The sequence below is a fragment of the Rhipicephalus microplus genome, chromosome X (assembly GCF_043290135.1).
Source record: "Rhipicephalus microplus isolate Deutch F79 chromosome X, USDA_Rmic, whole genome shotgun sequence".
Lineage (NCBI taxonomy): Eukaryota > Metazoa > Arthropoda > Arachnida > Ixodida > Ixodidae > Rhipicephalus > Rhipicephalus microplus.
Window position 1 is genome coordinate 85,362,429 of NC_134710.1, and position 121,896 is coordinate 85,484,324.

Sequence of the window (121,896 nt, forward strand, 5' to 3'; positions counted from 1 at the left end):
GACAGTATTCTACCCTTTATCACATATGCATTCAACACCGCTCAGCATGAAACTACCGGCTACAGTCCTTTCTTTCTTCTATATGCTCGACCACCTCGTCATACCCTGAATACCATCTTCCCGTGTTTGGACCACCGTGATCCCTGCATATCCGAGATCATCTGTCGGGCAGAAGAAGCTAGACGCCTTGCTTATTTGCGCACTCTTGCTTCGCAAGTTCGCTCGAAGGCACATTTTGACCGCCGACGCCGACACGTGACGTACAATCGCGGCGATCTAGTGTTGCTGTGGACACCAACTAGAAAACGCGGTTTGAGCGAGAAACTGCTAGCGCACTATGCGGGACCTTATCTTGTTGCAGACCGTATCAGTGATTTAGTTTACCGCATAGCGCGTCTCCATTCAAACGGCCGACGGTCTGCAAAAACTGAACTTGTCCATGTTGCACGTTTGAAGCGCTTTATTCCTCGAGGGACTGTTTGACTCGCCCAGTGGGCTTCGTCTGCGTGGAGGGAAGTGTTACCACATGTGTAATTTAGGTATGTGCACCTGTGTAGCGGGGAACATGGTGGTAGCAGAAGAAGAGGACGTTCGGTTCGTGGCAAGAGCTCGCTGCTTCGCGTTCACTGCGGTATACCGTCGAGTCGACCGTTACGTCTGCTTCGAATAAACCCCTCGTAGGCGTAACAATATATATATATATATATATATATATATATATATATATATATATATATATATATATATATATATATATATAAACGGGGGAAACGACGGACGAACGTGCGAAAATGTTTATTTCTTAATTTCCACAGGAGAGCCTTCCTTCCTCAGGGAATAGAGGGTACACGTAAACACTTTTTTTAAATAGAGGAGTATGGTGGGGGCCCCCAGGACGTGCTGAACTATTATCGTTATAGATATGGCATATATCGTGTCACTATCAATAAAGATAGGCAGTTGCGTGTTATGGTTATGACTACACACCGGAATATTCGCAAATGCCTATTTGGTTTCTTGCGTTACTATCGTGCCATTTTCCAATATGAGCACAAATTAGAGGGTAAGAAATGCTTTCATTGTGTTTTTATAGTGCGTATAAATGCCTATTTTGAACTTTGGTGCCTAAATTTCTAAGAGTTCATAGATATGCCTTTTTTCCAAATCAGTGCCTATGTAAACGCTATTTAACCTCAAATGTTGCTTTCAAGTACAAAAGTCCGGTACTAATGTTGTTACCTGGCATAATTGAGCTTTTAAAACGTGGTGGGGTGAGACATATACTCCATCTCATCAGTAACGTTCTGCACTGTCAAGTCTACAAGGCAGTTTAGCCAATAGGAAGGTCGATTAGCCTCCCACATGTATTCATCCGTGTGGCATCGTCAGCTCTAGCGTTCTAGGAATGTTGGTCTGCAGGGAATTTCTCAGGCCTCTGATCGGGTGTGTCGGGAGCAGGATGTGCTTCTGTGCAGCGGCAGTACGATGAAGAACAATTGGAAAACCATGGAGTGTAATCAGGGAAAAGGCAAATTGGAGAAGAAAAAAAAGATATCCATCTGGTTTTTGTTACATTTGTGATTTACTTCTTAAATGGTGCTTCACTAGGTCCCATGCGAAATTTTAATTAGACAGTGGAAGTTGTTGCGTGCCCAATGAAAAGATTTTTATCACTAAAACTTTTAATTGGTTCATTAGAAGCTGCGAAAGCATGATTTGAGGAGGTAAGCTTAAAACCTTCGCCACTCCCTCGATGCAAGGGCAATTCGTTTCCTGCCCTTTTTGATATCGAAGCAACTCGCAACTGGAGGATCAGACGACGCCGACGCATCAGCACGTCATGAGCGCGTAAGGTACATTCGCATGACATGCCCATGTTCTCTGTATTGTACTGCCTGATTCTTTGGGTTGTGTCCCTCTATGCGCACACGTTGGGAGAGGCTGGCATGGAGCACGTATCCTTACCATCATTCACAGCATCGCACCGCTGTACCTCTAAGAGAAGATGCACCAAAAAACACGCCAAGCGTTATGAATGCTGGCAGCGGAACGATGCAAGAACAGCGAGTACACCACCACAAACGAAATGGAGGTAGCTTAGTCTCGCATCTCGCTAGATACGAAGTTAATCCGTCTGTGTGTTGTAATATTTCTGTCAACCTTCATATCTATTCATGCAACAGATTGCACAAATTCGACAGTTCACTTCAAAAAGTTCTCGCGCTGTCACTGAAATGGATTGCCCAATGAATGGTTATATAAATTTTTAGGCTTTTATGGTAATGAATAATACTAACAAATAGAGGAAAGAAGATATTGAAAATGGAAAGAGTGACATAACATTTCTTTTTACCATTTTGACCAGACAGTATAGTGTTTATGTTGTATATAGATTACTCTAATATCAAACAAATTTAAATTTCTTTTGATGTATTAGCTCCACTTCATAGCTTTTTCGAAAGTTCGTCCTCATCCTCTTTCCAACAGCAGTACAAGGTACCCAAGGAGGTCATCTTTAGTATAACCTCCTTTAAGGTGTGATGAGATCTTTCCAACAGCAGTACAAGGTACCCAAAGAGGTGATTTTCAGTATAACCTCCTTGAAGGTGTGATGAGATCTTCCCAACAGCAGTACAAGGTACCCAAGGAGGTCCTTTTCAGTATAACCTCCTTGAAGGTGTGATGAGATGACCCCCAGCTGTGCGTATTTAGTGTCCACTCAATGGCGTCAAAACTTTCTTTAAATCCTTCGTGGCAGCGTAATTGACATAACTGGGAATTCGTGCCCATGCACGACAGGTCTGAATTGCGCTGCCAGAAGCACGAGCACGATACCGTGGACGCTGATCTTCAATTCATAATGCTGGATTATTTAGTTAGTACAGCAACTGTAGCAACAGTACTAGTCGATTCTACAGTAGTGGCAATATCAAGCGTAATGCAACTCCTTCCACCACGTGAAAATATTATAGTGTTTTTTTTTCTCAGCACTTTTAACGATTATCATGGCTCTGTGGTAGAAGTCTTGTTTGCTACGCGGACGTCCTAGCTTCGTTTCGCACTCAGAGTTGGGAAATTTGATCATTTATTTTATTTGCATCTTTCTCGATTTGTTGCTGATAGACAAGATGGTTTTTGCTCACCACAAATGACGCCAACGCGGACGCTAATGCAGGAATTCTTTCAAAACGAGCTCCTCAACGTTATCACGTTAATATATCGGCCAAGCTCAATCTTGCAATATTCCAATGGGAGGCGGCCCTGTCCAGTTCTGAGACAACCTAGAAATATGCCTGGTCTATTGAATTCGGACGGTGGCCACAGCCGAAGATCTTGCAGTCGATGAGGTCAAGCCACTTGTCGCACAACTCGTAGGTAATATTTTACCGCAAGGGATAAGCAGACGTTCGGAAACCTTTAGGTGACATTCTCCGGTCTATATACACATAAAACATTTCGCACCGTCGTTCACTCGAAAATTTATGTTCCTGTGGCGTTTCGTGAAGCTTTAGATGAAGCATCGTACCGATATCGCAATGAAATTGTACTAAGCTCTCTGGCGACGTTTCTTTTTTCCAATTCTTAAACTACCAAAGCTCTCTTCCCCCTTGTTAAGCCCTGCCCTTTTCCTTACCTCAACCTTAATTTTTGCAGATCAACCCCTTCTGTACCCCGCAGCGGAGGAGCAGCCTCCATAAGAATCTTTAAGGGAATAATTTATATTTAACAATTGTAAGAAAACCTCTGAAAAACTAAATCACAAATTTCAATACTTCTGGACCCCTCCCTTTTTAGTTGGTCAACGCATATTTTCCAGCAGGTGTTCAAGGTACTATTGTGTTTAATGATGTAATTTCGTCTTTAACGAAACAAGTAGTATTGGAGAGGGGCTTTAATTTTCATCATACGGGATCTGGATTTAAAGCTAAAATTTATAACCTACCGCAGTTTTATTTTTTTTTGTGCAACTTCATCGTATTTTGGTAAGCTCGTCCTCATCTTCCCTTTAACAGCGGGACATACTTGCCTTGCCGCAAAAGTAGCTACAGCACTAGTTGACTTTATATTAGCGGCATTATGATGGCTCGTTTCACCACATGAATATAATATAGGCTTTTTAGATGCGAAGCAGCTGTTTGACTACACTGTGTAACGCTGTCTCTCCGTACGAACGCCCCACGTGCCGCTTGTGTTGGGTGGTGCCAATGAGGTAACGCCACTGCTGCGGGTTGTCAATACGTTCCCCTCGCAATGCGCACTGACGTCACTTTCTCCCTCATCTGCCAGTGCTGGCCGTGGCACCAACAGCTGCTGCCTCCTCCGCTCGCCCGAAACACTTGCCGTGACCACCTCTCGCTACTACGTCGAATCGTTGGTTCTCGCGAAATAAACCTGATCAACGCCTAACGTACGCATTGAAACATGTCTGTATATGTAACCTACAAGGCCTGCGCAAGCCTTCGCTTCAAACAAATCTTCTAGTGCTCACCAATGCACCCGCGTTAGTGCCATTCAACCCGTGAAGCTGCTGCTTGCGTAACGCACTTGCTTCGCGCCCCATAAGAGTTTCCTTCGGGTTGCTGGTCCAAATTTTTTAATGATGCAGGAGGTCATCACGACTACGTGACAAACAAAGTATGAAACATTGCCTTCAAATTATATCGCAATACAAACACATAAAATGGCAAAAATGAAGGGTATTGAAAGTTTTTTTTTTTTCGCGTCATATACGACGCCAACATACGCACCCTGCTTTTCCATACTATACGAGCTGAGAAATTTTGTGTCTTTAGTTGTTTATGGCCTTGATTTTTGCGGTTTCATTTACTCAATTTTCTCCTTTTTTTAAGTGCTCATACAGATTTACAAAGTAAATGACAGCAAAAATATTGACCTTCAAACGCGAGCTACCTGCTACACCTTTGATATACGATAACTTATAGCGTGAGAGGTGCATTTTAACGACAATCGTGTTTCTTGGGATACTTCATCGCCGAAAGTTTTGTCTGTCAGTCTATCTCTGTGCCTGTCTTTCTTGTGCTGTCACCCGATTCAGTAAAACGGCGAATGTTTAACCCTTCGCAACGGAGCCTCTTGAAAAACGACCAGCCATCTTGATCTGGTTTTAGCGTTCATACCTGCCTTCATATTCAATAAGAAAACAAATATTACGCATATTTTGCGCAACATAGGTACAGGGTTATCAGGTAGTGTGTTACTCTTTTTTTCGAAAACAGCTTGAAAGCATACAGAGGCTTCGTGGTAGAACGCCTACTTGCAAAGAAGATATCCTTGATTCGACCGATTCTCACCAGGAGCCGTTAACTTTTATTTCTTTTATTTGAATATTTTTAAATTTTTCGGTCACAAGATGATTTTTCACTCAAAACAATGACGCCTACGCTGACGCCGTCACAAGAATTCCTGCAAAACTCGCTGTTCAACGCCATCGTATTATTATATCGACCAAGCTCAATCCTACAATACTCGAGAGAGAGGGGATGCAGTGTCTCAACAAGCCTTGGTCGACTGAGCCCGATCGGCGGTCACAGCCGATGGTCTTGCCGAATATGAGTTCCAACCACTAGCGGCTCATCTTGTGGGCAATATTTTACCGCAGCTGATCAAGCAGGCGTGGTGTAACTGTGGTCTATGACACGTAAAACATCTCGCATTGTTCTTCACTCCTAACACTTTCATTTTCCCGCAATTTCTTTCGTGAAACTCGAAGAAAAACATCGCACTGATTTCGCTTTCTACTTGTACTAAGCTTGCTGGGAATGTGTTCTCGATTATTAAACTACCCAGGTTGCCTTCCTTCTTGTAAAGGCCTCCCATTTTCCTTGCCTAAACCTTATTCTTTGCAGACCACCATATTCTATATGCCCCGCAGTAGAAAGCCAGCTTCCATGAGTTTTTTGAAGAAACTATTTATACATCATAAATTTTTGTAACCCACTAAAAGAGCTCAATCACAAACTTCAAAACCCCTACCGTAAAACAGAAGTACCGATGGGCAAAGCAGGTTGTAAAACGCAAGCATTGCCTGTTGTATCCTGTGTATAGTAGTTTCGGTTTCTGTGTTTGATTTGGCAACACTGGGTCCTTGTGATTGTATGTATGTGTGGAACGTCTAATAAAAAGGAGAGTATGCAACCGCTACCCGTGAGTGCGAGGCACGTCACTCGTTCCCTACAATGGCGACGAGTGTTTGAACCCCGTCTGGGATAGTTCCCGGGGGATAACCAGCCACGCCCCCCAGATGGCTTTCGCTGGCATCGCCCCACCGGATCCGTTCCTTCCGACACCGGGTCGTCCCGTGCAGCCATGGTTCTGATGGCACGACATGTTCAATGTCTATCTGCTGGCGTCCGGTGCTTCAGAGTTCTCCCCAGAGCGACGCAAGGCTCTTCTACTACATTCCTTGGGACCCGAAGGTCAACGTATCTTCAATACTCTGTCTATTTCGCAGGCGGCCGAAAAGGCTGAGGAGAAAGGGACCGGAGCTACGCCCGACGTGTATGACTCCACGGTAGCGGCACTGGCTAAGCACTTCGATGCCACCTGCAACCTGGTCGTCGAGCGCCACCGATTTCACAGTCGAATTCAGTTCCCAGGCGAGTCTATTCAAGAATACGTGACCGCGCTAACAGAGCTTGCCGCGATGTGCTCATTTATGTCGCAAGAAGAGTCACTACATGACCAGTTTGTTGCCGGTGTGTCTTCGCATCGTATTCGGGAACGTCTTCTGTTAGAAGGGTCTTCGCTTTCGTTCAACAAGGCAGTTGCTCTCGGGAGTCAAATCGAGCAGGCAGCAGTGTAAATGAAGAAATTTTCCGACTCTGTGCAACCAGTATCTGCGCAGTCTGGCACAAAAGGCGGTTCATCGTTGCAGTCACCGAATTCACTGCCGCGTGCTCGCACTTTCAGTCAACGCGATAAGGCAGCTACATCGGAGAACCGCCCCCCATCTCGACAGCGCTCTCCATCAACTCGCAGCAACACGCGAATTCTTCGTATTGCTTCAGGTGTGGTTCTAAACAGCATCGCGCTTCTTGGAAACGCTGCCCAGCTAAAGGAAAAAAATGCTTCTTTTGTGGCCGTTTCGGACATTTTGAAAACGTTTGCATCCAGAAGCGGTCGCAAGAAGTTGTCCACGAGGTTTCAGTACATAGCCCGTTGCAGGATGAAACAGTCGAGGTTTTTGTAGTTCAAAAGCCTCTTGCATCCGGAATTCACATTAACATTCAAATCGGGCAGGTCGCTATGAAGCTGTTAGTTGATTGTGGCTCTTCCGTTTCCATTCTTTCAGGCAAGGTGTTTGACCAACATTTCTCTGGTGTGCCGCTTCTTCCTGTTCCTCGTGTGACGCTTCTGGATAATTCCAAAACACCAATTTCGGTTCGAGGCTGCTTCTTTTCTGAGGTCTTTTTCGAGAATTGCAGCGAGCCGCTTTTGTTTTTTGTCGTCGAACAGGATACTTCTCTCGTTGGCTTGGGTGGTATTAAGGCCTTGAAGCTGCGTATTGAAGGCTCACAGCTGCAGTGTTTTCAAACCAGCACGGTACCGAACGCCGAAGTAACTCGGACATGTTCAATAGAGCCATCCATGCAGCTGCCGTCAGCACTTCAGCAAAAGTTTTGCTCGCTCTTCACAAATGAGCTGGGCCTTGCAAAAGGTTTTGTTCACAGGATTAAGACACGTGCGGGTGTTCAGCCAGTAGCATCAAAACTTCGCCGGCTTCCTTTCATGTCACGACCACGCGTGTCTTCCGAACTGCAGCGCCTGGAAAGCTTGGACATCATTGAACGTATCGACGCGTCAGAATGGGTGTCACCTGTTGTAGTCATTCAGAATAAAGATGGAAGTATTAGGCTTTGTGTAGATTTACGCGAACCTAACAAGGTCATCGTTCCGGACAGCTTTCCGCTGCCTCACATGGATGAGTTGCTTTAAACCTTGGTGGGTGCCACGCACTTTTCCAAACTCGACTTAGGGTCTGCCTACCACCAAGTTCCGCTGGATTCTGAGAGCAGGGACTTGACAGCTTTTATAACACATGAAGGGCTGTACCGGTTCAAACGCGTTTGTTTTTGGGCTAGCCTCAGCACCTGCTGCTTTTCAGAGTATGATGTGTCGAATCCTTCGCAATTGTGCGGGTGTCCTGTTTTACATCGACGATGTAATTATTTTTGGTAAATCAGCTGAGGAGCACCTCAAGAACTTGGCGGCAGTGTTGCAGCGTATCGAATACGCAGGTCTGAAGCTGAACAGCAAATGTGTGTTTGGAGTTCAGGAGCTCGAATTCTTGGGCCACAAGGTGACACCTAGCGGTATTTCACCACTGTCGGGGAAAGTGGACGCAATTGTGGAAACCCTAGTTCCAAGAAATGCCGCTGAACTCCGCTCCTTTCTTGGGTTGGTGGAATACTACGCCAAGTTTGTGCCACACTTGGCCGAGATGGTAGAACCAATGAGGGCTCTTCTTAGAAAAGGCGAAACCTTCACCTGGTCTGTTGAGGTGGATAACAGTTTCCGCGCGGTAAAGGAGGTATTATCGTCAGATCTTGTCTCGCACATGTTTGATCCTGCGCTTCCAATTATCATTTCCTCTGATGCATCCGAATGTGGTCTTGGAGCAGTCCTTCAGCAGCACGCCGATAATAAGCTTCGTACTGTTGCTTTTGCATCATGCACGCTATCTCCGGCTGAAAGAAAGTACGCAGTTGGCGAGAAGGAAGCACTTGCATGCATTTGGGCATGCAAACATTGGCATGCATACCTGTGGGGACGGAGCTTTTCTCCGAACAGACCACCAGGCCCTCGTTTCGCTTCTGTCTTCGCAGGTCTCAGGCCGACGCCCACTTAGAATTGCACGCTTGTGCACAAGGCTACTACGTTACAATTTCACGGTGGAGTACCAGAAAGGCTCATCTAACAGAGTGGCCGATGCTCTTTTGCGGTTACCCGTTCATATGGCAGATGGAGAGCTGACTTTTGAGGAGGAAATTGTTTCCATGGTTCAACCAAGTTGCCTGACCAAAGAGCAGTTTGAACAAGCGGTTTTTCCTGACGCCACTCTTCAAAAGGTGAAGGAGTTTTAAATGAGTCTTGGCCGTCACAGAGACTTGCCGGAAGGTCTGGAACCATAATTCAGAGTTTGAGACGAATTGTCAGTGGTGAGCGAATTGTTGTTGCGTGCAGAGAGGCTTGTAGTTCCACCATCTCTCGTGGCTCAACTTGTGGCAACAGCACATGAAACTCACCAGGGTGTCGGACGCACCAAAGCCAGACTTAGGGAGCAATTTTGGTGGCCCCGCATGGACAGTCACGTGGAAGCAGTCCACAATTGTAGCATCTGTCAAGCAACAGATAAATCGGCAAAGACGTCACCTGCCCCGCTGCAACCTGTCGAGCTACCAGAGAGACCATGGCAGAAACTTGCAATGGATATCGTTGGTCCCCTGGAGAGGGCGCCTCCAGATTGCAGATTTGTGCTGACACTCGTAGATTACTTCTCAAAATAGCCAGAAGTACAGTTTTCAAATGAAATTTCTACAAGAACCGTGACCGAGTTCCTTCTCAACGTATTTGCACGGGAAGGCTATCCTGAAGCGATAGTCTGTGATAATGGGCCCCAATTCACGTCAAAGGCATTTGTCAACTTCCTAGAAGAACAAGCGATCCGCCTGTCACACTCATCTGTTTATTACCCGCAGGCAAACGGACAGATCGAGCGGTTCAACCGCACGTTCAAGACTTGCCTACAACTGGCCCGTCTAGAACAACGTCCGCTGCGAACTGCTGTACGGCATTACCTCGCCGCATACAGGTGTACACCACACGCCTGTATGCGGCGTGTGGTGTACACCACACGCCACAGATATGGTTATAAAGTGTGAATGTGTAAATATTTCTTAGTTGGTGTACCTGTTACCTAATGTATTCAATATTTTTGGCATGTGTATAGATAATTTTGTGTGTATATATTGATGTGTATTTCTTGCTGTGTATTTCTCGTTCCACATATTAACTATGCGCGAATGACCTGTACTAACGTACTAACGCCTTCCCAAAATAAAACAAAATAAATGAGGGAGGGAAAATGTTGTATCCTGTATATAGTAGTTTCGGTTTCTGTGTTTGAGTTGGCAACACTGGGTGCTTATGATTGTATATATTTGTGGAAAGTCTAATAAAAAGGGCAGTATGCAACCGCTACCCGTGCGTGCGAGTCACGTCACCCGGTCACTACAGATTGCAGGTTAAGGCCGCAGCACGACGCCCAGAGGCCGCAGCACGACGCCCACAGGCTCAGAGCGATGGTGAAAGCTATCAGCAGGGAGCAAGGGTCCATCGCAGGCTGTTGAAGTGCGCGATGACAGCGTGTGGGATGAAAATGTGCCCGATCCGGGCAGCACTTCAATCGACGGAACTGGTCCCGGTGTCTTCCCCGACATCGACCTCGTTAGGTACTAGCAAGCTCTCCAATATATGACGGCGAGACGTAAGATCCTCGGACAAATCGTGCCCATCCTCGCAGAGCTCTGTTTTCTGGAAGCCCATTGTGTCCGTTGAACAGCTGTGCAAAATTTCACACTGATTCTAGTGGTGTACGCAAAAGAGGATTCAGAGGTGGAGTTCTCGGCAAGGACAATGCAGCCACTCAACGGACTAACGGCCGAGCTCACCAGGCACACGCGCATGGCCGGGACACGCAGTTGGACTGCTCATTGTAAGCGTTCTTCGAGTGGATGACGAACAGGTATATACCCAGTGTTCACCACGACGAAGATGGCACGACAGGGTGCGAGCTTCACAAAGGTGGCCAGGTGAGTCCATTCTTCACAAACAATGGACGCACCTGGCGTTCACCCTCTGGTTTTCAGTCCTCTGTCAGAGTCGCCTCTGTGCTTGATGGCTTAACGAACCCTGTGGTGCTGTTATTCATATTTCAGGGACGAGTGCTCGAACGGCGAGAAATGACAGCTTGCCGCAATGGCGGAGATTCTAGCACGCTCTACCGTGCCACCAGCGTAATTTGACTGGGTGGGCGCGGTCGGTCACAAATGAAGTAAATCCACTGCGAGAAGTGGGGTATGTGTGGCATAAATGCGACACAGTTTAGTAAAAGTAGTCAAACTGCTGGTCGATTTGCTCTTTCACTACCATAAATCTTGACCATGGTAGTCAATATTTTCGCGATGTAGTTATTTTGCAAAAAGCTTGGCTTTTAAAAGAAAAGTTTTCATACAAAAAATTACCGCATATTTAGGCTAGACCAGCCCTCCAGGGATGATGACTTAGCCGTATATTTTACTCCAAGAATTTCTCAATGTGTGAAAACTAATCGTCATGCAAAGAATTTTGACAGTAATATATCAGCATTAGACGTTTTTTTTTTTTTTTCAGGCTGACTCGCTTTTTAGTTGGCGCATGCATTATTACTCACGGGTGTTCAAGACACTATTGAGCTTAAGCCTGCAATTTTGTCTGGAGCAAACCAATATTACTGCAGACTGACCTTAATTATCACCTTATTAGATCTCACTTTAAAAATAATCCTCGTGCTTTTAAATTTATAGGAAAATTTCGAGATTGTTGATTGATACAAAACAAACAAATAAATAAAAAATGCGATTAAATGTGGGTAATATATTGCTGCCTAATACGGTTACTGTTTGATATTTTGTTGTTTAAAGTTATTACTGGCCAATGCTGATAGTTAAGCCGTGAGAACACAATGACGACAAAGAGACAACAAGGACAGGAGCGCTTGTGTCCTTCTTGTCTTTATGTCGTCGTTCTGATTTCGGGCTATAACTATCGTCATGTCATACCAACTAGCCCAAACTGCCACACTGGCTAATGCTGTTTTGCCTGCTTGACTGTGCTAGTACACCAGACTACCGAATTAACTTGATCATAACAGCCTTGAATATGCTTGTTGGATTCTAACAAATTCATTTCTAATTACTTATCGAGCATTCGTCGTTGTCAACATTTCAATAAAGTATGTTTAGAAGATTGAGTGTACGTACAAACGGCATAAGAAACATCTTTTTTTCAATGACCGAAACAGAGTTTAATTCATACAGTTAATTTTAGGCTATTTTGGAAACGGATTAAGAATAATTTTTGTTCTTATACGTGCATATCTACGTGCATATCTAAAACTCTATACGTGCATATCTAAAAAATAGCAGCATATCCACGGAGTGAATGATGGAGAGTTGGGCGAAGCATTCGTCGGTCCAATCGTTCTTGCTTCCGCCTGTCCATACGTCCGTCTGAGTGACCGTCCATGCGTCCATCCGCCCGTCCGTGCGTGCGTCTCTTCGTGCGTCCGTCTCTGCGTTCGTCGATGCATCCGCCCCTGCGTCCGTTCATGCGTCCATCCATCCATCTGTCTGAGTGTCCATTCGTCAACTATTCAACACTCCAAGTACCACCATCTCGCATCTTTTCATCATATATTCCCCATATAGAAGCACCGCCATCTAGTGGACATTGCAAGGACTAAACGAGAGGTGGTACACGCACACTTTCTTACGGCTTGCGCTTCGGGTCTACTTCCCACCTTTAACCACCTCCAGTTCGTGGTATATACTAGTTCACTGTATTCATGGCACCGCGGCCCAACGCTCGCAAAACCTTTTTAAAACCAAGGAGGCTACGCCCAGCGAGCATGACGTAGCAACATTTTCCTGTCAGATAGTGTTCAATGTACATGCCAAAGGCTGCTAATGGGAAATGAGAGAAACGAGAATTCGCCTTTTACTTTCTTACGGCTTGCGCTTCGTATTTACTTCCAACCTTTAACCACCTCGAGTTCATGGTATATACTAGTTCGTTGTATTCATGGCGCTGAGGCTCAACGCTCGCTAAACCTTTCTAAAACTAAGGAGGTTACATCCAGCGAGTATACCGTAGCAACCCTTTCTTGTCGTATGCCCCGCCACGGTGGTCTAGTGGCTAAGGTACTCGGCTACTGACCCGCAGGTCGCGGGTTCTAATCCCGGCGGCGGCGGCTGCATTTCCGATGGAGGCGGAAATGTCGTAGGCCCGCGTGCTCAGATATGGGTGCACGTAAAAGAACCCCAGGTGGTCAAAATTTCCGGAGCCCTCCACTACGACGTCTCCCATAATTATTTGGTGGTTTTGGGACGTTAAACCCCACAAATCAATGAATCAATCAATTTTTCTTGTCATATAGTGCTCGCTGTTCATGCCAATGGCTGCTAATGGGGAATGAGAGACAGAAGCATGCGGCTTTTAGTTAACGCGCACGCCGCGATCTTTTTATTGTTCAACAAAGCACAGGAGAAATCTCCCACTGGCACCACCTTGCAGGTCAATATGTAACACTGGTTACACACTACGACTACGACTACGACTACGAGGGACGAACGGGTGCCGCTTTAAGAAGCTTCGCCCCTAAAATTCTGGTGATCTTAACTTCTGGATGCCAAGACGGAGTTCACTGAGACATGGAAATTTCAGATGCTGACATTTTTCCCACGTTGTTATTGCTTCCATCATATCATTGCAAATGGCTACTATTTGTGACCTGTCAACTCTGGCACGTACCCACACTGAAGGACTGCCAGGAAAACGTTTTTAGTCAATGTATGATACCTGCATCATTGTTTGTCAACTTCTGACTAAATATTACAAAAATAAAGAAAATTACAAAGACAAAGTGAAGGCAAGTGAGAAAAATTAGAAGGAAATAAGTGCAATCACCCTGAGGAAAGCGAAATTTTGAGCTCACCAGGCAACTGTTCACCTGTCTCGACCAACTTAAATATATGTCTTACATTTATTCCTAAAACAATCACAGTTTTTTTCTAGTATATATAAGGTAGGCATTATGTTGAAATGCATTTAGTTGCTTGGATAAAATTACAAACCACATCAAATATGTTCCTGTGGCAACATCCCTGAACGGAGGCACCCAAATTTAGAAAAATTTAGCGGTTAAACTTTAACCTAGTGTAGTATGTCCTGACGATGATGATGATGATATTGGTGGTTGTGGTGGTGGTAGCGCTGGTGGTGGTGGTGGCGGCGGCCGCCGCCGGCCGGCCGGTGGTAATGGTGGTGGTGGTGGTTCCTCAACCATGGCTCGTACCCACTAAGGGGATTGGCCAATAAATGGTTATATATTTCTGGCCTTTCTGGTATTAAATAATCCTAATAAATAAAGGAAAGAACAGACTTAAAAATGTTGAGTGCAACAAATGTTTTTTACCGTTCATAGCAAACAATGTAGTCTACGTATTGAATATATTTATTATTGTAATATCGAACAAACTACAAGTTTGTTTTGAATTATTGTCCCTGCTTCATAGTTTATTTCCGACATCGTCCTCTTCCTCTTTTCAAGAGTGGATCATTTTAGCCTTCCAGAAACGGTGACAACAGTACCAGTCGATATTATATTAGTGGTGTTATGATGCATGGAAAAGACTCCTGGGACATGCGTTCCACCACGTGAGAATACTATAGTGCTATTATTTTTCGTTTACAATGCAGTTTCAATTATTATTATGGCTCAGCGAGAAATTCTTCCGCGCAAACAACCTGGGCTATATCCTCACTCGGAGCCAGGACGTTTAATTATTCATTTTATTTCTATCTTTCTCAACTATTGGGTGATAGACAAGATGATTTTGCGCTCGTAACCAAGGACGCCAACGCTAACGTTGAAGCAGGAATTCTTTGGAAACGAACTCCTTAACGTTATCACGTTATTATATCTACCAAACTCAACCTTGCAATATTTGAGTGGGAGGCAACCCTGTCCTGTTCTGAAATATCCTAGCAAAAGGCATGGTTGATAGAACCCGGCCGATGGCAACAGCCGATGGTCTTCCAATCTACGTGTTCTAACCACTTGCTGCACAACTGATAAGTAATATTTTACCGAGGGAACAAAGGAGACCTTGGGTAACCTTTTAGTGACATCTCCTCTCTAATGCACCTAACACATTTCGCAGTGTTGTCCCCCTTAACAATTTAAAGTGCCCGCGCTGTTTCATGAAGCTTTAGTTGAAACAATGTACTGATCTCGCAATGAACTTATACTAAGCTCATTGGCGATGTTTTCTTAATTATTAAACTACCACATTTTCCTTCCCCCTTGTTAAGCCACGCCCTTTTTTCTACATCAACCCTAATATTTGCAGACCACCTTATTCTATACCCCGCAGAGGAATAGCAACTTTGATAAGATTTTTAAAGGAATGAAACATGCATAACAAATGTTTGTAAATCCCTGAAAGAATTAAATGAAAAATTTTTAATACGTATACCACGAAACAGAAGTGCCAGTGGCCAAAGCACCCTGTAGACACAAATATTGCCCCGTCTTTTTATACGCAAGGTGTATAACTTCACTAGTTTGTTCCCCCTATCAACAGCAAAAACTGTATACGACTAGGAAGAAAATCAAAACCTTTCCGCTTTGGTGCCACGAGAATTTTTCATTCTCTGTATGATTAGTTACATATTCGCAGCGTCGTACCCAAGCACTCGTGTCATTGGCTGCGTTGTGAGTGACGTCGTCCATTCCGTCACAGTCGTGGCGCCGAGCAGGCGAGCACCAGTTTCCCTGAAACCTTCCACATGGGTATGCCACGAAACACGCTTGAAGAGCTCTGAGGGTGAAAACGTGAGAAAGCTCGCATTCGCCGGGGCGATGGTGCAGTCCGGAGACAAGAACAGGCCCTGGAGGCCGAGTGCCGGCAGCAACTGCGTACCAATATTCCGGATGCCTTCCAAGCAGCGCTTATTCGTGAACGGGAATGCAAGCGCTGGCTGCGGGCAGATCCTGCAAACCACGCCGGCAAAATAGCTCGCGATGTCAAACGCTTGCAACAACGTGGCGTTGCGGCGTCATTGTGAAGATTTCGGGAGCGCGTTCGCCGGGGTGAACGCCCCCTTTCAGCGAATGTTTTTCCAGCTCCACATTGGCTTCGACTTTGACCTCTTTGACCGCCAGTGGTTCGAGAACAACAGATGTGATTAACGCAATGTGAAACGCATTTAACTGCTCATTACCCTAATGCATGACCGCGGTCATGTGAGGAACAATGTGTGACATGGAAACTAAATACAGTAGTAAACCCAAGTCGAACATGTGTCCAACTTCAATAAGAAGCGCGAACATTAAACCAATAAATTTCGAAGGCTTCTATGCCAAGTACGGTTGAAGCCACTTCTAAACACCGTGATCGCACGTTTCAGCTTTCGCTGGTTAACCATTTGTACGGAGTTCTCAGGCGGTGATTTTTTTACATCCTTTTCCTGGCGATGACTTTCGCGTCTCTCTCGAAGTGAGGAGAGAGCAGTCATTGGTGACCACATCTCGCTAGTTTGTTGTTTTGTAGCGTCAGCTTTTATAGCTGCCCCTCGGATCGTGAGACGTTTCGATACACAAAACTTATTCAACAATCAATAATTATTTACCTCCGTGTAAACATGTCATATACACGGGCCGAATAAAAAGTTAAGAAATATTTGAAGTTACTATAAATTAACAACATTGTGGTAAAAGGAAGGGGGTTACGAGAAGTGGTTCATAAATGAGCACAGATGGAAGGCATTGCAGACGTGCCCTTCAGTGACACCTACTGGCCAGTACAACTGCTTGATGTCAAACACTGCAAACGGTGCCCAATACTTGCCACCAAGACTGAGTGGCCAGGAGAGCCACAGCATGACGACCACAGGCTCAGAGCGACGGCACAAAGAATCAGCTAGTGGCAAGAGTCCATGGCGAGCCGTGGATGCAGAGCGTGGTACCAGCGTGTGGAAAGAAAATGCACCTGGTCAGAGAAGCACTTCGTTTGGCGCGAACTGGTCCCAGTGTCTTCCCCGAGATCGACTGCGTTAATTACCAGCAGGTGTTCGAATACCAGGCGCCGAGAAGAAGGATCCTCGCCCAAAACGTGTCCATCCTCGCAGAGCTCCGTTTTCTGGAAGTCCATAGTATCCGCTGCTTCAGCTGTTGAAAATTTTATACTGCTCTTAGTGGTACAGGCAAAGGAGGATTCGTCGGTGGAGTTCTTGGCAAGGACAATGCAACCACTCAGCAAACCAATGCCCGCCCCCACCAGGACCAGGTGCACAGGCGGGGCACGCAGTTGGACTGCCCGTTGTGAGCGGTCTCCGATTGGATGACGAACAGGGGTGTCCCTCGTATTCACCACCACGAAGGCTGCATGACCGGGCGTGAGCTGCGCAAAGGTAGCCGAGAACGGACGCACCTGGCGTTCATCTTCTGGTTTGGAGTCCGCTGTGGGAGTGACCTCTGTGCTTGATGACTTGATGAACCCTGCGGTGCTGCTCTCCATATTTCTGCACGGAATGCTCGAACGACGAAAAACGACAGCTTGCCGCAATGGCGGAGGTCCTGGCACGCTCTCACGTGCCGCCAATGTTAGTTGACTGTGTGCGCGCACTGTCGTTCCCAAAGAAATGCATGAGATATACCCACTGCGAGATGGGGAATTTGTGTCGCATAGAAGCGACAAAAAGAAATGCAACGTGGTGGGACAACCGGTCAGTTTTTTCTGTACCCACTAAATAAGTTTACCTTAGTATTAGATCTCTTTTCGATGTAAATATTTAGCAAGAAACTTCGCGTTAAAAAGAAATGTTTTCATATAAAATTTCCTGCATATTTAGCCCTCAACGGGTGGTGACTTAGCCGTATTTATTTCTTTAGAAATTGTTTATCGGGCGAAAATGAATGTCATGTAATGAATTTAGACAGTGATATTTCAGTTTGAGACATTTTTTTGGACATCTTCCTTCTCTGTTAATCAACATATATTTTCCAGCAGGTGATCAAGATACCACTGTGATTTACGATGTAAAATCGTCTTCTAGAAAAAAATTATTGGGCTTGAATACTCACCACAAGGGATCTCCCTTCAAAGCGAGAATTCGTAGTTTTAATTTCAGAAGATAACTTGACCAGTGTTAATTTTCACAGAACAAGCAAATAAGTAAAAATTAAACTCGGTAATATATTGCTGCGTAATATGCTTGCCGTTCAATATTATGCTGTTTAAAATGATAGCTGGGTAATGCTGTTTCGCCTTGCTCGATTGTGCTAGTAGACCAGACTGCCGAAAAAACTTGATCATAACAAGCTCAAATCTGTTGGATTCTAACAAATTATGTTTCGATTACTTAAAGTATATTCGTTGTAGTCAATATTTCAATGGAGTATAATTAGCAGCTTAAGTGTCCTTACAAAGTGCATCAAATAGATCTCTTAGGCAATGTCTCAAACCTCAGGCACCAAAATTTAGCACAAACCATGCACTTATATTTATTCTATTTTGAAATCAGAGTAACAAGAAATGTTTTTCTAATATATGGATATCTGTGACATGCCAAAAATAATGTTCAACATTTTCTATCCCCCTCCTCCACTCCTCCGACTGAGAATCGGCAGAGAGTGATATCGTCAGACCAGCCCTGTGCAATCAAAATTTCAAAGGGGGCACACGGCATGAAAATGTGGTGGTCGTAAATTTTGGATGCCAAGACAGAGTTCACTGAGATTTTGATAGAAATTTTAGATGATGATATTCTTCCCATGTTGTTATTGCTTACATCGTATCAGTGCAAGTGGCTAGTGTTGGTTCCTGGCCTCTAGACTTTGGCGCCTACCCACTTTTAGGGACTGGGCAGGAAAACTTGCTGTCGATTTTGTATGATATATACACTATTGTTTCCCAACCTGTTAATAAATATCACCAAAGAAAGGAAACTACAAAGACAACGAGAAATGAAGAGAGAAAAAAAAAGTAAAACGAAATAAGTGCTATCACCCTATTGAAAGTGAAATTTTAAGCTTACCAAACAGCTGCTTACCTGTCCCGATCAAGTTCCAATCAAAGTGTTACATTTATTCACGCTAACAATGCCATAACTAGTTTTTTTTTTTCGAGTATATTTCGGGTAGCCATTATGTTGCAATACGTTAAGTGGCTTGCATAGAATAACAAACTGCATCAAATACGTATCTGTAACAATTTTTGAAGACGAAGACCCAAATTTAGAATATTTGCTGTGGTTAAAATTTAACCTACCGTAATTGATGATAATCACGATTATGACACCTCAACCATTGCTCCTACCTTCTCAAAAGTATTAGCTAATAAATGGGTAAATAAATTTTACGAATTTGTGGAAAATTATTTTCCCAAGAGATGGAGGAAAGAAGATACTTAAAAATGGAAAGAGCAATATCACTGTTCTTTTTACCATTTGTACAGACAGTATAGTGTATATGTTGAATGTAAATTACTGTAACATCAAATAAAGTTAAATTTTTTTCATTATTTCGCTCCATTTTTTAGCGTTTTCGTGAGCTCGTCCTCTTTCCAACAGCATTGTACAAGGTACACAAGGAGGCGATTTTTAGTATAAACTCCTTCTATCGTGAACATGTCAGCTTTCCATGTTTGTCCCTAAAAGCCAAAGCCTCGTATAGGCTTGTACCAACATGTATACCTGGGTGGATATCACCCAGCTAAACAAGTGCCCTCAACTGACGCCACCATAAAAGTTTCTCGAAGTGGGGCATTTTTTATCTAACGAGAATGCGAACGAAAGATGGCCATCGGACTGATGAGTCAGGTGACATTTATCTGATTATAAATCATTCTCGTCGGTTTCTTTCTTGCTCGAAAAAAAAGCGACAATTTTTACGACTTTACCACTTAGGCCACCCTTCGCGACGAGCTGAAGAGCGGCCGCAACTGCAAACCAGACGACAAACGAGCGCCAGCCACAGCGCTCACTGCTCCTGCGCGAAACTGGTTGCCGCAGCCGGCCGGCGGTGGCGCCGAGCAGACGACACGTGCTCCGGTGTTTCCTCTAACAGTGGACCTTATGTACATGATGGCCGCATTGCCATCTTGTTTTTTCAATATCGTTTGGTCACTCTAGCTATCCTCACCATTTTTGTTGGCTTATGACATTGACCATTAATGAATGCGACTATTATACATACTTTTTTTCGCGTATTCACCACGAATCGCACTTTACGGTTTTATTCTTTTAATTATGTTTGGTCCGACTTGTAGGAGACGCATTAACCTTTCTCGAGTGTTAGCTATATAGCATTGCATTAACGGCTGGTGACGGTGAGCCTAAAGGTTAGCGTCCCCGAGCCCCAAATAAATCAAGTTGTCCGGTGTGTGGAATAAATCAAGCCCTCATTAGGAAATACGCCCAAGTGGGGAACTCAATTCTGACTCCACGAAATCGCTTAGCGGGTGCCTGCGTATACATATATGCGCGGAGGTTTTTTTTTTTTTTTCATTCCACCCCCCATCGAAAAGCTGCGGGACTGGACTGACATTGTGGGCCCGACATTGCGACGCCATGTTTATTGAGCACTGCGGATGACTAATGAAGCTTTGTGTGTGAACTTTACAAATAGAATCAGTATAGCGATTAGAAAGATGCACCTGAATTATTCTTCATTTGCTTAAGAATGAAACGTAGAACAAGATACTAATTCGTTTTGTTCACACTTATAAAAGAGGGAGGGAAGATAAAAAGGAAGGATGGGCATTAGGTCAACCAAATGGCGCGTCCGGTTTGCTATTCTCCACTGTGGAAAGGGGAATGAGCGATTAAAAGACAGGGTGATAAAAAGAAGGCAGCCAGCCTGCCTTGCCTGCGAGACCGAGATCGTGGAATACGGCGACCCAATCATGCTGGTGTCACTGTAGGTGGCTGCCGAAAATATCATACCCGACAAAAAAGAGTGACGGCGCCGTCAGTACAATAGTCTTTTTTATAGGAACAGTCATCGAGAATGTGATGCGTCCTATCAGTATTGACAGTCGCAAAGGAGCCTCTGCAGCATTTCAAACAGAGAATGTCAGACCATCATGCGCACTGTGTGTATAAGGCACGTTCTCTTTCAATTATTGAGAAAAAAAATGGTCCTTCTGATTTCGCTTGCGTTATTAAAAAAAGTATGGTGGACTTCACTAAGCATGGCCGCCCATGGAGGCTCCTATCTTCAGTGCAACATGTGGCGAGTTTATTGAAGGGTGACTTGCCGTAGACACACTACTCGGCGATGTATGGGTCTCCGTATGATCTCCCCTTGTACTAGAACGAATAGACCCAAAGCATGGGTGACGCCATTTCAACTACCCACTGTAGTCACGCGTACTTTCTATTTGGAAACTCCTTAGCCTAAAATTGTTCATCGCTTTCAATATGTATGTGTGCGCATCATCAAACTCATCCCTTAGGTCCTTCAGCGCGTGTAAGAAACAAGGACGCTTCTTATCTTACACGTGATCACGTGAAAACTGGCTGTAGGGAGTTTTATTGCTGATGCTCAAGGACTTGCAGATACAGAATCATGCGTTTTATATAATCGAATAGCAAACAAGCGCTAAAAGAATGCACATCTTTGCGAATTCGCTACAGTGACAAAACTTTATGGCAGATGGCTTCACAGGTTCAGAAGCGTACTTTGTTCATCCTTCTTTTGCAGAGGCAAAAGATAGAAGTATAGAAGCATTTGTTTAGCGACGCCCAGAGTGCAGTTTGTTGGGTACGGCCTAGGTGCGCACGCAGTATCGTTGACGAGTTTTTCTGCGCGCGCAGTGTCGATCTTCACTATTTCAGATTTTTTTAATTCACGCCTGCTTTTTATCGATTCCTTGAGAAAATTTCTAGTTTTGAACTTAATTGCCAACCCAGTTTGTTGATCTGTTCGCACAGCGCAAGACACTTGTGTCACGGCTGGAACTGTCATTATTCAGATTGTAAGTTGTACGACCTGCCAATAATTATTTTTGCTTCAATTTTTTTGTGTTAACCGAAATATAAAGTCCTTGTTCCTTCTAAAAAGAAACAAAAACAAATACCAACAGGTACTTCAATTCACTGAGTAAAAAAAAAGTATGGAAAGCATGAACTGAACGCTGCATTTCTTATCCAGCACTCAGTACATTGCAAATCAGGAAGCTTCATTTGTCTCTTTAAACTATGCAACGATACAGAATCGCTGCTTTAAGCGAAATTAAAGCTGTGGATAATGTTGCCGTATATCTTGAGAGACTGGTCGATACGTGCTTTCGGTGAAAACAGCGTCGACAAAAAAATTAGGGGTGCGGATCAATGTTCAATTTGGTCATTTATTGCTTCTGCTTTTAGGAGTGTCCGTCACTCCTATGTTGAGCCACGTAAAAGGGGGAGTCACTCGATGGTTCACTGATGAACGGCCAGGAGGCTCCAGAGGCTTCGATGAATGATAGCAGTGCCCCTACAAAGGTTATCAAGTCTGGGGCCATCGATTCTTCTTGAGATCTCCCGAAACTTTCGCTGTATACTTATTGCGCTCATACGTTGGATCTTTGTTGTTGTTGCTGTCCCTGTTTATCGTCGTCTTCTTCGCTCGTCCTAGTGGCAAAATGAGAAAGAGAGAAAAAATTTTATTTAGTGATGTAAAGTCGTGCCAATGCCATGTGAATTGTCGCTGTTCTTAAAAAAATGGGCGTGTCATTTTTTCTGCTCCGTTTGCGCTTGAAAACTACTGCCAAAATTAAAATTTCAGGGTCACATATGCCATCTATTTCTTCTCGTTCGATTTGCCCATTCCAACGCACTTACACAGCCGTATATCATACAGCGATAAGTAAATATGTTTATGGACGAAGATCGACCACGTTTTGAACTGCATGCTTTACCAAAATGGCAGAAGAGAACGTGACTTACAATCGCTCTTCTTCGCCCTTTTCGGGAAGACAATGATTCAAAATATATACATGCATAGCGAGAGTGTTCCAGCCAACCACTTACTTGTACGATAACAGAAGGGAAGAGGACACATTACCCTTCTGCCCTCGTTCATGTAGTTGGCTGGAACTCCCTCGCTATGGGCAACCAACGAGCTCAGGCAAGCACAATTCAAGATACGTTTGCGCAAGAAAAAAGAAAGGAGGGTCTTGCTCAGGCGAAGACATCCGTGACGCCGAGCAGTGAACATAGCAGATAACGTCAAGGGAAGAATCAAGCCGGCCTTCGGTTCAACAATCATTGGTGGCCGATGAATGCCTATACGTTGACACGATGGTCCATTCAAAAACGCAAAGAGATAAAGCTGCGGAATATGAACAGCACACTGGTGGTCGGCATATATAGCAAAGAATCACCCATGTAGAGTTGAGACCTCAACTCAACAGACGATTGGTCTGTTTTGAACTACGAAGTAGGCGAACGCGTTTTCGTGCATGGTTCAGCGGCAAAATAGATTATAATAGCAGTCTGTAGTAATAAAAATTCCGCCATATCCACGAAGTGAATGATGATGAGTGGGCGAAGCTCCGGAGGTAAACCTGGTAAACCATGAATCCTCTGTACATTTTGCCCACTCGATTTTATTACATCGCTCCCCCTAGCGTACGTCGCCGCACTAAATCGAACGATTGCCTTCAACCAATGACACGCGCCATGTGTGACATCCTTCCTATTTTATAAGATCTCGCGTCTTTCATCAACTACAAGTACCGCTTTCTAGTTTATAACATCTTGCATATTTTCATCATCAGCTACAAGTACCACCATCTAGTAAACACTACAAGAACTAAACGAGAGGTGGCTACATACAGGAGATGGTACCGCCATCTAGTGAACACTGCAAGAACTAAACTAGAGGTGGCTACATACAGGGGACGGTACCGCCATCTATTGAACACTGCAAGAACTAAACTAGAGGTGGCTACATACAGGCTACAGGGGACGCACAGCCCACGCCCTACGGAGCTTCGCCCCTAAAAATATTGCTTCATAGTGTTTATTATACCGCTTCTCTGCAGCTGCGGTGCCGGTTAATACTCGACTTTTTTTTTCATTCAGGGTGGTAGGTGATCGAAGGGCAAAGTTAAAAAAAATGATTATTACAATGTTCTACATAAATAATGTTGCACCCAATTAATCCACTCGGCTATGCGAAAATAGAGCGCTCGACACGGTTCGTGTTTCCAACCACCGTATTCGTCATCCTTCTTTTAATAGTAGTAGTAAGTGGATGTAAACTTAAATAATTCAGAAAATATGTACAAAAAGACAGAAGGTAAAGCTAAGTTGAAAGCGTCACTGTAGTTGCGTATAGCTCGAGCAGCTGATGTCATCGGCAGTCATCAGTGAAAGAGGGAAGAGTGGAGGACAGGGAGAAATGGACAGTAAATAGGTGGACTCTTATATAGGCACACAGACAGACATGTATCATATGTCGCTGGAGAAGGGGTCTCCTCGATAGAGTTTGTCAACCAGGTCTGCAAACCAACCATGTAAGGCATTTCTCTTAACGCTAAGCATGTCATGAATTAACTATACTGATCATTTCATATTAAGGTTCAGAGAAACCCATTTCATTTTTTTTACCGGGAAGAAAGTAAAGGGTGCGTCGACACCGTACCTGCTTCCAACGCAGCTGCAGGGCTGGACATCCTTCCCGAAATCCTCTCCTTCGCTGAGGGTTTGTGGCAGGCGGACGTTCATTGTTTCCGGTAAGAGCAAGATGGCTAAGCCCCCGGACACAGACAAAACTCCGAAAATAGTGCTGGGTATGACCACGCTGTAAATTTGACCCTGAAAGTCCGCAGCATAGTTATAAATTCACTTATGGAAACAGCGCTTCAAAGAAGGACAGCTTCAACACAGACTGCATCGAATCAAACGTTTCGTTTTGGAGCATAAAAAAGTGACACCCAAAATGTGGAATTTGTGATGGCGTAAGTGCCAGCACAGCTCTTACCAGGTATAGTATGTGAGGTGTAACGATGAGACTGACACTTGCAACCATGGCAGCGATCCCCATAGCGAAAGTGCGGAGCACAGTCGGGAACAGTTCGGCTCCGTACACGTATATGGTGGCGAAGGATGCTGTGATGCTCATTTTTCCTAGGCTGCACAGCGCCACGGTGGGCCACGCGATATCTGCGTCCACAAGAACCATGCAGATTACCATGCGGGTGGTTCTTTGTCTTTAAGGGGTTGCGCAGCAAAGTCATATGCTTCATATAGCTATGCATTTATCAATTGTGGCTATCATTGTGGTCTTAATGCAGGCTAATAATAGACGCCAAATGAGACACGACTACTGCCATACTATGTGTACAAACGAAAATTGAAAAGCCAGGAAGTGTTAGCTGCACTTCATTGCCAAAGAGACCAAGAAGGTTTCATGCTCAGCACAGAGAGGTGTAGGATTCACCCAGAGTAATTACGTGTCGTGCACTTCATATTTCAGATTTTTCATTGATATGAATACAAGAATGTGACTTCTGTTTAGTATACAAAAGTAGGTCCCAAACTATATCGAGATCTCTTGTTAAGGGTAAATTGTGGTAAAACAGTGTTAGAGGCAACATAAGCAATAATCAAAATTGTAAACTAAGCATTATTGCAGCAGAGCATTAAATTATATATTTATATACATAATATATATATATAATGCTAAATACCTACTAAGGAAAACAAAATATATACAATAAAACCAAATGAAATGATGAATATTGCAAACAGTATAAGTGAAAAGGAATACAAAAATCTGTTATACATGAAATGTGGACGTTGAAACACGGTGGAGCTATGCTAAGGAACAGTAAAACTGAGCATGCATAATGTGTGATTTTATTTTTTTTTTCTTGTAGTGATGCAAGTTTCTTGCATTTGTAATAAAAGCTGGTAGTGTGTTCTAAAATGATATAGATGAAAATTGAGCAGTAAGTTTACCATAATTAGTACGTACTTTGGGCAAAAGGACGTTATTGTTACGTGCAAATGCAGTATTACTATAGGCAACAAGGTCGGAAGATGAGAAGCAAATTGGAGGTAGTACCTTGCTTATGTATTTATAGAATGTTATACCTAAGTTGTAATTGAAGAGCTATAAAATGGTCAAGAAAATAGTAGGCATTCAGCGTTAGAAAAACGTGAACTGTTAGTAATGATTCCTATGAATTGGTTCTGTAGTACTTGAAACAAGCCAAATGAGTGTTATAGGTGTTACCCCAGGACGATATGCCATATTTAATATGAGAATGAACAAATGAATTGTAGAGTGACAGTAATGTAGCACGTGTGAAGAATGGACGAGTTTTATTTAGAGCGCAGATGCCGTATGCTATATTCTTTTTGATGGAAGAAATATGATCGATGTATTGCAATTTAGAGCCGAGAGCAATTCCCTAGAAAAGAAGAGCAGGGACTGGGAAAAATAGAGTGCGAACCAAAAGTCAAAGAACGAAAGGATGCTGAATGTTTTTGAATTGGTTATGTGAATACGCTTTGTTTGTGTGAAGAACAAGTTATAAAACAAGTATAAACACTTACTAAAATGCCCCAGCACACGATTCAATATTTCATAATCAAATGACAAGGATGTCGTGCCCCGCCTGACCAAGTAACCAAGTATGCATTCCGCAGCGGATACACTTGAAACTTACACATATATATATATATATATATATATATATATATATATATATATATATATATATATATATATATATGTGTGTGTGTGTGTGTGTGTGTGTGTGTGTGTGTGTGTGTGTGTGTGTGTGTGTGTAAGTTTCAAGTGTATCCGCTGCGGAATGCATACTTGGTTACTTGGTCTGGCGGGGCACGACATCCTTGTCATATATATATATATATATATATATATATATATATATATATATATATATATATATATATATATATATATATATATATATATATATATGTGTGTGTGTGTGTGTGTGTGTGTGTGTGTGTGTCAGTTAGTCTTCGTAAAGGTATGGGATATGGCACACGGGAGCGTTGTCAACAAGGATAAATATAATTATTTCCCAACAGTTTCGGGAGGGGTCCTCCCTTTGTCAGGAAATGAGTTATACTAACATAGATGTTCAAACTTCGTTGCTGCCGCGTCCCTCTCGCCTTGAAAGATGTTTGCGAGAGTGAGAGGGAACTAAATAAACAAACAAACAAAAAAGAAACAAACCCTGTGAATGCTGAGCACAAAACTAGACTGCACATCCAAATGTTGGTGTAAATCCACATCTAGTTCTCATCTGTGCTGGCCAGTTCTCGACGGGTGTCGGGCCACCCAAGATTGTCGCCGTGGTGGCGGAAGCGGCCCGCTATTGCGCGCGTAAGGAAAGAGTGTCCACTTAATGGGTCGGTCGGCTCTTTACCTTTCATCTTCGCCCGTTTACCCTCAATGGCCGTCAAGTGGTAGGCGAGCGTAAACACTCTGTATGTACACGTGAGGAAAAAATATTATAAGAAAAAGATAAAAGGTAAAAAACAACAAAAAGAACAGTGTACACGTACGAGTCAGTCAGAAAAACAGGCATGGTCTCCAGCTATGAATTTTTGCTTTCCATTTCCTCCTGGCTTACTTCCCGGAGGCAGGAGAGACCGGTAGGCTTGAGAATATGAAATACCCGTTTTGCTAAGCTTTGGATGGCCGCTGTTGAAATGTACGTACATTTGATGGTCTGTAGACTTTTTGTAAGGATTTGTTGACAAGCGGTCATTTTTGACCGTGACAGTGAAGTCAGAGAAGTTAATGCTAGTTTTGGAAATTTCGTGCGTGAACCTAATTGACAGGTGGAACTTGCCAAAACCCTCTATGAAGCGGAAAAGACGTCCCTCGTCGGGGTTCCACATCATTGAAATGTCGTTTAAGTATCTTCTTTAGTAGAAAGGTTTCAAGGTGCGTCCCTCAATGAATGGGATTTCAAGTGAAGCCGTGAAGGTGCTCGCAAAGTTTGGGGCCATTTTCGTGCCCATTGCAGTGCCGCTGACTTGAAGGAAGTGCTTGCCATTGAACTCAAAATGATTATAATTTAGTACAAGTTCAAGACGTGTAAACAGTACCTCGCCACTTACACCACTTGGTGAGTCAGATTTTACATATTCAAAAACCATAGCAGTTATTCCGTCATGGTGGGGTATGTTGGTGTAAAATGAGCAGACGTCCATGGTCACCAGAAAACTACCGCCTGGGATGTTAAGAATTGAAGTTTCGCCGATGAAGTGGTTTGTATCCTTGAGGTAATAGGAAAAATTCGGGGGGATGTCGTTTATTAAAAAATTGATGAATTGTGATATCTTTTCTGTTGATGTGCTGTTACTGGATACTATCGGACGTCCCGCATTGCCTGCCTTGTGTATATTGGGGAGCAAATAGAATAAACCGGGAACAGAATGGGCCAGTAACATTGCTTTTAACACTTTGCCGGTACTTTTCTCGTCCCGGCGGAGATTATTTACGGTTCCCATTATCTCACTTTTGAATTCGGGAGTCGGGTCCGTTGGAAGTTCTTTGTAGAATTTTGTGTCTGACAGTTGTCGTTCCCCTTCATTTAAGTAGTCCGACGTACCTATAATTACTATGCGGCCCCCTTTATTAACCGGTTTGATGGTAATTTCAGTGTTTTTTCGTAGTTCATCGAGTGTCCTTCGCTCTGACTTTGATAGGTTGTTTCGAGATGACCGATTTTTTTCATACGCTCTGATGATATACACATATCGAGGTGTTTGTCCTTCTGCTCACCTAGACACCATGTTTTGTCACCACCAATCAATCTATTCTCGTCCGTACAGTCCTTCTGATCATGAAAGTATTCCCGGAGGCGGAGATTACGCGCAAAGTTATCGAGGTCTTGGTACAGTTCAAATTCAATAAATCTACCGGATGATGGAGAAAAGGTTAAGTCTCTCGACAAAAGTTGTAGCTGAGCGGGTGTAAGCGTTGTGCTGGACAGATTGAGAACATGGATCTCATAAGTTTTGGCTGCTCTTGGCTGCTCTGATCTGGCTGCTCTTTGGCTGCTCTGATCACGTGGCACGGGAGTGTCAGCGTCATAATCGAGAGTCAAGTTGTTTTGATTAGGATTACACTGTAGGTTCGAGTTCCCATTCTTTTCCTCAAAGTTAGGTAGTGTACGGGTGGTCTCTGGCATGCTTGTAGGGTCTCATTCCCATTTCCTGTTGCAGAGCATTCGAGCGTCTGCAGTCCCGATAAACTTTTCTATCATTTACTATTGAAAGTTCGCCTCTGTTTTTTAGTCCATATTATTCCATTTCTCTTGCCTCAATCTCTCCGAGATTAGATACTAATTTCTGCGTGGCCTCCGCGACACTGTATTCGGCGGCCTTACACTCACTATGGTCCGCAATGAACCGAGTCAGTTGCTAGGACGCTTCTAGTAACAATTTTCCCACTTCCCCCATTCTGCTTCACTTAGTGTAGACATTGAGGGGTTGCAGGCTAGGCGGAGGCCCTTAGGGGCAATGCGGTGAGATATATATCTGGTTAACTGTTCCGCATGTTTTTCGTATTGCACCCGTTTTTAATGATTTTCCCAATCGATAGAAGTGACTGGGACCATGCGTGTTTGAGACTGCCCGTGCCTTTTGTTTTCCCGTGTCGATTGGGAGACCCCGCCTTAGTCTTCCCCGCATTTATCCGCCTGGTATTGTAGGGCCTCGCTGGTGGGAGTGTCGACGACGTCAGTGCTGGCGCCCTGGATACCTCTGAGTGACCCTCGGCTCCCTGTTGTTGAGTGGGCTTGGCACTGGAATTGACCGTGCAAGTGGTTGCCGCCAATCTCCACGCCGCTAGCATCCATTGCAGCTGTACCTTGGTGTGCTGTGCAAGCAGCGCGACTCCTTCGAAGCTCACATATAAACCGTCAACAGCCAGGAAGCCACGCAGCGGGAGTGTTGAAAAACCATGTTCCACGTAGTATACGCCTGCTTCAAACTACCCGTAGTGGCAAAGGCCCTCTCTCCCCAGGTCTCTCTGCTGTATCGTTGTACCTCCATATTAAGACCAACTCATTAAAGGGAAACTTTTTTCTTACGCGCGCCCTGGCGAGCCCCTTCCGCCACCACGGCGACAATCTTGAGTGGCCCGACACACGTCGAAAACTGGCCAGCACAGGATGAGAACCAGATGCGGACTTACACCCACATCTGGATGCGCAGAGTCTGGTTTTGTGCTTAGCGTTCACAGTGTTTTGTGTCTTTTTGTTTGTTTGTTTCTTCAGTTCTCTCACTCTCGCAAACATCTTTCAAGGCGAGAGGGATGCGGCAGCAATGAAGTTTGAACGTCTATGTTAGTATAACTCATCCCCTAACGAAGGGAGGACCCCTCCCGAAACTGTTGGGAAATAAATATATTTATCCTTGTTGACAACGCACCCGTTGTGCAATATATAAATATAAATATATATATATATATATATATATATATATATATATATATATATATATATATATATATATATATATATGAGATCTAACAGACAGTGATGCCAAGGAATGTACAGGGGAAGTTATTAGAACCAATGAAATGTAAACAAGAAGAACCAATGGAATGTAATTTACATTCCATTGGTTCTAATAACTTCCCCTGTACATTCTTTGGCATTACTGTCTGTTAGATCTTATTATTATTGTGTCAAAAACACGGAAAAACGAGCCCTTAAGTATACACTTTTTTTCCTTATTCATTAGCGAGGATCTCGTACTGGCAGACTTGGTGTGATTAGGTTGTATACGAGGGACTAGTAATCAGCTGCCCACTCGGAATAAGTTCACGTGCTACGTGACGCCAAACATGCGCATAAAAGTGTGTTTCACACTCGTCGCTTGGCTTATAGATGGCGCTGACTGACACTCCTACTTCTAAATTCACATATAAACCCAAAAAAGTGGACGGAGGGAAGGCCGCTGTGATAGCTCAGTGGTTATAGCACCGAACGCGTTATTCGACGGTCGTAGGTTCGATTCCTGCTCACGGCTGGTTATTTTTTCACCCACTTTTCTTTTTCCTTATTTACAACCCATTGGTTCTAATAACTTCTCCTGTACATTCTTTGACGTTACTGTCTGTTAGATCTCATTATTATTGTGTCAAAAACACGCAAAAACGAGCCCTTAGGTATACACTTCTTTCCCATATTCAATAACGATGGTCTCGTACTGGCAGACTTGGTGTCATTAGGTTGTATACGAGGGACTATTAATCAGCTGCCCGCTCGTAATAAGTTCACGTGCTACGTGATGCCAAACATGAGCATAAAATAGTGTTTCACACTCTTCGCTTGGCTTATAGATGGCGCTGACTGACACTCCTACTTCTAAATTCACATATAAACCCAAAAAAGTGGATGGTGGGATGGCCGCTGTTATAGCTCTGTTGTTAGAGCATCGAACGCGTTATTCGAAGGTCGCAGGTTCGATTCCTGCTCCCGGCTGGTAATCTTTTCACCCACTTTTCTTTCTTCTTATTTACATATTGCTTCTAATAACTTCTCCTGTACATTCCTTGGCATTATTGTCTGTTATATCGCATTAATATTGTGTCAAAAACACGGAAAGACGAGCCCTTAGGTATACACTTCTTTCCCTTATTCACTAACGAGGGTCTGGTACTGGCAGACTTGGTGTCATTAGGTTGTATAAGAGGGACTATTAATCAGCTGCCCACACGAAATAAGTTCCCGTGCTACGTGACGCCAAACATGCGCATAAAAGTGTGTTTCACACTCGTCGCTTGGCTTATAGATGGCGCTGACTGACACTCCTACTTCTAAATTCACATATAAACCCAAAAAAAAGTGGATGAAGGGAAGCCCGCTGTGATAGCTCAGTGGTTAGAGCATCGAACGCGTTATTCGAAGGTCGTAGGTTCGATTCCCACTTTCCTTTCTTCTTATTTACATTCCATTGGTTCTAATAACTTCCCGTGTACATTCCTTGGCATTACTGTTTGTTAGATCTCATTAATATTGTGTAAAAAACACGGAAGAATGAGCCCTAAGGTATACACTTCTTTCCCTTATATATATATATATATATATATATATATATATATATATATATATATATATATTTATATATATAAAGTAAAAAACTGGGGGAAGGGGCAGGCTTAAACGCCCCAACCTACACTTTAGCGTCATTGTTAGGCGGGGAGAAACCATTGACATCATGAGAGGCTAATATCAGCAAACACGTACGTTAGTCAGGAGGTATTTGGTTTCTTTTGGGCAAAATAGAAAACAGACGACGAAGATATATAGTTCAGTGTATTCCAGTTTTTTTTTTATTTGGTCCATAACTTCGCACCGCTGCCCTTACCTATGGTATGTTCCATCTAGCCCCCACACAAGCTCTTCAAGCTATTATGGTATGCCCCGTCATTACGGGAGGCTCAACCCTTACCTTTATTCTCCCCTTTAAAAATTCGATTATTTGAGGGATGGCAGGAATTGGATAAGGAGGGTGTTAGTTCTATGCGGAATGTCAGTTTAAATATAAGTAGTAAATATTGCTACGGGGTGCCACAAATGATCATTATAGGGAAAAGGACGATGTTTAGGGCGAGCTCGTGCAGACTGGGTTTCGTCTGAGATGCCTGCTTGTTAAATCGATAGTAAGCATATTTCTTCGACGCCTTTTTCGCGTAACAATATCTTTGCTGCGGGGCCAAAACAATCTTTACCTACTGATCCCCCGGTGGATATGATATAAACTACGCAGTCTAAGCCTAGACCCCAGCGCGAGCTGCTTTTGCAAGCTTGCCTGATGGAGCGAAGACAATGGCGATACAGGCTAGGCCTCCAAGCAGCATGTTGAAGAGCATTACGGGTCTCCTTCCGTGTCGGTCCATGAAGTACCAGGCCAAGCAGACGCCCGGCACCTCGACGGCTCCACTAATGGCGAATGACACATAATCGCTGATGCCCATAGACGAGACGGCGAATGACAGGCCGTTGTATACCATGGTGTTGGCGGTCCAGCTGAAGGAGACCACCACCACTTTTTTCATTAAATTTGGGTAATGCGTCAGTCTCTGTAGCGTCACACTTTCTGTCGATGACGTTTTGTCGCAGCATAGCCCTTTCTTCTGTTCCTGCACGCATAAAATGGATTGCGCTGTATGATCCTAGCGGCCATTATGACGCTTTGATTACGATTGGTGAATAGGCCCTGGACCATCAATTTACCAGGTCTCAGTGAATAAGGCAATACGTTGATTGTAAACCCAACAGACAAATACGTGCCACATCTATACGATGGAAAACTTACCACATGTTCTTCAAACTTGTGCCATGAGGGGCCATCACATAAAGTTTGAAGGGCAGCTTGATTTAGGAAAGAAACATATCGGTGGGATATAAATAAAACGGTAGACCTCGTGTCGTGCAGTTGTAGTTTTCACGGTAAGATGAAAAAGTGAATGATGAAGAGTAAGCAAAGTTAGGTCCTAAAGTCTTTAATGTCTTCGTTGAAGTCGCCGACTATAGTTTAAAGAATGGACAGATGGACGGGTGCACCGACGGCGAGATGAATAGGGGGACGGATTCACGAATGCATGGACGAACGCGCACAAGCACGGATGGGCGTAAGGACAAATGCACAGAACGATGGACGGATGAACGCACACCCGATGGACGGTCAGATGCACGCACGGATACATGTGGCAGCCGAAGATGTATTGGGCTGTCACACACTTTATTGATGTACTCATAATGCTGGTTTTTTATGCGCATGCTTTCGTATTTTTTTGTGCGGGTGTATAGTTTCCATTTGGGTTTTATAGAGTGGGACGGACGTGGACGACAACAGGGCTCGCCTCTATGGAGCTTCGCCTCTAAAAAATCTGTGAGAGGGGAGATAAAGCTCTAGAATATCTTACCATAAAAGTCACCAAGAAGTTCGGTGGTATCTTTTTTCCATTCCTCTTGGCAATCTTTTGGACAAGAATCTCGGCCTCGGCTAGTCTGTTCTGGCTGAGAAGCCACCGCGGAGACTCTGGAATGAGCCTGTTAATTTCATGGTTAGTGAAAGTTGCCGTCAATACGCACGCAAGCATCAAGTAAGTACATGAACGCATAGGACACTTCAAAGCACATCTAAAGGAAACGCAAGAAAGCGTTAAACTATGCAGGGAACGTCTCGAATGCGCTTTCTCGTCCATTACAATGTCGTGTCCCTTCAGACGAGCTGCGTGAACTCGCGCTCCCTGCGAGCGCCGCTGAAGATGTGGTGACCACAGACGTAAAAGTTCCCGACATATGCGGCAGAGGACGCGGCTACAGAAAAACAGTGAGGAGGGGGACCCCGCGCACCACCACATGGCCAGCAGCACGACGAAGGGCAGCGAGGTGGCCACTGCCACGGAGAACCAGGAGTGCAGCAGGTATGCCACACCGGCCAGAGACATGAGCGCCACGCCGTAGATGGCGCACACGAACATGCCGGCGAAGGTGCGTTTCTCGGGGCTCATGATTTCCATGCCTGCGCCACACGGGTGCCATGATTCTGCATAGGTACGCGAAGCAAGGCCGACACCCCAAAGCACAGAAGAAACAAACAAGAGACACTGCACTCATGTTACGGCTCTTATCGTTTCTTTAAAAAAAGTGGACACACAAGAACAGAAACGAAGGCAAGGACAACGCCGCTGGTGTTACTTTCCTTCGTCCCTGCTGTTGCATGTGCGTTGTTTATGCAATGGTGAACCAACAAATACACATATTTACACATCGTTAACTGAGTAACGCGCTGCAGAACCATCTATGACAAAAGTGTTCACAAAGCCTCAACAACACTCTTTGAACACGTCAAAAATACAGAAAAACAAAACGAACGTTATGGGGTGGGCGAATGTTTGATGCCTAACAACTATTATTATTCTTATCGCAAATGACTAGATAATTCACTATTCGGGGAAATTGTTTAATTTCTGCACAAGTATGAAGACAAAAAAAACGTCCTGGAGTTTAGGAGAACTGAAGAAAGTTACGGCTGTTTCGAATTTTCTGTCGAAGGAGAGTGCAGGTACTTTGCGAAGAGATACCAGCACCACAGCGAACACGTGGCAGGGGCCGTGGTCTGCATTCAATAACCTCAAGTCGACTGGATGTTACTGTATGCAGATAACCTGTGAAGGGGCTGTCTACACTCGGGATGTTTTTAAACTATTCAACCAGTTTAATCCAAGTTGCGACTCCTTCAATAGACTGTTTCCTTGTTTCAATTAACACTCATCGTCACGATGCGCTAATTAAATGAACGTGTCTTGACATTGGCAAGTTCATCAATAATCTGCCGTCTGGCTTTTAACGGCGTCACTCGCATTGCTCAAAAAGTTTAAATAAGTCTTTCTTTACAACTAGGCCTCTAAGAAACTTTACGCTACACCCTTTATGCTTGTAATTAACAAAACATTTGGTATTGAATTCCACGTTTGTTGGCCTTTTTTTGCAGATTAGTATTCAAATAAAATGGTTGGCTATTGTAACACACACACACACACACACACACACACACACACACACACACACACACACACACACACACACACACACACATATATATATATATATATATATATATATATATATATATATATATATATATATATATATATATATATAACAAAATATTATCTGATTGATGATTTATTTGTGGGGTTCAACGTCCCAATACCACCATTTGATTATGAGAGACGCCATAGTGAAGAGCTCTGGAAATTTCGACCACCTGGGTTTCTTTAACGTGACCAAATCAGAGCACACAGGCCTACATCTTTTCCGCCTTCATCGGAAGTGCAGCCGCGGCAGCCGGGATTCAATCCCGCGACCTGCGTGTCAGCAGCCGAGTACCTTAGCCACTAGGCCACCGCGGCGGGGCCAAAATTGTTGTTTTGTATGTGTATGTATACGGACATACAAATAGTGTGGTTGTTCTCCCCCTCCCTCATCCCCCGAAAAAAAATTATTGCTACGCCCTTGCTTGCTACAAGAGAACTGTTACTTGCCTGCAGAGAGAGAGAGAGAGAAACAACATTTTTCGCGCATTCGGCGTGCGGGAAGTCACCAGCCGCGAAGGGCGCGGGTATTCCCTATCTAAAGACTATGGCTAATAGTCCTATAGTCCCAGGCCCTAGATCTTGAGGACGTTGTGCTCTGGCTAGGCGTTAGATACTCGGGCTCCTCCGCTCCCGTTGTCCGGGGCGTCGGTTCCCTTTCTCGTCTGCTTTGTCAGGGCCTCTTCAAGCCGCTGGATGGCCCTTCGTTGTGTGTTTGAGTCTTGGGAGCGTATCCATGCTCCCACCTCTTTGGGATACGTGGCGTCCTGGCACTGCCCATTCCCATTGTTCACACCACTGTTACACCCGCCCCACATGATGTGGTGGAGGGTGGCTAGTTCACGTTCGCACACGCTACACTTAGCGTCCACAAACATGTCGGCGCATACGTGCCGGGCTAATGCTGGTGTTAGCACGCATTCCGTTTGCAGTTGTCGGAGCTTCACTGCTTTCGCACGTGACAGTTCACGATGCGGGGCCGCAAAGGCTCTCCTGGCCTCTCTGTAGGCCGCCAGGATCCCTCCGTAGTCGGTGAGGGGATCGAGGTCTTCTTCTCGTTCTTCACCGCTGGTTTCAGGGAGACGGGCTGCTGCGGTCTGGCACGTGATGAGATCACGGGCCACAGCGTCCGCCTCCTCGTTGCGGTTCTCAATGTCGGGAGCCAGTTGTCCCATGTGGGCTGCGAACCATTTGAGGGCGATGGTTGGCCGTGTAGCGGCGCCGCGAGCAGCCCGCGAAGCCGCGATGGACGTCACTAGCCACTCAGTGCCCCGCCAGACCATGCCTCGGGCAAAATTCCTGATTGCCTGCTTTGAGTCGCTTAGCACCGTGCGCGTGCCCGGCCTACCTGTGGCCAGGGCTATCGCCGCCTCCTCTGCCTGGCCGGCTGTTCGGGCGCGCACGGTGCTTGCTGTTAGTAGTTTACCGGTAGTAGCGCTGACCACCACTGCTGCGAAGGCGTTGCCTCTTCCCGGATATCTTGCGGCGTCCACGTAGACTGCGCCCTCGTCTCTCTGATGTTGACGGGCCAGCGCCGCTGCTCTCGCCGCTCGCCTGCCCGCATCCCTTTCTGGGTTCATGTTCTTTGGCAGCGGGTAGACAATGATTTTCCTCGCTGCCTCATCGCTCAGGGGGACTTGTTCTTCTAGCTCCCCGTCCGGTTCTGCTCCCGGGCGTTCTCCAGAAGGTAATAATCCCACCCGATCCAGTAATCCTCTGCCCGCGGCTGTGTCGCTCAGGCGGCTCAACTGCGAAGCTCTCTGGGCCTCCCTGATCTCCGAGAGCGTGTTGTGTGTTCCCAGAGACAGCAAGGCCGTTGTCTTTGTGCCTGGTAGGAGCCCAAGAGCCCCTGCGTAAGCCTTCCGGATGGCAGCGTCGATCTTGGCTCGTTCCGCGCCGGTCCAACGGTGAAAGGCCCCCGCATATGCCGCGTGGCTTATAACGAAAGCCTGCAGCAGATGCAGGAGCCCCCTCTCTTTCATGCCCCGGTAGCGGGACGACATTCGCTTGACCAGGCGCGCTGCGATGCCCATCTTGGTTGTGATGTTCTTGACCACCGTGGCGTTGGTTTGGGTGCCGTCCACGAACATCCCCAGGACTCGAAGCCCCGGGACGTGCGGGATCTGCATACCGTCACTGGTGCGCACGATGATGTTCTCGGCCGCCTCTCGACTTGCCTTCTTTCTGTGCCTCCCAGGTGGTGGCAGGATGAGTAGCTGTGATTTTTGTGGCGAACACCGCAAGCCCGTGCCCGAGAGTGCGGACTCCACGGCGTCCACCGCCGCCTGCAGACCCGCCTCGATGTCTCCGTCGCTTCCACCCGTGGCCCAGATGGTTACGTCGTCGGCGTAGAGGCAGTGTCGTATCCCCGGGCCCAGCGCCTCCAGACGCCTGGCCACCTCAATCATGACAATGTTAAACAGGAACGGGGAGATGACCGAGTCCTGTGGGGTCCCGACACTGCCCAGCTCTCGTTCTTCGAGCTTCGTTCCTCCCACCTCCAGTCTGGCCGTGCGGCGAGAGAAGAAGGCTCTGTAGTTGTACGATCTTGCGCCCAGCCCCAGGCGGGACACCTGAGCCAGGACCGACGAGTGTCTAACGTTGTCGAAGGCACTCTGCAGGTCCCGGCCCAAGATCGCTCGGTTGTCATTCTTTGGAGTCCCGCCCGGTGGGTCAAGGACTTCTCGTTGGATCAGGAGCATGGCGTCTTGCGTTCCCAACTTGGTCCGGAAGCCAAGCATTGAGTCCGGGTAGACATGGTGCGCTTCCGTGTAACGGTTCCACCGGGTGTTAAGAACGTGCTCCAGGACCTTGCCTATGCAGGACGTGAGCGAGATGGGACGCAGGCCCTCTATACCCGGTGGCTTGTTTGGTTTTGGCAGCAGGATTGTCTGCTGTCTTCCAGGCCTTGGGCAGCTTGCCGTTACGCCAGCATTCGTTGTAGTAGCGTGTCAGTGATGTGATGGCTGAGTCGCTCAGGTTGCGTAGAGCTTTGTTAGCAACTCTGTCGGGTCCGGCGGCCGAACGACAGTTCAGGTCCTGCGCCGCCTGCCTCACTTCCCATTCCTCTAGATCTCGGTCGAGGTGGAGGTTCGGCTGGCCGGCGTAGTCTGGGTGATCTTCGTCACTGGTGGTGGGGAGGTAGCGCTCGTTGAGTCGCTTGAACATCTCTTCTTCGCCCAGTTGACGAGCAGTGGTGTGTAGGATTTGGGCCATGCGTGTACGTTGGTATTCGCAGCTCTTGGTCTCATCCATCAGTTGCCTGAGGAGTTTCCAAGTGCCGCCGCGGTGAAGCTGTCCATCAGCCTGGCTGCAGAGTGCAAACCACTGCTGTGAGCAGAGCTGCCTGCTGTGTCGCTCGATCTCTCGGCCGAGTTCTGCGATCTTCTTTCGTAGCTTTCTGTTGTGACGTTGCCGCCGCCAACGCTTTTGGAGCGAGCGCCTGGCTTCGAGGAGGTGGGCTAGTCTTGGGTCCATGGTTTCGATTTCTTCGGATGCATCGATCTCTTCGGTGGCCCCTACTGTTGCCGCCAGCAGCTTCGCTGACCACTCGTCGATATTGTCGACTTCGCCAAGTTCTGTGTTTCGGAACTTGTTCCAGTCGACGAGTTTGTGCTTTGATGTTTTGCCGCAGTTCGGGTTTCCGTTGAGATGAGCCAGCGGTAATTCAATTTCGATGATGAAACGATCGCTGCCCAGGTTTATTCCCGTATTCCTCCACTTCGCGGTGCTACCTTCGGGCAGCATCGCAAAGGTGAGGTCCGGATTTGTATCCCGGGCAACCGATGTTCCGATCCTTGATGGATGGGCTGGATTGATCAGTAACGTGAACTCGGCTTCGCCGGCATCTTCGAGAAGGTTCCTTCCCTTGGACGTGGTGGTCGTGTAGCCGAGCTCTCGATGTTGGGCGTTGAAATCGCCGCATATTACCGCGGCAGCGTCTCCTCTTTTGGCCAGGTCTTTCTGTGCTTGTGATGTGGCGCTCTTGATCTTATGGAAAAGAGTTTTGAATTTCTGCTTTCCATGTCTTGGATTGCTATAGGTGTTATCGATGAAGACGGTGGTCGATGTCCTCTTCTTTCTTCCACCCCGGGCTCCTCGTCCTTTGCCGCTAATCGCTAGCTCGGTGACGCACAGCTCGATGGCGGTGTCCCTGCTGCCCAGGAACTGTTGGTGTTTCACGTGGGCGATGCCTTTCCGGATGAACGTGCACACGCCCTGCGCCGCACCCTTCCCGCATGTGCGAGCGGACGGGAAGCAGGCGTGTGTCCGATACCCTGGCAGCGTCGGCGTGTCTTCGGTGTGGGTTTCTTGGACCGCTATCACGTCCGGGTGAGCCGTCGGTGCCAGCGATCTCAAGTACTGTTGTAGGATTGCTTTTCGGCACCGGAACCCGTTGGCGTTCCAGTGCCAGATCTTGATCTTATTGTTGCTGTCCATTATGAGGGAGAGCCTTTTGTGTTTGGCAATATTGATGCACCGCTTCACCAATTAGCGGCTGCAGCTTCTCGGGGCTCAGGGCCCTCTCTATCGCTTGCTTGATTTGGAGATGAATCGTTTGCGCAAGTTGTTGTTGGATGACTTGGGTGCATTTCGTGAGGATTCTCTGCTCGAGGCCCTCAAAGCTCTTGCCCCATTTCTTTATAGCTCTCGCGTTCCGACCGATCTTCTTACTGAAGCTCCTGTAGCCGAGAGGTTTGGTCCTGTCTCCGTTGTTTGTAGTTGCCACCGAGATGACCGAGGCGCTATCATCTTCTTCCTCGTTGCTTTCGCTTTCTAATTCCTCTTCGGGATGTGCTTCCAACCCTCTTGCCACCGCAACCATGGATGCCCTTGACGGAGTCTTCGCTCTGGCGGTGAATTGGTAGGTCTTAGGGGTTGCAGTGTTGACAAAGCGGTTGCCCGCGATGTTCGTTGGGGTTCCGTTGTCATCCTCATCGGCGTCTGTCGCAATCTTGTTGTTGGCTTCGTTCCTTTATCCCCCCTTTTGAAGCCTTCTAATGGCGTCTCGTTGTTCGTCGATGACGCCTCGTTGTTGTTTGATGGTGAGTTGCGTCGTCGCCATCGCCGTCTGGAGTTCCTCCATCGCCTTCTCCATTTTCTGAACGGTATCTTTCAACTCCCGCGTCTCTTTCTTGCATTGTTCGCTGCAGCCGCCGCCGCTTGGCATATTGCCAGGCTCCTCCAGCGTTGCAGCTGCTGCTCTGCTCAGGGCAGAGCTCTTTTGCGTCATCGCCGCGCGATTGACGTCAGACTTGTTTGTCACGCTCAGATGCGCTTGCACCTGCGGCGCCGGTCTTGGCGGGCGCGCTTCTTTCGGTCTTCCGGAGGTGACGTCAGCCCACTTCACGTCCTCCGGTTCCGCTCTGCTCCTATCACGGCTCGCCACGCCGTTCTGTTCGTGACGTGTGCCGCTGGCTCCCGGCTCCGGGAAGTCGAATCTTCTGGAAAGCGCAGCCTCCCCGGGCGCTTTCGCGGGCGCCATCTCGGTTATAGTTTCGGTGTTCTGTTTTATCCTCTGCCGCTGCTTGATTTGTAGCGGCGTTTTGAATTTGTTCTTGCATGTGCCCGCGCCCGTGACGTGGGAGCCGCCGCAGAACTTGCATCTTGGTTTGCAGTATTCTGCATGGTCTTCTCCTGGGTTGTTTCTACCGCAAGCGAAGCACACCCTACCGTTCGGAGTTGGACACACATCTTTCCTGTGCCCTATCTTGCCGCATGTAGTGCGGACCTCACGGTGCTGCCTGTACAGCGTACACTTCGAGACAAAGCCGCCATACTTTACGTAGCACGGTACTTTGTTTCCTTCAAATAGAATTACCACTGACTCAGAATTTCCAAGCCGGTGTGCGGCCATAACGGTGGGGTTATGCTTGTTCACTAGGAACCGAGTGATCGGTTCCTCGGGTTTCTCTCTGCCCACTCCACTTATTACACCCCGTGAGGTGTTGTCTGGGGTGCTCTTATACGCAAACGTTTCATACGTGCATTCCTCCACCGTGATATTACGGATCGATCCGTAGCGAAAAGATCTTGCTTCGCTAGGAGTGCTCAGCACTATAATGTTCTGGGCGGCGTTCGGCGCAAACGAATCGTCCTCCGCTTCTTCGATCTTAATGTTAGCCGCTGTTATGATGGCTGTGCGCAGCGTGGTCATTTTGGTGGCACTCACTACGAGTCCCCCGCGAGGCCTAACAACCACGCGGTGCTCGTCTTTCTTGGCGAAAGTAGGCATGCGGGCTGACTTTGCCATATTAGCGTTCACTTTGGCAACGTACTGCGCTTTCTGTTCGCACCTACGCTCCTCCTTCAACTTAGCGTTCGAAGCCGAGAGAGACTTGCTCGGCTCACCTGTGGTTAGGGTATCCCGCTGCGATGAGCTGCCCGTTTTTTGCCGTTTCTTCTCGCGTCGAGAGGCCACTACAGTCCAACCCGCACACGATTCAAGCGGGTCACAGTCACTGTTCACCGCGGTAACACACTGTCCGATGCCGGTGGCGGTCGGAAAACCGTCGCGATCGTCGTCGAGCAGTCCCCGCTGGCGTCGAGTCGCGATCCGGTTGGTTGTTCGGCGGCTTTCTTCTTCACGGCGATTAGGCCTAGCTGACCATGCCGCCTCTTGCGAGCAGAATCCGCACTTATATCCGCGGCCGAGGTGTCCATTGCTTGGAATTCTTCGTAGTGTTGGTCGTTCTCGTCGTTCCGAAGCCTGGCGAGCTCTGGAGAGGCCTCCAAGGCCGCCCCAAGTGCCGCGCCGACCGAGCACATGGTCCGAGCGAAGGTAGCCGTCGTTAGGCATAGCGGGGCCTCGCCCGCTTCGCACATGAAATCGCTCTAAAACTCCCAAAATTAGGTGAAATGGCCCAAATTTGGTAATGACGTGGTCCACTCACCGAGTTGATCACTCACGTACCCAAATTAGTCCTGTAGGGGTCGATGGTCCACCGAAAATTAGCATTTACTACGGAGCCGATGTGAAGCGTGACCACTCGCTCCGTGCGCTCGCAGCGCCCCCCTTGCCTGCAGAGCACAGTGGACGTATATTGCTCGAAAAAATCGCTCATACTTTACAGTTCCTTTTCACGGAAATCGATGGCGCAAAGGATGCCAGCAATGGTTATAAACAACGAAAGAGCGAAACAAAATGCCCATCTATATAGAATTGCACACAAGAGAGATAGGAGAGGGTGTAGGTGTCGGGCCCTTTAGTCTTATGGAGTGAGGGGCGGGGCAAGACTGTTATATATTTTTGCTCCTTTCCTCCAAGCTTAATACGTTCAAGTCGTATTGCGCAACGATACCACATATTTATTGGTTCTTATCGTAAGCGCTCGAGCGCGCTTATGTATTTCCACCAGTCACCACTCAGTTATGTCAGTAGAGTGTCTTTGTTACGTACTTTTTTGAGAGTTTCCGTGCCACTATGCGCATGATTATTTTGAAAACAGGTATTACTCTGTAGTTCGAGTGTCACATAAAAAATGTTCTACAGTTATGAGAACCAAGTGAACCTCCCACGATCACTTTTTCTTTCAATGGATAGTCAAGAGTGCCACGAAAAGTCCAATTTTTTTTTTCATCATATAGTTAAACGCGCGATAACAAAAGATCTCTTGACGAAGACTACGAAGCATATAGCTTGCAAGGGAAATAACGCGTATGTTCTTACCATTGAGTATTTTTTGAAAGGCGAGTAGGTTTTTCTTTAAGGAAATTTTAACATCATACGACAAAGTGATTCTTATGGTGCCACAGCTAACTCTCGGCAACAAGAATACGAAATGCAATAAATATTGCTGCAAGAGCATGAGGCGTGATTGAACAGCCGTTTCAGCTACGGAGAGGTTGGTCCTTGTGAGTGAGTTTTCTCTCACTCATGATGAACGGTGTCTGGAAGATGGCCGGATACGTCATGCCCACAACGCCCCTCCAGGCGATGTAGCCCTCGTAGGTGACAGGGAAGGCAGCCCCTATTCCTCCCACCAAGCTTACTGCGATGGTCAGAAGAAATGACTTCTTGCGACCCCACCTGCGAGCAGATCGGCGTTCGTTAAAGCCCAGAACTCTATATGCACAAGAAGCTTTTGCGCTAGACTCAGGAAAAACAATTATATAAAAAACTTCGCAAACTTTATCACTGAATCTTCAAAACATCAGCAGCTTTACTTCCTCGCACAAACCATAACTTCAAGATAAAAGGATACCCTCTCGCTCAGCTTAATATGCTAACTTCTTCATTCCCCAAACGATTCTCGTAGTAATCGTCAGCCTGACTACACCAACTGCAGGCCAAAGGCCCCTCCCAAGACCCGCCAATCGAGTCGGTCTTGAGCTTTCTGTTTCCAAGTTATACCTGTGAACTTTTTAATCTCATCTGCCGTCCTAATTTCTGTCTCCCCCTCACCCGCTTGCCTTCTCTGGGAATCCAGTCAGTTACCCTTAATGACCAGCGTATTTACTGCCTACGTGCTACGTACTCGGCCCATGTCCATTTTTTTTCTTGATTTCCACTATGGCTTGCCCTAATCCTTAACCCCAGTTTGTTCCCTTTCGTCTTCCCGTAAGGTAGCGACATCAGAAGGTAGAATATGGAGATAACTGAGCAGGCTGTGAAAAGAGGCAGCAGTCTAATAGCTGCGAATGCAAACGTGTTCATGGGCAAAAATCGGATCTATGCATTGAGGGACAAGGAATGCAATGCCATAACTAATATGAATAAGATAGTTGAGGTGTCGGCGGAGTTCTATAGAAAGCTGTACAGAAACCGAAAAAAACCAGAATGATATCGTATGAAGCAATACTGGCCCAGAGGAATTCGACATCCTACCAGTAACGACGGGGGAAGTAAGAAAAGCCCTAGAAGAAATGCAAAGAAGCAGAACCACTAGTGAGAAAGGTAACAACCGACCTGCTGAAAGATGGCGGAAAAGTTGTGTTAGAAAAACTGGTCACCTTATTTATGAAGTGCCTCTTAACTGGAAGGGTACCTGAATCTTGGGAGAACACTATCATCATATTAATCCACAAGAAAGAAGGAGTCAAGGAGTTGAAAAATTACAGGCCGATCAGCTTACGATCCGTGCTCTACAAACTGTTTGCAAAATTCAGAGCTAATAAAATTAAAGTGACATTGGAATTCCATCAACTAATGGACCAAGCAGAGTTTTGTTCAGGCCCCTGTTCACCGTAGATCAAATTCATACTATTAATCAGGTAATAGAGAAATGCGTGGAATACAACCAACTCCTATACATAGCTCTAATAGATTACGAGGAGGCGTATGACTCAGTCGATACATCAGCAATATTCCAGGCACTGCAGAATCGGAGCATCGACGAGCCCTACATAAAGATATTGAAAGAAATCTACAGTGGATCCACAGCCACCACAGTTCTCCTGATCGCTTCAGTGGTGCCCCACATGAAGATGTTGAAGATTGGCTTGAGCATTACGAACGCATTGCCGAATTCAACCAGTGGAATGCACAACAGAAGCTCGCCCGCACGTACTTCACTCTCGATGACAGCGCCCACACGTGGCTTGAGAATCAAGAAGGCCGTATATAGACATGGGATGAGTTTCGTCAGCAGCTGATTGACACTTTTGCTAGCGTCGACCGTCGAGAGAGGGCTCAGCAGTAGCTTGAGTTAAGGCTTCAAAAACCTAACGAAACTGTGGCAATGTTTGCTGAAGACGTGACGCGCCTATGTCTTTGGGCTGATCCCAATATGTCCGAGGAAAAGAAGTTGCGCTACGTTATGCGCGGCGTGAAAGAACAACAGTTCGCCGGACTTGTGCACGATGCCCCAACTACCGTGGCCGATTTTATGAGAGAAGCCACTGCCATTGAGCGTGCTCTGCACCAAAGATCGAGGCAATGTGATCGCTCATACACTAACACCCCAATCAACGCCACTTCACTGACTCTGGACAATCAGGGCTCCCTACGTGACCTGATCAGAGATATTGTCCGAGAAAAAATTCAGAAGCTTTGGACTCAACCAGTGACCACCGTTGCCGCAGTCGGTCGTGACGAAATTAGGCACGTTTTTTCAGCAGCTGATCTCGGTCGCGAGCTGCGTCAAACGAGTTTCGCCGACGGTGTCCGCCGCCCACTACCAGTCCCGCATATTACATCATACTACTAGCCATCTACAGCCGCACCTTCGTCGCAGCCTTTGCAGGAGGCTTTCAGACGTCGGCCCAAGTCTCCAATGTCTTCATGCCACCAGCCAGCACTTGCCGCGCCTTACTCACCACCAAAAGAGGACATGAGATGCCCACAATTTAGCAGCACGGACGCTTGGCGCACTGTCGATCGGCGCCCTCTCTGCTTGAATTGTGGTGGTGCCGGCCATATAGCTCGCTATTGTTGGTACCGCGACACATCGCTTCGCCCGTCTCGGCCCGGGTACGACGGTCGCCGTGCCAACGCCGACTACATTGTTCGCCATGAAGACCCTGGTTTTCGAGGACGTCCAACAACATGGTCTCCCTATCACGAGTCCCTTTCTAATCGCCAGCCCGATTCCGCCCACAGGTCACGCTCTCCATCCCCTGCTCAGATATCGTCACCGAATCAACGTACTTTTGCTGACCTTCAGGGAACAAGGTCGCCCAGCCTTTACCGGGGAAACTAAAGGCGACGACCTCTCGGGATAAGATCGCAGCCCGACCACAAGACGATAAAAATTCTCCAGTACTGCCGCTTCAGAATCACTCGACGCCAACGAATATTAACAATGACGAAATGGTGAGCGCCGACTTCAGTGTAATTATTCTTGGGGAGCAACTGACAGCCTTAGTCGATACGGGTGTTAATTTTTCATAATAAGACAGAAGCTAGCCGATCATCTTAGAAAAGTAAAAACGCCGTGGACAGCACCACATATAAAAACAGCGGGTAGTCAAGTGCTGCTCCCTACTGAAATGCACAGCAAGAATCAGGATAGGAGATTCTTCTTTCGTCGCGACTTTCATCATTCTCTCAGAGTTCTGCAAAAATTTAATTATAGGAATGGACTTTCTCTGGGAGCATGGCACAAAAATCAACATCCCGGACCGCGTAGTTTCGTTTTACGAGAGTGCTCGTCTGACTGATTCTTCATGACCAGAGCACAAATCCTTTCGTCTCAAAGGCCACAATATAGTCGTGCTACCTCGATTATGTATTCTCGTTTCAGTAGCATGTGACGTACCGTTCGACGGTGAAGGAGTTGCCGATCAACTAACCTCACTGCTTTTCACTCACGGGATTTCAGTAGCAAGAGGAATAGTCAATGTCACCGATGGCCGAACGAACTTGCTGTTCACCAATTTCACCTCCGAGCGACGGCACCTTCCAAAAGGCACAACTTTGGCATATTTTGACGAGATCACTGATGTTTGTGACTGCTTTTCAGCACTCGAAACAACACCTACACAAGACCCACTTGACCTAGCATCTCACCTCGACGTCAGCCCTACTTCAACTGAGCAATAGCGAGAACGCCTGCTTGTGCTGCTAGCCGAGTTCCACAACTGTTTTGCGTCGACCTCAAAAGTTGGCCGGACGTCCTTGACCAAGCACCGAATCATCACAGGAGACACGGCTAGACCAATTCATCAAAATCCGTACCGTGTGGCTTCAAAAAAAACGAGAAGTGATAGACCAGCAGATAACAAAAATGCTTGAATACGACGTCGTTCAACCGTCGACAAGCCCTTGGGCATCACCTGTTCTTCTAGTCAAGAAGAAAGACGGCAGCCTGCTTTTCTGTGTGGACTATCGAAAGCTAAATCAGGTTACAATAAAAAGATGTGTACCCGCTTCACCGCATAGACGATTCGATCGAAAGGCTTCGAAGCGCACGTTACTTCTCTTCCATGGTCTTAAAGAGCGGATATCGGCAAATTGAAGTCGACCCCAGGGATCGTGAAAAAAACGGTTTTCGTAACGTCAGACGGACTGTAAGAATTTATTGTTTTACTATTTCGCTTGTGCTCCGCGGCTGCTACTTTCCAGCATCTCATGGATACCGTTCTCTGTGGGCTTGAATGAAGAACCTGCCTGGTATACCATGACGACGTCATTGTGTTTTCTACAAAGTTTGACGAACACCTTGAAAGATTACAGGTGGTCTTGCACGCTATACGGGCCACAGGCCGGACGCTCAAGCCGGAGAAATGTCACTTCTGCTTTGAGGAACTACAGTTTCTTGGCCATGTCGTCAGTTACGCAGGAGTTGGTCAGATGCCGAGAAAGTTGCCGCCGTCGCACAGTTTCCAACACCGTCAAATAAAAAGGCAGTCAGACATTTTCTGTGTATATGTGCATATTATCGGCGGTTTATTCCAGATTTTGGGCGCATTGCGTCGCCTTTAACTCGTCTCACGAGAAATGACGTTGCATTTGTTTGGGGTGACGAACAGGAAGCTGCTTTCAATGACTTGCGGCAACGTCTCCAAAGACCCCCGTGCTTGCCCATTTTGATGAGACAGCTCATACAGTGCTCCATACTGACGCCAGCAATGTTGGCCTCAGAGCTGTGCTCATGCAGCGCCAGGATGATGAGGAAAGAGTGATCACTTATACGCAAGCAGCACTCTGTCACGCACAGAAGCAAAATACTCGACCACTGAAAAGGAATGCCTCGCCGTGATGTGGGCAGTTATGAAATTTCACCCATGCTTGTATGGCCGCTCATTCAAGGTTATCACTGACCACCATTCGTTGTGTTGGTTAACAAGTCTGAAAGATCCTTCCGGGCGATTCGCACGCTGGAGCCTTAGACTACAGGAATTTGATATAACGATGTTGTATAAGTCGGGAGAACAACACACGGGCGCCGACTGTCTGTCTCGATCACCAATAGAGTCGGCTGCTTCTTTTGATGAAGAGACAGCGTTCCTCGGAATCCTCGACATGTCAACTGTCACAGATTACCAGCATGACGATCCTGAAAAAATTGGTTTAACTAATTATTTAGAAGGACGAAGCCAGAATGCGCCCAATGCTTTTGCAAGAAGACGATCGTCATTCTGTCGGCGAAACATTGTCCTTTACAGAATGAACTTCTCGTCAGACGGGTCCACCTACTGCTTGTCGTCCCTACCACTCTTCGTTCTGAGTTATTGCAAGCGTGCCACAACGAGGTCACATCTGGACATTTAGGCTACACGCACACACTGGGCAGAGTTCGAGGAAGGTACTACTGGCCTAGACTCACCACTGCCATGAAGCATCATGTTCGGACCTGCCTCGATTGCCAGCGGAGCAAGTCACCTCCGACAAAACCAGCCGGTTTGATACACCCTGTCCAGACCCCGACAACGCCATTTGACCAGATCGAAATGGACCTTTTGGGTCCACTTCTCACCTCTAGTGTTGGTAACCGCTAGGTTATAGTGGCGACCAACAACCTTACTCGCTACGTCGAGACAAAAGCCATCCAGACAGGCATAGCAGAGGAGATGGCCCGGTTATTCATAGATAATATTGTGCTGAGACACGGTGCGCCATCGATCTTTATAACAGATCGCGGAACCGCATTTGCAGCCGCGCTTTTAGATGTGTTGGTGCTCAGCGGTACTATTCGTCACCAGTCGACAGCTTACCATCCACAAACCAACCGGTTGACCGAGCAACTCAACAAAACTCTGGAAGACATGCTTTCAATGTATGAGGACATCGAACACCAAAACTGGGACGAGATTCTCCCTTACATAACGTTTCAATACAATGCTGCTAAACAAGAAACCACACGGATGACCCCCCTCAGCCTTGTTCATGGACGAGAAGTAAGGACGATCTTGGACGTGATGCTGCCACACGAATGGGATGACAAAAAAACGTGTGCTGACGCGTTTACCCAAGACGCAGAGGAAGCCAGGCAGCTCAGACGTCTGCGAATATACCAACAGCAAGTGTACGACGCATGTCGCTATAACCTACGTCATATACCTGTAACGTACGAAGCCGGGGACAGGGTATGGGTGTGGACGCCTGTACGAAGACGGGGGCTATGCGAAAAGTGGCTCGGAAGATGCTTCAAACCTTATCGAGTGCAACAATGACTAAGTGACGTGACCTACGAAGTCGTCCCGGGTAGCCCGAACTGTACAATGCGTCGCCAGCACTGACCTGAACTGGTGCACATAGTGCGCATTAAGCCATACGTCAGCGATTGACTCTGCAAGGCACCGTCGCTTGTACAAAGTTACTTTATGCGCGAATCGCTGGCTCAGCTATAGCATCAGCGTGATGCTCTTTCAAGGGGAGGCAAATGCTGCGCTCGAAACAGAGAACGAAGACGATGTGCCTGCCAACAGTCTCTTGAAAAGGGACACTGAAGCAGGCGACGTGCTTTTGGTAAGGTCTCTTGCTCTTGGCTCCTGCATAAAAACACATGCCGTCGGTTCTCGGACTCAACATCTCGGTGATCTGCTTACGTTGAACTGCGACAATATGCATATCTGTCACATGCCAAAAGATAATGTTTGACAATTTCTATCCCCCCTCGACGAAGAATCAACAGAGGGGCGATGTCGTCAGACCAGCCCTGTGCAATGAACGTGTACAGGGGGCACACGTCGAAAAAATCTGGTGATCATATTTTCTGCATGCGAAGACCGAGTACTCTGAGACATACATAGAAATAATAAATTCTTATATTCGGCCTGCGTTCGTACGGCTTCCATCTTGTCTGTGCAAGTGGCTATAGTGTTCGTTTGTGACCTGTCAACTTTGGCGCCAAGCCTCTCCTAGGGACTGGCTAGGAAAACTTGTAGAAGTGCATGTATGATAGCAACACTGCTTTTTGTCAACGTTTTACTAAAGCATATCACCAAAGAAAAAAATTACAAAGTCAAAGGAAAAGGAAGTGAGAAAAAAGTAAAAGGAAAGAAGTGCTATCACCCTAACAAAAGTGAAAATTTGAACTGAGCAGACAGATGTTTACCTTTCCCGATAAAATTGGAATGTATGACCTTCATTTATTCACAATAAAAATGACTTCACTGGAAGTTTTTTTTTTTCAAGTGTATAAAGTGTACGCATTATGTTGGAATACGCTAAGTCTTGGGTAAAATCACAAACTGCATCAAATATGTTTCTGTGACAATGTCCCAAGACGAGGCACCTAATTTAGAACATGATCTACAGTTAAACTTTAGCCTACCGTAATTGATGATGATGATGATGATGTTGATGTTGATGATGATGATGATGATGATGATGATGATGATGATGATGATGATGCCTCAATTACAGTGGCTGGAATAGAAAAGTGGGATGAGTGGCAAGCGGCACCTACGGAGTGCACTGAAGCCTCCGAGGAGGAGCCACGCGGGGGCGCGCGCAATCGTTCATACGTCGTTTGCACGTTTCCGAAAGTTTCGTCGTGCGCGTTCATCCTCGTTTTTTTTTAATTGCAGTGGCACTCTGACACCAATGCTTCTGTATGCACTCTCGTGGCGCGAAAACAAAGTCATTGCTTCGTCCCGGGGTTCAGTACAGGCTATGAGGCAGCTAAAAAGAAGCACGCATTTTTCGGCGTTCCGAAGGACGAAGCACTGTTAGTGCAGTGGCGGAGAGCGATCCCGTGCGCTGACAAGCTGCTTCAAGATAACTCGGCTGCGTGCGAGCTGTACTTCAGCGAGGGGTACATTTCCCGGCACTTCGAGCACACTGCGATTGGCAAAATTGTCCGCGTTGAAAGGGGTACACCCATAGGCGTGCTTGCCGTTCAGGTGAGGGGAGGGGGGGATTGGCGAAGGTTTATTGCAGGGTGCCTCCTTCCTATAAATCAGTGTATGAGACAGATTTTGCGCCCCCTCCTAGATAACTAAAAGCGTGCCCCACTGCCTAGTTAATGTATAGAACAGATTTAGCGCCCCCCTCCCAGGTGGCCAGATCCCTTTGCCCCCCTTGTGCGGACTCCTATGGACTCCTTTCGGAGAAGCTCTTCGCATTTGTAGACGCCTTTGAAATCAATTTTTTCAAAGTGCTTTAGCTACAACGGGCTTCACAGTTTGTGAAGAGCTTGTTTCCTGCTTGAAAAAAAAAAGGTGTCACACTGGGTTGCGCACAGCATGGTCCGAATCTCCCCAGTCAAGTAAACAAGTTTTTTCAGCTCACTCATTTGCGTTTTTACACAAAGGTACTCTACAAGGAGCGAGCATCTTCCCGTGAAAAGACGAAGTACCTGAAGCTCAGGCGCATCACCTAGGCTTGCAGCCCAATGTTCTGTGGGGCGCTTGTTAGCTATAAAACTTTATTTCTTGGGGATAAAAAAGGACGTGAAACAAATGATTAAGAATACATTGTTGTAAACAAATAGTGAGTCACTACTCGGAAATGTGTTGTATGACCTGTGTGCAGAAAATAAAAGGATTTCGTTCAGATACCGCTCGTGGTTCTCGTCTCTGAGTATGACGTTTTGATTGATGGGGCTTTATTTACAGATTAGTGCTTGAGAAAATGATGGTTCACCGTGGAAAGTGTTGTAAGCAATGGCTCACAACTGAGTTCATCGTTACATTCTTCTACCACTTCACATTGATAAAATGTTTCAGTGCCGTCACGCGCTCACTTTCGGCATCCTGTCGACCTGACGATATTTCCGATCAGTCGTGCACCCGCGTAGGCATCCTGTTTTCCAGAAGCTAATTAACATTCTTTCTCGGTCACCATTTGAGATCACGCACAAGTAAAAATTATATTTTAATGTTCCACATTGCTCGTGCGTGTGGTTGACTGCCGTCTCTGCGCAGCGCATCGCCACCTTGGGTGACGATGGATGAATGGATGGGTGCATATGGCTGTACCTATTAGATATGGTGGTGGCTAGCGCCATCAAGCCGTAATTCTTAATGAACCAAAAGCTAGATTTATTTTGTTGCCTTTAAATAGTGAGGTTGAGGATTCCTACTTTGCAGAGAAGGAATTAATTTTCACTCGTGCCTTGACTTTAGCCACCAATCAGATAGTCTCCTTCTAGTTAATTCTACCCGCTTAAAGTCTATTTTGCCCTCACTGTCTCGAAACACCAGTGCTTTGAAAACCTCTGCGTCATCACCCTGAACTATAGGGTGAAGCCCTTTACAGAACATTATCAAGTGTTCGGCAGTTTCTTCTTCCTCTCCACACGCACTGCACACCGTGTTGACCCATTCGTATTTGGCCCGATATGTCTTGGTTCGCAATACACCCTTTCTGGCCTCAAACAGTAGAGAACTACCCCGAGTATTATCATAGATCCTTTCCTTGGCAATTTTCTGCTTAAACATTTGATAGATCTTTAGTGCGGACTTCATAATCATGTCGATTCTCCACATATCGGTCTCAGCTTCCTTCACCTTCTTCCTAACCGATAATTCTTTTTGGTTTGGCCCCTGCTGTTTTCCAAGTATTTACCAGTCAATTTTCTGGTTCGCTTCCGCCATTTTGTATCGACATTCTTCATGTACAAGTAGCTAAATACCTTCCTAGCCCAACGCTCCTCCCCCATTTTTCTCAATTGCTTCTCAAACTTTATCATGCTGCTAGCTTCCCTACCCTCAAATGATGTCCATCCCATATCACCTTGTACTCCCTGATTTGGTGCAGTCCCGTGAGCTCCTAAGGCAAGCCTACCTATTCCACGTTGCTTAATTTCTAATCTTGCTTGAACCTCTGATCTCATGCACAAGACCACATTGCCGAACGTCAGCCCAGGAACCATGACCCCTCTCCATATTCCTCTCACAACATCATACCTATTGTAATTCCACAGTGCCCTATTTTTCATGACTGCTGCATTCCTGTTACCTTTACTCGTCCCGTATATTTCGTGTTCCCTCAGATACTCGGTCCCATTGCTTATCCATACGCCCAGATATTTGTATTTATCTGTTATCTCTAGCGTGACCTCCTGTATTCTAAGCTCACTACTTTCATTGTCATTAAAAATTATGACTGCTGATTTTTCCTTACTGAATGTGAAATCTAACCTATCTCCCTCATTACCGCAGATTTCCACCAATCTATGCAAATCTTCCTTGTTGTTGCACTATATCATCTGCGTACATCAATGCTGGTAGTGCCTGTTCAATGAGTTTTCCTTGTTTGACGAAAGAGAGGTTGAAGCCAGTCCACTTCCCTCTAATTTGGCCTCTTATCCTTGTAGGTACATCATGAATAATAAGGGTGACAAGGGACACCCCCTGCCTAAACCCCCGTTTTACCTTTGCAGGCTTCGATACCTGTTTTCCCACTTTATAATTACCTTGTTACCTTTATAGATATCCTTTGAAACATTAGTGACCACATCTTCCACGCCTAGTGTGTCCAGTATTCCCCACAATTCCTCTTAAACCACGCTATCGTACGCTTCCTTTATATCCAAAAATGCTAGCCACAAGGGCCTGTGTTCTTTTTCTGCTATTTCGATGCACTGCGTGAGGGAGAACAGATTGTCTTCGAACTTCCTGTGTTTCCGAAACTCATTCTGCAGTTCCCCCCGCACCCCCTCATCGTCTATCTATGCCTGCAGTCTTTTCTTTAAAATCTGCATCGCCAGCCTGTAGACCACTGATGTCACTGTTATAGGACGGTAGTTGTTTATGTCAAATTTGTCCCCCTTTCCTTTATAGATCATGCTCATCCTGCTAAGTTTTCATCCATCGGGAACTTCTCCATCGATTATTATTTTCCTCACTGCCTCTCTGAAAGCCTGCTTAGACTTCGGACCTAATGTCTTTATCAGCATTATTGCAATGCCATCTGGGTCTGGTGATGTACTACTAAAAACCCTTTTCTCAGCCCTTTCCCACTCTTGTTGTGAAAATGGAGTCATTGCGCCACTTCATTGATCCTTGCCTATTGTGGTGCATAAAGCACTTCTTTGTTGAAATTTTTCTGTCACCCTTGTTCTTATATATTCAATAGCTTCGTCCCCTTCTAGCCTAGCATCTTGAGCTGTAGTTATAAACCTCTACTCTAGGCTCGTCTCGTTTCTTAGGGAGTTTAGATGGTTCCAAAATTTCGCAGCTACCTTTCTATCTTTTTATGTACTTCTGCCAGCCACTGGGCTCCCTTTCTTCTAATCTCTTCATTGATCAGAAAGATGCATTTCTCTACAGCTTAGAAAGATTTCCCATTTTCTTTCAACATCATCTGTCTGTTCACCCCGCTGGTTAGCATGTCGGTGTTCTCTAGAGGCTTCCTGACGTTTTGCTATGGCTCTCTTAACTTCCTCATCCCACCAACTTTCGAATTTGTGTCTTGTTTTCCGGGGTGACTTGTCACGTGCCTTAGCAAGCTCTAGCTCAAACAGTCTAATTACATTCGTGTATGTCCACACTGTTTTATTATCCTCAGTGATTACTTTCTCAATTTGTTTAGTGGCTATTTCAATTTGCCTTTCTGAATAAAAATTTTCCTGTAGTTGCTCATCTTGTCTCCTTCCCACTTTCACTGCTCTTCCAAAACTTAGCTTGATACGTTTGTGATCACTACCCAGACTTCTGGTGCCCCCTTCATCTATGTGCATTCCCCTGAGCTTATCATACATCATGTGTGACATCAGTGCGTAATCTATCGTCGACTGCGGCCTTCTTAACTCCCATGTTATTTGCCCTTCACACTTCTCGGTACTGTTGCAAATGATCAAATCATGCCTTTCACACATATACATGATCATTCTGCCTCTCGGGTCGGTATACCCATCTATATCTTCTATGTGCGCATTTATATATCCTAGTATGATTATCTCGTACTCTCCTCCTAACTCCTCAATGCCCTTTGATATACACTCTACCATTGCCTGGTTTTCCTCTCTGACCTTTGCTCCCATCCACAAGTACACGAAACCAAGGAGTGTCATTTGCCCTGCCACTTTCACTTTTAGCCATAAATGTTCCTTGCACTCCTGCTTGACCCCTTGCCAGTCTGTACTTTTATGAATGAATGCTTAATACCACCCCCCTTTCTGCTGCCTTCTGCTCTATTACAATATTCCCACGTGTAGTCCGCATTGTTAGGAGGTTGTTCCATGTCCCTGAGATGTGTTTCTACAAAACCGTATACCATAGGCCTCTCCTCCTTTGGCTGTTCTTCTATCTCTTCCCAGTTCAGCCTGTTCTTACCACCCTGCATGTTAATATACCCTATGTCTGAATTGGCTCGGCGCTCGTGGCTACGGCTATCTCTGCCCCGGACTCTACCTATCTTAGATACTGGTTTCACTTTGGAATCGTATCTATCCATATCACCTGTCGAAGTCTCTCCCTGGTTGTTTTCCTCGTTACTAGCTATCCTGCACTCCGCAGGACCCGCTTGCCCCTCAAAAAAGCTACTGCGCGTCCTGCAAGTCGCCAACCCACCTCATGACCTAGCCGCCCATCGAAGTGAATTCTGTCTCGTTGAAACCCCCCCCCCCCCCCCCACCTATGCACCTCTCTGTTTATTTCTACCACCTCAAAGCCTTTCTCTCGACTCATCCGCCATATCTCTTGGTTTGCGTTGACCACCGCTCTTTGCAGGTTGCTATCACGCACCGGTACCTCCGGTATCGTGCATATCACTACCTGCACCTTAGGAGAAGTGGCGCGCATGTCATCGACGCCTTTCGCCAGTGTGGCTGCTAGTCCTGCTGTATCTTCATTTAAGACATAGTTTAAACCGTCTGAAATTGTCACGAGGTTTCGTCTATCAGCTGTAGTTTTGAGTTTTGCGCTCGCTTGCCTCATGATTGCTTCCAGCTTGCGTCCTAGGAACGCCCCTACTGCAACCCTCTTGTCACCTCTTACCCTCTATTTGATGGCTTCTGTGCATCGATTTAAATTCGAATCCCCGGTGATGATCACATGCTCTGACTTTTCAGCTGGAATGTCCTGCACCTGGGGGTTACTTGCACCTGTGACGCCGGCTGCTTTGTCCCCTCCCAGTCCCACCACTACTTCGCTGAAGCTTGGCCTTGCGACAAATGAACCGGCTGAATCTGTTTTTTTTTTTTCAAAACTTGCTTGCTCTTTCTTCTCCGCAGTTCTGGTTGCCGGTTTCCTACTGTTCTCTCTGTAGGCTGCTCCTCTGTTTACCTTGGCTCGTGCTTCCTCGGCGGACTTCATCTTTTCTCCCATAGCCCTCGTTTTCTCTTGCTCTGTCGCCAACGCAGTCTCGAGCTCTGTGATTCTAATCAGCAGGTCACTCTGGGTAACCATCGTTTTCTTCATTTTTTTCTCAACCTCACATTGCCTACGCTTCGCGTCAGCCTCTTCTTCTTCCGCTTCTACACTTGGGTGCACTTTCAAACCAACCCCACATTCTGAACACTTCACAGTCTTTTTAACCATGTCTTTCCGACACCAATTGTCCCTATGACTTGTCGCACTCGATAATTACAAAACTCGAGCCCAGCCCTACGAAAACGTCTAAGCACTACTACAAAACTTTGCGTGTTCAATGTACGTGCACCTCCCCAACGGGGTGGCAAAAGAAAAAGAAAAACAACAAAAAACAAAACAATCAAACACACACATACGCACAAACTAATAATTACCTGGTGACTGACTCCCGAAAAAGCCGTAGAATAAAATTAGTGTTACAGGGATTTTAACTGCTGCCCTATAATTATAAAGACAAGCTCAAAACATGCAAAACAACTTATCTGTGCAGTCGATCGGGAGCGCTCAAAAAACACGTCCATCCACCGTGACAGTCCGAACCGAACTCACGCGCAAACGACCGAACGACGTGAATGGATGGATGGATGGATGGATGGATGGATGGATGGATGGATGGATGGATGGATGGATGGATGGATGGATGGATGGATGGATGGATGGATGGATGGATGGATGGATGGATGGATGGATGGATGGATGGATGGATGGATGGATTGATGGATGGATGGATGGATGTGGCTGTACCCTTTAGATCGGGCGGTAGCTAGCGCCACCAAGCCGTAATAATTAATGAACCAAAAACTAGATTTATTTTTTTTCTTAAATAGTGAGGTCGAGGATTTGTACTTTGCAGCGAAAGGTTCAATTTGCACTCGTGCCTTGACTCTAGCCACCAATGAGATAACCTCCTTGTAGTTAATTCTACCGGCTTAAAGTCTATTTCGCCCTCACTGTCCCTAAACCCCAGTGCTTTGAAAAACTCTGCGCCATCAACCTGAACTACAGGGTGAAGCCCTTTACAGAACATTATCAAGTGTTCGGCAGTTTCTTCTTCCTCTCCACACGCACTGCATACCGTGTCTACCACTTCGTATTTGGCCCGATATGTCTTTGTTCGCAATACTCCCGTCCTGGCCTCACACAGTAGAGAACTACCCCGAGTATTATCATATATCCTTTCCTTGGCTATTTTCTGCTTAAAAGTTCGATAGATCTCTAGTGCGAACTTCTTAATCATGCCAAATCTCCACATATTGGTCTCAGCTTCCTTCACCTTCTTCTTAAGCGATAATTCTTTTTGGTTTGACCCTTGCTGCGTGCCAACGTGTGGCAACGCCATCTGGTGGTTTCCTCCCAAGGCGTTACACGATAGTCGGCGCGTTCATCACACTTTCCTATTCTAGCCACTGTACCTCAACCATGGCTCCTACCCACTGAAGGGATTAGCCAACAAATGTTTATATAAAAAGTTTTAGGCCTTTTTCAAACTAATAATCCTGACAAATAGAGAAAAGAAGATGTTTAAAAGTGGAAAGAGTGACATAACTTTTCTTTCAACCATTTCGACCAGACAGTATAATGTATATATTGAATTTATATAACTGTAATAATAAAGAAATGCAAAAACTTGTTTCGATTTACTGGCACCTTTTTAGAGCTTTTTCGCGAGCTCGCCTTTATTGTCCTTCCAGCAGCAGTACAAGGCACCAAAAAAGGTAATTTTCAGTACAATATCCTGGAAGCTACCATTCCAGCAACTGGAACAACAATAATAATCGATCTTGCAATAGTGGAAATATAATGCGAAAGGCGACTCCTTCCACCACGTTAAAATAATATAGCATTTTTTCTTTCCGAGCACTTTCACCGATTATCGTGGCTTTGAGGTAAAACTCTTGTTTGCTACGTGGACGGTCTGGATTCGTTTCACACTCGGAAAAGGAAAATTTAATTATTTATTTTATTTCATCTCTCTCAATTTTCTGGTGACCGAAAAGACATTTTTTCACTGACCACAAACGACGCCAACGCTGACGGTCATGCAGGAATTCTTTCGAAACGAGCTTTTTAACGTTATCGTGTTAATATATCAGCCAAGCTCAATGTTACAATATTTGAGAGGTAGGCGGCCCTAGCAAACCAACCTGGCAAAATGCCTGGTCAATTGAACCCGGACGGGGGCAACAGCCGATGGTCTTCCACTCTAGGAGTTCTAACCACTTGCCGCTCAACTTGTAGGTAATATTTTGCTGCAGGTGATAGAGAGCACGTTAGGTAACCTTTAAGACACATTCTCCCCTCTATTACACCTAACACATGTCGCGCTGTTCACTCAAAAAAATTTAAAATTCCCGTGGTTTTTCGCGAAGCTTTCAATGCTGTGAACGAACCGACCGATGAGCCACGTCAGTTAGAACTATTTATTTCGATGATTTGAACGTGAACAATATAATGATAATATGCCTTCTTTATTTTCTGATTCTTCGTCGTCTTCTCCTTTATCTTCCTGTTGCTAAATAACCCCGGGTCCTCAAGTGTCCACCCTTCCAGTGGACAAACCAATCTCGTGGGTTTTCGTAGAAGCTTACTGTCAGTAGTCTTCAAAACGCACACTCTGGGGAGTTGACCTTGCCCTGGAAAAACTTCCTTTACCAAGCATATTTTCCTAAAAGCATTTTGATTTCTTTCTTCTAGTAAAATCATGTCACTTTTTTTAGGTTTGTAATGATTATTTTTCATTGCGGGTTTTTGCACTCCTCATTTGCACTCCTCATTTATTGCACTCCTCAATGCACTCCTCATTTATTTCCTACCCACAGAGCTCCATTGCTTCTACAATATTTTAGTAACTTCTTCACGAAATCTCCACACCTGTTGAAGGTTGTGGTCCCATTCTTCATTTACGTCTGCTCCTATCTTTTGCTTTCTGCCAATCAAATCTGATGGGATCAAAGGAGTGGGCTTGTCCGGTTCCTCCTGAATTTACATAAGTGGTCGATTGTTCATGATGCTTTCAACTTCACAGACTAAGTTATGCATCTCATCGATATTTAGTAAACGTCGAGCGATCACTTATTGCATAGATGACTTGAAGATGACTATTAGACGTTCATAAAATGCACCCCACCATGACACGTTTTCGGAAATGAATTTCCACCTGATACGATGATTGGCAGTAAAGCTCCTCTTAGTTTCACGTTGTAGCGTCGTGATTACGTTCTATTCTTTGTTAGCTTTCTTGAAAGCCTTCACATTGTCGCTGTAGATGAGTGAGCACATCCCTGTTATTGCAATATAGCTTCGAAAAATCTGCAGAAATCTTTCAGCTAAAACGTCTTTAGCTGTTTCCAAGTGCACAGCTCTCATAACTGCGCTTGTAAAGAATTATATGTAAACATTCATGACCTCTTTTTTTGTTTTCGCTACTTGCAGAGAGCGTGTGAAATCTATTCCAACAATTTTAAAATGTGTAGTCCTCGTTACTCGGTCGGCAAGCATTGGAGGTATTTCTTGTGACAGTGGTCTGGAATTATACCTTCTGCATATATAAGGCATGTTCTAATGATATCATTTACTTCCTGTCGTCCTCTGAGTATCCAAAACTTTGTTCTTAATCGGGCTAGTGTTTCTTGCACTCCGCCATGAAATGTTTAATCATGCACATGTGTAATCAGTATTCTTGTAAAATAATTTTTTCTATGTATTACTATAGAATGTTTTTCGTTAAATGTCATAGTTTTCTCTCGAAGCGGTCCTTTTAGTCTCAGTATGCCTTGTTCATCTGTAAATACCTGACAACCCCTTATTGTCTTATATGCTCCGACTTTCTTCATTTCTTTGGTAAACTCCACATTTTGTTCTTCTTAAATATTACGGTTTTCCGCGGCCTCGATCTCTTCATCTCTTAGAGGACCATATAATTTGCCACGGTAAACATTGCTGTAGAAGCGAATCATCCAAGCGGTTACCCGCAACATCTTTGAGTAAGTGCCAAACTTTTCAATTTCGATTCCTCGTTTTTGCGTCTGCGTCTTGTTCACTCGTATATTCAACAAGTATTCCTACTTTTTCTTGTTTTTTTTTCATTAGCACCTAGCTATTTTTAACTTGGATATCTTTTCTTCTGTAACCATTCCGGTCCTCTCCACCAAATTTCTGCTGATGAAAGTTGTTCCACGGTGAGCCCTCTGGTTTTTATTACAGCTCACGTATGCCCATTGACTCTCTGCTGACAATTTTATTATTTTTTGTAGTCGATGTTGAACAAGTGGTTCACGCCTTCCTTCTTTTCTTACCAGTTTAACACGATTGTAGCATCCATCCAAGGCTTAACCAGGTCAAATTTTCGTTTCAGGTTACTTTTGATCTAACTACACATTCTCACAAATGGCGTTGCTCCTAGAAGGTCTAATTTTGCGAGGCTGATTGCCTTCGTTAGAGGCACTTTACCTTTTGCGTGAATAAACACTGTCTATTTGACTCCGTTTTTGTAGGACAGTACCATGTAGGCTTCACTTCGATGCGCCGCAGGGCTTGCATCTGAGAAAATGTGCAATTCTATGTTCAAATGCTGTTTTTGATTTGAGACGTAATGTCGTGGTACTTTATATTTTCAATTGATCTATTTCCTCCAACCATTTCCTCTATATTGCTTCATCTTCATCTGTTAAAGATATTCCCAAAAAATTACAGACTTCCAGAGCCTTTGTATCGCTATTTTTGCTCCTACAGTGACGGGCGTTTGAAATCCCAATGGATCGAATATCTTGGCACTTTCTTGAACCGCTGCTCGCTTAGTCAGCATTTCACTTACTTCTGCTGTCACCCAATTTTTCACAGGAAAGCACAAACTACCGTCGTTTGTATTTTGTGTCCTTCCTAGTAGGTTTGTTTCTCTCTATGATGTAGCAACGGCATCTTGGTTTTCGGAAAAATGTTTCCTTATCTTTTCACTGTTTGATGTTCATTTCTTTTGGTTCATTTCTGCTCTTCGAAAAATTTTCTATGCGTCCCGTTATAAACCTTTCGCTTGACTCTCGTGCGTTGCTCCAATCATGATGTCATCGATGTAAATTAAATTTCGAAGTTTATCCACCGTTCCGTGAAAGTTTTCCTGTCCTTGATTCAAGTGATGCTGTATTGTTTCTGCCAGCGAAAAACCGCTTGGCGTTGTATCAAACGTCACCCTGATCATACCCCATGCAACGATCGTTTCCTTAGTCAAGTCTCAGTGCTCGGGTTTTCAGCACAAAAAAAAGGCATCTTGATCTTCTTCGTGACTACTGATTGGAAGGAATGCCTTTTCAACGTATGTCATCATTGCAACTGAGTTTATGCGGACTTCCATTATCAGTGCCACTATATCCGCCTTCAACTTTTCTACAGCTCCTACGTTTTCTTTCAACGACCTTCCTGGTGTCATTAACGTCGAAGCGTGAAACACTATCCTCACTTTTGCTGTCAGTCGATCTTCTCTAACAACTGCATGATATGGCATGTAGTATGCGACGTGCTCAGATTCATCCAACGTCGTTAGCTCTGCTGCTACCGAAGAAAAGTATTCTTTCATAGTACTGTTGCATTTTTCTCTTAGCCTAGAGTCTTTCTGAAGCCTTCTAGACACCTGCATCAATCTTCTAATTGCTGCTTTCTTGTTTTCTTCCATGTTGACTGTTTCTTTCCATGGTATTCTTACTTTGTACTACAGCCTTTTCAAATGATGCCAAATTGTGGTCAACTCTATGCAGCCTGTTCTTCGTATGTTATTTTAGTGTTTTAGAGCCACCAAAATCTTTGGATGGCATTCGTTATCTCATCTGTTCCTTCTCTAGCGTGAAGAATCATGACTGATTTTGTTTCTTTCACGTATGATTCTCCACCTCATGGTACTTGTAATTCCAACCTAGAATGCTTTCTACTAGTTCATGGGTTGATTGAGTCTTTTCACATGTCTAGTTATATCCTCTTAGTAGAAATCATTACCTAATAGTAAATTTGTTTTCTGCGTTGCACGTTTTTCGTGGTTGTGATCAGCGATCTTCATTCCCATTTTCTTCATATAGGACTTTGAGTTGTCGTTTGGGCTAGCGAGTGTCGTTCTGGATATGACACTTATTTCAATAGCCTCCTATACTAGTGATTCCTCATCTCAATTTTCTTTCAGTGCCACTTCGGCAACTTTCATAACACTTTTATTTTCTTTTACTCCAAATGATCCAACTGTCAGTTTATCTCGCCCCGCCGCCGTGGTCTAGTGGCTAAAGTAGATGGCTGCTGACCCGCAGGTCGCGGGTTCAAATCTCGGTGGCGGCGGCTGCATTTCCAATGGAGGCAGAAATGTTGTAGGCCTGTGTGCTCAAATTGAAGTGCACGTTAAAGAACACCAGGTGGTTGAAATTTCCGGAGCCCTCCACTACGGCATCTCTCATAATTATATGGTGGTTTTGGGACGTTAAACCCCACATATCAATCAATGTCAGTTTATCTCTGCGGAGTACCTTGCAACCAATTCTTCCTGACAGACTGGTTCGTATGAATGATCTTTGGCTTTAACAGTGGAATGACACTCTTACGTTCTCTCCTTTACCTTCCCCTTCTGGCCTATCTATGGCCGTAATCAATAGTACATGATAGCGTTCTTGCATTTTAGACGATGCTAGCAGGTTCTACGATATGTTAAACATCATATCGTCATTTTAATTACGAAGCATTTCCCAGCGAACTTAGGCGACATTGAGCGTATCTATCTATCTATCTATCTATCTATCTATCTATCTATCTATCTATCTATCTATCTATCTATCTATCTATCTATCTATCTATCTATCTATCTATCTAGCCGCTTACGTTTGGGTGCTCCTGTGGTTACGCCTTAACTTGGCGTGAACTAAAATTAGCATGAGAGGGTGAGATGGTTTGACGAATATGACGCGCTGGCCAAGACATGAATAATGTCACACTCCCGTCGCCTAGGTCGTCAAACACTTCCCGCCAAACAGTGGCCACAGGTATGTGCCACATGTGGCCACAGGTAGCCGCAGGTGACCACAGGGTGGCCGCAGCCACTCGCCACAGGGTATGAGCCACAGATGGTTGACCCTTAGTATCTAACTCTAGAACGACAAGAACACGCATGGGCAATTTCAAAGCGGGAGCGTTAAGAAATACCCGACATCGGTAGCGTCAACCCGACAAATGCAAAGAATAAATGTCATGGTTGCAGCTGGAATCCAACCCAAGCATTTTGCGTGGCAATGAAGCATTTTAACACAGAGCTACGTCTGGTCTCAGAACCACTTTTCTAATTGACGCTAATCTTCGTGAAACTTCAATAATGGTTGCAGTGCTGCCTACCCATAAACATTACATATTTACTCCTTGGATACAGCCGTCACGTCGGGTTAACGTGAATTGTGGTTATTTGTCGTGCGCTGAAGTTAATTTATGTAACATTGTCCAGGGTCAGCATCCTTGCGAGCATCAGTGCTTAATATCAGCTTCTGGTGTTGCTAATACGCATGTTCCAAGTGAAAAGAACCGGCTATATAAACTTGTGCAACTATTCAACATATGTCTTTGCGTGCAATATTTGTACATATATTTAGCGTCATTTCGTACCGTGTCACTCAATAAAAAAATTGAAATACCGTCACCTTCACCCCGCATGCTTTGCATAACGTTGATTCCCAGTTATGGGGGATCTGCCGAATTTTGGTTCCTCACTTTTGCCATTATGCCTTCTCCTTTCACTGCGCTTTGTCCTGCACATTGAAGTTGCGTGTTTTGCCCTGAACGTTTACAAACCACCGATGTTTTAAAAACTCTTGCGTTGTGATTTGGTCTCGTGCACCTGAAGCACCTGTTGTCTTCTCGAAGCTTTCTCTTTCTGTCGTCGTATTTCAGTGACTTCCTACAGTTTCCAGCGTTATGATCGTTAGATTACAGAAGCAACATCTTTTGAGACGGAGCTCTGAATTGTGGAAATGTTGCTTTTTAAGTTTCATCTCTTAGTGCATTTTTTTCGAGGTCGGTCTTCCCCGTCTTCGAAACTTTCTAGCAATTCCTGCACTTAACATGTCCTTTTAAAAATGATGATGAATCCTTTTAGTGTATCTTCACTAGTACCAATGTTGCTTTCTCCTTCAAAAGTTCCCGTTCTCTCTTGCGTACTTTGCCTTCTGTTCTCGTACATTGGTATTCAATTAACAATTATTGTGGTGTGCAAAGCTTTAAGATCGGCATGAACATCGTAGCGTACGAACGACATGATACTCCATGCGCTTCCAATCCGTTCGTGTGCACTTGCACTCTCTGGCGAAATTCGCGTATACCTTTGACATCTTTTGGATTCCCAACTGGTTTTGTCGACGAAGGGAGGGTGGTTAGGGCACTCGTTGTGAACGAACACACCGAAGAGCCATGACGGTTAGAACAGTTTATTTACATGATATCAACTTGAGCAATATAAGGATGATATGTCTTCTTCTAATTCTTTGTCGTCTTCTACTTTATCTTCCTGTTTTTACATTAGGTGAAACATTGTACCTATTTTGCATTGGAAATTAATTTCCACGCACTGAACAATTATTGATGTAACAAATACAGGTAAGCCGCCACCCCTTGAGGGCCGGTCTAACCGAAATATGCAGTAATATTTATATAAAAACTTTTTTATTCAAAACAAAGTTTCTTGCTAAATAATTTCATCGAAAATATGGATTACCAAAGAAAAATTAATGAGTAGGTGCTGAAAAAAATTGAGGAACCCTTGAGCTTCGTTTTTAAGAGTTGAACGCGATAGCGAAATCCGGCCCTAGTGCGCCCTTCAACCGCTAAGTGTATATTTCTAATATGTTTTGTTACATACACTAACACACATACACAGTAGATTGTACCAGAGCGCGCACGCGAATGGTACATACAAGTTTTTGATCTAAAGCAAGAGTCGCATTGCCTCCAAGATAAAAACTGCGCGCTAGCCATCTTGAAAGCCATATAGGGTCTGACAATGCCTCCCAGATGACAGCACATTATCTAGCATTTGCTGTTTGCTTGATCAGCGCTTCTGGAAGGGCATGATATGTTTTCCGCTAGATGGACATACTTTTTCATATTTAGAGCTGTTTGAATGTTTCTGTGTGTTTTTAGCCGCGATGGCTGCACTAGCGTGGCCTTTTTCGACGTAGTTTGAGGTCGCCCAAATGCGCCTAAAAATCGCCGTGTGGTCTCTTTTTCATCGAGACACCTGTCAAACAAAAGTCGTTAAAGCGGCCCTGAAACACTTTTTCAAGTAACCAGGAAATGAATGCACTAAAAGAGATTATTGCCTCAATTCCACTGTAATTTCAAGAATACGTTTAAAGCGAGTGGAGTTACGAAGGTTTATCGCATGTTGCAATTGAATTTTATCTTCTCTCATCTCGACCAAAGCGCTGAAAGCTAAGCAGGGAGGGTTGGAAGGGGCAAAGAAACTACATAACCCACGCCTCGAGACCTTTAGCACTTTTTTTTCTTTTTTTTTTCTTCGAATACGCGGTTTTCTCAGTGTGCTAAGTAGCGCGTGGACAAGTAGCGGCCTCCCACGGCAAACTCTGTGACGAGCTTTTTCGCTCACGGACGATTTTTCGCTCACCAATAGTGCCGACGCCGACGGCGCAATTTCTCCAACACGAGCTCTCTAACGCTATCACACTGAAACTGAAAAAAGGAAGAGAACGAGCTCGCAAAATCGCTTCGATATTGCAGCAATTTATATGAAAAAATTGACCATGCTGGCTTTTTGGAATAGTAAATCAAAATCATTGCGCTTTTTTTTCAATTTTAAGTATATCCTTTCCTCTACTATTTAGGATACTTAAAACCGCAAAGGCTAAAAATTATATAACCATTTCTTGTCCAATCTCTTTTAGATCGTAGCAGCCATGGCTGTGGCCCCATCATCTTCATTATCATCATCATAATCAACTACGCTAGGTTAAAGTTTAAGAGCAGAAAATATTCTACATTTGGGTGCCTCTGTCTTGGGACATTGCCACAGAAACATATTTATTACAGCTTGTGATTTTATCCAAGCAACTTAGCTTGTACCAATATATTACCTACCTTATATATACTCGAAAACAAACAAACAAAACAACCAGTGACATCTTTGTTGTTGTGAATAAATGTAGGACATACATTCGAATTTAATTGGGACAGGTAAGCAGCTGTCTGGTGAGTTCAAAATTTTACTTTCGTTAAGACGATAAGACAAAATTTCTTCTACTTTTTCTCTTCGACTCTGTCCTTGTAATTTTCTTCCTTTGGAGTTATTTAGTAACAGGTTAGTAAAGAATAGTGTAGTTATCATACATAGACTACAGCAAGGTTTCCTATCAGTCGCTAAGTCAAGTAGGCACCAAAGTTGAGAGGCCACAAGCCAAAACTCGCCACTTGCACTGATACGATGGTAGCAATAACATTGGAGAAGAATATCAGCATCTAAAAATATCATGCATGTCTTAGTAGAGCCCGTCTCGGCATGCAGAAGTTATGATTATTAAATTTTATGATATGTACCCTCTTCAAATTTTTGAATACACAAGACTGATCTGACGATATCACACCTCTGTCTATTCTGCGTCGGGGAAGTGGGGGAGGGTGACAGAAAATGTCGAAAGTTATTTTTTGGCATTTCAGAAATATTCACGTGTTCGAAGAACATTTATTGTTACTCCGCTTTAAATATAGGCTAAATATAAGTGCATGACATATACTCATTTTTGGTGCATCAGGTTTGGCACATTGTCAAAGATATATTTTTCATGCGGTTTATAGGTACACTCAAGCTTCTAAACGTACTCTAATGTAATGTTGACTACAAAGAATATTCGACAAACAAACGAAAAATATTGTGTTTGTCGAATCCAACAAACGTGTTCGAGCTTGTTTCGATCCGGTGAATTCGGCAGTCTGGACTACTAGCACAATCACGCAAAGAAAATAGCATTGCCCAGTCTTATCTTATTTATTTATTTGTTCTGCACAGTAAAAATTTTACACCCAAAGGGGTGTAAAAAGGGTGCTTTTACAAGAAAGCACCCTTTGCAACACCCTTTAACACCCATAAATGGTCAATTGAAAAAAAGCACCCATTTGTTTGGGTGCTTGCCTCAATAGTACCCTAAAATAGGCTCTAAGGGTGCTTTTGTGCCTGAGAAGGGTGTAGGTGACGATTCATCAGATGGAATATTCAGCATAAGAAGAACCCATAATTATAATATTTGGAGTTTTACGTCTCAAAAACCTCGATATGATTATGAGGGTCGTCGTAGTGGAAAGCTCTAGAGTTTTTGACCATTTGGTGTTCTTTAATGGGCACTGATATCGCACAGTGCACAGGCTTCTACCTTTTCGCCTCGATCTGAATTCGACTGCCACGGCCGGCATCGAACCCGCGGCCTTCGGATTGGCGGCCGAGCAGCGTAGCTACTGCACGAATATGTGGACCTTGCGTTAAATGACGGCCTAGACTTAGAATGTGTGAAGGTGCTCTCTGAATACAGCAGAATGCCAGCAGAAGCAAATCGCGTTTCATCTATAATGGCAATTAACTGCAATCCACGTTACGAAAGCTCACCTTAGCGTTGGTTATAAGCTATATGTTTGCTGTGGATTATATACAGGAACATAATGTTCGCCCGAGTATGGGTGTGTGTGCGTGAGCCTGCGCATGTGTTCGCGTGTAAGCGCGATTGTGTGTACACCCGTGCATGTGTGCGTGCGCGTGTATGTGCGAGTCCGTGCTTGTGTTAAGCGTGCCTGTGCACATGTGTACGCCCATGCATGCGTGCGTTTACGGTTGCGTGTGTGTGTTGCCGTATGTGTGTATACGTGTATGTGTGTGCGCCTGTGAATAAGTATGCGTGTGTATCAGCCCGTGCGCCCTCAAATTTCGTGTGTGTGTGCGGGCGGGGGGGGGCACTGTTTCTTAGTGTTTAAGGTCTTACACCTGTTCAGACTGGGAGTCTATATGGGAGGTGGCTTAAGAAATGGCGGTGGTCAACGCACTGTACACGGACTATTCAGTACATGGAAAACAGCTGCACATTTTCGTACCTCATCATTGCTTACGAACTTGCTGTGGTAGCTTATTAGGTCCGCTGAGGCGCTTCTACGCTCGAAAACGTGGGTTATGACCAATTCACATAGAAAGCTGTCACTGCACTTATGCACAACCATCGTTTATATTAACAACGTTTAACAAGAACGTGCCCTGCCTTTGCTACAGGTGCTTAGCTAGCTCATTGGGCAACCATATGGAATTATGTGCTGATCATGTGGTCAGCAAAAAGTTTGTTATAACAACCTCGGCACGTTTCGTGGTGCATGACAAGCCTTCTAAACATCCGCGACTGTGGATCAATTTGTTCCAGCTTCGACTACGCATTCAGTGTTTGCGGCACCATACGCGGAATTGCCAAACACAGACAATGCGAAAAGAAATTCCTCTGGAAAAAGGTGTAGCGATGCTGTCTCGCTAATGCCACCGAGGATGCAATAATTATTGTTTCTGGCCATTCCATGGTGCACTTTGTTTTCCGCAAGTTTTGCTTCACTATTTTTCGCCCACTGCAATCGCATTCCGTCAAAATACTCAAAGAACCCGAGGCTGGTAAATAACCTGCGTCGCTGTGCGACTGGCTGGAAGGAGAGTTGCCATTTACAAGGAGTCATTTCGCGTCGAACGGCCGTCCGCCGTATGCGCCATAGCGTTTGCCTTTCGGCGCCGTCTTGGCGGGTTTCCTGCTCCTACCCCCCCCCCCCCGCTCACCCCGGCCAGCGTTGCTTCCACAACGGTGGCGTAGATAAGCGAATAGTTGCGTCACCGAACACCTGCGTCGACAGCTGCGGCGCTGCCGCCAGTGCCTCCTCCTTCTCTCTCTCAACGTTGCCCTCTCTGTCTCATTCGTCTTTCAAATGCGTTGCGTTGGTCTGGGGTCTTGGTCGCTGTGTGTGTTCTAGCGAACAGGCGCATATTCAATGGTGGTCACGCATGACACCGTGTTCGAAGTGACGCTCGGATTAAGGAATATTCATGGAGTGGCGGACACGGACAACGTGGGCCTGTTAACGGTGAGTATACTGTTTTCGTAGGTAGCAATCATACAGCGCTAGCTGGGCGCCTGCAGCAGCTCTGCCGAAGTAGGCTGCCAGCCATTTACAACAGCATGCGTTCGCGGGCCTGTTGCAGATGCCCGATTAAACGTGTGACTTAACGAGTTCACACTGCTATGCGCGATGTTGTGTAAGTGTCTGCATCACTCATACAGTGGGTGATGTGATCACTCAACAAGGGCGGGATTAGTTGCTGATCGCACATTGTCTCTACACTGCACAAAGTGATTGATATTGCTTTAAGATGTGCTTTGGGCTACATCGTAATAACATTTCTATTAATACTCAAATGTGCAACGTGCTTCTGTAGGTGTAAGCGTAAAAAAAGAAAGAAAAAGAAAAAATTATGTACAGAGGCGCACTGTACGAAATGGCTTTTTTTTTTTTGCTTAAAGACTGTATAGTTGGAGGTGCTGATATGCCGCGATGCTCCCAGCACGTGCGCCTCGGTCTTTTAAGCTATTTAGGACAAGTGTCACCAGCAACAGGGAAAGATCTAGCAGACTTCCAAAAGCGCGTTGTTGTGGCCGCATCGCCGTGCGTTGCTTTTCCTCGTTTCTGTTTGCTGTTTTCGTGCTTTGCCTTCATCTGCGATAACGTTCGGCGTTATAACAGAATCGAGAGAGTATACGTGACTGTGGGAGCTATGTGCGGTAGCTCTAGCATAAGTCATGGCTGCTGCAACGTAGACGGCGTCCGCGCGCGTTGGTGTCGTTCGAGCGCTCCTACTTGCTTGATTGTGTTTAACTGAGTATTTAGGCACGGGTTACGTTTGTAAATCCCGTGGTCAATAATCGCTAATAGCGTGCCCCTGATTGCCATCAGAGGATGGGCTTGGTTGTCGAAATATGCCAGACGCTTTTTCTGAAAGCAAGCGTTGAAAAAAATTTTTTAGAGAAATACTTTCATACGTGCTAGGCAGTGCCTATTGCAGGCCCGCAACTCTTTAAAAACTGGACGAGCTATCACATCTTTTATCAAATTACAATGAATTAAGATGATTGAATTATAGATGACGAATTTCTGTGCTAGATTAGGTGCACAAAACACATGTTCGCAGCCCTACGTCTAGAAAGCAGGCAAATAGGAAGCACAGCGTCAAATTTGGATTAGATACCATTGACGGAGCGTCTTGTGAGGGTAGAAAAAACGAGAAAATTGTTCATTTTTGATGCCCTTATAGAGGCAGTCAGAATTGCACTGATTGGTGACTTGTAACAATTCCTCAGATTGTTAGAGGCGTTATTAAAGTCAGTAAACCTTTTACTTTTTTTTGCAGACCTCTTCGCTAGAGCCACGCCCAAGATCATTTGTTCTCATGAAAAGAGAAAGCAGAAATGTCTTCACTTTTTGTACATGAAGAGGTAAGTTTCTTGTGCGTTTTGATTAATGCTACATGTTCTGAACGTTGTACTTTAAGAATTGTTTTTCACACTGGCTCACTACCCTAGAAGGAATTTGATTCTTAGGTGAGCTCAGGCTTTCGTAAGTGCCATTTTTGAGCTGTAGTCTTACACTTCACCTCATTTCGGGAATTTGCTGTATGCTGGAAAACTCTTATCTTTTTCATACGAAATTACTGGAATGTATGGGTTGTATGCTTCGAGTTCAGTGTAATGTCAATTACATGCCATTTCGAAGGATACACATTACACATTCTTTATATATGGTGCTGCCAGAACAGCACGAACATCCTTTTATGAGAAGTCATATTTGCTCTTATTACAGGATGAGAGGGTGCCGCTGACGTCCTGTGTAGTCTACCCCGGCCCCAGCCTAGAGCAAGCCTACTTCCTGAACCTCCACTTGTATAACCGAAAAATCTTCCGTGTCAGTAATGGCGAAGAAGGAGTGACAGCACTGATGAGTTGATTTTTTTTTATTTTCAACATTGTCTACGGCCGCAAGGCCTTTAACAACCACCGTGATTGAGCGGCTTTTGCTCGGCGTGAGTTTAGAGTTTATCAAAGAAGTTGTTCAGGCAGTACGACGCTGAAAATTTTAGTGTCACAATGCCTGAACAACTTTTTCTAGTGTGGTCATGGTAGATGAACAAATATTGTTATTTGTGTAAGTTATTTTGCTTAAATATGGCTATACCATTCCATGCCAAACGTCCCAGCCACTTTGGCGACCATCTGAATTGTATTTGAAAAGAAAATGTGCTGACTTACTGCGTTGAAAACAGTGAACTGCTAGAATATTTCAGTGAGAAAAAAAGTTTTGTTCATGTGGCTGGCTTAACACTTCCTGGCATAATGCCGTCTGTGTGCTGTTTGTGGAAAATTTCGTTTTAAAACTACCGCTTATTTTTTCTAAAGCAAATTCGGTCTACCTGTTAAGTAAATGTGCTTCTGTAAGGTATTTGAAGCTCAATAATAATAGTGCAATTTTTTTGCCACATTCGCTTCCAAGAATAAAGCCAAAATGTGTTATGTTTGCATTTTTATTGCAATATTGCACTTTGTATGAATATCTGAGCAGTGAATACTTACTCCACAGAAGGTATATTTTGAGGAAAAAATATCCTTATACCTCTCAAGCTGCTGAAATATACGAGAAAATATCACGAATTTTACAACATCGTGATTTTTGTCCGTATTGAGATGCAATTTGCTCCATGTTGTGATACAATGAAAACTCATCATTATACCTAAACTGTAAGAAAATGAAATTCTTTCTGTAGTAAAAATCTTATCGCAAAAAGGAGAGGAAAGAGCACTGTCAACTCAATTTTATTGAAGGTGCTACGACCGTTTTTATACTGAGCACAAGACCAGGGCTCATCTGCAACAACACATGTGTGACCATGACAAAATAATTTTAACCGAGAAAAGAATACTCTTTTTCGGAAAAGATAAGTGAAGGTGTACTGATGCATTGATCCTTGGCCTTCCTGATAAAGAGTTCTGAAATCTCTCATTTTTCTGCATGCTTTTTTTTTTCAAAAACCGTGTTTTATGAAACTTAGGACTACACTTACATTCTTTACGGTGTCCGGCCATGAGACTACTATAGCCCTTCTTAACATTTAAAGCATGCTGTCTTGCTTGATCATTGAAGCATTGCCCAGTTTGTCCTATGTTTACTTTTCCACGTGTTAGCGGTATCTCATACACATTAGATTGGCATTCAGTAAACCTATTCTAGTGACGAATGGTGCAAGATTGACTATTCCTGTTTCTGTAAGTACATGCTTTTTTGAAAGATTGCAATGGGTGGAAAACAACAATGTCATATCTGCTGGCTCTTTTCCTAAAATTGTGAGACACCTCATGTACGTAGTACCGTGTAACATGCAAAGGTCATTGGTCATTCTGTTTTTTCTTTTGGTGCTGTTTTCTTTAACTTTACTTTCTGCAGGAGGGTTTCGCAAACAAGTATGATGATGCTGTTGGGGTATCGGCTGGTGCTATCAGCCCAGGAGTGCTAAGAATGTTCTGCCTTTTGATAGTGGGCATTCAAAATTAGTAGAAAGAGGAATTGATACCACATGTATTCAGGCCACCCTTCAGAAGTCGTGTTAGCACAAGGGTGAGGTCAGGCTTAAAAACCAGATTAAAAGACTAAAAGATGCTAGGTATCCCCACAGAATCATCACACCCGTTCGCAAAACCCTCCTGCAAAAAGTAAAGTTAAAGAAGACAGGACCAACAAAAACAATGACCAAAACCTTTGCATGTTATACCACATCATGTGTCTCACAATTAAAAAAATAGCCGGCAGATATGATATTAGCGTGTTGTTTTCCACCCCTTGCAAGCTTTCAAAAGTGTGTGTACTAAATAGCAACAGGAATAGTCAATCGTGCACCATTCAACACGAGAATAGGTTTACTTAATGCCAATTTAACGTTTGTAGAAGTATTTTTTATAAGTAAACCAATGATCAGTGCATCACTACACGTTCACTTATCCTTTCCGAGAGGGAGTATTCTTTTCACAGTTAAGATTATTTTGTAGTGCTCACACGTGTCGTCGCGCATGAACACGGTTCTTGTACTCCGTATAAAAGCGCTCGTAGCACATTCATTAAATTCAGTTGACAGTCGGTGCTCTTTCCTGTCCTTTCTGTCTCTTCCTAAAGTTGTCGCGCTGTGACTAGCACACAACCACGATGAACCAACTCTCCCAAATTAAGCTCTTGTTACGTAACACGTAGACCAAGTTTCGTATGGAAAGAAGGAGCGGTGCTTTTAAAATAAAATTTTTCACATACAACACCTAGCTGGAATTCCAGGAAGTTCAGAAGGCAGCCACGTGACCAAATATTTTTTCTTTCCTAAATATTCCAGAAGTTCACTATTTTCAATGCAGCACGAGTTTTTCGAATACATTTGAGATGGTTGCCAAAATGGCTGGGACATTTCGCATAAAGTGACCCAGCTGTGTCATTAGCCATAATTATGCATTACCTCTTTTATTTTTTGTGTGTCCTGACTCAGTTTTGTGTTCGTTTTTAGCTTATTGTGTTTCTGATCATTGTATTGGTTTCTTAAGTATTCGCTAAAGTTATATATGCGAAAACCCGTATATGTTTGCATGTACATCATTTCTCATAATTAATTGTTATACATCCAGGAATACAAAGCTTAAACCACTGTGATTGTATACATTTGAAAACACTATCCATATATATTTTTGTGTGCATCACTTCTTGGGAACGATTGTGTACGTGAAGGCCTAAATAGTGAAATCATGGTGATTGTATATATTTGAAAGAATCATAAGTAAATATTTGGCTGTATTTCATTCCTATTAACCGATTGTGTACATGAACGAGTATTAAAGTGGAAACCACTGGGATTGTAGATACTTGAAAGAATTATAGGGATATATTAGCGTGTATTTCATTTGTAGTCACTATGTACTTGAAGCAGTATACTAAACTGAAACCAGTGTAATTGTATGTTGCAAAGAATTGTCAATAAAGTGAAACTGAAAAAATATAATAAACATTTGAGGTGTTGCATGTGTAGTGTACGTATACGTGAACATATATCTGGAGAAAAAGTTGTGTGGCAGAAGAAAAGTTTGTTTTATTTGGCTATTAAATAAACGCAATATGCAAGGGCAGCAAGGCTTCATTTTCTGTAACGCGCATTATGCATATACTGTGAATTATATATAGATCCAGTACAAGTTCATACACGATTGTACGCGTTTATATTTTTGCCTACACGCAATGAATGGAGCTCGACAGGTGGCGCACCATCGATAATCAGGACCACTTTCTTCAAGTAGTGTGTAATCAGTGCATGCTGATATCTATTAGTGCAGTCTAAAAGAATACTGCCACCCCTGCCATGGGCACTCAACACCCTTGTGCACCCTTCTCGCACCCTCCTCAGAGGGTGCTAAAAAAGTGATGGACATCGAAGGCACCCTTCCTTAAAGGTGTTTTTGTAACACCCTACAGTTTTTTTACATGTACACCCTATTCTAAGGGTGCATAGTAAAGCACCCTTTTTGGAAGGTGCTGAATTAACACCCTTAGGGTGTCGTCCACGGGACAAGCTCATTTACACCCTTCTGGGTGTAAAAATTTTTACTGTGTGTAATTGTGGAATTGTTGACTACAACGAATATACAACAAATAATTGAAAATTTGTTAGAATCCAACAAACAGGTGCGAGCTTGTTTTGATAAAGTCAATTCGGTAGGCTGGTCTACTAGCACAATCGAGCAGGGAGAACAGCATTACCCAATAACAATTTCAAGCAGCAAAGTAATAAACAGCAGCCATATTACGCAGAAATACATTACCTAGTTTTATTTTTACTAATTTGTTTCTTCTGTATGAGCCAGCACTGTTGAAATTATCTTCTAAATTTAGAACTACAAATTCTCGCTTTGAAGCGACATCCAGTGTGGTGATTACTTATATCCAATTGTTTGTTTTCTACAAGACCTTAATACATCATTAAGCGCAATTGTATCTTGAACACCTGCTGGAAAAAATGTGTTGACTAACAAAAAGGGAGGTGTCCTGAAAAAAAAACTCACACTGAAATATCACTGTCTAAATTCATTACATGACATTCATTTTTACCCGATGAACAATTGTTAAAGTAAGAAATACGGCTAACTCACCAACCATTGAGGGCCAGTCTAACCAAATTATACGGGAAATTTCAAAGGAAAACAGTTATTTCAAACGCGAAGTTTTTTGCTGAATATTTACATCGAAAAAATATGGATTACCAAGGTAAACCTATTCAGTAGGTGCAGAAAAATTTAACCGGTTGTGTCACCACGTTGCATTTCTTTTTGTCGCTTCTGTGCGACATATATTTTCCACCTCGTAGTGGGTATGTCTTATGCATTTCTTCGGGAATGACAGTGCGCGCACACAGTCAACTAACATTGGCGGCGCGTGAGAGCGTGCTAGGGTCTTCGCCATTGCGGCAAGCTGTCGTTCTTCTTCGTTCGAGATCTCCATTCAGAAATATGAAGAACAGCAACGCGGGTTTCATCAAGCAGTCTGTCAAAGAGGCGACGTCCACAGCGGTCTTCAAGCCGGAAGGTGAACGCCAGGTGCGCGCATTCTCAGCCACGTTTGCGAAGCTCGCACCCGGTCGTACAGTTTTCATGGTGGCGAATACGAGGGACATCCCTGCTCACCATCCACTCGGAGACCGCTTACAACGGGCAGTCCAACTTCGTGCCCCGGCTGTGCGCCTGTGCCTGGTGGGTGCGGGCATTGGTTTGCTGAGCGGTTGCGTTGTCCTTGCCAAGAACTCCACCGACGAATCCTTCTTTGCTTGCACCGCTAAGAGCAGTACCAAATTTCCAACAGCTGGTGGAGCGGACACTATGGACTACCAGAAAACGGAGCTCTGCGAGGATGGACACGTTTTGGGCGAGGATCCTACTTATCGGCGCCTGATATTCGAACGCCTGCTGGTACTTACGCAGTCGATCTCGGGGAAGACACCGGGACCAGTTCTCGCCAAACGAAGTGCTTCTCTGACCGAGTGCATTTTAATCACACACGTTGTCACCATGCACCGCATCGACAGTTTGCCATAGACTCTTGCCACTTGCTGATTCCTTGTGCTGTCGCTCTGAGCCTGTGGTCGTCGTGCTTAAGCCCTCCCCGCAACTCGGGTCTTTATGGCGAGTACTGGGCACCGGTTCAACAGTGTTTGACATACACCAGTTGTACTGACCAGCGGGTGTCACTGAAGGGCATGTCTGCAATGCCCTCCACCTGCGCTCCACCTGCGTAATATAACTACGTTGCTCCACCACAACGTTGTTATATTATAGCATCTTCGAACATTGTTGAACTTCTTACGCCACAAGTTATTACAACTTGTTTACATGTAGATGAATATTTATTTATTGTTGAAAGTTTTTTTATCTATCGCCTCTTGAACTTAGATTCAGTTGTAAAAGCAGATGCTAAAAAAATTTGGGGACTCTAAAGCTTTGACTTGGGAGCTCAACGCTTTCGGAGCTCCCGCTTTAGGAGTCAACGACGAGAAGCTATCACAACCTCAATTTGAGGTTTTACTATGCTCGAACTAATATGTCCAAATTCAGTTTTCCTCCGTTCCATCGGAGAGTGGAATTCATTACCTGGTTCTCTTCGTTCATGCCCATCGCAGAGTTTTGTAGCAGAAATCCATAACACATGTGTGTGAAGTATATATTAGGTGATCTCTTAGCAAATGCTATTGCTTCGTTCCTTTTTTCCCATGTTCTGATATTTTTGCTTGGATGTTCGCACGGTGCTATTATGTTACCTGTTTGCGCTATGCTCATTGTTTTAGTTATATTTTTAAGTATCTCTGTATGCCCACTCCTGCTAAGCGCCATTAGCGCTGCAGTGTGTGTAAATAAAAATATTGTGAGTGCTGACTATGTACTTCATCTTCATCTGTATGACCAAACCATTGCAATGATCATCATCGTATGTCACGCGGGCTGTCTCTCTGGCTCGTGCGTCTGGATTAAAAAAGAGAACCTGGTTGCTGCCGTACAGGACGTGGTCTCATAAGTGGTGGAGCGTGCTTTGGTTCCCACGTCCTCCTGCTCTACCCGTCACCCCTGGAGCTCTGGTCTGGTCGACGGTTGTGCCCTCAAGCAACAGCGATGGCAGAACCCAACCCGCCCGCTGCTGCAACCGCTCCTTCTCAGCCACTTAGGCTTCACTACACCGTGAGTACCTCTCATCGAGACCCTCCTGTATTTTCCGGCCTTTGCAACGAAGACGTCGAAGAATGGCAGGACAGTTATGATCGAACCAGCGTTTGTAATTATTGGGACGAGGCGCACAAACTGCGCAACGTTCCCTTTTACCTCGATGGCGTCGCTAAACCTGGTATTACAACCACGATAGCGACTTCTCCAATTGGTCGGCCTTCACGGGGCATCTCCGTCAAGTATTTGGCACGTCTGCAGGATGTTCTGTAGTAGCGAAACAGAAGCTCGACCCGCATCCAAGGGGACGACGAATCGTATACGTCCTACATTGAAGATATTCTGGCTCTCTGTCGCCGAGCACAAAATGACATGACGGAGGCCGATCGCATCCGAAATCTACTGAAAGGTATCAACTCTGTGGCCTTCAATGCTCTCGTGATTCAGAATCCGACTACCGTCCGGGACGTCATCACTACATGCCAACGCCTGGACGCGCTTCATTCCATGCGCCTTCCACACGCCTCCTGCGACGCTCGCTTTGCCAAAGAGCATGAATTGCGGGCCCTTACCCGCACAATTGTCAGAGAAGAACTTCACGGCCTTATTCCAGGCAACCCTACCATTGCGTCTGCCCGCACACCTCCTCCCAACCTGCGAGAGATAATCAAGGACGAACTGGCATCAATGACAAGCGCTGCACATGCCCCGTCTCCTGTGCGCTTCCCAGTGCCTTCGTACGCAGAAGTTGCATCGCGGGCCCCTGCACCAGTTCCAACCGTGCCTGCGGACGTCGGATGCGACCATGTGACTGCGATGACAACGCAAGTGCCAAGGCCACGCCACTATTCTACATGGCGTCCTTCCCGCCCCATCTCCTTCTACTGTGGCATAAGGGGTCATATATCCCGTTTCTGCCGCCGCCGTAAGCAGGATGAACGACGTGGTTACTCAGCTTACGAGAGAGACTTTTCCCCGAGACCCGATGAATACGATTCCACACCGTAGCCATCCACCTCCCGTCAGTCGCCCTCCCCTCCACGGTCTCATGCTGGGCCTCATCCTTCTCGTTCATCTCGCCGCCGTTCTCCGTCACCGTTTCGGCGTACGTCATCACCCTTGCGTCCCGCTCCGATCTCTCGGGACTCGGAAAACTAGAAGGTGCAGTTTTTGGAGGGGAAACTGCTTGTCGTCGGAACGCTACAACTCCTCCGTCTCGTCCAGCTAATTTACTGCCTGTTTCTGCGGAAGGTGTTTTTGTTGACGCCCTTATAGACACTGGAGCCGCAATTTCGGTAATTGATCGTGAATTGTGTTTTCGCCTGCGTAAAGTGCAAACTCCTTATGCCGGTCCCATGTTATGCGGTGCTAATGACAGTCCAATTCGCCCGACCGGGTTGTGCACTGCTCGTATTCTTATCGATGGAATCCGTCATCACATACAATTGGCTATGCTGTCTTCGTGCGCTCATCAGATAATCTTAGGCTGGGACTTCTTGTCAGCGGCGTCTGCTGTAATTTCGTGTGGTCGGCCCCTCATTCGTATTACGGACACTGAGTTTTCTTCTGCTGCTGACCTTTCGTCGCCCAACCTTGTGACAGCTGCAGATTTCCTCCTGCCTCTCGGACGAGAACGTGTCCTTACAATCAAGTCACGAGACATTCTGGATGGTGACGCTGTGGTTGCTCCTTGCCAGCGCTGCATTTTTGATGCTGCCAGTAATCTTCGACGACTTGCGCGTGAAATCACGTTTTCACTATGGTGCCCACCAAGCATCGATACGAATCGTCAACACCACCTGTCCTATTTGATGGCTCTCCGCATGCCCACTGGACTCGACCGAAGAGAAGCCACCCTACTTCATCGCGTATGGCTAGGAGTGGCATTTACAAAATCTTACTCCTTTGTCATAGGAATGGCCGACAACGCTCTCTGCGATGCCTGTCATTGCGAAGAGACGCTACGCCACATCCTGTGTGACTGTCCATTGTATGAAATCCAGAGACAGTCACTGGCGTCTGCTTTTGCGCGCATCGACAACAGCCAAATGTCTGTGGACACTATTCTGTCAAGTGCCCGAGAGAAGACACTGCAACAGAAGGCGACGAAAGCTCTGTTGAAATTCCTACGCGACACCGACTTGAACAAGCGACTGTAACAGCAATGTCACACACCGCGAAAGACAAGACTGGACTATGACTGAGTGTGCGTGCATGTGCGGCCGAATGTGCTGTTTCTATCTTCCCTCTCTGCTCTCTTTCATCTCCCCCATCCCTCCCCCATGCGCAGGGTAGCAAACCGGCTGCCTATACGCTGGTTAACCTCCTTGCCTTTCTTTTCCCTCTATTTTCCTTCCTTCCTTTCGAGGGATCACCATCGCATCTTGTTTAGTGCGGTTCTCCCGTGGTTATGCAAGCATCACGGCCTGCAACACGACGCCAGAACCACTTCTTTTGCCTGAGGGGACCACTGTTGCCAGCACTACCGAAGAAGCACCGCTCTGTGTCGTCACTGGTTCATCTGCTTCGTCATTCTCAAAGTGTATGCCAGCGGAAGATGCATTTCCTGCTCTCAAGGCCACTTTGTGGTGAACATCTCAACCCAACGCAAACTGATGCCTTGCTAGCGTTATTAATGAAGCACAAAACTTGCTTTGACGTTTGTTTCGAAGGTCTGGGTCAAACAACAGTGACCACCCATCGTATCGACACCGACGGATCCCGTGTGATTCGCCGCCGCCCTTACCGTGTGTCGGCTTCTGAGCGCAAGCTCATAGAAGAACAAGTCAACGACATGCTCGCGCGCAACGTCATCAGGCCTTCGACAAGCGCATGGTCTTCTCCTGTCGTACTAGTGAAAAAAAAAGGATGGCTCGGTACGGTTTTGCATTGATTACAGACCACTCAACAAAATCACTCGTAAGGACGTCTACCCAATGCCTCGCATTGACGACACTCTTGATACTTTACAAGGTGCCGAGTACGTTTCAAGTCTCGACTTGCGCTCCGGTTATTGGCAGATTCCAATGCAGGAGTCTGATAAAGAGAAGACTGCGTTTGCTACGCCAGATGGGCTCTTTGAATTCAATGTAATGCCTTTCGGCCTGTGCAATGCCCCAGCCACATTCGAACGGATGATAGACACGGTACTGCGGGGATTAAAATGGAAGACCTGGACGACATTGTCATTTTTTCGTCGAGCTTCTCACAGCACCTGGAACGGCTAGACGAAGTCCTCACATGTTTAGCTAAGGCCGGTCTCCAGCTCAACACTAAGAAGTGTCCGTTTGCCAGTCACAGCATCAAGGTATTGGGTCACGTCGTCAGTAAACATGGCGTTGAGCCCGATCCCGACAAGGTTGCCGCGGTACTGCACTTTCCTACACCAACCACACAGAAAGACCTCCGCAGCTTCCTTGGCTTAGCGTCGTATTTCCGCCGCTTTGTACGTGATTTCGCTACTATTGCGGCTCCTCTGCACAAACTTCTGACCACGAGCGCACCCTTTGTCTGGTCGGATGACTGCGAAGCCGCTTTTCACACCCTCAAGCGATGCCTCACATCACGGCCAGTGCTTCGCCATTTCGACCCTGCAGCACCTACTGTGCTACACACTGACGCAACTGGACTTGGCATCGGTGCTGTCCTTCTTCAGCGGAACCACGCTTCCGAAGAACAAGTCGTGGCCTACGCGAGCCGTACTCTGTCACCTGCTGAGCGAAACTACAGCATCACTGAGCAAGAATGTCTCGCCATCGTGTGGTCCATACAAAAGTTTCGTCCTTACTTATACGGCCGGCATTTCACAATAGTGACTGACCATCATGCTCTGTGTTGGTTATCGTCTCTTAAAAATTTGTCGGGACGCCTTGGCCATTGGGTACTACGATTGCAAGAGTATGACTACAGCGTCACATATAGGTCGGGCCGAGAGCACCAAGATGCCGACGCTTTGTCCCGTTGCCCGCTCTCGCAAAGCGCCGAAGTGTCACCTTCTATCTGTTCGTCACCGCCCGCCAAAGTGACCAAACAGACGGCTGCTGCTTCGAAACAGTTAGTTGCCTCGGCGGACCTTCTTTCGTCCACAGATCTCGCCTCGCTCCAACATGCCGATACCTACTGCCGCACAATCATCGATCGGCTCACTGGCTTATCGCGTGCTCCAAACAGCCGCCTCAGACGACAACTTGCCCGTTTCAAGCTTCAAGAGGGAACATTATGTCGGCAAATTTACCATCCTCTCGGTAACCAATGGGTTCCCGTCATTCCTCGCTCACTTCGTCTGGAAGTTCTACAAGCGTTTCATGACGATGCGACAGCTGGCCACTTAGGGTTCCACAAGACCTACGACCGCCTCAGGACTCGCTGCTTTTGGCCTGGCCTCTCCACTACTGTCGCCAAGTACGTCGCTTCCTGCGCGTCATGCCAGCACCGAAAACGTACCACGTCTTTTCCCGCGGGGCCACTGCAACCACTGCCGTGCCCGTCCACTCCCTTTGAATTTGTGGGCATAGAATTATACGGACCTCTTCCACTTACGCCAGCCGGTCACCGTTGGATTGTTACTGCCGTAGACCACCTTACTCGCTACGCGGAGACGGCAGCTCTTTCATCTGGTGCTACCTCTGAAGTAGCCGATTTTTTCCTTCGCGCCATTATTTTACGACATGGCGCACCGCGTGTGCTCCTTAGTGACCGTGGCAAGTCATTTCTCTCACATGTCCTTGCTGAAGCCTTACAGGCCTCTAACACCATCCACAAGACCACATCAGCGTATCACCCAGAAACTAATGGTCTGACTGAGCGTTTTCACCAAGCTTTGTCCGACATGATCTCTATGTACGTGCAACCAGATCACAAAAACTGGGACACAATACTTCCTTTTGTCACGTTCGCATATAACACTGCCATACAGCGTACAACGAATTTCAGCCCTTTTTTTCTCGTGTATGGCCGTGTACCGACTTTTGTTCTGGACACCACCTTTTTGTCCACATCTTCCAATCCATCTTCATCCAAGCTCGCGTCACCCGCTGCCGTGAAATCGCCCGCGCCAACACTGCTACCATTCAGGACAAGAGAAAAATCGACATTGATGCGAAGCGTCGAGTTGTTGTGTTCCGCCCAGGCGACGAAGTCCTTTTGTGGACACCTGTTCGTGTACCTGGGCTCTGCGAAAAATTCCTTCACCGGTATCTCGGTCCATACACCGTCCTGGAACGAACATCTGAAGTCAACTATCGCGTTGCTCCTGTCAACGCGGCTTCTGATCGTCGTCGCCGCCACACCGAGATCGCCCACGTCTCTCGACTGAAACGATATCTTCGGCGTCCCAACCCTTTCTAACTTGCTGCCCTCTTTCGCGAAGGGGGGAAAATAGTGTGAGCGCTGGCTATGTACTTCATCTTCATCTGTATGACCAAACAATTGCAATGATCATCATCGTATGTCACGCAGGCTGCCTCTCTGGCTCGTGCGTCTGGATTAAAAAAGGATAACCTGGCTGCTGCCGTACCGGACGTGGTCTCATATTATATAAATAAATAAATCCATAAAATAAACAAATAAGTAAGCAGGTAAATAAATAAAAAAAATAAAGAAAGAAATAAATAAATAAATAAAAAGCGAAATCCTGTTCTTAGTGCCGGTGTCGCTGAAGGGCATTGCAGACATGCTTTCCACCTGTGTTCATCTATCAGCCGCTTCTCATCGCCTCCGGCCGCCGACTGCAACGAGTCATATTATAACATCTTAGTGCATGAAACTTTTTAAAACTTGCGATGCACCCACTATGCGGCCTTAAGGGAATAGGCGCTGGAAACAGTGCGCGTTTCGTGGTGGGTGGCCTGCTTCAAACCACGCACTCATGATAACCCCATGCATGTTCTCACGCCCGATGACAATGTACGCTTCTGCCACACATTATTACTGCAATATTTTATGGTGTATTGTGAAGTATGTATACCGGACGCCTGTATTTGTAAACTATGAGAGGTACTTTCACTGAATTTCCAAGCAGAGGAAGTTATTTCCACTATATTCATAATGAGACGCGTACATAAGCTTGCCGCCCAAACGACCCGGGTTCGATCCCCAATCTTAAGCTATAGCAATGTACTTACGGTCCCCACTGTGACCCAGGCTCTTTTGGCATTTCTTTTATTTCCATCGTTCTCGACTAATCGGTCACACAACAGATGATCATTTTTCGCCCAAAACCAACGACGCTTATGCTGGCACCGACACCGGAGAAGAGCGAACCAAGCTCGTTAGGCTCTCGTGTTGAATATTAGGAAGAGATGGTCACAAATGACTGCTCTCTTTTCACTTTGACAAAGTTCTAAAGCTCATCGTCAAGAAAAGTACGTAAAAATTGCGAAACAAATTAGTGAAATTCTGTATAGCAAGACCGAGAAATACTTGCGTTTTACTGTGTGCTTTGCCCGTTGGCACTTCTGTTTTATGTTAGAGGTATTAAAACTTGTAATTTAGCTCTTTCAGAAGTGCACATACTTTTGTGGTGGATAAATCGTTCTTTGAAAGAACTCATGGAGGCTGCCTGTCCGCTGCGGGCATATAGAATACTGTGGTCCACAAAGATTAAGGTTTAGGTAAGGAAACTGGGTGTGCTTGTCAACATAGTACAAGTTCAATGTGGAAACAGTGCGATGTTTTTCTTGAAGTTTCACGAAAAAGATTACTCAACTAATACGGAAAGCTCAAATAGTTGGAACTGAAGAACACTGCGAGATGTTTCAGGTGTCATATACCGGATAATGTCACTTGAAGGTTACCCCGCGCCTGCTTTATCAGCTGCGGTAGAACATTACCAACGAATTGAGTCGCTAGTGATTGGAACTCCTACGGATGACCATCTGCTGTGACTGCCGATAGGGCTCGGTCGACCAAAGCTTGTTGAGGCGCTGCATCGCCTTCCACTCGAATATTGTAGGAATGAGCTTGGTCGATATATTAAAGCGATGACGTTAAAGAGCTAGGTTTGCATAAATTTCTGCGTCGGTGTCAGCGTAGGCGTCATTGTTTGTGAGTGAAAAAATATTTTGTCACAGAAAAATTCAGACATATTCGAATAAAATAAATAAAATTGTAGTGGCTCCGAGTGAATATTGATTGAATCAAGGCTATCTGCGTGGCATGCAGGGGCTCTAATAGAAAGCCTCTATATGCTTTGAAGCTGTTTCATAAAAGAAGTAACACTAATGACCCCGTACTGACGTTTCGCCAACATATGCGTATTATTTGTTGATTCAAAATGTCGGCACGTATGAACGCTAAAACCACATTAAGATGGCTGGTCGCCCGTCAAGGGGCTCCCTGGCAAGGAGTTAAACATTCTTCATTCTACTGAATCGGGTGAAAGCAGCAGAAAAACAGGCACAGAGATAGACAAACAGACCACAATATCTGCGTTTAAGTATCCCGACAAAGACTATCGTTGTTAAAATGCATCTCTAACGCTATAAGTTATCGTATATCGAAGCAGGTAGTACACGCGAGGTCACTTTTGCAGCGAGAGCTGTTATGATATCAAAACACGTCACACGCCCTTCACCGTGGTTGTCTGCCACTGCCACCACCACCACCGGTGTCCGTAACCACGTCACACGAAATTAGAAAACAAACCTAGCGCCAATCACGCAATAGGGCTAGCACCCAGCAGATCTGGATTCGCTGGTTGCTAGCCCAGTATTCTACCACTGAGCTACGCCAGGGCTTGGGACTTCTTCGAAAACTTGCCTTGGGCAGGCTTGATGTCAAAAAAGTAATTGCGTTGAAAGAACAGTGAAAGAACGACCTGTCGGCGCACAATGCGAACAGCGTAACGAGTGGGTCATCCAATGCTCCAACCCACTGCAAAAGCTTGTTCTTGTTCACCAATTGACTGTGGTACATACCCACTTCAGACCTCATCGTTGTCAGCCACTGCATGAACAATTGGAACAAAGTTCCTTGCAAGTGTTTACCGGATACCATACTCCTCAGAAGAATGACGAAAAGAGCATGTGGAATGCTGGCGTACTACCAAAAATTTTATTAATAATGCCGTTGTGGTTATTGAGCAAACGAGCTTGAAGTAGTGACCCATGGGTGTTTAGAAAAGGCTCTGAAAGGCTGCCCTTCTAGCCTTCCCTGTGACTGTGCTGCGCCTTATGCACAGGCCTGGCGTTTTTTTTTTTTTTTTGCAGCCATTCTTTGTAAAACTGTACGAGCACTTGGAAAAGCGAGAAACTTGAATAAAAGAAGCCGTAAAAATTTTCACCATAACGAACTAAACACACAAAATTTCTGACCTCGTGTAGTGTGGACAAGCAGGGTGCGTATGTTGGCCTCGCAGTAAATCATCATCAGCCTGACTACGTCCACTGCAGGACAAAGGCCTCTCCCATGTTCCGCCAGTTAACCCGGTCCTGTGCTTGCTGCTGCCAATTTATACCCGCAAACTTCTTAATCTCATCTGCCCACCTAACCTTCTGTCTCCCCCTAACCCGCTTTCCTTCTCTGGGAATCCAGTTAGTTACCCTTAATGACCAGCGGTTATCCTGTCTACGCGCTACATGCCCGGGCCATGTCCATTTCCTCTTCTTTATTTCAACTATGATATCCTTAACCCCCGTTTGTCCCCTAATTCACTCCGTTCTCTTCTTGTCTCTTAAGGTTACACCTACCATTTTTCTTTCCATTGCTCGCTGCGTCGTCCTCAATTTAAGCTGAACCCTCTTTGTGAGTCTCCAGGTTTCTGCTCCGTAGCTAAGTACCGGCAAGATACAGCTGTTATATACCTTCCTCATAAGGGATAATGGCAATCTACTTGTCATAATTTGAGAGTGCTTGCCGAATGTGCTCCACCTCATTCTTATTCTTCTAGTTACTTCAATCTCGTGGTTAGACTCTGCGGTTATTACCTGCCCTAAGTAGACATAGTCTTTTACAACTTCAAGTGCACTATTACCTATCTCGAAGAGCTGCTCCTTTCCGATGTTGTTGTACATTACTTTCGTTTTCTGCAGATTAATTTTAAGACCCACCTTTCTGCTCTCCTTGTGTAACTTTGTAATCATGAGTTGCAATTCGTCCCCTGAGTTACTCAGCAATGCAATGTCATCGGCGAAGCGCAGGTTACTAAGATATTCTCCATTAACTCTTATCCCTAACTGTTCCCATTCTTGGCTTCTGAAAACCTCCTGTAAGCACGCGGTAAATAGCATTGGGGAGATTGTGTCCCCCTGCCTTACACACTTCTTGATTGGTATTCTGTTGCTTTCTTTATGAAGCACTATGGTAGCAGTTGATACCCTGTAGATTTCTTCCAGAATGTTTATATATACTTCATCTACGCCCTGATTCCGCAGTGTCTGCATGACGGCTGATATTTCTACTGAATCAAACGCCTTCTCGTAATCTATGAAAGCTATGTATAGTGGTTGGTTATACTCTGAGCATTTCTCTATTACCTGATTGATAGTGTGAATGTGGTCAATTGTTGAGTAGCCTGTTCGAAATCGTGCTTGTTCCTTTGGTTGATTGAATTCTAATGTTTTCTTTACTCTGTTAGCAATTACCTTTGCAAATAGCTTGTACACTACAAAGAGCAAGCTGATCGGCCTGTAATTCTTCAAGTCCTTGTCATCTCCTTTCTTATGTATTAAGATGATGTTAGCGTTCTTCCAAGACTCTGGTACCCTTCCCGTCGGGAGACACCTCGTAAATATTAGTAAATATTATAGTAAATGGGTTCCCTAATGACGCTAAAAGAACACTCACTACCCTTCATGTTTGTCATTTTACGCGTTTGTATTACGAGATATTTTCGAAGGTAACGTTTCAAACCTTGCTTGTCACGCAGTCGTTATGACATCCTGCATAATAAAACTAATTGGACCATCTCTCCGAGGGAACCCTGAAAGGATGCGAGGCCGAAGCGTGACGCTCGGGTGGCGTCACGGGTTGAATGGCGCTACTGCGGTTGCTGTGGTGAGCGCTGGAAGATTCGTTTGAAGTGATGGCTGGCGTAGGTCTTGTAGGTGACGCGTACAGCCATGCTCCAACGCGCACGTTAGGCATGCGTCACGTTTATTGCGCGTGAACCTACGAGTTGGCGGTCGCGGCAAGTGTAGTGGGTGAATGGTGGTGGTGGTAGTGGTTAGAAGATGAGAAAAGGCACCTAATTTCTGCAACCCGGTCGGGAGCACGGCGCAGTGCCTAGTGAATGGACGAGGCGGGAGCGGCGCGCGCCGCGGCGAGTACGTGGCAGGGGAGGGAGAAAGTTACGTCACATGTGCACTGCGATGGGAGCGTGACGTCATGCGCAGCAACGGCGTGAGCGAATTGGCACCGCCCAACATTTGCGGCACGCGGTGCGTTCGTACGGAGGGAGGCGTTACACAGACTACCGAGCTGCTTTGAATCTATGAATGTCATGTGGTGGAAGGAGGCATCACATTGCCGCTAATATAAAATCAACTAGTGATTTAGGAAGAGTTGCTGAGAGCAATATGTCCTGCTCTTGAAAAAAAAAAGGGTCAAGGATGGGCTCACAAAAAAAAGACGATGAAGTTGTACCAAACAAACAAACAAATACTATGGTAGGTTTGTTTCTCTGCTGAAACTGTCCAAAATTTGGGTGCTTCCGTCTCGGAATAATGCCACAGAAACGTATTGGATGCAGCTTGTGATTTTATAGAGGCAGCTAAACGTATTTTAGCATGATGTTCATTTTAATATATACTAAAAAAACTTGTGCTTTAGGTTCTCTGGTTAATAAATGTGAGACATAAGTTAAAATTTTATTTGCTCATGTAAACTCACCTGCCTGTTCCGCTCAAAATATCACTTTTGTTATCGTAATGGATTTATCACTTTGTCATTTTTTCTCACTTCCTTCCTCTTTGTATTTTTCTGTTTTTGGTGTTACTTATAACAGGTTGACAAACCATAGTGAAGTTATCAAGGATACGCTACAACAAGTATTTCTGGCCAGTGAGCCAGATTGGGTACGTGCCAGATTCGACAGGCCACAAACAAACACTAGCCACATGCACTGATAGGGTGAATGCAGTAAGAACCTCGACAAATTAAAAAAAATATTATCCCCTGGAAGCCTCAGTGGACTTATTCTAGTCATGCAGAAGTTACGACCATCAAATTTTGACGCCGTGCGACCCCTTAGAACTTTTATTTACAACGGGCTGGTCTGGTGATATCACGCCTCGGACAATTATGCAGGGGAGGGGGATATAACAAATATTTTGATAAGGTCCGTAGACACACTCAAGCTTCTAAACGTACTCATTTGTAATGTTGACATCAAGGAATACTCAGTAAGAATTAAGGGATAATCTTTGTTTTAGAATCCAACAAACATATTCGAGCTAGTTGCGATGGCATCAATTCGGCAGTAAAGACTACTGGCACACTAAAGCAATGATAATAGTAGTATTCAGAACCATCTTTATCTATTTGTTTCTTCTGTATAAATCAACATTGTTTAAATTATGTTCTAAATTTGAAACTACCAATTCTTGCTTTGAAGCGAGACTCCATATGGTGATAAAAGGTCACTCTCCAATACTATCTGTTCCCTACATGAACACGAAATTACATCACTAAGCACAGTAGTATCTTGAACACCTGGTGGAATTTATGCGTTGACAATAAATAAAAGGGAGGCATCCCTGAAGAGTATTGTCTAACGCTGAAATATCACTGTCTAAATTTCTTACATGAGAGTTATTTTAACCCGAAGAGCAATTTTTTGATGTATTAGATAAAGTTAAGCCACCACCCCTTGAGGGCCTGTTTACCTGAAATGCGCGGTACTATTTATATGAAAAATTTCTTGAAGACAAGTTTCTATTTAATTAGTTACATCGAAAAATACTCATTTCCGAGGTAAATTTATCAGTAGGTGCTAAAAAACTGACCGGCAGCTTCATCACGTTTCATTTCATTTTCTCGCTTACCACACATCGCCCACTCCTTGCAGTGTGTTTATGCCATGCAATTTATTTGGGACCGACTGCGCGCACCCATTCAACTAACACTGGGGGAGCATAAAAGCGTTCCAGAGCATCTGCCATTGCGGCAAACAGTCGTTCCATGTCGTTCGAGTTCTATACTAAGAAAAATGAAGAACAGACCGCAGGTTTTCAAAAGCCATCATACACAGGGGCGACGCCAACAGTGGTCTCCAAACCAGAAGGTGAACGCGAGGTGCGTCCGTTCTCCTCCAGCTTTCTGAAGCTCCCACCCGGTCATGCCGTCTTCGTGGTGGTGAATACGAGGGACATCTCTGTTCCCCATCCACTCGAAAACCACTCACAACAGGCAGTCCAACTGAGTGCCCCTGCCACGCGCCTGTGCTTGGAGAGCGTGGCCACTAGTCCACTTGGTAGTTGCGTTGTCTTCGCCAAGAACTCCACCTCTGAATCCTCCTAGGCGTGCACCACTAAGAGCAGTTGTAAATTTCTATCAGCCGTAACAGCGGACACTATGGGCTTCCGGAAAATTGAGCTCTGCGAGCATGGATACATTTTGTGCGAGGATCCTACTTCTCGACGTCTGATATTCGAGCGCCTGTTGGTACTTAACGTGGTCGATCTCGAGGAAGAATTAGAGACCACATCTCGCCGAATGAAGAGCTTCTCGGACAGGGCGAATTTTATCCCCCACGCTGTCACCAAGCACTGCATCCACGGCTCACGATGGACCCTTGCCATACCTCTAGTCATCGCTCTGAGCCTGATGGCGTCGTGCTGTGGCTCTCCTGGCCACTCGGTCCTGGTGGCAAGTATTGGGCACCGGTTTGCAGTGTTTGACATCAACCAGCTGTACTGGCTGGTGGGTGTCGCTGAAGAGCAAAGACATCGCACTGATTCCGCATTAAAACTTGTACTAAGTTAACAAGCCCACCCAGTTTCCTTACCTAAACCCTAATCTTTGTGGACCACAGTATTCTTTATGCCCGCAGCGGACAGGCAGCCTCCACGAGTTCTTTCAAAGAACGATTTATCCACCACAAAAGTATGTAAACTTCTGAAAGAGTTAAGATACAAATTTTAATACCTCTATCATAAAAGAGAAGTGCCGATGGGCAAAGCACACAGTAAAATGCAAGTATTTCTCGGTGTTGCTATACAGAACTTCACTAATTTGCTTCGCATTTTTACGTACTTTTCTTGACGATCAGCCTTACAACTTTGTCGAAGTGAAAAGGGAGCAGTCATTGGTGACCATTTCTCCCTAATAATCAACACGAGAGCCTAACGAGCTTGGTTCGCTCTTCTCCGGTGTCGGTGACAGAATCAGCGTCGTTGTTTTGGGCGAAAAACAATCATCTGATGCGTGACCGATAAGTCGAAAACGATGGAAATCAAATAAATGATAAACGAGCCTGCGTCACAGTGTGGACCGTAACTACATCGCTATAGCTTAAGAGTGGGAATCGAACCCGGGTCGTTTGCGTGGCAAGCTCATGTACACGTCTCCTTGTGAGTATAGTGGAAATAACTTCCTCTGCTTTGAAATTCAGTTGAAGTACCTCTCATAGTTTACAAATACAGGCGTCCCGTATACATGCTTCACAATACAACATAAAATATTGCAGTAATAATGTGTGGCAGAAGCGTACATTGTCATCGGGCGTGAGAACGTGCATGGGGTTATCATGAGTGCGTGGTTTGAAGCAGGCTACCCAATACAAAAGGTGCACTGTTTCCAGCGCCTATTCCCTTAAGGCCGCATACTGGGTGCATCGCAAGTTTTAAAAAGTTTCATGCACTAAGATGTTATAATATGACTCGTTGCAGTCGGCGGCCGGAGGCGATGAGAAGCGGCTGATAGATGAACACAGGTGGAAGGCATGTCTGCAATGCCCTTCAGCGACACCCGCACTAAGAACAGGATAGCGCTTTTATTTCTTTCTTTCTTTCTCTCTTTCATTACTAATTTACCTACTTATTTATTTATTTATTTATTTATTTATTTATTTATTTTTATTTACAAGCACTGCAGCGCTAATGGCGCTTAGCAGGAGTGGGCATACAGAGATACTTAAAAATATAACTAAAACAATGAGCATAGCGCAAACAGGTAATATGATAACACCGTGCGAACATCCAAGCAAAAATATCAGAACATGGGAAAAAAAGGAACGAAGCAATAGCATTTGCAAAGAGATCAGCTAATATATACTTCACACAGATGTGTTATGGATTTCTGCTACAAAACTCTGCGATGGGCATGAACTAAGAGAACCAGGTAATGAATTCCACTCTCCGATGGAACAGAGGAAAACTGAATTTGGACATATTAGTTAGAGCATAGTAAAAACTCAAATTGAGGTTGTGATAGCTTCTCGTCGTTGACTCCTAAAGTAGGAGCTCCTAAAGTGTCGAGCTCCCAAGTCGAAGCTTTAGAGTCCCCTAATTTTTTTTTGCTTCTGCTTTTACAACTGCATCTAAGTTCAAGAGGCGATGAGATAAAAATACTTTCAACACCAAATAAATATTCATCTACATATAAACAAGTTGTTATCACTTGTGGCGTAAGAATTTAAACAATGTTCGAAGATGCTATAATATAACAACGTTGCGGTGGGCGGCCGGAGGCGATGAGAAGCGGCCGATAGATGAATTCAGGTGGAGGGCATTGCAGACATCTCTTCAGCGACACCCGCCGTCCACTACAACCGGTGTATGTCAAACACTGTTGAACCGGTGCCCAGAACTCGCCGTGAAGACCGAGTTGCGGGGAGGCTGGAGCACGATGACCACAGGCTCAGAGCGACAGCAAAAGAAATCAGCAATTGGCAAGAGTCCATGCGAGCTGTCGATGCGGTGCATGGTGACAACGTGTGGGATTAAAATACACCCGGTCAGAGAAGCACATCGCTTGGCGAGAACTGGTCCCGGTGTCTTCCCCGAGATCGACTGCGTTAATTACCAGCAGGTGTTCGAATATCAGGCGCCGAGAAGAAGGATCCTCGCCCAAAACGTGTCCATCCTCGTAGAGCTCCGTTTTTTGGAAGTCCATAGTGTCCGCTGCACCAGCTGTTGGAAATTTTATACTGCTCTTAGTGGTACAGGCAAAGGAGGATTCGTCGGTGGAGTTCTTGGCAAGGACAGCGCAACCACTCAGCAAACCAATGCCCGCGCCCACCAGGCACAGGCGCACAGCCGGATCACGCGGTTGGACTGCCCGTTGTGAGCGGTCTCCGAGTGGATGGCGAACAGGGTTGTCCCTCGTATTCGCCACCACGAAGACTGCACGACTGGGTGCCAGCTTCGCAAACGTGGCTGAGAATGCGCGCACCTGGCGTTCACCTTCCGGCTTGAAGACCGCTGTGGACGTCGCCTCTGTGACAGACTGCTTGATGAAACCCGCGTTGCTGTTCTTCATATTTTTTAATGGAGATCTCGAACGAAGAAGAACGACAGCTTGCCGCAATGACGAAGGTCCTGGCACGCTCTCACGCGCCGCCAATGTGATTTACTGCGTGCGCGCACTGTCATTCCTGAAGAAATGCATGAGACATATCAACTGCGAGGTGGGGGCTATATGTCGCACAGAAGCGACAAAAAGAAATGCCACGTGGTGGCACAACCGGTCAATTTATTCTGCACCTACCGAAAAGTTTTACCTAGGTAATCAATATTTTTTATGTAAATATTTAGCAATAAACTCCGCCTTCAAAATAAATATTTTCATCTAAAATTTCCCTCATATTCAGGTTATACTGGCCCTCAATGGTTCGTGAGTTAGCCGTATATATTACTTTAACAATTGTTCATCGGGTGAAAAAGAATGTCATGTAATGAATTTAGACAGTAATATTTCAGTGTGAGAAGTTTTTTTTTTTTTCAGGACACCTTCCTTTTTTGTTAGTCAACACATATTTTCCAGCAGGTGTTCAAGATACAACTGTGCTTAATAATGTATTATCGTCTTTTGAAAACAAACGATTGTACATTATTACTCACCACACTGGATGTCGCTTCAAAGCGAGAACTCGTAGCTTTAATTTTACAAGATAATTTGAACAATGCTTGCTCATACAGAAGAAACAAAGAAGTAAAAATAAAGCTAGGTAATGTATTTTTTCATAATATGGCTGGTGTTTAATACTTTACTGTTTGAAAATATTACTGGGTAATGCTGTTCTCCCTGCTCGAATGTGCTAGTAGACCAGACTACCGAGCTGACTTGATCATAACAAGCTCGCATCTGTTTGTTGCATTCTTACAAATTAATTTTCAATTATTTGTTGTATATTCGTTGTAGTCAACATTTCAACATATACAGAACAAATAAATAAATAAGAGAACACTGGACAATGCTGTTTCTTTGCGTGATTGTGCTAGTAGTCCAGACTGCTGAATTAATGATCGCAACAAGCTCGAATACATTTGTTGTATTCCACAAACACAATATTTTTCAATTTTTTGTCGAATAATCATTATAGTCAAAATTACAATAGAGTACGTTTAGAAGCTGGAGTGTACCTACAAACCGCATCAAAAAGATCTCTTTGGCAATGTGCCAAACTTGAGGCACCGAAAATTAGTATATGTCATGCACTTATATTTAGCCTATTTTAAAAGCGGAGTAGCAATAAATGTTCTTCCAATATATGAATGTTTGTGATATGCCGAAAAATAACGTTCGGGATTTTCTGTCACCCTCCCTCACTTCTCCGACGAAGAATCGGCAGAGGTGTTATATCATGAGATCAGTCCTGTGCAATCAAATTTTTAAAGGGGGGTACTTGTCATAAAAATTTAATAATGACGACTTCTGCATGCCGAGACGGAGTCTACTGAGACATCCATGATATATGTAGAGGCTGATATTCTTCCCCAGTGTTATTGCTTCCATCGTATCAGTGCAAGTGGCCAGTTTTGGTTTGTGGCCTCTCGACTTTGGTGCCTACTCGACTTAGCGACTGATAGGAACACTTGTTGTAGTCTGTGTATTAAAACTACACTATTCTTTACCAACCTGTTACTAAATATCTCCAAGGAAAGAAAATTACAAAGACAGAGTCAAAAAGAGTGAGAAAAAAGTAAAAGAAAATATGTCCTATCACCTTAACGCAAGTAAAATTTTGAACTGACCAGGCAGCTGTTTACCTTTCCCGATTAAATTCGAATGTATGTCTTACATTTATTCACAATAACAAAACCTTCACTGGCTTTTTTTTTTGTTTTTGAGTATATATAAGGCAGGTATTATATAGGAACAAGTTAGGTTGCTTGGATAAAATCACAAACTGCAATATGTTTCTGCGGCAATATCCCAGGACAAAGGCACCCAAAGGTATAATATTCTCTGCGGTTAAGCTTTAACCTAGCGTAGTTGATTATGATGATGATGATGATGATGATGATGATGATGCCTCAGCCTTGGTTGCTATGGTCTAAAGGAAATTGAATAAGAAATGGTTATATAATTTAGGCCTTCGTGCTTTTATTTATCCAAACAACTAGAGGAAAGGAGATACATAAAAATGGAAAAATCGCAATAATTGTTCATCTATATTCCAAAAAGTCAGCATGGTCTTTTTTTAATATCAATCGCTGCAATATCGAACCAATTTCGCGAGCTCGTTCTCTTCCTTTTTTCAACAGTGGAGCATTTTAGCCTTCCAGCAAATGAAACAACAGTACCGGTCGATCTTATAAAAAAGGTATTATGATGCGTTGTGGAGACTCCTGCTATATCTTTTCCACACGTGACATTATTATAGTGTTGTCTTTCATTTACAAAACAGTTCGAACGAATACCATGGCTCTGCAGTGTTAAAACCTCTCGTTGTCACGTAGACGGCATGCACTCGATCCTCGCTCGGAGCCAGAAAATTTGAGTATTTATTATAATTGCACCTTTCTGAATTTTTTGGTCATGAACAACATCACGATTTTTCGCTCGAAACCACGGACGTCGACGCTGTCACCAACGCAAGAATTCCTTCGCAACGACATGGTAATATATGGGCTAAGTTATCTTACAATATACCAGTGGGAATTGGTCCTGTTCAGCTCTGAACCAACTTAGCAAAATATCTGCGGCACCAGCTGATGGTCCTAGAATCTAGGAGGTCTAACCCCTTGCCGCACAACTTGTAGGTAATATTTTACCGCAGATGTTAAGCAGACGTTGGGTAGCCTTCAAGGGACATCCTCCCCTCTATTACACATAACACATCTCGCACTGTTGTTCACTCTAAACAATTTAAAGTTCCCGTGCTGTTTCGTGAAACTTCAGGTGAAACATCGTACTGATCTCGCACTGAAATTGTAATATGCTCACTTCCGGCGATTTCTCAATTATTAAACTACCAAATTTCCCTTCCCCTTCTTAAGCCCTCCCGTTTCTCTTACGTCAATCCTAATTCTTGCCGACCACCCTATTCTATATCCCGCAGTGGATAAGCAGCCTGCATAAGATTACTTAAGGGAATGATTTATGCACAACAAATGTTTGTAGTTCTCAGAAAGAACTAAATCACAAATTTCAACAACGCTACCGTAAAACAAAAGTGCCGATGAACAAAGCAGGCTGTAATACGCATGTGCTGCTCTGTCTTGCTTTACTTAACTACTTTGTTTTGCGTTTTTTTCACATATTTTTCCCGATGAAGACGCTTGCGCCTTTATCGAAATGAGGAGAGAGCAGTCATTGCTGACCACAACTCACTAAATGGTTGTTTTGTTGCTTCAGCTTTTGTAGCTTCCTCTCGGTTCGAGAGGCATTCTGATACACAAAACTCTTTCAACAATGAATAAGTATTTATCTGCATATAAACAGGTCATTATCACGTTTCCGATATAAAGCTCAGCCATATTCGAAGATACTATAAATTAACACCTCTGTGCTAAAAAGAAGGAGGTGATGAGAAGTGGCTGATAAATGAGCAGAGATGAAAGGCATTGGAAAGGTGCCCTTCCGCGACACCCACCGGCCAGTACAACTGATTGATGTGAAACTCAGGCAAACTGGTTCCCAGTAGTCGCCGCCAAGACCGAGTCGCCAGGAGGGTAGCAGCACAACGACCACAAGTCGAGAGCGATGGCAAAAGGTTTTACCTGGTGGCAAGGTCCATCGCGAGCAGTGAATGCAGTGCGTGGGGACAGCGTGTGGAAGGAAAATGCGCCCGGACCGAGAAGCTCATCATTCGGTAAGAACTGGTCCTGGTGTCTTGGACGACATTGACCTGGTTAGGTACTAGCAAGCGCTCCAATTTAAGGCGCAGAGAAGTAGGATCCTCGCAGAAAACGTGTCCATCCTCGCAAAGCTCTATTTTTGCCGAAGCGCATGGTGTCCGCTGCTATTGATGATAGAAATTCAAAACGGCTCCTTGTGGTGCACCCAAAGGAGCATTCAGAGGTGGAGTTCTTGACAAGGACATGACCATTAAGTAGACTAATGGCCGCGCTCACCAGGAGGCACATGGCCGGAGCACACAGTTGGACTGCCCGTTGTGAGCGGTCTCCAAATCGATGACGAAAAGGGATGTGCCCCGTGTTCACCACTACGAAGATGACACAGCCGGGTGCGAGCTTCAAGAAAGTGGAACAGCACAGATGCCCTTGACGTTCACCTTTTAGTTTGGAGTCCGCTGTTTCAGTCGCCTGCGTGCCTGACTGCATGATGAACCCCATGGTGTAGTTCTTCTTATTTCCGAGTGCAGAGCTTGAACAACGATGTATGACAGCTTCCCTGGTGGAAATTTTGGCATGTTTTCACGAGCCGCCAGTGTTAGCTGACTGGGTGCGCGTGGTCGGTCCCAAATGAAATGCCTGATCTAAAGCAACTACGAGGAGTAGGCTATGTGGGGTATAGAAGCGACAAGATGAAATGAATTGTGGTGGAACTACCGGTCAGTTTTATTGTGATAGCAAATATATGGACACTATCAGCTGGATTTCACCGCTGGCGTGTGCGTCAGTCACCGTATTTGTATACGTGTCTTTATATATGAAAACGCAAGAAAGTAAAAATATAGAAAACGAACCCGGTGCGCGCAATCGAACTTCGGACCTCTCATTTGTGAGGGTGAAGCAATAACCACGAAGCCATGGAGAGGCATGTTCATCTACGTTTAAACGCCAAGCTATTTAAATCTGCCACTTATTGCTGGTGACGGGCATCTTGCGGGGTGAGCGCTATCGTGTTTTCAGCATAATCAGAGAGATGGTGCAATGAGCGCACGTCGCCACATCGTCAAGACGCGGTGGCGCGTGCTCTCTTTTCCCACGCGTACATTTCCCCACGGAGAGGAGGGGGTGACGCTCCGTCGTGTGTCCTTATCTCGCGGTGGGGGATCGCATGTCTTGGCAGGTCTTTGGCTTTCACCGGAACGATTCTTTTGTAGTTCGGAGTACGTTTCGGTCTGCCTACTATTCTGCGTGTGACTTTCATATTTGTTGCTATCGCGTCCATTGCTTCACCTTTGAGGCAAATCTGCGACTTTTTTTCTGTACATACTGGTTAAATTTACCTAGGTAATCAATATTTCACCGAAGTATATATGTAGCAAAAAACTTGGCTTTCAACACAAAAGTTTTCATATAAATAATTAGTGCATATTTACGTTAAACAGGCTCTCAATGGGTGGCGGCTTAGTCATATTTATTACATCAAAAATATCTCATTAGGTGAAGTTAAATGTCACATAAGGAATTTAGACAGCAATATTTTACCGTTAGATTTATCTTCTGAGATGCCTCGCTTTTTAGTTCGTCAACGCAGATTTTCCAGCAGGTGTTCAAGATACTACTATGCCTATTGATGTAAATTCGTCTCGAAGGAAACCAATAGTATTGGAAAGTGAGTTGAATTCTCACCGTACGGGATATCGCTTCAAAGAGAGACTTTGTAGGTTTAAATTTTGAGGATAATTTGAATAATGTTGATTTACAAAGAACAAACTCATAAAAATATTAGTGTGTAATATATTGCTGTTTATTACTGTTCCTGTTTAATAAGTATTGAATAAAATAAAAATAATACTGCTTAATGCTATTTTCTTTGCGCGATTGTGCCAGTAGTCATGACTGCCCAATTATTTTGATAGTAACAAGCTCTAATATAATTGTTCGATTAAAAAAAAACACTACTTTTTAAATTTTTCATCTAGCATTCCTTGCAGTCAACATCACAATGGAATACGTTTAGAAGCTTGAGCGTACCTACAAACCGCATCAAAACCATCTCTTTGGAAATGGCCCATACCTAAGGCACCGAAACTAAGTATAATTATTGCAATTGAATTTAGCCTATTTTGAAATTCGGGCAACAAGAAATGTTATTCTAATTTATGGACATCTGCGGCATGCCAAAAATTAAGTTCAATATTTTCTATCCCACCCCTCCTCCGCAGAATGGTCACAGGGGTGATATCGTCAGACCAGCCCCATGTAAACAGAAGTTCGAAGGGGGCACACAGCATCGAAATCAGGAGCTCGTAAGTTCGGCATGCCGATACTGAGCTACTGAGACTTCCAGGGAAATGTTAAATTTTTATATTGTGCCCATGTTGTTACTGCTTCCAACCTATCAGTGCAAGTTTCTTGTTGTTTTTGGTCTATCGACTCTTGCACGTACCAACTCTGAGAGACTGGCAAGGAAAACTTGTAGTCTATGGGTGTTAAGAATACTTTTGTTTGCCAACCTATTTATGAATATCACCAAAAATGTACGAAGGGGATGGAAGTGATAATAAATGAAAAGTTAATAAATCCTATTACAATAACAAATGTCTTATATTTTGAGCTGAACAGACAGCTGAGTTTACGTGACTCAATCTAATGTGAATGTATATCTCACATTAATTCCCATCAAAAGTAAAGCACTAGTTTTTTTTTCGAGTATATAACAAAATGGACATTATGCCGGTTGTTAAGGGATGAAGGGAGGAAGTTCGCTGATGATGGCAACCCACCGCTGCCATCAGTTGTTGCGAATGGGGTTCTACCCGGTCTCCTGTGGTAGCGTGGTGTAACCGGGTGGAGGAACTGAACGCTTACAAGAAGAGGATACGAAAACAAAACATGTTTAGAGCACTATTTACACATATTTACAGAAAAGAAAGGTTAGGGGTTTCACAACCCACGAGCGTGGTAGTTGAACCTTTTTACATGGTTCAGAGCGACGTCCGGCACTCTGCGGCGTCGTTTTATGCCCTGTCGGGCTCCTCCTCTCCGAGTGGAACACCAATCACACACACACACAACAGGCGAGGGGGACGAGCATGCACGGTCCACGTGAACGCCCAATATTGAGTCATGAACACTGCACTGCAAGGTGGCGCCAGCAGGGCTCTTCCTCGTCGTGTGTGTGCCGCTAGTCGAGAGATCCCACGATCCTGACAGCATACAGCAAAGGGTCCGCCAATTGGTTCGCTTAATTAGCGGGGCGATTTGCGGCGGCCGCCACGGTCTCTTCCGAAGAAGATGCTGTCTTTGTTGTCCTCTCTGGAACTGTTTACGATGTCGTGGCGACACGACGTATCATCCTCCGGCTAGCAGGGACAATGCCTGGCGGGCATAGGCAGCCGGCCGGTCGGCTACTTGATTGAGGATTAAAAGAGCGCCGCTCCCCCGTCAGCTCTGGCGCCGGTCACAACAGCTTCCCCGTCTCCAGATGAGTCGCCGAGGTCATCAGGCACCACTGCTGCTTGAAGGAACGACGAAAGCGTCAGCCTTCGAAAGTCGGGAACTCGCCGTTGCTTGCCACATTGTCTGGGTAATTACTCAAATCTTCGACAGCGTCTGGCAGACTGGGCGCCGAAGGGAATGAGAGTCTCCCCAGTAGACCGGCTTACGCACAATGGCGTCCGCCGAGACGAATTTCCAGGCCAAACTTAACACGGTATTCTTGTACTTCCTTAAATAAAATCACAAACTGAAATATATACGTTTCTGTGGCAGTATCCCAAGATGAAAGCACCCAATTCTGGAATATTTTGGTGGTATACAAACTTACCGCGATTTTTTTTAATGCAACTTGATTGTATTTTCCTGATCTAGTCTTCATCTTCTCTTCAACTTCGGGACATACTTGTCTTATGCAAATATAGCTACAGCACTAGTTTATCTTATATTAGTGGCAATATGATCAATTCTTCCACCACATGAAAATATTATTGATTTTTTAGTTGCGAAGCAGCTCTTTGCCTAGACTGTGTAATGCTTTCCCTCCGTACGAACGCGCCAGGCGCCGCTAGATTTGGGCGGTGCCAATTAGGTTACGTCACTGCTGTGGGTTGTCTACAGGCTCCCCTCGCAATCCGCACTGACGTCACTCTCTCCCTTACCTGCCACGCGCTGGCCGTGGCGCCCACAGCTGCGACCTCGTCCGGTCGCCCACAACACCTATCTCGACCGCAGCTCGTTACCACACCGGCTCGTCGGTTCACGCGGAATAAACCTGACGCACGCCTAATGTACGCGTTGAAACATGTCCGTTCGTTTCACCTACAAGACCTACGCAAGCCATCGCTTCAAGCGAATCTTCAGCGCTCACCACAGCACCCGCGTTAGCGCCATTCAACCCGTGACGCCACCCGTGCGTAACACTGCTGCTTCGCGTCCCATCAGAGTTCCCATCTGAGAGATGCTACAATTTTTTTTCATGATGCAGGAGGTCGTCACCACTACGAGACAAGCAAAGTATGAAACGTTACCTTCGAAATTATGTCCTAATACAAACACATGAAATCGCAAACATGAAGGGTAGTGAGTGTTCTGTTTGTGTCATAGGATCATTTTTATAGGATCATTTCATTACGGAACCTATTTGGATAATTATATATACTGCGACGCCAACATACGCCCCTTACTTCTCCATACTATACGAGCTAACAAATTTTGTTTTTCATTCATTATGGAGCAGATTTTACGGCTTCATTTACCGAGTCACAGTTCTCGCTTTCTCAAGTGCTCATACAGTTTTTCAAAGTAAATGGCAACGAACAAAGACCTTCTAGCGTGAGCTATTTGGTTTAATATACGATAACTTATAGCGTTAGATACCCATTTTAACAACAACAGTCTTTCTTGGGATACTTCAACGCAGAAATTTCGGTCTCTCTGTCAATTTTGGTGCCTGTCTTTCTGCTGCTCTCACTCGCTTCAGTAGGATGGCGAATGTTTAACCCTTTGCCAGGAAGCCCCTTGACGGGCAGCCTGTTACCTTGATCTGTTTTAGCGTTCATACGTGTTTATTATCAATGAAAAATAGAACGCAAAGATAGGAACAGCGCACGAAACGAGGGCATCATTACGCAGGCATTCCACGTCTCGCGACGAACAGATCGTGCGTGACGTCATCCGCCAGGTGGCGCCACTCTAACTTTTTTGGGCTAATTGATGCACTACGGGTGTGCATCGGTCGTTCGGTGAAGCATTCAAGATGCGAGATTAAGACTGGATATCTGACGCGTTTGTTTGCCTTCTATATTGTGAACTACGTAAGTTCTGCACATTCTTTGATTAGTAGGTAATCTCTGCGTATGCGTTTTTGCTTTTAATGTGGTTGAAATTGTCTTCGATAACCTTGAGTTGATTGATTTATTTATGTGTGAAGTTTGACGTCCCAAAACCAGCATATGACTGTGAGAGACGCCGCAGTAGAGTGCTCCAAAAATTTCGACCACCTGGGTTCTTTAACGTGCACCAAAATTTGAGCAGACGGGCCTACAGCATTTTCCACTCCATCAAAAATGTAGCCGCACAGCCGGGATTTGATCCCGTGACCTGCGGGTCAGCAGCTGAGTACCTTATCCACTAGACCGCCGTGGCGTGGCTGCTAGATAAATATGCATACACTGTACCAAAGTCTCATGGAGACGTATATGAACACCCTGGAAACGTGGTAGGATTAATTGGTGCTTATCAGAAAAAGTGCAATAGTAGCCATTCCTCTAAGTGTTTCTGCTCAATGCTTTATCAGTGAGACGTTATCCCGCGTAATAAGGGGTCACTTATACTGACAAACCTAACTGGAGTCCGCATATAGAAAATATGACAGCTAAAGAGCACGTGAGATGCTTTGTAGACACAGCAACAAGTGGTCATGTTTACGTCCTGGTGTTCTCGTTATGATTCACTGCATGTATTTTTACCCGATACTTTAAAGTTCACCTCCATCTTGTTTTCTAGTGCCCCTGACTGCGGCCACTAGTTCTTTTATAGAACGAGAATCATTACGATTCTGTCTTGGACTTCTTATAACTTTATTTCAAATAATATTTTATTTAATGAAGCACGCCCGCCTTCTCTATTAGCCGGTATCACATCCTAACAGTATACGCACATTCCTGGAGATATATGCATCACCACTGAGGAGGTCGCAGTATATTGTTAATAATCAGCCGACGTTATTTTTCAACAGACCCGTTGCCAGAATATTTTCGAGGGAGGGGGCTGCACTTCTTGAAGGTCTTGAAACCCCCCCCCCCCTATTTTCATTGGTTTTTCTCGGGTAACACCCTGCTTCAGCCAAATTTCAAAGGCGGTCCTAGGCCTTAGGGACCCCCCCCCCCCCCCCCTCCTGGCTACGGGCCCACTTTTAACCATCAATGTTCAAAGTCACGGTTTCCCGAAGTCATTTTCTCCCAGAAACTATTGGAAACATCACAAAATCAGCTCCGTGAAATACAAGTCATAAGCATATGTTTACAACCCATTAGAATATAATTTTAGGGTAAATTTCCTGTGAATTGCAAGCATTTCTTCAGTAGATTTTTAAATTACATTTTGGAAGACTATTTCTAAAGCTTAGAAACGGCTACAGTGATAGCAATTCATGCTTCAGTTTTGCACAAAAGGCAGGGGTGCAATTGAATCATTATCACTGGACTGGTCTTTTTCAATTCATTTACCTGATTTTGCATCCATTTATCCCGCCGAATCACTTGATACTGCTCTAGGTTAACGCAAATTGCCCCTATTAATATCAGAAGCCGTCATTCTGACTGACAGCCTGCCTCTCTGTTTTTATTACCGGCATCAAATTTTGTCAAGTTATTTAGGACCATTTATTCTCTTATTCGAAGACATATATACATAAAATTCATTTGATATGGATATCGGGGTACAACGATATTACTCTCAATGAATATGCAGATGCGCTCTGTGTGTTTTTTTTTTTTTTTTTTGCTGTTAGTTGCTCCTTTCTCACGTAGATGGCGACGCTGGCAACGAGCCGCCGACTACTGATATAGTGTACTACTGGATCCATGGGCATCTACTGAAGTTACGCAACCAGTCTACATATACCTTGGACGATATGTGAAACGCACGTCTCCTCTTTCTTGTCATGCGCGGTCCTATACAGTGAGCCGTTGCTCAGCGACAGACGCGAAAACGGGCGCTGGATGCGTAGTAACAGCGAGGACGGAGGTGGTCTTATAGAAACGAGAATCAACGCGATGAATTTGCTGACTTCTGTTAGCGCTGATCATCACGACAGCTTTGCGAAACTCCGTGATCGTACTCATCGAGTACGTGTTGACTTAGCTGGTGGTCGAGCTTCCCCAGGCTCGGAAATTTATTTCGCAAGTGAATCTCTCGCTACAATACCGAAAGCTGGTAAGTGTATCGACGTGTCTTCATACAGTTGTTTAATGCAATACTACCGCGATTAAAAGTTTGTCCTGTAAATTCTATTTTGTCCACGTTGGCGTTGGTGTCTGCGGCACGATTTGAAATATTCTCCACATCGGATAACTTCACTTAGTCTACATTGTCATCTGAGTTGCGTCACCTCAATTATCGTTGCGAAATTCAATGCTGCTGCTCCAGAAGGGCAGAAATACCAGAATACCATGCCAAGTACCCCCAATGAACTTTTCCCTACACAGGTCTGGTCTGGTGTAGTCATCGTTATGCTCCCATTGAGATGAGAGGGAACCCCTGTACCATTTCTCGCAAGGATGCAGACAATTTACTAATAAAAAATGACTTCTGGAAAAACCACTCCGACAGATAGAATGAAATTTATCGCTTCCGGTGGTTCTTTCCTTTCGAGCTACCACACTAAGTTTTGGGGGCGTATTTGGTGGCGTATCCAGGCAATATGCTATCACAGCTTGTGTTTAATTCGGCGTGTTTTTGGTTCGGCGCATGACCAGGTCAACGAGGCATCGCTCACTTTCCCTTAGTGGTTTTGTGCGTAGCTTCAGATGTTTACTTATTCTTTTGTGCATTTCATAGCTCAACTAGCTCACAGATTGTGTAGATAGCCGCTCCTGTGACTGCCAACTGTTTTCGCTGGCGCACGGCCGGTGTGTCCTCGCCTGTGGTGACTGTGAATGCGATCGGCTAAGCAACAAGACGCTGTACTCTACGGCTGCCTAAGCTGCCGTAGAGTGCAGCAACGACTTTCAAGGTTTGAGCAACGTGAGTTTTCGAACTATTATGGTATTGTGCTCGTGGACAGTTGGCTCACAATTGCCTCTGCGAACTTTCTTGTGCATATTGCAAGTACGTCACTTAGCTAATAAAACAACTTTGCTTCCTATATCTCTGTTATGTTTGTTTCATTTCTCTTGCATGCAATTAGCAAGACACAATTAAGGCGAAATAAAATAGCGTAATAATAAATGCATGTAGCAAGTCATCAATTAAGAAAATTTCAATTTCGCGCCAGGTAAGGCAAACGCGCAACGCCACTACCAATTCCGGTTGTGACGTGATACTTCTTTTTGCTGTTAGTTGCTCCCTCCTCACGTAGATGGCGACGCTGGCAACGAGCCGCCAACTACTGATATAGTGTACTACTGGATCCATGGGCTTCTACGGAAGTTACGCAACCAGTTTGCATATACCTTGGACGATATGTGAAACGCACGTCTCCTCTTTCTTGTCATGCGCGGCCCTATACAGTGAGCCGTTGCTCAGCGACAGACGCGAAAGCTTTACGTGTAAAATAAATCGTTCCACTTGCCTGTCACCAATGTAGCCGAACAGCAGGTTGCCAACCACGCTGCCGATGTAGAATGCGCACTGGGCCATGGACACCATCCACGCATTATCGCACACGATATCCATCTGCATTAGTTTGGTGAGAAGAAGCTGCGTTAATGGTTTACGTCTTCGAATACAAAAAATTTGAACTAGATCAAAATAAAAATCATCTGCCTCTACATTTATCCACGCTTCACATGTCATTGATAATTTGTACACGTGTGCGCGAGGTCATTGATCGCACACTCTTCAAACTGACACTCAAAGGAAATATCTCCTTATTCCGTCGACTTTCACTAAAATTGAGAAAAAAAGGTTGTTCAGCCATCCTCCTCTATGAGATCTGCTAGTGAACAGTGAAATGAATAGGCAAGTTGGTGCTCCCTGTATGAGTGACACATGCTTTTAATTATCTTGTGAAGTTGACGAAAAGAAAAATTGTTAATGAGAATGAATAGCAAAAACTGAATGGTACGCCTACACTTACGCCATTGTATAGCGTCGCAGTTCGAAACACCACAGCATAAGTTTCCCGTTTCCCAAAGGCCATCTGCTTAGGAGCATCGTTTACTCACTAAAACATAACGTACCACTGCGGCCAATAACGACGTTGGCCCGCACTGCGAATAACTGACCACAGTGGAAGTAGGCGCAGAGAAATGAAATAAATTATTTCGTTGGCCAAGCACAAAAAAAGTATTCCTCTATTTGCGTCTATAATTAGGATGTTGAACTCGCGCGGACGTTTTGGTATCTGTAGCTGATGATCGCAATCTCTAGGGCGGGTGTTTATGGAAAAAATTACGGCATATTCACGGGGTGAATGATGATGAATGGGCGAAGCTCCGGAGGGATTCATCGGTAAACTGTGAATCTTCCGTGTAATTCGCCCAGTCGATCATCATGTAAAGACGTGAAAAACGCTGTGTGTGTATATACACAAATCAACTTTTATTTGTTCTTAGACGATGGATGGCTTGCGATGTCCCTTGCTTCGCGCGCTCGCACATCGGGATTCTGTCTGCGAGCGCGCGCTGCTGCCGCCTTGCGCTCTCTCCGCTGTGCAGCCTTATCCATCCGGCGACTCCGAGCGCGCGCCAACAGCGAACGGATTTTATTACAACGCTCCCCCTAGCGTACGTCGCCGCACTAAATCGAACGATTGCCTTCAACCAATGACACGCGCCATATGTGACATCATTCCTATTTTATAAGATCTCGCGTCTTTCATCAACTACAAGTACCGCTTTCTAGTTTATAACGTCTTGCATCTTTTCATCATCAGCTACAAGTACCACCATCTAGTAAACACTACAAGAACTAAACGAGAGGTGGCTACATGGATGGATGGATGGATGCTATGAGCGTCCCCTTTATAACGGGGTGGTGACAAGTATGCCACCAGGCTCGACAAAAAAAAAAACCTTTTTTCTTTTTTTATGTTGGCCTAATGCCTCTACTTCGATAAATTCTATCTTAATGGAAAAAAAGGTAAATTTTCAGCTTAAGTTCTCTGCCATTTACGGCACACTGTCCATATTTTATTTTTCCAATATTTATTTTTGTCCTTTCTCTCTAATTTTCTGCCACCAATACTCTAACCGTCTCTTACTTATTTCAATCGCGGGTGTGTTCAGCTTTCCATTGTTGTCCCTAAAACCCAAGGCTTCCTGTAGGCTCGTGCCCAAACGTACACCTGGGTGGATATCTCCACATTCAACCAGAACATGCTCCGCCGTTTCCTTATCTTTCCCGCAGCATGTGCATTGTTCTTCTTCTTTACTGAATCTTGCTTTATAACTACGCGTTCTAAGGCAACCCGATCTCGCTTCAAACAGTAAAGCGCTTCCCCTTGAATTATCGTAAAATGCCTCCCTCCTTATTTCATTTTTGCCCTTTCGGTAGTTACTCAAAGCCGGTTTTTTCTCCATAGCTGCCATCCAGTAAATCCTCTCCGCCTCCCTGACTTTTCCCTTAACGCTCTTTGTTGACATATGGCTTACAATACCAGCCGTATATTTACTAGTGAGTCTTCTAGTTCTTTTTCTCCACTGTGTGTCCACGCTCTTCCTATACAAATAACGGAACACCTTCTCTGCCCATCTACTCTCCTTCATATTTCTTAGCCTTTCTTCGAACCTTATTTTGCTCTGCGCTTCCCTCGCCTCAAAACCTGCCCACCCCATATCGCCCTTTACAGCCTCGTTTGTCGTCTTCCCGTGAGCACCCAACGCGAGGCGTCCCACAGTCCTTTGATTTACATCCATTCCCGATTGCACCTCTGCCCTCATGCACACCACTGAGTTCCCAAAAGTAAGCCCTGGAACCATTACACCCTTCCACAGACCTCGAAGCACCTCATACCTATTGTATCCCCACAACGCTCTGTGCTTCATTATTGCCGCATTCCTCTTTCCTTTTGCTGCCGAGGCTTTTTCCTGTACCTCCATGTATCTATCACTCTCATTTACCCATACTCCAAGGTACTTGTATTCACTTACCCTCGGTATTTCTTGGCCTTGTATGGACACCGTCTGATCACAGGGATCATTGAATACCATCAATCCACACTTCGTTACACTGAATCCTAGTCTAAGAGCTTCACCTTCCCTTCCGCATATATTCGCCAGCTGCTGTATATCATCTCGACTGTCCGCAAATAAGACGATATCGTCCGCATAAAATAAACCTGGAAGCTTCTGCTCAATCATCATGCCGCCCTGTTTGTGGGACAGATTAAAACCAATGTTGCTACCTTCTAGCGCTTTTTCAATACTCACCATGTACAGCATGAATAACAGCGGGGACAAAGGACATCCCTGTCTCAGACCCCTGCTAACCTCAACGTTCTCTTTGCTACGCATTCCTTCCCACTCTATGCAAACTGTATTTTCTCGGTATATCTCCCTCAAAAGCTGTATACAGTCGTCGCCCATGCCCATTCCTTTCAATATATCCCACAAAATTTCCTGATTAACGTTGTCGTATGCCCCAGTGATGTCTAGAAAAGCCACGTACAAGGGCCTATTCACTATTTTAGATATTTCTATACACTGAGTGAGAACAAACAGGTTATCGTCTAACCGCCTGTCGACTCGAAATCCGTTCTGAAGTTCTCCCAAAATATCGCTATGTTCGGCCCATGTTTCTATTTTCATTTTTACTGCTTGCATCGCCAACCTGTATAGTACCGATGTAATGGTTAGTGGTCTATACGAGCGAATCCTGTCCTTTTCTCCCTTGCCTTTATAGATTAAGTTCATTCTACTTTGTCGCCAACTGTCCGGTATTTGTCCGTCCTTTAAGCTTTTTTCTACTGCTTTTAACAATGCTTCTTTAGTGTTATGTCCTAGTTCGTTAATGAGGCTAACGGGAATCCCATCTAAACCCGCGGCAGTGCGCTTTGGAATTTTTCCTTCGGCCTTTTTCCAGTTGAAATTATCAAGTACTAGCTCTTCCTCTGTTGCTTTCTCCGCCACACTTTTACTCACCGGGGAGATCCCCTGGACGCTCTTTTGAAACGAGTCGGCTGTTACCTTTTGGATGTAACCTAGCGCTTCGTACCCTTCCAATTGATTTCCTCCTTCATCTAGAATATGTTGTTGCGTTGTGACAGACTTCCTACCTAGCGCCTTTATGTGGCTCCAAAAAATCCTAGGCGCGGCCTCCTTTTTTTCGTGTATCTCTGTCATCCAGCGTTCACTTTCACCTTTAATTTTTGCCTCTACCAATTTCTGTACAAGGGATTTTTTCTCTAAATATATTTCCCATATTTTTTTGACTTCGCCCTGCGGCCGCTTCTCCTTTTTTGCCTTTCTATGCTCCCGTGATGCTTCGCGTCGCTTCTCGATCGCCTCCCGGATTTCCTTGTTCCACCAACTTTTTGGCTTCCTTTTTCCTTTCCAGCAAACAGTTTTCTTCTCTTTCCCTATCTCCTTCGTCATTAGATGTAACAGCTCACTATACTCCCAGTCCTTGCCTGGTATTTCGCCTACTTCTTCCTCGACTCTTGCGGCTATATTTATTATTTGTTTGTCATTTAAATACGAGCTGCCAGACTTTGATTCCATGCTCATATTTTCAGTTTCGTATCCCATTTGTAATGTTATTCGTTTATGATCACTACCCAAGCTGTTAATGCCTTCCTCGTCTATCCTCATTTCTGTCAGTTTGTGGTAAATTCCTTCAGTCATGAGACAATAATCAATACTTGATTGCTTGTTTCCGACTTCCCATGTGATCTGGCCGTCACATTTAGGCCCCGTGTTAACTATCTCCAGACTATGTTGCTCGCAAAGATCTAGTAATAACTTCCCATTGGTGTCTGAATATCCGTCAAGGTCATGTATGTGGGCATTCATGTCCCCTAGAAGGATGATTTCGGCCCCATTACCAAATTCCTTAATATCCGCACTCATGCAATCCACTATCTCCTGATTCTTTTCTCTGCAGTTATTCCCCGTCCACAAGTAGGCTACCCCTAGCCACGTTTCCTTTCCACCTACTGTGCCCAGAACCCAGAGGTGCTCTGAACACGTCTGTTTCACTCTAACCCATTTAGCTCCGCGGTGAATTAGCATTCCTACACCCCCACCTTTCCTTTCCGATATGGTCCTGTTACACCCTTCCCAAACATAATTTTTAATATGTGGTGGCTCTTCCAAGTCTCTAAGGTGTGTTTCTGTAACCGCATACACGCCTATCTGTTCTTTGTTTAACTGCTCCTCAATCTCTAACCATTTTGCCTTCTTTCTGCCACCCTGCATGTTTATGTAACTAATTGCAACACGCGCCTTTTTCCTTTTTCTTTTACCTTTTTTCTGGTTTTTCGCAATTCTACCTGTCAAAGCGTCCTCCTGCTTGTTTTCCCTGTTACGAGCTACCCCGGACTCCGAAGGGCCCGTGAGCCCCCCAAAAAAGCTACTGCGCGTCCTGCCAGTCGCCAGCCCACCTCGTGTCCAAGCCTCTTATCGAAATGAATCTTGTCTCTTTGGAATCCACCCCACCTGTGCACTTCCCTGTTTAAATCCACTACCTCGAAACCCTTCTCTCGACTAATTCGCCATATCTCTTTGTTTGCGTCGACAACCGCTCTTTGCAGGTTGACGTTGCGTACTGGTACTTCTGGTACTGTGCATACTACAATTTGCACCTGGGGGGACGCGGTGCGCATGTCATCCACCCCTTTCGCCAAGGTCGTCGCTAGTCCTGACGATTCTTTTTTCAGGACGTCATTTAACCCTCCCGCAATTACAACGAGGTTACGATTGTTAGCTTTAGCTGCGAGTTGTTCACCCGCTTGACTCATTACTGTCCCCAGCGTTTGTCCTGGGAACGTCCCTATCGCAACTCTCTTGTCGCCTTTCACCCTTTCTTTGATTGCCGCTGCGCATCGGACTAAATTTGAGTCACCGGCGATGATGACCTGTTCAGACATTCCTTCTGAAACCTGCACCTGGCTGCTGACTAGGTGACTAGCGTGAGTCACGGCTGCTGGTTTGCTCCCTCCCTCCCTCAAAACTACTTCCCGGTAGCTGGGCCCTGTGGCCAATGTATCTGCCTTTGTCATGCCTGTTTCCTTCATCTCTCCCGCACGGGGGGTCGTCGCCACAATGCTTCCGCCGTCACCTGCGTCTTCGTTCCCTTTCACGACCTTCGATAGGCCCTTCTCGGCTGCCCGGAGCCTTTCTTCCATGGCTGACGTTTTCTCTCGCTCCTTCGCCAACGCATTCTCCAGCTCTGCGATTTTCTCCATGAGCCCACTCTGGACCGCCATCATATTTTTCATTTTCTCCTCGAACTCGCACTGTCTACACTTGGCGTCATCTTCTGCTTTCTCCTCCGCACTAATTTCCACCTTCCACCCTACCCCGCACTCTCAACACTTTACGGTCTTTTTGACCATGGCTAGCTCAGTTTACCGTCTACATACAGGAGACGGTACCGCCATCTAGTGAACACTGCAAGAACTAAACTAGAGGTGGCTACATACAGGGGACGGTACCGCCATCTAGTGAATACTGCAAGAACTAAACTAGAGGTGGCTACATACAGGCTACAGGGGACGCACAGCCCACGCCCTAACGAGCTTCGCCCCTAAAAAAAATCACTCAAGCCACAAGTTCTTATTAGAACATAAGCCAACCATTCGGGATCATGGGCATACATCAGCGAATGTGACGAGCCAATGGCGAACAACAACACCATGGATGAGAAGTATTAAACTACTTTTTTTTGAACCAAAAATTCATCCTTGTACACACAGTCAGGCGTCACGTCAACACCTATTTGTTATTCAATCAATGCTGATTCATTAAAACAACTACCTCATCTCCACGCAGTGAATCATGACGAGTGTAATGGGGATTTTTCTTAACGTAAATCACCTGTGACGTCGCCCACTCGCGCATGTCAATGAGCGGCTACGCGTGTGTATAGTATACAAAATGTGTTTTTCCCGTTGAGCCGCCGCATGCCGCGCTCTCGCCTCCGGAGTAGCAGCTTGTCAGCGTTGCCGCTTTGCCGCTGCTTTGTAAGCTCTCGCCTCCGGCGCAGCTTGTTGTTACTTGCGTTGGCGTTGCCTTTTGCGGGTGAGAGTGCGTTCACGTTCGTTTTTATCCATGGCCGAAAGAGAATGTGTGGTCTAGAACGTGCTTATTCTTCAACGTCACCAGCATCATCGGGTGTTGTCAGCACTGCCTTTCCCTGGCGACAGCACGTTCACGTTCGTTTTCATCCATCTTCATCGCCATCAGTGTCATCGTCATTGTCACCGTGAGCACGGACAAGCCTAGACCCTAAGGTACGGTGCCCCGTTTTTTTTTTTTTTTTTAATACGACGCCTTATAAGTAGGTTCCTCTTTAAGTAATGATCAGCATATTGGCCTCAGACGGTAAATTTAGTGTAGTAGGTGTTCGCGTTAAGTATTAAAAGTGTTGTACTTGAGGGCGATGCCAACATATATGATATCAATTTGGCAGTGCTATAGAGATAATTTAAATGACGCTTACACACAAAGAATTTCGATGTAGCCCAAGCGTATATAGACCAAGATGCGACAATCGCACTGCATCTACCACTCACGGAAAAAGCGTAAATCATAAATGACAACTGTTTCGCGGATGGTGCTAAGTGCGATTCTGCAGATCTGTAAACCCCGAATTCATTCAATTGCTGCAGCATATGAAAACGTCAAGATGCGGAGTAATGCTGTACGCTTTTACATAATAGGCCAGCTGTGTCTAAAGCATTGCCTGCAGGGGTGTAGTTGGTAAGCATTTTCTTCGACATGGCGTTACTTTTATTTTTATTCGCATTCTACCCGTGCTGACAACGTGGCCAGGCGAACTATACGAGAAAATATGGAGATGGAAGAAGTCAGCAAACAACAAGTGCAGTTCGGCAAGATGTCGGAGGAGAAATGAGATCAATTTTTTTATGCGACCCGAAGGCCCCGATTTCACACACGCGTATGACGCTCTGTCCATGTCTTCTCGCGCTGTTTTTCGTTTCAATGGGGATAAAAACTAACTAGCGCACCAACAAGCGTCCGCAGATTACATTCACACCAAACGTGGAGGAGGGTAAATTGTATATACCTACCTGAGTCACGAGCGTGTCGTCGTAGTAGGTGGTGTCGTAGACCCATCCATTGTCGCAGGCTCTCATCGCCCAGGACTCATTGGGTTGTGGCAGCGTACCTTCGTCGAGCGCACGATGTACCAGCGCAGTGTAGTTGAGTTCGTACATGAGGCAGCTTTCAAAGACACCATTCGTTCGTTGTGGGATGCTGATTGAGACGAGCAGCTCTGGCGAGAACCGGCCCTTCAGGGCCTCCATCTCGGGCACACGGCACCAGTGACGTGGTGTGGCCGATACGAAGATGCTGCTGAAGAGAGTGAATACCGACGGCAGCGTGGCGGGGATGCAAAGCAGGAAGTAGATCCATTTCTGATAAGGACCGAAGGCCCCGATTTCTGGCAGCAGTTCGTCCAGGTCCATGGCTACGCCACGTCATTGCATGTGGCAAACGGAGTCGGGGAACAAGTTACCATCATTGTTCGAATGGTACAATATATGCATGAAACTCACTGTGTCCTGCCTGTTCAGCGCGCAAGCTAACATGCACCAACTCACACATATACTGCGCGCGCGCTTGAGGTGGCTTGCAAACTGCGCCCGTCAACTACATGCGCGCGCGTGGAACATAATAGAATGTATCATTACATGTTCTTTATCGTCTTACAAGGCGAAATGCGCGAAGACGACGACATACACAAAGATAGATTGCGCCTTTCACCTTGGAACATGCTGAAAAAACACACCAAGTTATCCATCCTGATTATTTATCCAGCTGTGTCATTTCATGCCAAATGTCCCAGCGATTTTGGCTCTATCTCAAATGTATTTGAAAAAAATTGTGTTGATTAAATGCATTGAAAAGTGAAATGGTAGAATATTTCCGCGAGTTAGTGAAATTGATTATTATGTGGGGTTTAACGTCACAAAACCACCATATGATTATGAGAGACGCCGTAGTGGAGAACTCCGGAAGTTTCAAACACCTGGGGTTCTTTAACGTGCACCCAAATCTGAGCACACGGGCCTACAACATTTCCGCCTCCATCGGAAACGCAGCCGCCACAGCCGGGATTTGATCCTGCGACCTGCGGGTCAGCAGCCGAGTACCTGAGCCACTAGACCACTGCGGCGGGGCCGAGTTAGTGAAATTACTTTATTATGTCCACAATAGACGCGAGTTAAGTCAGCGTCACCTGGCTATAGGCCCAGTTGGGAACGGTCAGGTTAAACCTGACCGCCCTCGCGCGGGCCCTCTGGATGGCCAGGATTTGAGAGGATTTGAGAGGTGAGGTCTTGGGCCTTAATCAGCTTATTCATTTCCTCTTCTTAGAAAGGGGGACCGGCAAAGATTGATTGATTGATATGTGGGGTTTAACGTCCCAAAACCATCATATGATTATGAGAGACGCCGTAGTGGAGGGCTCCGGAAATTTTGACCACCTGGGGTTCTTTAACGTGCACCCAAATCTGAGTACACGGGCCTACACCATTTCCGCCTCCATCGGAAATGCAGCCGCCGCAGCCGGGATAGGGGACCGGCAAAGGCACAGCCCCATGGGACATGCTCGAAGTCCACATAACCACCACACAAGGGGCAATCCGGGCTTGAGAATGTTCGGCGTATATTGTGTGCAGTGCCGCTAGGCTCCGTTTAAGTTTTTTGTTTGGAACAGTCTGAGAGTAACAGCTTGGGCCCTGCACAGCGAGGAGTGTGGCAGGGGCAGCGCTCTTCTTGAGAGAAAATGGTGCATGCATATCTCGTTGTACGTGCAGAGAGGCTCGGATCACCCAGGATATGACGAGTTACCCAGCACACGGTCAGTCAAACCTCTTGCAGCCGAATGCGCCTCCTCGTTCGGATTGATTGAATTCCCTCAATTGGGGCAAGGTGTGCAGGAAACCAGACCAATGAGTGATTTTTTTTAGGTATTTGGCTTTTTTGAGGATCTCTAGGACCTATGGAGCCACCATACTCATTTGAAATGCCTTGATAGCAGCCTTGGAGACTGAATAAATTGTGTCATGTACAATCTCCGTTAATGCAAGAGCAATGGCAACCTGCTCTGGAACGCTGGAGCCAGTAAGATTGCACTTATATTACTGAGCTTCAAACACTTTACACAAGAACCTTTACTTAACATGTAGTATAAGCTTTGTATAGAAAGAGAGAGCGGTACTTTTAAAATAAATGTTTCCCCGAATAACACCTAAACGACGACATTTCAGGAAGTTCAGAAGGCAGCCACGTGACCAAAAATTTTTTCTCTCCCAAATATTCCAGCAGTTCACTGTTTTCAATGCAGTAAATCAGCACGTTTTTTTTTTTCAAATACATTTGAGATGGTCGCCAAAACGGCTAGGGAGTTTGGCGTGGAATGACCAAGCTACATTTTTCCATTCATATTTTAATTGTGGAGAGATTTCTGTGGGCGGATGCGAGAGGCTTGCGTTTCGTTTTTGTATCCAGGATACTTGAGTCCCAGAAAAAGCGAAGAACCTGCGTGGTGGGTTCTTGGACGACAACTCTTGCATTTCATAAAATGAAAAACTCTCCATGGGGCTCCTACAAAGACAGAATCAAGATCTTTGTGGTTTAATGAAGAGTTCTTGTCTTGCCTTACATGAGAAGTTTTTGTCTTACAAATGCACACGTGCATTGTTATATATATAAGGATACTTATGACACAGTTGGATGATTGCTTAAGAGCGATTTGTTCTTTTTACGAACGTGCCCAAAACAGCTTGACAGCTGTATATTGCAAGAATAATCAGGTATGAAATACGTGATCCTATTTCCTTATCAACAGAGAGGCTAGTTGTAGTGACCCGTTTTCGTTCTTTGCATGACCTTTGAGCGCTGTCAGAACGTTCGAAAATGGTCATACGAATGCATACTTCATGGGGCATTCTGAGCCCTAAAAAATCACAGCATATCCACGGAATGAATGATGATGAGTGGGCGAAGCTCCGGAGGTACATTGGTAAACTGTGAATCTCATTCGCAGCCGTTACACATTTTCGGGGAGCCTGTCCCAGCGTATACTTCCGCGGCAGAAAGCGCGAGGAACGCGTGTGGTTTGCCCGCAGCTAGTGAATCATGGCAAAGAGTTCCTTGCGGCTTTCTTTCCAGCATTGCGCCGTATTGGGTACGCCCCTCATGAACGCCAGGTCTCGGTCGAGCACTTTGTCCATGAACGTGCGCCCGCCACTCTCGAGTTGCTGCCACGTGAACGAGCTGATGGTGGCAGCGAGAGCCGCAGCGCTATCTAGGGAGCACTCCGAGAACTATCGGGTGGCTACGATGGCTACGGTGGACAAGCCCACACCCGTAGGAGCTTCGCCACTAAAACAAGTATAAAACATTTAATTGTTTCATTGTGTTCTCTGAAAACGAGTGAGTAACATGAAAATTGAATTGCGAGGCTTAACGTCCCCCATCCAACCTTATCTTACGTCACCCATCTGCCCACCAGGATGCTATGAAGCATTGTTATTTAACATGTACCTAAATGTACAAACACGCTTTTCTGTTGTTGGTCTCCATCAATTGTAGCTGGAGACGATAAATATCGCGATGTGCAGTAGAACGGCATAACCATTAAGTCATCGTGAAAGGTTCACGCACGGACGTGTTTAGTCTCTGCAGAGGAGCTGATCAAGGCAGCTCAAAATTTTTTGTTCATGAACGGGCCAACTATTATTTTCACGGCTTCCCAAGACCATTGTGGGAAGCGGTGAGAATAGATCATCTTCCCCTTTTTGTTTGGCCTGGAATACAACACAGTCCACATCTAATTGTGTCGAACGTAATATATATCCATTCCGACTTCGTACGTCTACTGAATCATATAACACAACCAAAAAGCAACAATGGCGAGGTGGCCACAGCGTGATATACTTGCTATCTGCTAGAATATGTCAGTTGCTATATACACAGTAAACCACATAACCACGTGCTGGAAGTCTCAAGTTATGTGTAAGTTTAGCGCAATGCATACTCTCGGATGTGTTATGTATTTTATTGACACTATGCTCATTTTCGAGCCAATGCTTACATCTCAATAAATACGTGTAGTATTGTGAAAATATGTGTGCCAGAAGCGTAGCCAGAAATTTTCTCGGGGGGAGGACGTTTATCTATATTTAGTTTATGTATGTTCGAGCGTGCGTTTGTATGTGTTATAGTGTATATCTACGTAAGCAAAATTGGGAAATTTCGAGGGGTTCAACCCCCCTCCCCTTGGCTAAACTACTGATATGTGCATCCTTATTCATGCACAAACAAGAAAAAACAATGATTTGGATATGTGCACTGTGCAAACTAAATATGAGGCACGGGTCATTCTGCGCATACCTCATATGAGTGTCACCTTCTTCACTTGCCACGCACGAAAGCCTCTGATATGACTGACACGCACTTTTCGCCGTCTGACGGGAAGCGCATCCGCATGATGTTTGGTAAATATATATATAGCCGTGTTAAATACGAGCAGCAGCGGCACTCACGGCCGCGGTTTTAGTGTGACGTTCAGAAATATAGAAAAGCGATTTTTTGTTTGTCTGCGAATAACTGATCTTTAAATTATTTTTTGCCGAGAAAATACACGAACTAATTCCCCACGAGCACCCTAAACTTATTTCATCCGTACGTTTATCTCAATGTCGATCTGTAGAGAATACAGTACTCCCGGATCCATCAAGGCTACTCGACGTAGTAGCTTTTCTTTTGTTTTCTTGACTGCTTCGGCAAGCATGTTATGAGTGCTGTACAGCTTGTAAAAGATGAAACTACGCATAAAAATGACACTAACGAAGTTCAGCACCGATTCCTTCATCTGATCAGAACCAAGGTCTCGACGCAAAATTCCCAAAAATGTTCTGCTTTTCACGTATACAAGATAATCGACTCGCTTTCCAATGGCCTCCCTTTACTAGCTCTGGAGGAAGCTCCCCGTACTTACATGCAGTTCTTCCACGGAAACATTGGTACTCTGTGAAGCAGTGATCTTACCTTGCGCGGTTGCGCTCGCCGAAAGAAACTTCTATGAGCGCTGCTTCTTGGGGACTGCACCTCGCAACCTGCACGCCGGCGCTGGTCATCGTGGCTCCAAGATATATTCCGTGAAAGTAAGCCATATTTTTATCGTTTTACCGCAGGGCTGTTTGCACCGCCTGAGTACACTTCTCACCTTTGTACATAGTATGCACCGATGCGTGCCTCCCATTAGCTAACTGGATGGAGAGCGCACAAAAAGTGCATTGGTCGAGGAGCAGAGCATATGCCGTTCCTGGGATGTGGTAAAATCTGATGATAAGCTTCAGCATACCTTGCCTGCCTTTCCGACGCATCATTTTTCTGTTGGCGAATGCACTCTTTTCTTAAGAACGATTTTTCTTCATTTTAGCTGCCTATGTTTGGTGCCGTATGCGGATTGGGCAGTCTCTACTTTTGGGAATGTCATCTTTAAAATTCGCGCTCATCGAGGAGTATTCTGCGGCAGATATAGCTTTCCTTCAACCCAGGTTACGAAGCCGAAAAGCGTCTGAGATTTATTCATAGCCCGCGTGTTTTTATGGCTGAATGTCCCCTGTTGTTCACTGATTTTAATCAAAAGCTACAGTATGTATGTATGTATGTATGTATGTATGTATGTATGTATGTATGTATGTATGTATGTATGTATGTATGTATGTATGTATGTATGTATGTATGTATGTATGTATGTATGTATGTATGTATGTATGTATGTATGTATGTATGTATGTATGTATGTATGTATGTATGTATGTATGTATGTATGTATGTATGTATGTATGTATGTATGTATAAAAGAGCTTTAGTGGTTGTAGTGAGTTCGTGTTGCCTTGTAACACGTAGTTATAAAATGATCGCGATTCAGTAAAGAGGAAGAATGATGCACATGCTGAGGGGAAGATAAGAAAACAATGGAGCATGTCATTGATACGTTTGGCAAGAGCCTACATCAAGGCTTCGGTTTTAGGGACAACAATAAAAAGCAAAAGATGCCCGTGACAGAAATACGTAAGATACAGTTACAGTATAGGTGGCAGAAGAATTTAAAGAAAAGAAAAAATTATCATGGGGAGGTGAAGTAAATTTCGCTTCAAGGGACAGAAAACTGCGCTGTGAATTTACGTTTCTTCTTGGTGTAAGATACATTCAATTATTGGCATAGGCCACTTAAAAAACAAGAAAAAAGAAAAAGCTTTTTGTCGAGCCTGGTAGCACACATGTCAGTGAAGCATTATGAAGGGGACACTCCTAGCATCCATCTATTTATCCATGCTGATTTGTCTACAACAACCCGCTTGTAGCGCGACGCCCCGCCGCGGTGGTCTAGTGGCTAAGGTACTCGGCTGCTGACCCGCAGGGCGCGGGTTCGAATCCCGGCTGCGGCGGCTGCATTTCCGATGGAGGCGGAAATGTTGTAGGCCCGTGTGCTCAGATTTGGGTGCACGTTAAAGAACCCCAGGTGGTCTAAATTTCCGGAGCCCTCCACTACGGCGTCTCTCATAATCATATAGTGGTTTTGGGACGTTAAACCCCACATATCAATCATCAATTGTAGCGCGACAACCACCTGTTTGGTCACACGCTTCCTTTACAGCTTCATGTTACGAGCGGGTGGTTTTCAACTATTCCTTTCATAACAAGTCCATGTTTAATAGGCACACGATAAATTTAGGAATAGACGGTTACAACCAGTATGAACAAGTACAAGCTCCACTCGCCAAATCACGGCGCGCTTTCACGTTATCATGGGCTAGCTGGTTCATGACTTCTGAAGAAAAAAATGTAATCATAACTGTGTTTATTGAAGAAACTTACTTATAGGTGCTCCATTTTGGCCAAAAGTACGCAAAAGTGAGTACAGGCGTGCTCCATCATGTAAGTTGTTCCCTATTTTTCTACATGAATGATGGCACTACCTTCTGGCGCTTTTCGTATAAAAATAAAGAACCACTTCTGTCATGGAGCACACTGGCATTTGCTTTAGCCTATAATTTAGCCACAGCCATGCCATAGCTTTTGGAGCACCTGGTGTAGACAGCACGAGAGCAGCAAAGGGCATCCTCACAATAGTCAAACCGAAGATTAAGTCAGCAGGAAATCATATCTAGAAACAAGAACACTACATGACTTTGGCGGTTGCACGCATGTTCAGCAGATTGCAGATTTAAGCAAGGAGATACAACAACAAAAAAAGAGAACGAAGGAAAAGCAATAAAAAATACTGGCAAATATTAAGACGTTAACAATTAAAGGTTATAGTTGAACAGACACCATAACTATAACCACTAATTTTTATCGTCTTTAAATTTCCAATTATGTTTATTGTTTATTCTTGGTTCTTTTTTGCTTGCTTTAACAATATCTATTAGCTTGAATTTTCAATTTACTCGTTTTTTTTTATTGATTTATATGTGGGGTTTAACGTCCCAAAACCACCATATGATTATGAGAGACGCCGTAGTGGAGGGCTCCGGAAATTTCTACCTCCTGTGGTTCTTTACCATGCACCAAAATCTGAGCACATGGGCTATACCGCATTGCCGCCTCCATCGGAAATGCAACCGCTGCAGCCGGGATTCGATCCCGCGACCTTTTTTTCTTTTTTTTCAGATTTAGGTACATGTTAAAGAATCCCAGGTGGTCGGTATTTCCGGAGCGCTCAACCACGGCATCCCACACAATCATATCATGGTTTTGGGCCGTTAAACCCCAACAATTATTTTTATCGACTGCCGCACTGGAGCCTTGTTTTCTTCCTTTTTTTTACAATGCCTCCTTACGACCAGACGGTATTCTATGAAATCCTACATTTCACCAGTTTTACACACGTACGCCGAGATCACTCAGTTCTATCTCCATTTTAAAGCCACGCGGTGAATTCTCACGTTTACGCCTCCAAACAACCTTACCATTCGATGTAGTACGCAGGGGTTGGTCGTCACTATTTCCGTGTCAACTCCTGTCGCGACAGCACCACACGTTCGCATGCAGCGTGCAAAAGATGAGATTCTTCTGTCCTCCAGCGATGGTGAGCCGCGAACGCCGTAGTGAATGCTGCTGCAGTCCCAGAAACCCCAGCTACAAGCACTTGGTCCAGTGCCGAGCAGTCGCGTCGCGCTCGATTCATCGTCTTCCAGGCATCCCCGCAGAGCAAGGCGAGTGTGCGTTTACTTAGTCCTACGAATATCGAAGAGTGGTTCGACGTCCGCGCACGAGACACGCTCCCATTGTTGAAAGGTTGACCTTCCAGCCAAATTTTTCCCATCGCTCATGGCGCGAGTGTACAGCGACGCTTGAACTCGAGACAAGCCGATTGACTTCACCCAGGTTTTCGTTGGGCGCCAAGTGTACAGCGTAAACGAGAAAAATTGACAGACAAGACGTCGACGTCAGTGACTCAATGT

At 45.2% G+C, this 121,896-nt stretch overlaps 2 protein-coding genes and 1 long non-coding RNA gene across 5 annotated transcripts; 2 read left to right on the forward strand and 1 right to left on the reverse strand.

Annotated features, from left to right (window-relative positions):
* Positions 1-6,170: 6,170 nt before the first annotated feature.
* LOC142775055 (uncharacterized) lies at positions 6,171-7,369 on the forward strand. Its single transcript, XM_075876372.1, has 3 exons — positions 6,171-6,819; positions 7,029-7,167; positions 7,313-7,369. The coding sequence occupies exons 1-3, from the start codon at positions 6,347-6,349 to the stop codon at positions 7,367-7,369; spliced, it is 669 nt and encodes a 222-aa protein (XP_075732487.1). The 5' UTR covers positions 6,171-6,346.
* Positions 7,370-22,173: 14,804 nt separating this feature from the next.
* On the reverse strand, positions 22,174-121,669 carry LOC119176185 (beta-alanine transporter). 3 transcript variants are annotated; one of them, XM_037427346.2, is made up of 10 exons: positions 121,402-121,669; positions 113,479-113,879; positions 105,856-105,959; positions 43,315-43,469; positions 34,197-34,365; positions 33,764-33,890; positions 32,647-32,977; positions 24,815-24,996; positions 24,476-24,648; positions 22,174-22,458 (listed from the first exon to the last, which is right to left on the reverse strand). In XM_037427346.2, exons 2-10 carry the CDS (start codon positions 113,875-113,877, stop codon positions 22,398-22,400), a joined length of 1,701 nt encoding a protein of 566 aa, XP_037283243.2. In that variant the 5' UTR covers positions 113,878-113,879; positions 121,402-121,669; the 3' UTR covers positions 22,174-22,397. The 3 variants fall into 3 exon arrangements, with proteins under 3 accessions (XP_037283243.2, XP_037283244.2, XP_075733362.1); XM_037427347.2 differs by lacking the exon at positions 121,402-121,669 and adding an exon at positions 118,469-118,544; XM_075877247.1 differs by lacking the exon at positions 113,479-113,879 and having other exon boundaries at positions 121,402-121,668.
* Positions 27,418-29,917, forward strand: LOC142775648 (uncharacterized). The gene is made up of 2 exons (XR_012886886.1): positions 27,418-27,527; positions 29,538-29,917. It is a non-coding gene; the product is annotated as an uncharacterized LOC142775648 (long non-coding RNA).
* Positions 121,670-121,896: the final 227 nt, after the last annotated feature.

Coding starts and splice junctions, on each gene's coding strand:
- LOC142775055 (XM_075876372.1), top strand. CDS start 6,347: ATGTTCAATGTCTATCTGCTGGCGTCCGGTGCTTCAGAGTTCTCCCCA. Junction 6,820..7,028: donor CAAATCGAGCAGGCAGCAGT/GTAAATGAAGAA, acceptor GTATTGCTTCAG/GTGTGGTTCTAAACAGCATC. Junction 7,168..7,312: donor AAGTTGTCCACGAGGTTTCA/GTACATAGCCCG, acceptor CCATTCTTTCAG/GCAAGGTGTTTGACCAACAT.
- LOC119176185 (XM_037427346.2), bottom strand. CDS start 113,877: ATGGACCTGGACGAACTGCTGCCAGAAATCGGGGCCTTCGGTCCTTAT. Junction 105,960..113,478: donor ACGACACGCTCGTGACTCAG/GTAGGTATATAC, acceptor AAACTAATGCAG/ATGGATATCGTGTGCGATAA. Junction 24,649..24,814: donor CACCTCACATACTATACCTG/GTAAGAGCTGTG, acceptor GCGGACTTTCAG/GGTCAAATTTACAGCGTGGT.